The following is a 115,141-nucleotide window of genomic DNA, read 5'->3' on the forward strand; positions in this document are numbered from 1 at the left end:
TAACAACTATATTGCTACTACACTTGTTGCTTACGAGAAGTAAGAGAGCCCTAGAGTCGTCGTCGAACTAGAGAAGCTTATACGCCTTAATGTTGTCGATCTAAGGGCATAGATTAAGAAGCAGCGGGATGCGACTGTAGCTCGAGTAAAGGCAAACTATAAGGACATTAAGTACGCGGAGAGGAATACGTTCGGTAACCGATCGTACTACAATGCTAAGGACAAGCACCCGACCGACTTCTAGAAGCACTAACCTCTACTAGCTGAAGTCGCTCCTAACGATGCAGACGATAGGGAACGTAAGCTGCTTAGGCAGGGAGATACGGATATCGTAGTACCCTAGGAAGTCCCCGATTTACTTATCGGCAAGGATAGCAAGCGCGTACCTGGACGCGACATGCAGTAGGAGGATAGTACTTAGCGATAGGTTCACAATGTTTCCTAGACTAAAATCCGCATCGGGTCTAGGAAACATTTAGTGCGAACAGGACATAAGGAGCGGCTGTTTTCTGCACTAGCGCTTGTTTTAAGGTTCTTTTTTCTTTTTGTTATTTCTTTTGTTTTGTTTCTTTTGTTTTAGATGCGATGCATGCGATAGACATGCGTAGTGGGTGCAAAACCCGAGGATAGGGATAGTCTATGTTAGCAACAAGTTAAAAAGGACGACGCTAGTACTAGATCTAGAGGGTTTTTACGCTATGAGCGTGCACAATAGTATAGTTTAGGTTCTTGCAGTGTCTGGGTTAGACACTACAGGAGGGGGACGGATGTAGTGGGGAATATCGCACTGTCACGTGTGGTCTGTATCTAGCTTTAGCTTCGTGTGCAGGTCGGAGGATTATAAAGACACCGACCTACAGAGACACCACCCTACGCACATAAGGCCCTACAGTACAGAGCACTTAATACTACCTCTTTTGCCCCCCCTACCTTTCACTCTAATTGTACAGTTTACCGCCCTTTTTGCCCCCTATGCTACTCCATACGTCCGCACTGCTACTATCCGCGGGAGATCGGAACCTTTGGAAGTCCCCCCCTCACAGTAGCACAGGCGAAGAAGCCTACTTTCGCAGACGTTGTTAAGGGAGATAGCGGATCCGATACCTCTACCTCTACCTCCTCGACAACAAAGACAACATAACAACAACAACAATAACAACAACGTTAGACGACCGTCTCCCGGAGGACTAGCAAGCCGAAAGAACAAGCAGAACCGATGCCTCTTATCCTTGTACTAAAGGATAAAGAGAAGGAACTCGACTAGATCGCAACCCGAGACAAAATTAACGACGCTCTTAAAGGCGAAGACTAAGAGCTAGCTATCCTTACGATAAAGAAATCGATTCGGGGCAATATTGTCCTAAACTTTGTAACAGAGAAAGCCCGCTAACGAACGATCGATAGCCTTACTAAGGTTACCGATATTATAGGCGAGGCATAGGTAATAAAGGACTCTCTCTAGCATAAGGTCGTAGTCTACGGCGTCTCGACCGCGAACTTTAATACGCTAACGGGCCTATAGGACATTTAACGAGAAATTAAGACCTTTAATAGAGGTCTTAAACTCGTAGGCACCCCGATTTAGCTAACAAACGAAGAGAGAAGAAGGACTCTTACTAGGGCGACAGTTCTAGTAGGTTTTGCTACCGAGGAGGAGGCAAAAAGGGCTATTTAAAACCGTCTATACGTAGGCGCGGACAGCCTAAGAGTCGAGAAGGCGAAGGATCGTATATAACAGAAAGGGAGGCCCCTAGAACGTTCTACATATTAGAACACTCTCTACGGATTTTCTACGTTAATCTTAACCGATCTATCGAGGCTACAGAGTCTACCTTAGACGTCGCGGTTAAGCAGAAAGCCGACCTTCTACTAGTCTAGGAACCGTAGACTATAGAAGACCTAATAACAGGCTACAAAGAGACAAGATCTATCGCATACCGGGAGTACAACTAGCTATTCCTAACGACTACGGATTCCACGATCCGGCTAAGGATAATACTATATATTAGCACAAGACTTAATGTTAATATCTCTCCTATTTTATTAGACGACAGCGACATACTTTCCTTTGTTATTTTAGACAAGAGGGGCAACAAGATCTAGATAGTTAATCTCTACAACGAGAAAGACCTTCGAGATACCGAGAACCCGCAAAACCGACGAACAACAGAGAGAAGCCTCTACTCTCTACGTAACACGTTCCTTCTAAACACTCTACTAGTAGGAGACTTTAACCTTAGACACCTGTCCTAGGATCCGAGGGGAAAGGATACTACTAGTGCCCGCGAATTTATAGAGTAGATAGAAGACTAGGGCTTTACTCTATATAATACGATAGGTGTCGGGACCTTCTATAGGCCGCACCTAGACGCAGAGTCGGTCCTAGACCTTACGTTTACAAGAGGATCCTTATCTACGAAAGAAATCGACTAGAGAACGATTCCGACAGGCTTAGACTATAAGGCTATATCTATAGACCTTATTAGCGCGCAAGATCGAGCCTAACAGAAGAAAGTAGTTCTAGATATAGCTTCCGCGGATTAGGAACTGTTTACAGATCTCCTAATAAGCAAGGCGACGTCTATTAACTATACGAACTCCCTCGACGACATCGCAGACTCCTTTACCTCGTGTATTACCGAATCGATGCGGGGAGCAATCCTAGAGAAAGTAGTACACGCCTGCGCAAAACCTTGGTAGAATAGAGAGCTACGCACGCTACGCCGCATAATGTCTAGAACATATAGACAGACCTTTACCTACGGACGCACGCCGACGCTAGACGAGAAAGAGGCGTATACGAAAGCGAGAAACGAGTACTTCCAAGCTATTAAAACAGCTAAGAAGAACTACTAGAACGCTTTCCTCGAAAAAGAAGACTCGAAATCTATCTTTAAAGCTATGTCCTATACTAGGAATAGTAGCCGAAGATAGATACCTACGATAAATAACGAAGATTCTTTCGAGGGGAAATGTAAGGCCTTCTCCGAAGCCTTATTTCCGCGCCCTCCTGCCGAGGAACCTCTACCTAGCCGTTAGGAAGCGTATACAGCTAGGGATTAGGGCTGGACTACGCTAACCGAAGAGGAACTCGCTACCGCCTATAGTACGAAGATAGTAAAAGGAAAAACGCCGGGCCTAGACGGTATTACGCAAGCTATTATTAGTAAAGCGTACAGCGCTATTCCTATTACCTTTCTACGTATATATAGGAGGCTACTCGACGAAGGACACTACCCCCGATGCTAGAAAGTTGCGACAGGCGTAGTTCTAGCAAAGCCGGGAAAACTAGACTATTCGGTCCCTAAGGCCTACCGAGTTATCTCTCTCCTAAACTGCCTCGGTAAGATTAGTAAGAGAATACTCGCAAAACGCCTAGGGATTATCGCAGAGACGAAGCCCCTTCTACACGACTCGTAGTTAGGAGGGCAAAAAAAGAAATCGGCTATCGATACGGTGCTTCTCTTAACGAACGAAATCGAGGAGAATCGAAGAAAGAAAAAGAAGACTTCGGTTATCTTCCTCGACGTAAGAGGAGCATACGACTACGTTGCAAAGAACTAACTATTAAGAATAATAATCTAGTTAAGGCTTCCGCATAGCCTTATACATTAGGTTTAGTCGTTTATAAGCAATAGACGCCTACGAATAGCATTCGACGGACAGATACAGGAATTCTAGGACGTAGAGATTAGCGTTCCGCAAGGCAGCCTAATGTCTCCTATCCTCTTTCTTATTTATACGCGCGACATATTCTTCTCGCTATAAGGAGTTACTCCTAGTTCCTACGTCGACGACATTAGACTATCTACCTCGTCTACGTCCCTTAAGAAGAACTCTAAGGTACTAGAACGTAAGGCAAGAAGGCTAATAGACCTAGGAAAGAAGAACTCGATTGCTTTTAACCTAGCAAAGACAGACCTAGTACACTTCTCGAAAGGGAAAGGGTCCGATTGCCCGGTAATTCTTCTAAACGGCGATATTGTTCGCCCGGCAAAGAAAGCGATAAGGTAGCTTAGGATTTAGCTAGACGCCGGTCTTACCTTTAAGGAGCACATTGTAATAAGATCGGCATAAGCACAAGCAGCATTCTATCGATTAGAAAGACTAGCAAATACCGAACGCGGTCTATCTTCTATATCGTTAAGAAAGATCTACCTAGCCTGCGTTACTATAATAGCAGACTACGGGGCCCCGGTTTAGTAGCGGTCGAAAAAGAGTATAAAACCTCTAGTATCTCTACAAAGTAAAGCTTATAGAAAGATCCTAGGCGTTTTCCGTACCGCCCTAAACGTCCTGTCCGAAGTAGAGTCAAATCTCTTCCCCCCGGATCTACGCCTAGAGAGGCAGTTAATTTTATACTCTCTACGCGTAGCAAAGCTACCCGAAAACTACCCCGTAAGACTCGCTATCTAAAGCGCGCCTTTGGATACGCGAGAAGTCCGATACGAGGACTCGAGAGAGATACTCCCGCAAAAACGATAGAGAACATAGATACAACTACTCTGTTATCGACTCCGATAATACAAGCATTTCGTAGAACACGAGAGGGCTAACTACGCAAAAGACGATCTCTTTAGCGTCTGGAAAACCCGATACGAAATAGCAAGACAACGGGAGATTAATAAGGTACCTAGGAATACAAATAGCTACCTTAGTCGATTTCTATAGAGCTCGCTAGGAAAACATAGAATAGGAGGAAGACGCGCTTTAACTAGTGCCTTCTATACTATCCTATTAGGACACGGATACCTAAAGTCCTATCTCTATCGCTTTAGACACGTAACGACGCCAGACTGCCCTTGCGGACGACGAGAAACAGCAGAACACCTCGTATATAGCTGCCCTATCTACGATGTATTTAGGCTACTACTGCTACGACAAGCACAATCTCTACTAGAAATAGTAGAAGATAAGGAACTCCGGAAACACCTTACTACCTTTCTCTCGGACACAAAGATTGCTTCTAGGTCCTGGCACCTAGCAAGAGGCGAAGACGAGACCGTCTAGCCTACACTCCTTTTACTTTTCCTTATTTGTCTTTCTTTAAAGTCCTTCGATACTAGCTAGCTACTATCCTAGGCACGGGTCTTTCCCTAAGGTTAAGAGATACGAGAGAACAACGATTGTATATAGATAGACTGCTGTCGCGAGACAGCCGTCCTACATAGTTATAGACTCCTACAGGACGTAAATGGAACAAACAAACAAACAAACAAACAAAAACCTCTACTAATACAAAATAAGGTAGTTAAAGAAAAGAAGAGAAAGTAGAAGTACAAACGGAAAAGATATAAGCTCTAAGAATAAGCATAGACTAGTGCTAAGGAATGCGTTACGGTTTTAGAGGTACGCGTAGTTCGGCATGTAATAGCTGTTTAGGCCTTTAGTAGCTGCCAATTTCAGTTTAGCGCAAAAAGTGAAGTGAATTTAGCTTTAAAAGGGTAATCCGGTCGATAGATCCCTAGATATATACGTCCTAGACTACTTGTTAAGGTAGTAAACGTAATAATTTAAGTCCGCATGTAATGTGCATATAAGGCTATATAATAGCTCCTAATCGTTGTGTAGGCTTCTTTCTAATAGTAAAGTTAGACTAGGCATTTGCCTAGCCCTTACCCCCGAGATCCGGTAGTAAAGTTTTACTATTAGCGCAGTCCTTACCCCCTAGATCCGGTAGTATTATTATTCAGAGCTAGTCTAGAAAGGCGCGATGCCGTTATGCTAACAGCAGTTTTGTTATCCCGTCCGCGGGCATTAAGGTAGTTTCGACCTATTCGACCTTAAGGTCTCCGGCTTAGTACCTCTTACGTAGCTAGCACTATTGTATATCTACATGCCTTATCTTAGTATCTAGCTTTTAGCCTTATGTAGTAACGACTCGAATAGTTTACTTATTGTTATATAACAACCTACCCTTACTGTTAAGGCTTAGGTCTATGCTTTTAAACACCCGTTCCTACTAGATTATCTCCGTCCTAGTATAGCTAAGTACATACAGCTCTAACTCCGTAGAAGATTTAGTAACTATAGTCTGCTTCGTAGACTTCTAATCGACAATTCCTCTAAACAAGAAGAAAACTATACTCTCTAAGCTTCTTCGCGTCTCTAGATCGTCTGCGAACGAAGCATCTAAGGCTCCGAAGAACTCTAGCAGTTGCGATAGGTAGGTAAGCCTACTATCGTCTTTGCTATACTAAACGCTTAATTAAGAGCTTTATAGCAGATATCTAATGCAATAATCTGCTGCTTTAAGATAATGTTCGGCTAGATTTACTAGATAACGTGCTAGCAAAGAGACTATAAAAGCGATATCCGGTCTCGTATAGGATGCTGCGAAGTTAAGAGAACTAACTTTTAACTGCATCTCCTTAATTATGTAGGGTTTCGCCTTTTCTTTTGCCGGTTCCTAATTAAAGTTTATCGGTAGAGGTATATCCGCCCTTTTTTTAGTTAATAAGACATTATATCTTCCGGCGACCTTCTTAATATAGGTGTCTTAGTTAAGCTATATATCCCTAGTCTCTCTGTTCCGGATGATTTTAATTCTACAGAAGTAGTCGATTAGGCCTATAACCCTTATCTTATATTTAGCTATTAGCCTTTTCTATATATCTTCGGCGTAAACTTTGTGTTTATAATAAAATGCTAATATAATGTTATCGACGAAGAAGAAGATTATGACTTTTCTATTAGTGTATAGACAATTAACGACTTGCCGTAGTCTAAGCTCTTCGACTCCTTTACTTAGATCTCCCTACTATAGCGCTAGGGACTCCTTAAAGCCGTAAAGGGCGCGAACGCATTTTAATAGCATGTTCGGGTCTCGAAAACCGTCTAGGGGTTAAAGGTAGATTAGCGTCGGCAACTTAGAGTTTAGAAAGGCGTTTACGGCGTCTATCTAGATTATTTCTAGGTTAAAGTATGCTATAATTGCTATTAACAACCTAAACAGCCTCGCTGCGAGGGTAGCTGCGTACGTGTTAAGCTCGGTTAACTACAAATCTCCTCTTATATAAATTCGAGCCTTAAACTTCTCTAAGTGTCCTTTTAAGTCTTGCTTATATTTAAACACCTACGTTAACGGGACGGTTAGGTTGTTTCCTACTTAACTTTTAGGGATCTAATAGAACGTTCTAGTGTCTAGAGTCTTTTAAAACTCTGCTCTAGCAGCCTTTTCGAATTCCTTTAAGTACTTATGCATAATAAGGTCTTTCTAGCGTTTTAGTTCTAGCAGTAAATCTCCGATAAGGACAGGTGCGTCTTTTGCGGATGCTCCTTCTTCTATAACTGCCTTTATCGTAGTAATAGCGTAGACTTTGGCTATCGTCGTATAAGTCGCGAACATTCCCGTAGTATCGAATAAGGTTATTTCGCCGAAGTTAAAGTCTATAACCTTAGAGTTAAAGCTTAGAGGTAGCTAGTAGTCGATTATTCTCTACCGTTAAGCTAATAACGTTAGTTTATCGAGCTTATCGTCCGGATCTATCTATTCCGGTCCCCGCTTCTAAGTTTAATAGAAGGGGAAGAGTTAATTGTCTATATATTCGATGCCTTAGACACTAACAAACGTTTCTATAATGTCCTCTCGCATCTCTTTAGGTCTATTATAGGGGATTATGTATTCGACATTACTATCGTCTTAAATTAGAGCACCTCTTCGGAAGGATTCCGGAATTTCGACCTTATTACCTTATCTAGCGATGTAGCTTATATACATAGCCTCTTATAGGTTATAAAATTAATATGCTTCTGTAGCGTAGTCTAGTTCGACATTAATCGTAAGATTAAGTAGTACTACTATGTTTAGATTAAAGTCGTAGAGTCCTTCGTACTTTATCTTCTTGTTAAACACTATATCTCTTGTCCTAATTACCCTGTCTAGGCTTAGAATCTAGATTCGAAAGATGTTATGTCCCTCGAAGCCGACTAGGTATCCGATTCTTGCTCGCTCTATTATCTTCTCCCTTTTAGGGACGTCTTTTAGATTAGTTTTATATGCATATGCTCTCGACCTAAACTTATAGATGTAGGCGATATCTAGCTTCTAGTTTGTCGCTATTTCCTATAGAGATTTGTAACCTAATACTTGCGTTAGGGCCCTGTTTATAATGTAGGCTGCTGTTACGTAGGCTTTATTCTAGAGATCCTTTAGGAGCCTCGATTCGATAATTAGTGTCCTTGCTATCTCGACGATAACGCCGCCGGCTCGTTCTACTAGGTCCTATGCTTGCGTATACGGTGCTAAGGGCTTCTACATTACTAATCCCTTGCGGAGTGCGGATTAAAACGTTAATCCGTACTTAGGGTCTGCGTCCGATCTAAGGGCGAATATTTTACAACCTATACTCTTTATAAAGGTCTAAAGTTCCTCGAAGTATCGTACTAGGCTCGCTTAATTAGCGTTCGGCATTGTCTAAACAAAGTGTAGGTGTGTTGTTAAATCCACGGCGTGAAACATGTATTTATCTCCGTTCTTTGCTATATTAAATTCTACGATATCGGCCGCAACGTCGGAAAAAGGTACTAGCATCCTAATCTTAACCGGTTTCCTTCGAGAAACGACTCTTTTCGACTTGCTCTAGGCGTATAAGTAGCATTCGTACATTTTAGGGGCCGCATCTCTATCTTTTAGATACTCTACGCCTTTAGTAGCTCGATAGAGTTCTAATATACGATTACCCCTAATGTGGCCTATAACTCGGTGCTATTAGGCCTAAGAGAGGACTCTAGGTCGTCTCGTAGCCCTACTATCCGTCGCGAAGGCGACGAGCTATTTATCGGCTAGTTAATCCCTTTTTAACGCTATCTCGACGCTTAGGGGTTAACTGTCCTCGTTAAGTAGCTAGTTAATAATTTCAATCCTTACTTTTAGCGTAGTCGCTAGGTTTAGGTATAGTAGGCCGCTATATCGCTTAATCTTAGCAACAACTGCTCCGGACTTATCTATCTAGTTGTCGGTCCTTTCGTCTAAGAAGAGGCCGAAGTCTCTGCACAGCCTAGTCGACACGATGTTAACGTGAAATCCGGGTATATATAGGACGTCCCTTAGTAACAGCGTAATCGGCTTGCCTAAGGGTAATAGGAACTACACTTTTGCCGTGCCTCTTATAGCAGCCTTTATCTGTTAGTTCCCGGCGTAAATCGATACGTTATATAGTATATTAACGACCTCGAATCCCGCTATAGTTAGATTGTTTACGATGTAAACGTTCGAGCTATTATCTAGAAGCTATCGATTCTTCTCGTCGTAAGCTTTAGTCGACATTACTCTAAACTAAGTTACCGCTCTAATAGCGTAACTGCTATACTACGTCTTCGGTTCGTTAGAGACGATTGTCCTACTTAAACTAGGTGTTCCGGACCTAGTCTATTCCTTTAGTACCTTAGTAATCTTGTAGTAATCCTTTAGTCCTATAGTAATAGGGTCTCTAAACTTTATCTACTAGAGGCACTTGGCTTTGTCCTTCTTAAGGACGTTCCGGTAGTTGTCGAGGAATTTCTTATCTTCTTTTGTTATATCGGCTTTATTAGGTCGAAGACGATAGTTAACGATAGGACAATCTCTTAGTTTTGGACACGCTTTATTAGCATCTTTACCTATATACGGTCGACAGGTCCTGTCCTTATTATTAGGCCTGTTCCCTCTGTTTTAATTACCTAAATTAGTCGTTACGTTAAATGTTACCTAACCTATTCTGGTAATTTAAGCCTCTTTAGACCCAAACGTAGCGTTTGTACGGAACTACTTAGCTAAGTTGCTAGGGTCTCTGTTAATAAACGTAGTTACGTCGCAAACGTATTAACTAAGATTATTCTTGCTCGCTAATAGTCTTCCTATAGTAATATTAATCTTGTCTTCTACTATCCGCACGAAGTCGTCTTTTAGGATGCTAGCGGCCGGATAGTGTCCTCTAACTATCTTCTTTTTAAGCTTAATCTACTTCTATAGGTACATAAGGATATTGGACGACTTAGGTCTAGACAATAGGTCGTTATGTTATTTAGAAAGCATTCTACGCCTCGTTACGTCGTCCGGCGCGAATGTCTTAGTTACAAAGTCTATCTAGCTTACTAGTGTCCTAGACTAATCGTTAAGGTCGTCTAGGTACGTTAACGGAATAGTCCGGCTAAAGTATTTTTTAAAATCTTCTTTCTTCTTCCTAAACGTCTCGTAGATAACGGATTCTCTAGTATAGTTCTTTATTTTAGAGTCGAAAATAGCTTTATTTTGTTGCTACTTTATAAAGTTCTCGCCTTCTAGAAGTTAAGTGTCTGTAAGGCCTAAATCCGTCTTGTTCGGCATGTTTAGGACCTTTAGTTCTAGAGTTCGGTCTACGGCTATACCGTCTTTAACTATTAGGGTTGTCTCTCGCATGTATTACTATATATAGTTATTAATTGCCGCCGACTTAGTGTTTAGGTACTATTTATCGTACTTAGTTTAATCGGTGTAGACGATTTCTCGACGCTTTAGTCCTATTACGGTTAGAAAACCTAACGAGTCTAGCTTAAGACCTTCTATTGTTGCTTATTAATGCGAATTTGTCTTTAATCTTGTTGTTTAAGTCGAAACCGGGCTTATAACTGTTAATTAAGTAGTACAATGCAGGGGTGAACTTTAAGATTAAGAAAAACCATATGTTTCTTAAGGTTATCGACCTAAAGACTATATAGACGCCGTAATTCCAAATACCTAAAAGGGGTTGGGGTCTTATCGCTAATATCCTATAATATCATATAGGACACTAACTACGTAATCAGGCTGTTGGAGTCAATATCCCTGGTCTTACCCTGTTTCATGAATCAACGCTAACAGATCGACACATTGTCACCACTCCGATGCGCTCCCACGCGGTAGATCATGGCTCTGTACAGGCCCAATCCCATGACCACAGCCAATGGACGATCCTTGAACAGAACACCGTGCTTTCCGAGCCAATAAAGGTACATGCGTTTCAGAACCGTCAATTGCCGCCTGAGTAGCTAGCAACATCCTTGCCTAATCATTCACCGATGCATTGATCGCAGATCAACAGATCGAGTGACGCATTGTTTCCGCCCATCGGCATCTGCTGAAGCCAGAGACGACAAAAGCAATCACGCCAACCATCTCCATGCCGCTATTCAAGCGATGCTGACGAAGTCGCCACCGTCATACTCAATATTGAAAGTGCGGAGCAGGTTCCTTGCCGCTGTCTCGCCCGTTGCGAAAGCACCGTGAACACAGCCGTTTGCGACCATGGTGCAATGCTCGCCGGCGAACTGAAGTCGGGAGTCTTTGTGATTTTCCAAGGCATCCATCATCAGTTCTGGCTCGTCGCCGACTTTGTCTGCAGAGTAGGAGCCAAAGCCGGCAAGTGGGCTATCAGTCTGTCAGTGGCGGTCCGTGGATCGATGATGTATGAAGGGACAGTTGAACTCACTCCTGCGTCCACTTCGTCGTCTCGATATTCAACAGTCGAGGCAAAGCTTTGTATGGCTCGGTGCGTAGCAGGCGGAACAGCGGCTCGAAGAACTTGTAAAGTGCTCTCTTGTCCGTCATTGCCTCTATGCGTTGGGTCAAAGGCTCAGCTACTTGAACGCAGAGTTCTTTGCTCCCAGTCATGATCCAAAGATTGATGGTGACGGTGGCGTAGTTTAGGATGCTGTCCACTTCGCTAGAGTGCGAGCTGTCTGAACCTGCGGAGGTGGAGTACAGATCCTCAACTGCGAGTGGCGGCGTTGGATAGTACATGAACTAAATGATATGTCAGGTTGTGCCCTTGGAAACAGAAAAAAAGTAATCGGCTCACCTGATCGTTGTCCTTCGACCAGAACACATCAGCAAACTCGAAGAACACTTTGCCGAGAGCTCCGTAGCTGAATTTGGTAAGAGCATGCTGCATGTCGTCCGGAAGGCTTGGTTCAAAGGCGACCAGTCCATGGCGAAGAACACCAAGGGGCAGTGTCGATATTACCGCATCGCCTTGGAAGGTGGATAATTCTCCATGAATGTCATGGCACTCAACAGCACATGGTTGCCTTGAATCGCATGGTGTTTGTGCATCGGCCCAGGAGATTCGATCGACGATGTGATTCAGGGTGATAGTATTCGGCTTCAGCGACTCAGCCGTCCATTTCACAATGTTATCGTAACCACCTTTCATGTACAAGTTTCGCTCGGTGATGAAGTATGACAGGTGTTTTGAGCTTGAAAACTCGGTCGAAGTTCCAAGCCAAAGTTCGACTTCTTTCACAGCCATCGGAGCCCACATTCTTTCATCGTTGGTGATGAGTTCATGTTCTTGCACGAATTTGTTAATGAAATCAGACACGCTCTGGTCGGGAGCGTCGGGATGTGTGTCGTAGAACCATTCGCAATGGTCTGCAAATTCGTCGGCAACCTTCTTCGCCTTGAATTGTGCTCCGGCACGGCCTTGCTCTGTGTAGTATAATGGGAGGCCATCATCGTAATAATAATCGAGCTTGAGAGAGGAGATGAGTTTAACCAATCGATTCTGAGATGTTTCGTGAAGCCAAGCCGCGCCTACATGACGTTGAAAAGCAGTTAGCAAGCTTTGAGACAAATACCCTGGAAGTGATGAAGCCTTGCGGCCCTCATGCAGACCCACTCAGGTCTGCAGCTCAGTGTCAGCTACAACTTCCTCTTCGAGGAACTGACCGATGTCTCTCGGCACTCCTTGTTCGTTCCTGGTGGTGTGTATGCGTCCACCGATTCGATCACGGCCTTCCAGTACCACGACTTCGACTCCATGCCGCTGGAGAACAGAGGCAGCACGCAAGCCGGCGATGCCAGCGCCTACAATTATGACCTTGACCTCTTCTTCGGGCTCCAGTCCTGGGTTGCCTGCTTTGATAGCCGGCATCTCGTCCGCAGAGGTCTTGCCGCTGAGAGAGATTGACACATCGTCTTCACCCAGGCCGGAGCCAAGATTCGAAGGTTCTTTGGGAGGGCTTTCGCATATCCGTGACGTGATGTGATATAACTGAGCCATGTTTCGCTGGCAATTTGACATTCGACTGTGTGCTGTGAAGGTGCGGTACCCAAGACGATGATCCTGTTGCTGTCGTTTTTAGTACCATGGGATGCGTAGGTACTTGTTGTAGCCCCGAGTGAGGTGTGAGGTTGAAGAGAAGGCGGACGCGGGAAGTCGGGAGTGGAGCCCCGAAAACTTGCCGCTTAGTCAGTGATACATAGTTCATCGTGACTGAGATTGCGCAAGCGAGGGACTTGCCTCCTCGACTGAATTGCGACCTCCACCTCCACGTTCCTCTGAATCACGCGACTCCACTATTATAAGCCTGAATCTTCTGATGACAGTGGCTGCTACTGCGAAGATGACCGCAATGATATTGAACTACTTCACCTTCAAGCACTGCGGGCGGGAAGACGCCGCCAGCGATTCGAACACCTCTGCGTTGACAATAAGCCTCGCTCGCCCTAGCAGCGGTTGTACGAAGCACCAGCTATAGCGATGTCTCTCGAGTCTGGCCGTGGTGCGACTCGCTATGGACCATTTCAGACTCGTTTTCAGCCGAATTGGAGACATCTTCGCCTTTGACAAGCCAGATCCAGAGCAGAGCGATGCCAAACGAAAGGCCTGCGAGCAAAAGACCAATAGCAGCAAGTCCACTTCTTGACGGAATCGGCAGAATCAGGATTGGACCAATCGTGATGCCGAAGTAGTGTGCAGCGTTTTGTATGCCAAAAGAGTGCGCCACGATATGTTTCCAGTCGTATTTGCCACTGGATTCCCGTTCCATGTCTTCCAAGACATTGTCCATGAGGACATAGCCAGCAGGTTCAGTTGCATCCAAGAAGATCCTAATGCATACTAAGAGTACACATAGAAGAACGATCGAAGAGACTAAGTTCGACGTCACAAGGCGTAGGCAGATTGTAGACGGTACCAGAGCACAAAAGCTGACAGATCCGACGATTCGAGCACCGTATTTATCGGCCAACCAGCCTGACAGAAGTTAGCGTCGCCCTAATCAAAAGCTTTGGTTCAGGTACCGTATACTGGTTCGCAGAGCGCCGGTATTAATACAGGCAGAAATATCAGACCCTGACCAAGAGGGCCCCAATAGGACTGTCCTCCAACGAACACTGGTAGGACCTGCTCGAGTTAGCCGTTCGTATGTGACAACATGGAACACCGCGGAAATAGCAGGGAAGAACGACATACCGTGTCAATCGCAGATATGAAGATGCCGCTTACAACCACCGCCAAAAGACCCACACGCATCATGGATCTGCGTAATAGATTCCTGCGAGTGAAAGGCGTTGCTGCTGCTCCTAATTGGTCATCGGCCGGCACTGCCGTTTGTTGCGCTGCTCCATGGCAGTCAGTCCTTCGTTGAGGCGAGCGAATGACCAGCGGTACGACTAGGTTGAGGGCAAGTACACCGCCCACGACAAAGAACAATCCACCCCAGTTCAGAAAACGGTACAGCACTCCTCCAAGCAATGGCCCTGCTAGGAAACCGAGATTCATTGCTGCACCGGCATATCCCATTAACTGTCCGACAGCATTTTCTGGTGAGCAGTCCAGAATGATGGTGATGCTCGTGACTTGAATGAGAGCGGATGACAGTCCCTGGACAATTCTTCCCGCAACCAGGGCACCGATAGACCGAGGGATAGAGATGATCGCCATTGCGACTCCAAGGAGGACTATGCCGAAGAGTAGGAGCAAACGATGACTACGGAGGATCTTGGCCAGGAAGCCGACCACAGGACTCGCGAGCAGGGTTGCCAATGCCTCTACGGTGAGTAAGATGCGAATCCATCGACTTACTGAAATATCATCATCAGTTGCGCACGCCCACGATCACCGCGAAGTACGCACCTTCATGCTCCGACACCGAAAAACGTGGAACCAGTATGCTTGGGAGTACTGGCAACAGCTGTCCCGTCGAGATCAGTCAACGACTGCGACTTCGGATTTGCGAGTCTTACGAAGCCGTAAAGCAGTGTATGCTGCGAAGCTGTGTCAGCTTGCGAAGCATTGTAAAGTTGTATATGGTCGTTTCACTTACTGTGAATAGACAAAAGCTGAGCGCTCCGATCACAAAGACCGGCCGTGATCGTATGTGTTCTAGATCTAGTGCTATGGCGATGTCAGGAGTGTAATGTCTCCGGAATAGTGGAGCAGGGCAAGTGTAGCCTGTATTCGATACTATCGAGCTGAGCTGGAGGGAGTATCTGCGGTGAGCGATCGATCGCCTGTCTTTCGGCTCCGAGGGTCGGCGTCGTTGTAGATGATCGGCGAAGGTGCGCAATAAGCAAATAAGTCTAGTCTTAGCCCTGAAACTATCGATGTAAGTAGAAGAGTACTCGGCCGCTGAGTCGACCCTTTCTAAGCTAACTCATGGTTCCTTAGTTTACCTAGATTCTCGGTATACTGCTAAGGTTACGACGATGTCTTTCCTTCCCTGTGCTCGTGTCACGCATTCCCGCGATTTCCGCGGTCCCTTTCGGCTCAAGCAGAAGCTCCATGTCTATGCCTCGATGTCTGATTCCTATATTGTTCGTCCTTCATTGCGATTCGCTAACGGCAACAGAGCCTCGCCTTTCGATCTCATCGATCGTACCTCATGGCTTTGGACCAGATTGTGAGATTTGACACTACGTTCAGCAACGATGCTTGACCTGCTTAGCATTGCAGCGGACCACTGCTTGAAATCCGAGGATTCCTTCTTCCTAGCAGATTTCGGCCGGGTTGTCAAACAGTTCGAATTATGGAATACACACTTGCCGGCCGTTCGTCCTTTCTATGGTTCGTCCTTACTGCAATTAGAGATGTCTGGAGCCCTTAGCTAACATTACCAAAGCCGTGAAATGCAATCCTGATCCAAACCTACTCGGACTACTGGCGCAGCTTGGCTCCGGATTTGACTGCGCCTCGATCGCTGAAATGCATCTTGCGCTTGCTACCGGTGTACGATCAAAGGACATAATATTCGCAAACCCATGCAAAGCACCCTCTGCTTTGGCTTTTGCCGCCCGAGAAGGCCTCACCACGACAACCTTTGACAACCACAGTGAGCTCGAAAAGATCAAGATCTTGATGCCGAATGCGAGACTTTTGCTCCGGATATATGCAAACGATCCAACAGCGCTGGTACCGCTTGGAGACAAGTTTGGTGCTACACGCTGTTCCGTTGCGTCTCTCCTCCACAAAGCCCATGCTCTTGGACTAAATGTTGTTGGAATCAGCTTCCACGTTGGTGAGAGCTTTCCATTTCTTGAATCACTCCCCCCCGACTTACTTGCTGTTCAGGTTCTGGCGCTTCAGACCTAGACAGCCTTCGTGCAGCTATTGAGAGTGCCCGGTACGCTTGGGACCTGGCCGAATCATTGCATATGCCCATGGAGATCTTGGACATTGGCGGTGGCTTTCAATCCTCCTCGAAATCCTTCATATCAATGGCGACGGCGGTAAAAGAAGCCATCGCTCGAGCCCGGTTCCCAGCCCATACCAAATTGATCGCTGAACCGGGTCGATTCTTCGCAAAAGATGCTTATACCCTGTTCACTCAGGTGATTTCCCTGAGAGAGAACGACACGCATGAACAACCCTGCCGTACTTCCTGCAGTTGGCAGCACATGCTTTACCAGAACGATGGAGTGTACAAGTCGTTCATGAATCGCATCATCGAAAAGGAGGAGTTCCACCCTATTCTGGTTCCGGTCTCACGGACCAATAATGTCCTGGAGGAGGGAACGCATACTTACTCGATCTGGGGACCAACATGTGACAGTACTGATCTCATCTCGCGAAGGGCAGCATTCCCGTGCCGCGTTCAAGTAGGGGACTGGTTGATGTACGAGAACATGGGAGGTAAGCAGAATGACTCTGTCCAAACTCTAAAGGAGGCAAGCCCAACACTGACGAATTGTCGATGATAGCTTATACTTTGTCAACTGCAACAAGGTTCAATGGGTTCTCGGATGAGCGGCGGATCCTTTACGTCAACAATTTGGAGCGGGACGATGAAAAGCAGACCTGGAATGGCAATAGCGAGTTGAGCGGCCAGAGGCTGGGGTCCTCGTTGTAGAGTATACTTCCATGGAACATGTAGATGGGCATTGCCTTCGACAACGATCTATCATATCAATCAGGATCGCTACAGAGTGTTTTGCTCTTTCCATCGCTACGTGCAGCTACAGGACGTGAGCAACAGTAAGAGAGGAGAGAATGCACGCCCTAGCAAGCTTGGGCCGTACAAGGGCAGTTTCTCCTCCTGTTTTTCGGTAGGGAGTGAGCTTCAAGTGGGGACGCTCTGTGCATGTGCGAGTGAACAAAAGTCCGCGCTTCTCCGTAATCCAGTGGTTTAGTATGATAACACAGTACCATCTTGCTCCGCCTGCATCGGACTCTCCTGCATTGATACCTTGTGTTTAGTATTCAGCAGGTAGACGCACCCAGCGGTGTACCACTGGTTGACACATCACACGAGCAATTTCGGGGCGCATTTCTGGACGCAATTTTGCCTACCTACCCTCTCGTCGTCTCATCGTCAGGAAATAAGCCTTGTGACAAGCATCGAACGGTCTGTCCGCGCCAACCTGCTCTAACCACATTGCGTAATCACTCTTTTCGGTGCGCCAAAAGTCATCTCGTGCATGCGGGATTTTATGCCCGTGGGGTGATCGACTAGCCGTGCCGTGCACACGCCCTGTCATGAGCAAAGATCGCCGTGTTCCCGAGCCTACACTAGTAAAGAATCGTCCGTATCGCCATCAGGGGGAGGCATTGGATCCTGCTCCAGTGACCGGTCTTCTGCGATCCTGAGCGGTCGAGTAAGTCGTCGAAGAAATTCTCTTCAGTAACGAGGCTCGTCATATTCATTGATGGATCCTTGTAGAACGGCTTGGCAACTTCCCAAAGAGGAAAAAAGAAAGATCAGCCGCTAGCTTGCTCCTTCAGAGTTCGGTGGTTGAAGCCGAGAATGCTACTGACTAAAGGTATTCACTACCAGCTGATTGGGCCCCCCGCTTTCATCATGACTAGTAATCTCAACATCATCAGTGAGCTCGTCACATTTCATCAAAGGTCCGTCATATTCAGCAACCGTCAAACACACCTTAGACATGACGATTCATGTTGACCACTCAGGACTACTACAATCAACCGTCTGCTTTCGTGCATTTTTCGCTCACATCCAGAACAATCTCCGAGACAGGACCACACACACACTCTCTCTGCTTATCCTCACAACAACCCCTCTGATTGCAAAATGTCTTCCATGAAGACGTTCCTTCGTCACAACTTCCGCCATTTCAATGCAGCCACGGTTGTGGATGCTGCAGATGGCTGGCAGGCTGTGCTGGACCAAAGCGGCAAGATGCTGCTCACGATGGGCGGTGCTATGAGTACTGCTGAGATGGGCTTGTCTGTGGGTCAGCTCATCCGACAAGACAAAGTTCATGCCCTCTGTGTGACCGGAGCCAATCTCGAAGAGGACATATTCAATCTTGTCGCGCACACGCACTATCGCCGGATTCCCAACTACCGGTCACTTACCGCCAAAGAAGAGATGGACTTACACGATCAAGGCCTGAACCGCGTCACCGACACCTGCATTCCAGAGGACACAGCGTTCGAAAAGATCCGGCACCAGGTTCTCGATGTGTGGCAGGAAGCGGAGAAAAACAATGAGCGTCTGTTTCCGTACGAGATGTTCTATCGGATCTTACGCTCCAATCGCCTCGAATCTAAGTATCAGATCGACCCGGCGGATTCTTGGCTGGTGGCTGCTGCTGAGAAGGATCTGCCCATCTGGACTCCCGGCTGGGAAGACTCTACCCTTGGCAACTTCTTTGCTGCTTGCACTCTGCAAGGCAAAGTCAGCTCGCCGTTGTTGATGAAGAACGGTATCGAGCAAATGCATTCGCTGATTGCTTGGTACCGGAAGACTTCGACGACATCGCCTATCGGATTTTTCCAGATCGGTGGCGGCATATCGGGCGACTTTCCCATTTGCGTTGTTCCGCTCATCCACAAGGACCTCGAACTCCCGTGCCCTCTGTGGGCGTGCTTTGCACAGATATCCGACTCCACCACGTCGTACGGTTCCTACAGTGGTGCGGTGCCAAATGAGAAGATTACGTGGGGAAAACTTAATGAGAACACTCCGAAGTTCGTCATCGAGTCGGATGCTACCATTGTCTTCCCTTTGATCGCACACTACTTGCTGGAGGAAGAAGTCTGATGCGCCTTACTGGAGATGATTTGGTCGCTGAGGTACGAATGCTGAGCAATGTTGACTGTCGATGAAAAGGTGGACTCAAGGAGTCAAGACGTCAGCATAAGGTAGGCGAGTGCCGCTCGCACTAGCGCCAAAGATCTGTACCCGGCAAGGATTTCAAGGATGATCGGCCGTTCCGGCCCGTGATGTATCGCAAGATAAGAAATTGCGCGACGTGAATTGCTTCTCTTCTTCACTCGCAGGTTTGACCGCATGGGCTCTTCTTGAAGGGCACTGGTGTGGTGCTGAGGAGACATACCAGTGACACGTCAATTTTCGCCGCTCTAAGGAAGCCACTTCACCTCGAGGACAAGGGAATTTTGGGCGGACGAAACATGTCTACTACGACTTATCCCATTCCGGAGGTCCTGCCTGGAACCCTCCAACTTTTCGTACAGGATGGAGGACATCTCCGCGACCAAGAGATCACGTTAACGCCTCCGCCGACCACAAGCCCGAACGATCCTCTAAACTGGTCGCCATGGCGGAAGTACTGGCATGCCACACTCGTGCTCTTTATCACTGGCCTCACGGCAGCCACGTCGAACAGCGCTGGGGCAGCTGGCGATGGAATGCTGGAAGAACTTGGTATTCACTACAGCGTTGCTAATACAGCCGCCGGAGTGCTGTTTCTTGGCATCGGGTACTGGACTTTGTTGGCTAGTCCGATGCCTTGGCTCTACGGACGACGCATTCAGTATCTGATAAGCTTGGGGTTCTCTATTATTGGTCTGGCATGGTTTGCGAACATCCAAGGGGTCCAGGACTCGATTTGGTGCCAATTGTTCGTTGGTGCTTCCGAGGGCTGCGCAGAAGCACTGGCGCAACTATCCTTGTCCGACCTGTTCTTCCAACATCAGCGCGGCTCAGTTCTGGGTGTGTACATTCTCGCAACGTCCGTCGGGACGTTCTTGGGTCCTTTGGTGTCAGGATACATCGCTGCAGATGCCTGGCGATGGGTCGGCTGGACAGGTCTTATCATCTCCGCTGCCACTCTCGTTACATTCTACTTTGGACTGGAGGAGACTGCGTTCCATCGAGAGGCCATCCTCGGGCGTCATCTCGGCGGGCAACCTGTAGAGACACTTGCCGATGAGAAGAAAGACGACAAGGGCCAGCTGGACGCCAGAGGCTCGACCGATAGCGACACGATCCCAATGGACCGGCGTCGAACCTACCGCGAGCGCATCGCTCTTATTACTCCAGCTCCCAACATGATCGGTACTGGCTTCAAGCAATACTTTCACCGCCTCTTTCATACTCTGCGAGTGTTCACTTTTCCCGCCGTCATCTACTCTGGTCTACAGTGGGGAGCTCAAGACGCCTGGCTTACATTCTACCTTACGGTGGAAGAGGACAATTACTATGGTCCGCCGTGGAACTACTCCAACTCGGCTGTAGCAATCATGAATGTTCCGACATTGATTGGTGCGGCGATCGGCTGTGTATACGGTGGCTGGTTCTCGGACGTCTTTGTGCGATGGATGGCGAAGAGGCCTGGCCGAAATGGCATTTCCGAAGCGGAAGATCGCTTGTGGCTTATGTTTGCCTCAGCCTTCATCAATCCAGCTGGGCTGATGCTGTTCGGTATCAGTTCGTCGAAAGGCGCAGCGTGGCCGGCGCCGTATGTCGGACTTGGAATGATTGGTTTTGGATTTGGTTGTGCGGGCGATTTGTCGATGGCTTATTTGATGGATGCATACCCCGATATGGTGCTGGAAGGAATGGTCGGCGTGGCTGTCATTAACAATACACTGGCTTGTCTCTTCACTTTCACGACGAGTAAGTCTTCAGCGTTTGTGCATGATCAAAAGACCAAAGCTAACGACATCGCAGGCTATTGGATCGAGGCTAGTGGATTGGCCGACACATTTATTGCGATTGGTGTTTTGTCTTTTGTTTTCCAGATGACGACTGTACCCATGATGATCTGGGGCAAAGCTTGCAGACGGTGGACATACCAGCGATATCAAAGATTCTTGTATCTAAGAGACGGAGAGCAATGATGGGAGATGTATTGGGGATGGAAACGATCAGTGCATATTAGCCATTTAATTTCTCTCGGCGGGCACATCGTCAATGCCGCATAACTTGATATGATAACAGGACTGGGTTATCTCAAGCATCCAACTCCATCATCGCAGCACTCATGTCAGGGTCTTCGCCCATGTCGAACTCATCATCATCACCGTTGCGCTGAGCGTCAGCCATGACTTGGTCGCCTGCATACCCATCAATATCGGCGCCGCCATTCAGCTCCTGCAGCTTCTCCTGCGCATGCTGTTTACTCTGGTGCTCCATCAAGTCCTCGTAGCTCCACGTACTGATGCCATCCTGCAATTTCGCGGGGAACGGCTTACTCATGTTCTTCAAGAACTTCTTCGCCGCAGCAACGGCCTGGTCGACCGACATATTTGCGTCGCTTTCCATCATCGCGCTGCCGATCCACTTCGGGAGCTGCGTGCGCTTCTTGGCGAATCGCTTGTCCGCCATCACCATGACTCCGTAGTCGTCCTTACCGCGCAGGACACGACCCAGACATTGGGCGCAGTGTCGCATGGCGTCGAAGGATAGGAAGTCGTTCTCTCTGATGCGGTAGGTCTCTCGTAAGAACTCAAGACGAGCTTTAAGAATCCTGGACTCGGTGTATTGGAAGGGTACGCCAATACATAGCACGGTTCGACCGTAGTGGTGGTCGAAATCGATGCCTTCAGAGACTTTGCCACGGGCGACACAGAGTAGCACTGCGCCTCTGCCGTTGCTGCAGGCTGTTCGGTACGTTTCGAGCGCAAGAGAGGTTTCCTGACTATCTGGTGTCTCGACCAGGATCAATTTGCTTTTCCAGACTTGGTCGAGGATTCCCATTCCCTGCCACATTGAGATGACACTCTCCATGTACAGATATGAAGGGAAGAAGACCACGATGCCATCGGGCGTCAGCTTCGAGAACTCAATGATCAAAGCGCCGTAGTTGCGAATGTTGCCGGGATCGCTTCGAGTTTGGAAGCCGGAGGACATTTGACCCTGATCTGAACCTCTCGTAACGATCATGGGTAAGAAAGAGCGTCTGGCGAGTGTCATTGCATATGATTCTTGCACCACTGCGGTGAAACCCAGCATCTTGGGATACATTTCGAGCGGAGAGATAGTTCCCGACGTGATGATGACCGAGCTGAAGCGGTCAAAGACTGGCTTGATTGCGATCGCGGCATCGAGACAAGTGAAGTGGAGAATGGGATTCGGGACGGTTGCGGTATCAGATTCATAGGGCTCCAGGATGAGCAGGAAGCCTGTGTCGTAGGTGGCGACAAGAGTTGCGAACGTCGCGACTTCTTGCAATGGCTGGTAGTCTTCGATATTGCTGAGCTCCAACGTGCGCACAAGTGAGGTGAGTCGTTCGGCACAGAAGCGTAGAGGCTTCTTCTCGATGAATGTGAGTTCCTTCAGATGCTGTAAGAAGGAAGGAGGTGTCTCGGAGATGACATGCAGAACTTTCATGCGCGTCTTGAGGTACTCGATGAAGCGTTTCAAGAATGCAGTGAAGTGCTCCGCTCGTCGAATATTGCCGGGAATGGCTTCTTTGAGCAGATCATCTGGGAGCGCCGGATTTGACATGAAGGCACCTTCGTCTCGGGCCTCATCTGCTTCTCGCAGACCCTCCACCAGCTTTGCATATTCGTTCTGAAGCTTTTCAGCATCAGTATCCTTCATCTCGGTAATTTTCCGCTCCAAGTTGCTGGCTCCTCGAGCGGCCTTCCTCAACGAGTCCTCTGTCAAGTCAATGCTCAGAGATTCAATACAAACGTTGTCGATGTTGTGAGCTTCGTCAAAAACCACGATGCAATCTTTTGACAACTCTTTCGATACTCTCTCGGCGATCTTGGGATCCAGTAGATAGTGGTAGGAGTAGATGATCACATTGCAGAACGGCATCATTCGTCTTGCTGTGAAGTATGGGCATTGCTTCTGCTGTTCGCCGTATCGAAGCATCCCGTCGAGTGTCCAAACGCCAGGCGGGATGAGATTGTGCGGCTCCAGCAGATCCAGGTTGTCGTGATAAATGCAAAGGTCAACATCCTCTCCCCGCTCCTTCTTCTCCTTCACGAATCCAGCCGTCAGACTTCGACATCTGGAGTCCACCACTGAGCCACTCTTCTCACGCTTCACCGACGGATGTAAACAGAGATTCTTTCGACTTGTGAGACCAAGACCTCTGAAGTCCTCCACCTCGCCCAGCTGGTCTGCCCGATACTTCATCAAAGCCTTCAATTCCGCCAAAGCCTTTTCAATCTCGGACATCGTACGAGAGCAGTAGATGAGCTTTCGATGTTCTGGGTAGAACTGCTGGTACGCCACGATGAGCGATAGCAGAGATACGGTCTTTCCTGTTCCCGAAGGCATCTCCAGTACGCAGTGACCTCCGCTGTCCAGCGTGCGCTTGAGATCGCACATGTATGCATATTGCTCCGGGTAGATCCTGGGATACGGGAAGAGGACCGGGAGGTCCTCGATGAAGAACTTCATCTTGAATGAAGAGCGAAGGTGGTGGGCGGAACAATCTCGATCATGCTCGCCACAACATAGCAGTTACGATCAGAAGCACAGCCGATGGTATGCGCGTTCGTGTCCGGGTCAGCCTTGATGTCTCTGGAAGCGTTCAATGAGGAGGAGGTGAATGTTATTGATGGCCGAATGTTGAAGATGACTTCAGCAGCGATCGGAGCTAGTACCTGCTTAAGTAAGCCGCTGCGATGCTAGCGCCAACCTTATCTCGTTGGAGCGTCATTGCCAAAATTGAGAACCTAAACCGTCAACGTCGAATAACCTCAGCTTTTACATTCACCTCATCTCCTTCCCTAATCCTCCTTTGCGCGACTTTCCTTGCAGCGGCATTCAGTCCGGAGCTCGACAGATCGACCACAGGAGTGTTGAGGAATCGGGCCAAAGCTGTTTCTTTCGTCATCATGAGCCGGAAATTCAAGTCGCAAGCAAGCAGTGGCCGAGTGGGCACTTTTGGCAATTCGGGATTCGGCTCGACACAATCATCGACATTGTCATATATTCAGGAGCCTCTCGATTATTCTGGTATCAGTGATGCTAACGTTGTGGTTGCCTTGAAGAATCTCACGAAGAAGGACAGCACGACAAAGACCAAGGCATTGGAGGATCTGCAGGCCGGGCTTGTGACGGACAATGATATCAGTGATGCACTTTTGGAGACTTGGGTCCGTCTATTTCCTCGTCTGTCGATAGACAATGCCCGCAGGGTCCGTCAATTGGCGCATTCTTTGAACGGTCAGCTATGCGCAAAATGTGGGAAGCGTGTGGCGAAGCATTTGCCCAAGATCGCTGGCGCCTGGCTCTCGGGACTATTTGACAACGATCGAGCTGCCGCGAAGGCTGCGCAGGATGCTTTGTCAACGGTGTTCCCAAATCAGGAGAAGATTCAAGGTCTTCGGAAAGCTTTCCAGGAGGCCATTCTGGAATATTGCCGAGATGCTCTTCTCAATGAGACTGCACAGACACTAAGTGATGAGCGTGCTGTGAGCGTAGAAGACGCTCAAGCAACACATGCGCGGGTTGTGTCCACCAGCATCTCCGTTGTCTCGAGTCTACTGGAACATCTGCCATCTGAAGAAGTTGCGAAACAAAGCTATCTTTACGAAGCAGTGTTCGGCGACAAAGGCTTTTGGGAGAACGCTGCGCATTCAGACTCCACCGTTCGGAAGGCACTTCATCGTTTGGTCCGAGTATGCTTGAACAAACAGCCCGCATTCGTTAGCGACAACTTGAAGCTGGTCTCGCATGCGTTCCTTTACAAAGCTCTACCTTCAGATCAGACTGGATCGAGTCTGGACTACGCACAGACCTTGCATGTCCTTACAAGAGAACTTCCTACGGCGTGGACTGAAGCTTACACTGGCAAGAAGCCCGCAATGTCACGCCTCCGGCAGTGTCTCAAAACCGGATCATACTCCGGACCTCCAGGCTTTTGGGACGCTATGAGCAACGTCTTCCAGATATTGCCAGCTGAAGTGCTGCCGAAATCGTACGATGAATCTGCGGATCTACTGCTTGCAGCACGAGATGGTGTTACGAGGAAGGAAGAGCGCTTCAACGCATCCGCCGCATGGCCAGCATACTTCACGCTCGTTGACCTCGCGGCTCGGCAGCTGTCAAGCGAAGACTGTGACAAAATTCTCCAAAATTTCGCAGTGCCTCCTATCAGCCAATACCTGCAACCTTCGGACGAAACTTCTCAGTGGAACGTGACTGGCGCAAAAGCAGCTCAACTAGTATCCAAGGCTGCCATGGTCAAGGGTTTTGGGCCGCTCTTAGAGCGCGAATGGCCGGCGTACGCTGACAAACTCATCGAAAGCGCCAAAACTTCCCAGCCAGAGCAGTCCAAAGACTTTGACAAATCGCAAAAGCATGTTGCCACCACAGGCGAGAGGTGGGCTGACCTCCAAAGAGAATTGTATGCCACCGCATATGACTTGCCTGATTCTACGAGATCTGTCTTTGCCGACGCCAACGCGAAGATTTTGAGTGAGGCAATTGCGCTGCTGAAGACTCGCAACGGCAAGCCGTATGGAGCGGCTGCTATTGTCGAGCAGCAACTACGGACGTGCTCCTCTGAACTGTTGAGGGATCAGAATTTCAAGAACACATTGCTCGCATTCTTGAAGAATGATATGCCAAGTCTGGTATACAGTCCGGCCCAACGGCATTTGACCCGCTGCTTGTATGCAGTCGTTTCAGAGTCTGAGTTTCAAGAAGTCTTCGATACGACACTGGCGGCCATACTCAGGGGTGACGACACAGACAACTCGAAGACGAAGGCTTTGCATGCGTTCTTTCCGATGAACACTCCTTTGCAAGCGGTCGAGCTTGCGCGATCGTCTGAAGTACTGCAAAGCTTTCTGACAACACTTGCGATTGCTCACGCTGATGCTTCTTCTGCAAACCTATTCTCGGACCTTATGAAGCTTGGTGTCGTAGCCTCTGAGACGTCTGATCGCCTTCTTTCGCAACTGACGGACTCTCTCTCGCTTTCTGGGCCGGAACAGCAGGTGGCCATCACAACCTTCGACAAAATCGCCTCCGCCAACCAGCAAGCGCTCAAAGCGTTCATGTCCAGCCCGAATGGAGCAGGCGAACAACTGATGCCAATTGTGTTGAGACTGGAGCAGTCTGCAGACGACAGCGTGGCCGAAAAGGCAGCTGCGCTCTCGTCAAAACTGACATCGACGCTTGGCAGCGAAGCAACCGGTGCACGGTTCGACATGATCCTCCACAATCTTGAGAAAGTCTCGTCACAATCACTGCCGATGGACACTGTTCTGGAACTGGGCAGTAAGGTGAACGCAGAGAGTGGCAAAAACAATCACAGCCTGCCAAACATCGACGTCTTTCGACGGGCAACGATCGCAGTGATCAAGTCTCCGAAAGAGTCTCTTGGACTTCACAGTCCGCTCGGCGGGGCTGTGCATATTCTGCGGTCGGAACCCTCAAAGCCGTCGCAAGCAGTGGAATACGATGGCGAAGGACTCTCGCAGGCCCTCAGGATGTCCATGTACCTGGCGTCAACGATCGGCGCTGACATCGCCTCTTTCTCTAGCGGGCACGCATCGGCATATGTGGCGCTTCTTAGCGTCTGCGTCTTGCTGGTCGAAGACTGTCTGAGTATCAAAGGCGCGAATGCGATGTGGCTTCCAAGCGAAGCGCAAGCATTGGAGCATGAGATCATGGAGTTTGTGAGAGATGCCCATGCTGTACTTGCAGAAGTCTCCGCAAAGAACGAGGATGAATTCTTCGCCGGTCTTTCGACGCTCAAGGCGGACTCCGGAAAGTTTTCGCCCCTCGCATACTATGCGTCTCTCGCGGCAGTCAAGGCGCACGAGAACATCTTTGAATTACAGGGACACGGCACCGATCTGAACAAATCTTGCGAAGACACTCTGCGCACTGTTCGCGCCAGCAAAGATCCGCTTGCGCTTACAGCGTACATCGTGGAGTACGCACAGCCGCTCACAGGCGCTCAGTATCTCACTCGACTGTGCAACGAGCTGGTCGCCGACCTCACCGCTCTTGACATCGAAGCAAAGGAGAGCGATGGGCTTGGGTCGCTCGTCATTCTCAATGCTATCTTGAATTCTCAGGACGATATCAGCTCCACTATCGCGAAGAATAGAATGGTCTTCATGGTCAAGCACATCATCGCATGGCTGGAATTAGGAACATCATTGGCCGTTAAAGCTGAGGTCTTAAAGGTCCTGACCTCATTGCTGCCGAGCATGTCTGACATGTACGGAGAACACTGGGCACAAGTGACAAAGATTCTGATATCTTTGTGGAGTGCATCGCCATCGACAGACGACGATCCGATTGTTTCGGAGAGCAAGATCCTTGTCATCAACGCCTCACTGAGACTTTACAGCGCACTTGAACAGCTTACGAGGGCAGAAGAGCCCAACGACGATCTTGTAGAGACGACGAAGGAGAACAAGGATCAGTCTTTGAACGGTCTGGTGAACTTGCTGAAATCATCCAGCGATGTCTCCGATCTGCATCATCAGCCGCTGATGATCACCAACGAACTACTCGCACGAACGCTGTCAAAGACGTCCGTCAAGTCCCTGAACGATGCGGAAGACCTATTCCCACTCCTCTACGCTCCTTCACACGCCATTCAGAGCGCCACCTTCACATTGCTCCAGAAGCATATTCCAGCAGCTCAGGAGCAAATTTCATTCGATGCTGCGCTGGAGAACAAAACGGCACAACTACCCGACGAGCTGCTGTCTCTTATTATCGAAGCACCGACACTCGACACGCTGGCTGATGCTTCATTCGACGTCGCGATGCCTCTTCAACTGCAAGGCTTCCTCAACAGCTGGCGAGTTCTATTCGAACATTTCAATGGTTCCAGCTATCGGGTGAAGACAGACTATGTGGAGCAGCTCAAAGATGGTGGCTACGTGAGTGGTCTGTTGAGCCTGACGTTTGACTTTCTGGGCCACACTCGCGGACGACCAGTAGACGCATCCAAGTTTGACGTCAAGCAGTACACCTCGGACTCAGAACCCAATGTCGAGAGGGATGTCCAGTGGCTACTTACACATCTCTACTACCTCGCCCTTACCCATCTGCCCAGCCTGGTCAAAGCCTATGTTCTCGACATCCGCAGCCGTCAGACTCCTCAGATCATCGAGACCTGGACCGCGAAGTACATTAGTCCACTGACCATCACCTCCAGCTTGCAAGAAGTCGCTGATTGGGCGGAGAAGAGCGTCAAGGACGATCCAGACTATGAGAATATGACTGTCAAGGTTGGCATGCGAAGCCGAGAAGTCAACGTTGCGTACTTGGTGGATGAACAGCACATGGCTATCAAGGTCGTGCTGCCCGAAGCGTACCCTCTGGATGCGGCGAAGGTGACCAGCGTGAACCGTGTGGCAGTCAAGGAGGAGAAGTGGCAGAGCTGGCTGCGCAATTGTCAGGGCGTCATCACATTCTCAGTAAGTCGGACTATACCCTCTGCACGAGTGAGAACTCTACTAACACTGTCTTTTACAGAACGGCAGCATCACAGACGCTCTCGCCGCCTGGCGCAAGAACGTCAGCGGTACCCTAAAGGGCCAGACGGAATGTGCCATCTGCTACTCCATCATCAGCGGAGCCAAGGAGCTGCCCACGAAGCGCTGCCAGACCTGCAAGAACTTGTTCCACGCGAGCTGTCTATTCAAGTGGTTCAAGAGCAGTAACGCGAGTACATGTCCGCTTTGTCGGAATGCTTTCAACTTCAACTAGATGGGTGTTTACAGCGGCATGACAGCCTTTCGATGCATAATCAAGACTTCAAGACTACGCCTAAGGTATACGTCTTGCTGACCTGGAAGATGTTGGTTCTTGACCCTCATGTGCCTTCTCTACTACACATGCTTTGAAGTAGCCTGTCCTCGAGCTATCTCAGAATTGACTTCCGAAACGAGCTCGACGCTGCGATTCCTCGATGACTGCTGCGGCCTTTTCTCCTCCGATGCGTTGCGACGCTTCGCTGCGTCTCGCGACATGGCCCTTGATGCTATGCCGTGGGCGTCCATCATATTCTTCCAGCATTCGGGTGATGAGAGCCTCGATCGCGAGCCGTTGCAATGCGAGCTCTTCTCGCTTGTCCTCCGCCCTGATTATCAGGAGTTCTTGCACGTCACGGTCGGTGCGCCTCATGGCCGTGATCTCTCGAGTGATGTGCCACAAGACTTCTTCAGCGCACTTCGTCCGCGGGTTTCCATACATGTCCGGGTCGCGAACGTATCGCCTTGTGACATCGCAACAGCCATCGACGGAGAAAGCGATGCAATAAGATAGCTTCTTGCCCCATTCTAAATTTGAGCCATTGTTAGTTCTATGGTCAAAGGTATCTTCATGCTCGGGTAGCTCACCTTGAGTGTAAAGCGTCGGTCTATCCCACGCTCCCTCCGCAACATCAACGTGCACCCATCGTTGCTGATGGACGCTGTATACCTCGGTCCAAACGTGGTCCTCAGCACTCCAGACCAGCCGTACTCGGCTCCCCAAGGCCCGACAAAGCATTGTGAAGCACGTTGTCCATTCGCCAACTCGACCTCTTCTGGTCTCCAGAAGCACGAAGGCGTCATTGTATCGAGGGAACCTCTCGTGTGCCTGACACATCTACTCGTCTCGTCAGTACACGTTTTCATGGCTCAGGTTTCGGTGGCCCGCCAATCGAAGTGCGGACCAAGTTGTTGCCAATGTTGCATGAATTGATACTTACAGTATTGCTGCATCGGAACAACTCGACTCGAGTAGCACCGCGAGTGCTCTCACCAACAGTAGGCGGGATCATGCCAAGCGCGGTGGTCGTAGATTCACAAACCGGGCATCGAGGATTATTGACCCACTGGAAGAAGTCTCGTTTGAACCATGTCATCAGGGCGCGGATCACACAGTCTTGATGGCCCCACGCTGGCTTCGCTACCTTCCCAAGCAGCGAAGCAACGGCTTGGAGAGCGTCTACCTTGGCTTGGGCTTGGTCGTAGATGTACTGCAGAGGGATCTTTGCAAGAGCGGCATCCAGTAAAACAGGGTCCTCCCAATTGCACGGTGAATTTGACAAGGACATAAGAAGCTTTCGGAATCGGAGGTCTTTGTTCGTGCTAGGGCTCAGAGATTCGCGCGGGATATTTGTAAGGTGGAGAGTGTGCGGAAGAGTGGTCGCAGTGGTTGAAGAGATGCCTGATACGTCCACCAGGGGATGGCTCCTGGGGCTGAAGCGTGATGGAGTTACTTGTCCCGCAGGGTCGGAGCCAGAGCTATCTCTCGCGGTAGATGACTGCGCAACGGCTTCCCCCTCAGTTCGCGACGAGAAAGCCCGAGCATCTTCCTCTACCTTCATAGGAGGAGCATGCACCATGTTTCTCTCCATCTGGTACAATTGCTCGATCAGGCTGACATCGTTCTCATCAAAGCTGGGATCAGATCGTCCGCGGGAGCGAGAACGATCACGGCCACCCCCAAGAACTGGAGAAGGCGGACGTGAAAATGCGTACGGATTTGACTTTGTTCGATATAGGTCGATTTCTGCAGACGCATCAGTATTTGTATTGCATAAAGTACACAGGGCCATTGACTTACTAGCCATGGGCGCTTCCCTGTCATAGCGTGAGAGTGCTGATTGAATATCTGCAGGTCGCATGGTTTCGGGACTGAATTGTTGTCCAAAGGGCGAGCGATTAGGCACTGGGCTAAGCCCCGAAGCAGGACTGTGTGAGAAGCCGGCGGAGCTGCGTCCTGGTCGACCTGAGGACATGTCGTATTGGCTGAGAGGTCGATACTCAACGCTTTGGCTTTTCGTGATATGCCAAATCTTGAGGTTTGCCATGCGTTTCTCCGAAAGCATGCGGCGGAATCGTTTGGTGACGTCCGCGGCCCAGTCATCGGAAGTTTGACGTGTACCTGATTCTCCAACAGCGACGTCGTCAGCAGTCGCACCGTCGGCAGGACCTTGGGCGCTGCTGGTGTGGTGAGGAACGTTTTGCTCTAGCTCGGAGCAGTGTTCTACTGTCAAAAGGCGAATGCTGCTGTCGAATCCGAGCTGAACATCCTTGAGCATTTGGTACGCGGGAACAATGAGTGCCGATCCGTTGTCGGGGTCTCCAGCTATGATGTGGCCTTCGAGGTTGCCACTTGAGGCACCGATGACCATTGAGCCACAGTCTCCGTTCTCCAGAGTGTCATCAAGATGCACAGTCCAGAGCTCTTGGGTAATATGACCGCCGGCCAAAGTCATAAAAGCAGGCGTTCCGGTTAACTTACCTTGAGTTGCGCCTTTCGAACCTGTGTACGCAATGACTTCTCCCTCGAGAGGCCCTTCCGAAGCTACACCTCTCGGCAAGATGTCATGATAGCAGGAATTTGCCGCCGGGTTGCCGTGGCACAACCTCAAATCCTGTTGCTTCAACTCGATTAAGCAGTAGTCCAGACAAGACTCTCGCCGGTTCGCCGAGGAAAATCTAACATCTTCTTTATTGAAGAAAGAAACATCTCCGTGATTGCGATCCTCTCCATCTGCCTTTGTCGATTTAGATCCTGGTGAAAGACATGCTGCGCTCGATCGTACATCAGGTACCAAAGATTCGTCTTGATCGTCGTCGATGTCCCATTCAAACGCGGAATCTGTCGGGCTTTCACATTCGAATAAATCGTCTTCAAACTCGTCAAAGGCGTGAGCTGCAGTGGTGAAGTAAAGCAATTCATCGGACTTCACAATGGCTCCGACGGTGGCGGGAGCAGCCCATCCATCAGTCGACTTGACATGTATGCGCCGGCCCATCGGGTTGTAACAAGTCGTGTCGCTGTCTGCCGAGTGTTCGCCTGCGACATCGGAGTCTCCCATTGCAAGTTGTCTCATTTGGTCCAGATGTGGCGGTCTCGTACAGTCTCCCGTGCGAAATCCAGAATAGGAAGCGAGAAGGCCGCTGCCGTCGATTTCGTTCCTCACGGCTTTCCGTGCCCGTGAATCTTTGCTGCAGAAGAATACGGTTGGGCTAGCACACTGCTTTGTCTTCCCGACCATGTAGGCCGCCCAGATGACCGTCGCCGAGACGATGTCGCCATGCCGCTCCAGGTGAGTTTTGATGCCGCCAGCAAGACGTAGGTAGGCCTCTCGAGCGTGACCTCGCATCTCCCAGCAATGATGGCGTCCGAGTGTCCTGTAGAATATTCCGATGGAGGCTTCTGGGTCTGGCCATGGTAGCGATGGTTTCGGTCGGTCGACCACACGGTCAAAAACGCGCATGAGACGGACTTCCAAAGTGGAGGTTGCTGAGTTCATCTTGCGATAGGTGTTGGGTTGAGACAAGCAGAGAAGAAGTTGAGCGATTAGCACTTGAGGTCGTGGGCTTGCGTACAGCAGCAGGACGAGGTTTTGATTCGCCCGCTCCGTCGTGCATATGCAGCTCAGCCGCACTGGTTCGAGATCCGAGGCGGCCTCCGCACATCATTGCGAAGTGGGTACGGTAGATGTCTAGATTGCCTCGCTCATTCATCGTACTTCGCCACAGTTGAGTTATTACAATCATGAGCATCGCGAGCGACAAAAGCTCACTTGAGACATCTGTTACCGTGGCCCCCAGCTCCGCCGCCAAAGTCCGACTACTCGATCTCTTGTGGGGTGGATGGCCTCCTGGAAGGCAGCCCAATGCCTACCTCGCATACTACGCACAGCAGTGCGACCTTTTCTTCGTCGAGCAGGGCGAATTGTGCCCCATTTCTGGAAATGTCGACGGACATGTCGCAACTCACCAGGAGCTCGTCGACGTTGCGATGAAGCTTATCGACGGATCGCGAACGAAGGATGACATCGTCGCCGAGCTCCAAGCGCCAAAGAACTCGTCAGCCGCAGCCGGGTCCCCAGCATATACTGTTGTCGAAAATGCGGTCAATTGGGCAGCGAGAGCTCTCACATGCACCGAGATAGGGACGCTGGCTTGTGCATTCTCGTCTCGCAGGCCCTTGGTCTGGAAAAGCGGCTCTTTACAAAGCTTCCTCGCCGACGTCTTCGTCGCTAATCAGATAGCGAGCGTGCAAGTCCGGCTTGAGAGGAACTTCAATGCGCGCAATTTGGAGCGCCTTGCAGGAGTCAAAATCGAGTGGACCAACGACCTGTCGTCCCACCTAAGCCTGAGAGACGATGACACGAAAGTATTGGTCTTTCATCACGCCAAGTTTCTAGACAACATCAAACAGTGAGTACAGCAGGTGTAGTCTTCCGGCTTCTTCGGCTGATGTTCTGGCACGGTAGCGACATATTTCCACCCAATCTTTGCGAGGAGACGTTGCGAACCCTTGCGCTGCTTTTGCCAGCATCGGATCGCGATACGCAGCGATGGTTCCAGAAGCAGAAGTCCGCTCATAACCTCGACGGGGAAGCAATTCGATGCCGCAAGCTTCGCGCAGATGATCGCCAGATCGAGGCCTTTTGCTTTTGGGGCGAGCGTCTATCCATTCTCAAGCAGGTTTTCGATGAGGCCGAGCCGAAGACGCTCTCGCAGTGGTGGCACGACCGCCGGAAGGGCCCGCAGTGGTATACGTTCTGGGTAGCAATAGCCGTTCTTGCGCTGACTGTATTCTTTGGCGTTGTCCAGTCGATTGAGGGCGCCTTGCAGGTGTACAAGGCATATCACCCATCATAGCATAAGAGTTGAGGTTCGGCGACTGGCCGAAGACTGCAACACTGCGATCGCCTTCGTGTCTACTTCTTCGCACATCAGATGTGAGGTGAATCCAAGATGTCCGTTCTGGCGACGACTTTGTCGAGTTGATGCAAGGACTGAAGTCTGACTCTGACCTCCTCAATACTGCTTCAAGTCAGGGTCCATGTAGTGCCGGACCTCACTCCGTCCATCCGCCGTGACATGTCTCAGATCAGGTCGAACTTCAGGAGCTGCTGACCTTGCGTTTGCCAGGGACATAGGCAGTTTGCTCAGCTCTTTCGATACCATACCATACCGCATTACGCCAGATCGCACTGCGAGCCTACCAATCCTCACGAGTCGACGGAGTTGTCGCGTCCGAGAGTGCCCTCGGAAGCCTCAGAAAGAGCTGCATGCTGGGAAACACACAAAGCTCTCTTCCAGGCCGAATGAGACATCATTACAGTACATGAGGAGAGACTGCACACCATGGACTCCGCCGCGAGCGCCGGCGGACCACGCCGAGCATCCCGAGAGTCTGGCGACGGCAAGCTACACGATAGCTCTGAAATAGGAGGACCCTCCAGTTCAGAGGAACTCGAGCTCTCAACACTATCCGATGACGACTCCGAAGACGAAGAGACGGGCCTGACACAATCATCACATCGCAAGACACGACGGCGGAAACAGAAGCACATTCTCACACCCAACGAAGCCGAAGCCGAGAGGAGACTGGAAGAAGGCATCGCACGCGCGAGTCTGATCAAGAACACGATCATAAATACAGTCTTGATTCTTCTATGGTACAGCTTCTCTATAAGCATCAGCGTATACAACAAATGGATGTTCTCTGCCGGCAATAAAGGACTGGACTTCCACTTTCCTCTGTTCACCACTTCCCTCCATATGCTGGTCCAGTTCAGCCTTGCGACTACAGTCCTCTTCTTCCTCCCTCGCTTCCGACCACAAGCCGCCGCGGACGCCTACAACCTCGAACACCAACATGCGCACAAGCGCGACGGCGCTTACTCTCAACTCAATAATGATGAAGACGGACCACCTCCTCCCGCCGAAAAACCCGTCCTCATGACCAAATCCTTCTACTTCACCCGTATCACCCCCTGCGGCACCGCCACCGCTCTGGACATCGGGCTGGGAAACTTCTCCCTCCGCTTCATCTCCCTCACCTTCTTCACGATGTGCAAGTCCTCCGTGCTCGCATTCGTCCTGGTATTCGCCTTCCTCTTCCGACTCGAGAAACCGACTTGGCGACTTTGTGCTATCATTCTGCTAATGACGGTGGGAGTCATCATGATGGTAGCAGGCGAAACAGCATTCAACGCGCTGGGCTTTATGCTCGTCATGACAGCGTCGTTTTGCTCAGGCTTTCGATGGTCCTTGACTCAGATCTTGCTATTGAGGAATCCGGCGACGAGTAACCCCTTCGCCAGCATCTTCTTCCTCACGCCGGTCATGTTTGTGGCGTTGGTGGTATTGGCATTACCGATCGAAGGACCGGCAGCAATTGTGAAAGGAGTGGCAGAGTTGACAGCGGCAAAAGGGACTTTGCTGGGGATCTTGATCATGCTATTCCCGGGATGTCTAGCGTTCATGATGGTCGCGGCGGAGTTTGCGCTGCTAAAGAGAACGAGTGTGGTCACGCTGTCGGTATGCGGCATCTTCAAGGAGGTGTTGACCATCTCCGCGGCGTCGGTCACCTTTGGAGACGAGCTCTCACCCATCAACGTGAGCGGGTTGATAGTGACCATTGCGAGCATCGCGGGCTACAATTGGTTAAAGTACAGCAAGATGCGAAGAGATGCGAAGAAGGAGGCACACGAGATTGTGGGAGAAGAGGAGGCGAGCGTGAAGGGGAGAAACTCGCTAGGAGATGAGTTTGCAATAGGGCGAGATAGCACGTCGAGTGTCAGAGCAGATCTCATGCGAGACAGTCTAACGTTGGCGACCCAGTACAGCGCTGACGGGACCTCGAAACCTCGAACGAGTCCACCGACGAAGAGAGCGGAGGATATAGAGTAGTCTCAAACGAGGATTTACCACATACGAAGCTATTTGGTGTCACGAACGTCACGGAGTGAGCGCGTCAGTTCGCATCAATTGACACATCGCCGTGAAGTGTTAGTCTCGCGCTCAGTGGTCTGTCAGTGCTCACCTTCGTTCATGATCATCGGATGGTCAACCAGCTGCGACTCGTGAACGTATCGTGTCGGTCGTAGGTAGGGTATCGAAGGAGAAGGACGTTTCGCCGCATCGACGAGCTCGGTCGGTGGTGGACATTCACGAGGCATTCGAGGTGCGTGTGCGAGGCAATTGGGCGTCGAGTGGAGGACGGGGACGAAGAAGGGCGGAGGAAAGACGGCGAGTCAAGTCGTTCGTAATGCCGATCGATTCGGGGGTGGCTATGTGGTCCAGGGAACTCGGTATGCTCGAAGGATATACTGAAGTACAATTGTTAATCAAGAAACGCCGTCCAGTCTGCTTTTTGTACTGCGAGCCACATCGCACGCAACTCATGCTGAATGAACACTCTGTAACGTGCAGGTGCGCTCAACTCGCTGGGTATCATCTTGGCGAAGTGCGTCTACTCGGCAGTGTCGAGATCGTCGTGGGCCGGTGGGAGCTCTTCCTCCTTCACTTCTGCTGAATTGTCAAAGACTGCTGTCTTGTTGCTGAGTGTCTCGAACTCACCTTTGCGGTCCTCGCCATTCGCAGCGCCATTCTCTTGCTCGTACTCACGCTCACGGGGCTCTCGCTCGCGGTCGTCATCGCGCTCACGGTCTTCCATCTTCCTGTCGCGGTCGCGATCCTCCGGGCTGCGAGTACGGTCGCGACGCTCACGGCGGTCACCACCACGGTCGTAGTCGCGCTCGCGGTCGTCCTCGGCGCGGCGGGCGCGAGGTGGGCTGCCAGAACGTCCGCGGCCACGAGAGCGATCACGGCGCACACCACGATCGTCTCCACGGCCACCTCCTCGAGCACTGCCACGGTCTCCACGGTCGCTACCACGAGGTTCAGCACCACGCTCGCCATCACGGCCGGTGTCGAAGCGCCAGCTGGCTGAAGGTGGAGTGCGAGCCCACTGCGCATTGAGTCAATATGCATGAAGCCGAGCAGAAAACCATTGCAAGACTTACCTCGATCTTTAGGAGATCATCGCGGCCAATGCGCTTGTTGTGCATCTCATGGTAAGCATCGTCAGCATCGCGGCGGCTCTCGTACTCGACGAATGCGAAGCTGTTCTTGTGATTAGCATTGTAGCAGGCGCATGGAAGCTGTGGATGTCCGACTTACAGTCTGCTAGAAGCAGTGCGAGGAGCTGGAATGTCGCAGCGAACGAGACGACCGTAACTGTGAAGTGTCAGTATGCGCTTCCTTGTTCCTCCACGCTATTTCTTGATCGGATAGGCCGCCAGCCCAATGGATTCGCGCGGAATCACATAGCGCTACTCGGCGCAAGTATGATCGAGGCGAAGAGTGTGAACGAGACGGTGTTCTGGGAGTTCAATGGGCAAGGCCGATCGAGGGTGTGCTTCGTGATCGCTGGTGGGCAACATACCGTTCGAATTCGTATGCGAGATCGCGCGCGCGTGTGCCATGACCGAAGCCAGTGACATACAGGGTGGTGCTTCCGGTGCGAGACATGCTTGAGATGTGTGATGATAAGAAGAGTTGGTGAAGTGGAAGTTCGATGTCAAAGGAAAGCGGAAGACGGGAGCTTCGGATTTTGAGCTCTGACACCATTCACGTGACGTAGCCAACTCGATGGAAGGACAATGCCTGGAGACGAGACGAAAGGCAACTCCTGAAGTTCGATAGGGTACGTGAATTTCATATACACCATGGCGATGATCTCCTCCATGTGACCGCCACGCATACTAAAGCCGCCCAAACGCCAACGCAATGCTATCATAAACCTCATGACAAGCAGATTACTGCTCGGTCGCTAAAATCATCTTCTCCCGCTCGCTTCTGCGCTTCTGCAAACCCTTCTTAGAATGCTTCCGCTCGTTTTCTTCTCTTCTCTTGATCGCGCGCAACTCCTCACCCTTGATCTCCCCTGCCTTCTTCACGACCTTGGGCACATGTCTGTGGCGACCAATCCTGCGAATCTCGGGCATGTGCTTCCATCGCTCCTTCAACGCCTCATCGTACTCAATTTTCTGCCTCTCTCGTGCAGACTTAATGCCGCTTCGATCACTCGCGTTTGCCCGCCATAACCGAATATTACCATCGTCTGAGCCGGACAAGAGATAGCTCGAGTCGCCGGTGAAAGTGCAAGAGAATACACGCTGCATCCGCTTGGTGTGGTAGATGTCTCTGCTGTGTCCAGATTTTGTTGGCGTCCAGAGTCGAATGCTGCGGTCGTACGAGGCAGACACAAGCTCCTGACCGGTTGGGCTGAAGCTGACGCACATCACGGCCGAGACATGATCCTTGAGAACGTTCAAGGCTCGGCTGAGGTTCCGGCTGTCGAACATGTAAATGTTGTGGTCTTCGTTGGCGACTGCAAGGTTGAAAGGCTCAATCGGATTCCATGCGATGCTGTTGCTAGACATGGAGAGAATACTTCTGTGGAGAGGCGAAGATGTGCGGAGGTCGTAGAGTACCAGAGAACGATCTGTGGCACACGATGCTAGGAGCGAGGTTTCAGACTGGTTGAAGGCTAGAGCAGTAATGGTGTCGATGCTGGTTGGCCAGGCCAGGGTTTGTGTGGGTGTCGTTGAAGGCCGAGAGAGGTCGTAGAGCTGGATAGCGGAGGAAGATGCGGCAGCAAATGCGGGCTCGTGGCGATGTATGCTCAGTGCTGTGAAGGCATTTGAACCAAGCCATGTCGCCGCAGGCTTGCTGTTGGAAGGAGAGTTGTACGGGTCGTAGAGCTTTACTGTACGATCCGTGCCACAGCTCAACAACTTCCGGTCTTGTGTCCAACACATTCCCTTCACCAGATTCTCATGTGCTTGCGTCTGCCATACTTCATCCCGACTGGGCAAATCCCAGACTTTCAGAACTCCATCGCCACTTCCACTCGCAATTCGGTCCAGAGAATGCGGATCCTTTGCGAGGGTGTAGACTCCATCGACGTGGCCTCTGCCTAGTTGCGCAACGAAAGGCGCAGCGAACATGCGCTCCATTTTGGTCGCATTCAATGCTCTGGTGTATTCTCTTGCCCGTTCGAAGGGATGTAGTGCGGGATCGAGGTTTCGAGGCTGGCGAGCGACATCGCTACCAGGCGCCTGGTGCGAGCTCGAGGAGCGTGTGAGCGCTTTGATCTTCATCGTGTGTCCATGTTCTGTGTGATGGGAATGAAAGTCGCAAAGTCCAACAAAAAAGTTCGAGGTCCTGAGGATAGAGCGGACCTGACGCCGAAACTCTATCTAGCTCCGCGCATGAGGTGTTGCCTCTTTCGAGCCAACATCAACCAACTCACACACCAACGCCATCTTTCCATCACCGCTCGCCAACGCTGAATTGAAGCTCGACATCAGCTTCGTTCGACACTCTCACATCACCACCCAGCATGGCCGCAGAGGACAACGCAAAGCGGATTGAGGAAGCGCGGAAGCTGTCCAAAGACGAGCCACAGAAGAGCGAAGCCATCTACAAGGACATTCTCTCGAAACCACCTGGATCAAACGACAAAGCCGTACGCGAATTTGAGAACGCTCTCATCGGTCTCGGCGAGCTCTACCGCGACCACAAGCGGACACAAGACCTCTCCAACCTCATCCAACAAACGCGAGATGTGCTCACTAGCTTCGCCCGCGCGAAGACTGCTAAGCTAGGTATGTTCATCGGATGCATTGTTTCGGAAGACTGCATGAACTGACCGCGTAAACAGTCCGGCAACTCCTCGACCTCTTCCACGCCATCCCAAACACCACCGACACACAGATCGAAGTCACGAAATCATGCATCGACTGGGCCGTATCACAACGTCAAGGCTTTCTCCGCCAGAATCTCGAAGTCCGGCTGGTGGGCCTCCACATGCAGAAGCAGTCTTACTACGAAGCTCTCACCCTCATCAATGGCCTGCTGAAAGAGCTGAAGCGTTTGGATGATAAGCTTGTTTTGGTGGAAGTGCAATTACTGGAGAGCAGAGTCTACCATGCATTGGGAAACTTGCCAAAGGGAAGAGCTGCGTTGACGAGTGCGCGAACAAGCGCGGCGTCCGTGTACACGCCGCCGCTGTTGCAAGCGAACTTGGACATGCAGTCTGGACAGCTGCACGCAGAAGATGGAGACTTCAACACCGCCTTCTCGTACTTCATCGAGGCCATGGAGGGCTATCACGCTCAGGATGACCCGGTCAAGGCTACGTCCGCCCTGCAATACATGCTCCTCTGCAAGGTCATGCTCAACCTCAAGGATGATGTGGATGTGCTTATGACTTCAAAGCATGCGATCAGATATGCAGGCAAGAACTTGGATGCGATGAAGGCCATCGCGCGTGCACACAACAACCGGAGTTTGGAGGAGTACGAGCAAGCCCTGCACGCCTACCGCTACGAGCTCGGCAGCGATCGTTTCATCGCATCCCATCTCCGTCGCCTCTACGACAGCATGTTGGAGCAGAACCTGATCAAGGTTATCGAGCCATTCTCGAGGGTAGAGATCAGCCATATCGCGAAGATGGTCGGCCTGGACGTTGCGCAGGTGGAGAGGAAGCTCAGCCAAATGATCCTGGACAAGGTCATTATCGGTGTGCTTGATCAGGGGAATGGTGTGCTGGAGATCTTCGAGGAGACCGAGAGAGATACTGGCTATGATGCGGCACTCGACACGATTGAGAAGCTGGGAAGCGTGGTGGATGTGCTCTACTCGAACCAGGCGAGCATGCTGGAGTGATGGAGGAGGCCCCGCGAAACGGAGCGTACGCTGTGTCAGACTACGCAGTGAATACGACTATGTAAGAACGGCTATTAGAGACGCCTTCAATACAAGGTATCGATCGGCCGTCATAACGTGTCTTGTTACTTCATAAAGTTCTACTGGTTCTGACGCATCTGTTCAGTATACATCATCTCAGTATGTGCTACCTTACCACCACTGTTCCTCCGTGATTCACTGTGCACCACTGCTCGTCGATGCCGCAAGAAACATTGAAGGCATCAATACTACTATTGTGAGACACTAGAATTCGTTATCGACCTCTCGCCATTCATTGCCCATATCCGGACAAAGAGAGCGATGATCCCTCGAAGGACACCGGATTCTGGGCCCGCATCTTCTCCGTCATCCCGGCTCCCGTCTTTCCCGCTTCTCGACCGCATCACCACACATGGGACTTGGACCCTCGCCACAGACACAACCAACAACCACACCTCTTTCAATCAACACTCTACATCGACGAATCTATCACCAACGACTCGACGACCTATCCACACGCTACCAAACCTCACTACCTGACCATGTTCAAGCGTGCGATCTCCGCCGTCCCGGCGCAAGCCAGCAGGATCACATCGACCTCCGTCCGCCCTCAATTCATCACTCGCACACTCGCACCATGTGCACAAGCACCTCTACGACGATCATACCACGAGAAGGTCCTCGATCATTACGAACGTAAGCCATCTCCAAGGCAGAACGCTTGCAGCCAGTCCGAGACTGTGTCTCTCGGGATATGCTAACAAGCGGTGCTCTGTCCTCATGATTTTTGCGTTCTAGCACTTGCTGACCTTTGTGTCCTTCTTCCAGGCCCGCGCAACGTTGGAAGCATGGCAAAGAACGACCAGGATGTCGGAACAGGACTCGTCGGAGCACCGGCTTGTGGAGACGTCATGAAGTTGCAGATCAAGGTGGACCCAAATAACGATACCATTACCGACGTCAAGTTCAAGACTTTTGGATGTGGAAGCGCTATCGCGAGCAGCAGCTACTTGACGGAATTGGTGCGGGGTATGACATTGGAGCAGGCCGGAAGAGTGAGGAATACCGAGATTGCGAAGGAGCTTTGCTTGCCTCCGGTCAAGCGTAAGTCATCCTCAAGGAGATGAGAAGTCATAAGGATAATACTGATACGCTTTCACAGTCCACTGCTCAATGTTGGCCGAGGACGCCATCAAATCCGCCATCAGCAACTACTACACAAAGAACCCCAAGGCCCGCGCCACAGACCTCGGCGGTACCGGTGCTGCCATGCCGAAGATTGAGATCGAGAAGCTGCCTGCTGATGTGCCTGCTCAGGCCTCAGCATAGAGTTGCGCATCGCGAAGAAACGTACGAGGGAGGCTGACTGAAATTGGGAAAAGAGCTCCAACTGTCTCTTTCTTTGTGTTGACTTTTAGCGGGGTTTGGCGGTGTATTTCTGAAAATGGAGAGGCAGGCGTCGGATGAATTGTATGCAATATGCACTGCTACATAATTCGATGGGCTGGGAATAATACCCAGGCCTTGACGAATGTCTGGCGTTCATGCCCGGACTGCTTAAGCGGAGTAAGTAAGGACAAGAATCAAACGACACGACAAAAATCAAACGACACAACATTCATACTGCACATTGAAAAAGCGCTGTACGAGGCTAATAGTGTGAGGCACGATATTGACGACAGACATAGTCTCGGAACGTCCTTTGTTTGAGACGAGCGGCGTCGAGATTTGGCACATTGATATGCCGTGGATCTGGCTGCGTCTGGTCTTGGAGCGATTACTGTACTGCTCAAGAGGGCGTTGAACGAGCTGCACTCTCGCTGAGATCCACGACCGTGCAATTCAGTGGGGTTCGATTGCCACTACCGAATCATCCTGGCTTGCAGCTGTGGCGTCTTCGCTTGCACGACTACCTTGGCTATCAAGCCCAGTACATCTGCGGGGAACAGGCGTTGTCTTGAGCTGCGTGCCTCACCGCGAGTCTGACATGCGAGTTTCGACCTGGCACTGAACCATGTACCGAGCCCTCTACTCCTTCAGTCCTCAGCTCCCAGCAGCTTATTAAGAATCACAAAGTCTGACATTCAGCGCGAAGCAGCCGACAAAGGAGAATTCTGCTGGCGAGCTGGAGCATGAGGATCAGTCAAAGACTCGCCCTGGCAACGACGACTACGACTCTACGAAATCGAGATCAAGCCAGGTGGAAGCTGAGCGAGGCACATCGGCTTGATATCGTGTCTCCGGACAGGCCACGTACATAAGAGGACCTGGGATGTCTTGACCAGTCCCCAGCGTCGCCCGCTACCTCGCGGAGGCTGGCAATTGCTATGAATTCGCGGCATGGGAGGAGGCATCGAACGCACTTGGTGCAGCTGAAGCATTGCCAGAATCGAAATCCAAGAAGGCTCGCGTGGCCATCTTGAGGAGACGAGGGCAGCTTGCAAGGCGCACAGGGAACTATGACAAAGCAATCAGCTTTTTGAACAAAGCATATGAGGCCAATGGAGATATGCGCGACTTGCCTTATCTGGAAATCATCGGCGAGCACGGAGCTGTCCACATTCAGAAAGATGAGTTCGCAAAAGCCCGACTTCTCTTCCAGAAGCAACTCGGTAATGCTGAACGTCTCAGCAAGGACGAGAAGATACTTCGGACCCGGGCTTCCAGTAGCCGTGGAAGCCCAGGCTTGTCGTGCAATAGGAGATCTGGGTTTGGTAAAATTTCACATTGCTACAACAGCCCCAGTCCGACGAAAACCCCTCTTGGACGACGCGATAGATAACCTCGAGGAGAGGGTGGCTAAGGCGGAGGCATTACAGGAGAACATAACTCAGCACGGCGATGTCGGACACTACCGATTCGCCGCTAGTATCTGGCGCTCACTTGGTCTTGGTCACCTGACGCTTTGCTACACTGCCTTGGGCGAGCATGCACAGGCGCTGCAGTACGGTCGAGCCGCGAGTGGAGTCCGCCACGCCTTCGCCGGATCCTGTCATTCGAGGCATATCTCGCTTTTACTACGGCCATGCGCTTCTGGCTGCAGGCGAGCACGAAGAGGCACGCAGGCAATGGGACTTTTCTGCCAAGCCGGACCTGTGCACTTCTGTCATAGCTCTTTGTAGAGAGCCGTCCGACGAGCATTGCCGATGGTTGCGCACAATGAGAGATCTAAAAATCCGTTTCGATCGCCATGATCAGCATGGATATACCGCTCTCGATTACGCTGTACTGGCCAAGCATGACAACTGCTCAGCAATCATCCTGAGAGGCTTACGCGACCAGATGGACCGCCTTCATCCCGAGGAAGAGGCGGAAGTGGACAGGCAGGTCAATATTCGCAAGGTCGAAGCCGAGCGACGCAAACAGTACCGTGACATATTTCAATTAACGTTCCGTCCACTGCTTGCTAAAAAGATGCCCGGCACCTCGAGCGACAGCTGCTTGATTGAACTGAGAAACAAGTATACGAACGCTCTCAAGATGGACCTGGACAAGCGAGAAGTTTTCGACAATTTCAAGTACATCTCATACGCCGCTTTCAAATCCCTGGGCAAGCTTCCAAAGCCGAATAGCACAGAAGACATGGAGTATTTGCGCGAGCATGCTAAAACGGGCGCAGCTCACGAGCCGGAAAACGCAGCACGGTCGCCTTATGTAGTCTTCTTTTCATATGAGTGGAGAGGCAAGACGAGCGTGCCTTATGGCGAGCGAGATGACTCGAAAGGCTCGCAGTACAAAGGAATGATCGATGCTATCCAACTCTTGCTCGTCAGCCCACCTGAGCTGACGGACACGACGAACCTGAGCGAAGACAGAATCTTCATGTGGTTGGTAAGTTATACATCACTCTTCGGCCGATGAAGGTTTTGCTAACATGACCGTGCAGGACGTTGCTTCGATTGATCAGATCAACCAGGAACCAGGCGCTCAAGACCGTGGCGTCAGCGCTCTGCCTCTCGTCATTGCACTGTGCAACACAATGATCAGTCTCGTTGACGATACCTATTTTGCTCGTGCTTGGTGTGCTGTTGAGGTTCTGGTGATGCAAAGTCTGTTGAGCTACGGTCATCACAGGCATCTCGAACACCAACGCCTGGCTGGAACAGTGCAAGGACGGCTTGTACCTTCGGACAGACTAGCGGAAGTTCGGGACGTTGCAGTAAACGATATGAAGTACTTGCTCACCAAGCCCGAGGATAGAGCTTCTATCCGCTTTTTGGCACGGCAAAGCGAGTTGTTGGCAAGAGACGTATTGAGAAAGGTCACCTGACTAGGAGATGGTCGAATCTGATCATACGCTGTGGACGCACTTCATGAACAGCTGGAGTTTAAAAACAATAGCCAGCAAATTTTGCATTCTATGAATACTTTCAACACAGGGATGAACATCATGAAAGTGAAAACCTGCTCCTCGACCGGCATTGGTATTGCTATCGTCGGTCTATCTATCCTTCACTGTCGATACAGCACACGACAGCGGCCTTGATGACCTCACGTCGTCTCCCATTCTCCAGATCGCACCTTCCAAGTAGCCTTCAAGGCGTACAATCCCGCGAGCAGATGGCCAGTGGACTGGATCTTTTCAGGACGATGGTGGCTGGTCCTCCCGCGGCGCCACGTTCAGGCAGAGTGCTTTCTTGACTCTCGCGAATTGAGTCGTCATATCCAATTTGCAGGGCTTGCCCGGCGTCTTGCATGCCGAACCCTTGCACAAGGACAACGTTAGCATGTGACTCCAGTCGCTTGTGACGGAGCGGGACGTACTGCTTGGCAGTCGAGATAGAAGCTGTGATCAGCTTCTGGATTGAAGTTGCACACGCCGTAAGGCTTCCAGGGCTTGAGGATGTCGGCCGCGGGCCCACAAATCTGAGTGTCAGTTATATGTTAGTAATGAGGTTGGGATGAGGGAGGTAAGGTGGAAGTCCTACGCCATCGGCAAAGGTGGTCCCGGCTATGGCGAGGGTGATAACGGCGAGCTGGGAGAAGATGTGCATGGTTCCTCGTTGCGTTCTTGGTGTTCGTCTTCTTGGGTATACGGAGGTTGGAGAAAAGAAGAAGAGGGAGGGGAGGAAGTAGGAAATGGACGGCACATATACGATGCCGACGCGATGATCCGACAGAACAATTGTTCTATCAACGGGAACCGGCGGAGAAGTTCGTACAAGGAGAGGGCTTGCTTGGTCTTGGAATAGAAATACCCCTGCTTGAACACGGTTCTTCCGGTTCTTCCCAACTCCATGGGTCAAGGCGAACAAGGATCTGCGCCATGAAGAACTGGTTATTTTTACTCCGGCTTCGAAAGCCGAAAGGCGATGCATCCTGCGGTCCATTCGATGATCAACGTCATCAAGGCGAAACTTTGCAAGGCCAAGGGCGTTCCTCCAGTCGCCGAAGCCCATGTTGCAAATGCTACTAGGAATCAATGAGGAGAAGACGAGTCCTGACACGAACTTGACCATGGCGCTTTGCAGCTCGGTCTTGCGGTTGCGGCATCGTACACCACCTTCGAGACACTCAAACAGATCGCCCTGAATATCTGTGAACATCTGGATTTCGAACCACTCAGAGAAGGGATTCGAGAACGTCGAATTGAACGACAAATGCGCTGAACAGCATGAAACTCCTCGACAGCGTCATGAAGGAGGGTCAGAGGACCTTGCCCTTCCTGGTCTTCCTTGAGCACAAAGCGGTGCGCAGTACGGTACTCCCAGCGGGATCAAGATTCCATGGGGGTCTCATCTCGCAGTGAACACCTCCTCGATGTGGAGTCTAGATGTCCATGCCGATCCAGACACCTTCAATGGCCGTAGGTATTTGGAGCTTTGCGAAGTCAATGGTCCGACGCATGTCTTCTCGTCTTCTGGTAGAGATCATAATGCCTTTGGCATGGGCAAGCCCATATACCCCGGTCGATTCTTGGGCGAAAAGCGAGCTGCGCTTTGTCTTGCTCCGGGTGCTGCTCAAGTATTGTATGGCGGTTGGCGAAGGATAATGATTTCTCCATCGATGCACTTTGGTTTGACCCCGTGGTCGATCTGGCTGGCAAACTCGAGATTCGGCGCATCAATGCACCGTCGAGCTGAATGCGGTGGGTGGTCGGATGATTCGCAGCTGTCGTAGATGGCGGTATGTCCAACTTATCCAATTTGAGACCAGTATTATCGACTCCTGAATGGAACTGTACATCGCCAGTGGATGGTGATGGGATGCTGAGCAACAATGACTTACCGACGACATCGGGCACCAGTAAATGGCAGTCATGCATCCTGTGCGACATACCGCATCCATCGACCAAAATCTTGGCATCATTTCAATCCGCATTCCACGGGCGTTGTTTTGGCGTCCGCACCTCGCAACCACCGCTCGCTCGTCGTTCGCGTCCAGCTCTTTTGCGATCACCACAAGGATATAGTGACTGCTGGCCCTATTTCAAATCCTTCCCCCGTACGCGGCTCGTCGACTCGTCCAGCCAACATTGTAGTCGTCCAGCTCGTCGAACTCGTCCAGCTCCGCCCCCATCGTCCTCGTCCAACATGGCAGAACTCCAAAACCCCCCAATAGAGCTATCAGACCCCCAACCCCCCAACACCACCACCGCCCGAAACGTCCGCTACTCCGACTCCCCCCAACGCTGGACCCGCATCACCGAAACCTCCCTCCCGAGTCCCGCGCGAAGCATCCATCCCGAACACAGCGTCAACCGCATGGACTCGATCGACAGCCAAGTCGACTTTGGGCTCCGCAACACCGACTTCTTCGAAGACGAGAGTTCCGATGACGATGAAGGACCGGCGAAAGCCGCCGCGATTGAGACGGAAGAACGACCCATATCTCCAGTGAAGAAGAGATCCAAGGCGCCGGCTCCGTTGATCAAGCCGTTCGTGTCGCAGTGCGAGCCGAAAGGAGGGACCGCCGGCGAGGACTGGCCGCTGCAGCCTGGCGAGGGGGGGTATCAGCGACTGGACTCGAATCTCGCCGCGTTGGCCCCTGTGAGGACCTCCACGCCCAGCACGACATACACCGGTTCGATTGATGAGTTTGCGAATGACTTGCCTGCCAACGACGTCGATGCCGATGCCAACACGCCGCGAAGACCAAAGTCCACCCGTAACTCCTCCGCCCGCACGCCTCGCAGCTCGGGAAATTGGAAAAACAACGACCACCCCTCCGACCAGCAACAGCGTAGATCCCAAGCCCACGACCCCCGCCTCTCCCTCGACGGAGGGCGCAGATCCCAAACCTACGCCGACCCGCGGACATCGACGTACTCGGAAAAAGTCGAACACCGGCTGGGAATCCACGCCATCGCGCATGAAGTGTACCTCAACGGCCTCTTCCGGGACGAGGAATTGCTGCATCAACACAAAATGCACGCTATTTCCCCCGTGGTGCCGTCCGCCCGGTTTCGAGAGTCGATGTTGCCTTCGTCGCTGAGACCTGGCCCGAGGAGGGGGAGTCCGCCGGCTGTACCGCGTCGACCGCCGCTTAGCACATCGGACAGTGCACTGGGAGGAAAAGGAGGATCGACGGCGGGAGGGAAGAAAGTCCAACTCGTTCCTCCGCCTATTGATCTGACGGGCACACATCACTCGCTCCCGGAGAATCTCGTGCGGACACCGTATCCGTTTTCTGCAACGAGGCATCAGAAAGACTTCTCCGCGACGTCGACTCCTCTCCTCGCGCCTGCAAATTCAGAGTCGTTACTCACCGTCTCTGTCCGGAGGGCGAGGAAATCCACCGCGACGCCGCGTATCACGACCATCACCATCCCTGCTCCGTCATCGTACTCTGTTCTGCCGCATACGGACTCTTCTGCCCCACAGTCCTACGACGACACATCGTTCTTCCTCGCGCTCCGACGGGCATACAAGTCTCTCGTCCCTTTGCCTTTGCGTTTCCTCTCCGCCCGATCCCTGAGAGGAATCCAAGTCTCCACCCTCACGAAATTCGACCACGACCGCGGCTGGCTTCCTGGTTCTCGCTCCCCTCGTCGGGTGGCGGGAAAGGGGTTGACCGACTCCTTCAGTCCGGAATCGATCCTAGCTGGCTTCAAGAGTCCGAAACGAGGTAAAGGACGAATGGCGTTCGTCGGCTGGGCTCAGAGATTAGCGGCTGTCGACCAGCCGCCTGCTGTAGGCGAGGACGAGAGGGATGCAGGCGTTGAATTGGCGAGGCGGAGGGACGATGGCGAGGGGTTGGAGTTTGTGGTTGGGTGGAGTTGGAGGAGGATTTTGATGGCGGTTGGAGTTGTAGTGGGGTTGTCGATTGCGGCGGTGCTGTTGTGGGTTTGCCTGGGGATCGGGAGAGGGGGGCCGGCAGGGAGGGTGGGGACTGCGTCTGCGTTAGCGGTGGTGGTGTTTTTGATTGGGATGGGGTGCGTGGGGGCGTGGTTGGGGGTTAGCTGGCTTTTGATGTAACGAAAAGAAGAAAGAGTGAAGGGAAGGGGGTTTGGATTGTGGAGGTTAGACGCTGTATATTGCTTCCATTCCCTTCAAATCGCTCATGCGTCGGCCGCATATGTCGAGTCCAGTAGAGCTCCGGCAAGACGACGAAGCACAGTCTGCTTGTGCAGAGAGCGATCTCGAGTCGCATAAGCCTTTGACACGTTTGTTGACACCCGCACGCCGCTCTGACCGAATGCCAGTCACCCCAATCGATATTTTCCGAGCTCATCCTGCTTTTGTCAAAGATCATGGATGAATCTCCGGGCCACTCATCCCTCACCAACCACGGCCGACAGGTAAGCCGACTCTATTCCGGTGCAACTCCAAAACTCCATGTGCGACGCAGGCTCCGGCCGCAGTTGCAAAATCCACCAACCCATTCATACCCAGCTCTTCAAAGTCCTTGCCGTAATCTCTCGCCCAACTTTTGCTTTCCGAATTGGTAGATTTTCAACAATCCCTCCTCGCTGAGATCAATACCTTGCATGTTGGGCATATCCTGTTGTGGAGGACGGCTGACACGACTTGCGATGACGACTGGGTCGGTCTCGAGGATGATGCCGTCGTCGACAATCTCGTCGATGCAGAGGGAGGCCAGGTCGTAGTTTTCAATCACGGTGCGCTTGTCCACGGAGTTTCTGTCGTGTTGTCAGCATTGCAACAGCTTGAACGGCGTTTCGAGATACTCACTTCAGCAAGATCGTCAAACTATCCCTCAACGCCAAAACCACATTGTACAGCATAATCTCATTCTCCTCCGCGCCTCCAACCACATACATCATGACATCCTGCTCCATCTTGAACACCACCACACGGTTGTCGTAGAGGATGACATCGCTCGTCTGCTTGGCCGTCTTCTCCAACAATCCCTTCTCGAATGCTTTCTGCTCTTTCACGGTCGGGTATGGATTCGCGCCGGGATAGTTGTTGCCCTGAGCGCCTTGCGGGATGTGTGGTGGACTGTAGTATTTCGCGAGGATGCGCGAGTTGTCGTCGGTGGAGAGGAGGAGGATGGCGTTGACGGAGAAGAGACTCATATTGGGTGCCATGATTGTGAGGAGTGCGTGAGAGGATTGAAGAGGTCTCAATGGGTTGTGTTCGTTGTTGTTCAGAGGATCGTCGGTCGAGATGTTGTTCAGAAGTTCAATGTCAATGTGGTACACTTGTCCAAGGGTCGTCGTCGTCCCTCAATCGGAGCCGTCTCCGCTGTGAGACCAGCCTCAAGCTCGTAAATTTCCCAAGTCCATCGCATTGCTGTCTCTCTCTCTTCCTCACACTCACACGACTACCACTCGATGCTCACATTTGGACTGCGTCGTGCGCAACTCGACCTCCAATGCCATCGACTATGGCTTCGATCATTCAGCTCGGCCCAATCCCTCGGAGCCAAGTCGGTGCGTGCACAATTCACCTTGGACAGGCATAAAGGGATCACACGTCCATTCAGGAAAGACGGCCTGGAAGAGCCGTCCGAGAGGGGATGGAAGAATGGATGGCAAAATGGTAGCACCGACGATCCACCCAAGATCGCAAAATCCCCAGCTCAACAACGCAAACGGGAACGGAAGATAAATCGAGTACTGGGAGCGAAACTGCGAGATGCTCCAGAAAGCCGCATACAGAAATTGGAAGCTCTGGGAGCGCACGGAGAACTGCTCGACGCCGTTGCGAAGGAGGATATAAAAGGTGTCATACAAGCATACAGTTCACTCCCCGAGAAGAAGCCTCTTTCCTCTGAAGACTTCCACGCCGTGGCGCAATGCACCCACGCTTGCCTACGATTCCTGAACCTGGAGTATCTGGCGCCGCATCTCAAGGACTCAAAGAAGGGTCAATATGACACGAGTGACATTGTGGCATTTGCAGAGCGTTTGGCCGAGGACATCAGGCGGGGATACTTGGTGCCCAACACTGCCGCTCATTTGCATCTCTTGGGGATTTTCAGAGAGTCGAAATCACTCGCTGCAGGCGAGAAGTTTTGGAGATGGCTGCAAACCCAAGATGACTCGCATGTGAGTACGGGAGTATACGGTGCGGCGATTGAGATATTCGCCATGGCCGGACGACCACTGCAGGACTGCGAGAAGCTGTACGATGAGGCTTTGGCCAGATTTCCAGGCAGCTTCTTCGCATATCACCTTTCTCCGAATGCCATCTTGCCGGACCGCGAGAAACCGATGGAGTTGAAAGGCATACCCATGCATCTGCAAAAAGCCATCATCCGAGCTCGGCTTCTTCTAGGCGACACTCGAAATGCCTACCTTGCATTGGACACGGCCTTGAGGTTGTATCCAACCAATATCTCCCATCGCCTGCTGAAAAACTTTCTCATCGAGCGCCCCATTACAGAGGCCTACACAATATACGCCATGGCCTACCGCGCGGGCATGAACACGTCCGGACAGGTCTTCAAAACGCTCATGTCCAGCTTACGACTGGCTTCCAACATGACCTCCATTCCCGTACATTTCCAAGTCCTCCGCGCGATGGTCTCCATGATGTATGTGTTCGTGGGCAACTCGAAGAAGATCCCAAGCAACACTCTCGCTGAGCTCACGATTGCCATTACGCATATTGGACTCTTGCCTGGCGTGGCTGCCATGACTCAATCTCAACGAGACGAGATATTTCAGCTGGTTCTGGACATCATCAAGACGCTTTGGGATGTTGGCGCTCGATTCCAAGCCACTCCTACCGCTTCAGCATTCGTCAACATCATCAAAAACATCGCCGCTCCTGCTCAATCTCGATCCATTGCGGAAAATGCCATGGCTGATATGACAGCACTGGGCCTGGAGCCGACAGAAGCCACCCGACGCGCGATGATGAACGTCGCTGGGGCAATCGCCGACGAGGAAATGGTCCACAAGACATGGGACGACATCGTGGCATCCCGCAGCGCAAAGGGCAAACGCCCGGACCTCATCGACTTGAACGTCACCATCAAAGCCGCTCGACAAGTTGGCATGAAGGCTTTCATCCAGCAACAAGCTGATGTGGCGAAGCAGTATCTGTCTTCCAAAGAGCAGTCGTCCATCGACTACTATACCATGGGCAGGGACGAAGTTGTCCCCAACCCTGAGCTGGCACGCTCGACGGCAGAGGAGATTCTCGAAGGAGTGAAGAGACTTCGTGCAGACCTCGCGATTTTCGACGAGAAGACAAAGGACCCCAGTGGTGCGATGGACTTCTCAAAGCGACCCGGTATGCTCCTCCGGGAACCGAGTATTTTCGCGGACATTCCTGAGGCGGAAATGCGGAAGATTTACGATGAGTTCACTACCGAGCAAGTCAGGAAATCCGCATCGTCCGACGACAGGGACGCAACCTTTGCGGAACACGAAACCTCCCAATTCTCCCCCGACGACACCGTCCCAGATACCGATCCCACTGTCCCAAAGACCGATCCCATCGTCCCCGATCCCGCATCCACCACCCAACCCGACCCCTCGACCGTCACCCCTGCAAGATCCATGCCCCTCAGCCCCACCGGCATCCCCCTCTCCACCCTCCGCTACGAATCCTGGCGCGCCATCAACGCGCTGCTCTACCATTCCGCCCGCAACGATCGCGCGCACGCCGCGGCGGTGGACGTGGCGATTTGGGAGGGGAGGAGTCCGCCGAAGAGGGAGATGGGGTTTACGGGGGAGAATTTGGAGGTTGGGGAGTGGGGGTTTGGTGGGGTGGGGTTGGGGGAGTGGTTGGGTGAGGGTCAGGAGAGGGAGGAGGACGTGGGGGCACGAGGGGAGGAGGGAGAGGAGGGGGAGGAGGGGAGGAAACGGGATGGGGAGGAAAGCAAAGGCGATGTGGAATTGGCCAGGGGGGAGATTGGACGGTTGAGGGGACGGGAGTAGAGGCGCGGGGGGTGTAGGATAGTTTCGAAAAGGGCAGAGCCTATAGCACGGGTGAGTCTCGCGTCCATAAATAGTGTATATACTGTCACATGAATGTTCAGGAAAGATTGAAAGCCCCAACTTCACGTCGTCGCTATGCACCTTTCCTGTTTTCTCTGGGCCCCTCGTGCCAGGTCGTCCGAAGTGCGACTTCCCGCTGCCTTCTTACCAGAAGGACGGACAGCTCAAGTTTTGAATCCGTTCGAAACATCGACTATGGATTGAGGATCTGTTTTCGCGGAAGTATCATAGACGACAGTGCAGAATGACTATAGCGAGGGAGGGAGGGAGGGAGTTCTACCACATACTGCACTTCTTCTTGTCGTTCCTGTGCACTACCTAGGTACTTGTGAATGAAACCTCTGCACTGCTTTTGCTGGACGTGGACGTTTTTTTGTTGCCCTGGTGTATAGACAATGTAGCGTAAGAAAGAGTTCTTTTTTTTTTCTAGGTACTTTGCATTTACCTTGGACTACGCATGTCATTCCTTGGGGTTAGGGTTTCTTATTTAATGAAGGAAGCTCGAAGTCTCGTTATTTCTCTCTCGACATCCCCAGATTTCCGCTACACAACCCTCCCCTCCCCAACCCTCCCACATCCTCCCTCCCCTTCCTTCATTCCACATCTTCAAACCTCAATCCCCAACCCCCTCAACAACGCCCCCTCCACCGCCCCATCAATCTTCACCACCCAAAACCTCTTCTCATTACACGCCAACAACTCCCCCTTTTTCGCGAAACAGAAATTCGCCACGCCCCCCGGGATGCGGATTTTGCCGAGGAGGCGGCCCGCGGGTGACCAGACGCTGATGCCGTCCCAGGTGCCGCTGTAGACGTTACCGTGGAGGTCGGTTTTGATGCCGTCGGGGATGCCTGGAATAGGGAGGATGGGTTAGCTGGGTTGGGTGAAGGTGGGTTGGGTGAAGGTGGGAGGGGTTGGAGGGGTTGGAGGGAGGACCGTACCGCAGTCTGCCATGGCGAAGAGGCGGCGGTTGGTGAGGAATTGGCCTCCGTGTCGCTCAATCACGTCAAAGGCGTATCTAGTTGAATCATCGTCAGCGTTCACTCCGTCACTGATCTCGACCTCAATCAAACTCACATGTTTGATGACCGACGATGATCCGTCGTCCCATCCCCATGAATCCAGTCCGTGTCCGTCACATACAACGTCTCCTCGTCCGGACTGAAACACACGCCATTGCACCTCCCGAAGCCGTCCGCGACCGGTCTCAGCTCTCCGCTCTCGGGATCCAGTCTCCAGACGTGAGAGGGTAGAGAGGGAGTCGGTCGAAACCCTTGCTCGTGGCCGTAGATTGGATCGGTGAACCAGATACTGCCGTTGGAGTGGATGACCACATCGTTGGGAGAAGTGAATGGACGGGTGTGGTAGGCGGTCAGCAGACGGGTCGTCTTATACGGTGGCGTCGGATCGAGAATAGCGAGGGAGGGAGGAGAGTCATGAGAGCCTTGGTCGCAGAATAGGAGGGTGTTGGGATTTGATGGGGTGGGATAGTTGATGCCGCCGTTACCCATGGCTATGTCCGTGGAGAGGGTCTCGTAGGTCCATGTTTGAGAGGAAGCATCGCGGGTGAGTTTCCCGAGGTAGATTTTTGGTTGGTCGGATGGAGGAGAGGCTGGACAGAGGTTGGAGGTTATATAGCAGGCGTCTTGGGAGGGGACGTAGACGGCGGCTTCGTGGGCGAAAGGCCAGTCTTTTTCCAGGCCGAGGGTGATGGAGGGTGATGGACCGAGGATGGAGAGGAATGATGGATCGTGGACGGCGAAGAAGGGGGTTTCATCGTGGGAGGCTTCGGATGCGGTGGCGTGGTCGTGGAAGAGGAGGCATTCTTTTGGGATGTGCTGATGTTTGGTCTCAGTATATGGTGTCATCTCGGGAGGGAAAAGGGCATGTTCCGGACAGGGATCAAGTCGTACCGACCTTGCAATTCTTGGGAAGGCTCATTGTTGTTGTTCGGTTGGAGGTCGCAATAGTGCTCGTTGGCGGCTTGAGATGGCTTGGAATATGAGTGACAACGGATGAAGAATCACCTAATGTTGTTGTCGGCATCACGTGTATGAACGATATTGATGGTCAGGGTGAGGTGAGGTGGGTTCACGGTGTGAGGTCCATTGGCAATCAATCGCCGTCGAAAATGCTGGACCACTGCAGTTTCAAACGCCGCCAAAAGCCGACACAAGCAGCAACTGCAACACTCCACGTTGTCGATCGATGGTCGATCCGGTCCGCATCGACCGGAATGTATACCCAGTACCTTATTACCTTGCAAAGCAAAAGCCGTTACCTTGGGTTCGCTCGGACCTCGACTCAAGAACCATGTATCATGTGCTCTTCGCGTGCTGTGCCTGTGATGGTCTTGTTGTCATCAAGCACACGCACGCCCTTTGTGCTTCAGCGCCGCCAGGTCGCTTCTGCCGATCCTCAGCATTGAGAATGAGGTCGGAAAGCCGTCCCTCTCGAATGCCAGATGAACATATGTATATCTGTAGCCGAAGAGCAACACTCGATCCTGCCCTATATGCAGCATTCCAATCTCATGCAAAGACAACCTCTGTGTGATACTGGAGGTGTTGACCATGAGATGTGACCCGCGAGACATGCCCTCGATCTTGGGAACTCTCTCCAGATTGTCACCCACGGGGTTGCAAGGATCGCGTCGTATGAATGAGACTTTTTTTCCCCATGGGCGGAGACTTCCATCGCAGACATGCGGCTTCAGCGGACTCGGATCGACTGGCCAATTGTGCTCTCGATTGCCGGCATATCGCGTACAACCTCCTCCTCTCCGCTCTGCATACAAGGGAAGAACAACATGTCCGATCTGCACCTTTTTGCTTACTATCCAATCTCTCGACTCTCTGTGATGAGCCAAATTTGGAACATCACCTCGAGGAAGTTGAACCACATGAGCCGGGTGAAGCCAAGAAACCTTGTATGGTCCAAAAGTCAAAAACCCGACCAACGAATCCATGCATCACTCGATCAAACCCCGACATGGCATCCTCGTGGGCTTCAGGCATTGACCTCCTTCCCCATGACCTGCTGATATCACCACTCCAGGATGCACCCTCGATATAATCTCATTCGCCGCGTCTAAGCAATCCCAGGAGTGGAGTACATATCCTGGGGAAGATTTCCCTCGATCACTGCGTGGTTTTGTCTACTTCACCGCCGGGCTTGCCACTGCATTTCATCTTTCTTCTGCTTGTATATTGGCCATCCTTCCTCCTCCTTCTGCAGACCACAGGCGAGAGGGTCGGGACTCTGGTATCCACACATCGCCGTCGACACATACAGGACATTCCGCCGCCACCATGCACATCGGACCACAGCTCGAGGGCAATGCCCTTCTCTACAGCGTATCTCTCCTCGCCTGTCTCGGTTTCCTGCTCATCGGCTACGACAATGGTCTCATGGGCGGTCTGGTCGGAGCCCAATCTTTCTACAACACGTTCAAGGTGGACCAGGACACGGATGCAGGCACAGATATGATTGCCCTGATTGTGGCTATCGTGAGTTCTGTCACATCTCCACCGCGCTGTCTTTCCTCTCAGACTGACCACTCTCTCCGCCGCAGTACGAAATCGGATGCTTCATCGGCGCCGTCGTGACCTCCTTCATTGGAGAGTCCCTCGGCCGAAAGAAGAGTATCTTCTACGGTGTCCTGATCATGATCGCCGGAGCCCTCCTCCAAGCCACCGCCTACGGCACCACACATCTGATCATAGCTCGCGTCGTCGCAGGTATCGGAATGGTACAGATCATCTCACGACCCTACGTGTCTACACCCGCAAGCTGACCTCCTCACCTCTCAGGGCTTCATCAACTCCACCGTCCCCGTCATGATGGCCGAATTCGCGCCCAAAGCCACCCGAGGTATCTACGTCTGCGCGCAGCTCTCGACCCTCAACTTCGGCATCATGATGGTCTACTGGATCGACTACGGCTTCGGCAAAATCGCAGGCTCGCCCTCCTACGCCTGGCGTATCCCCGTCATCATGCAATGCATCTTCCTCGTGCCCATGCTCATCATCCTCGCCATGATCCCCGAAACACCCCGCTGGCTCCTTTCCCAACACCGCGGCGACGAAGCCCTCGACGTGATGCGACGCCTCAACAAGGGAAAAATGTCCGACGAGGCGATCTTGCGCATGCACGCCGATGTCACCAACACCGTGGCCTTTGAAGAGTCCATCGGCAGCGGGTCATGGGGTGACCTCCTCCGCGAAGACGAAATCCGCAGCCGTCGCCGTTTCCTCATCGCTTGTGGTGTGCAGATCTTCCAGCAACTCGGCGGCATCAACGCTCTCATTTACTACAGCAACACCCTCTTCCACAAGTCCTTGGGTTTCGACTCGCAAATGTCCGCCCTCATGGCCGGAATCCTCAACACCTGGTTCTTCGCCGCGTCCTTCATTCCTTGTAAGCCGACCACCCTTCCTGCCCTCAAAGTCAACCTCACTAACCTCATCCTCCAGGGTTCCTAATCGACCGCATCGGCCGCCGCCCCCTCTTCCTCTCCATGATCTCCCTCATGGCGGCCGTCATGGTCGTCCAAACCGGTCTAATCTGGAACGTCGAAAACAGCACCTCGATCGCCATCCCCGCCGGCCGCGGCGCCGCCGCCATGCTCTTCATCTTCCAAGGCGCCTTCACCATCGGCTTCCAAGCCACCGTGTGGGTCTACCCGTCGGAGATCCTGCCCCTCAAACTCCGTCAAAAGGGATCCTCCATCTCCACGGCTTGTAACTGGATTTGCAATTTCGCGATTGTGTACATCACGCCGCCTGCGATCAGGAGTATTAAATACAGGACGTATATCATTTTCGCCGTGTTGAATGCGCTTTGGGTGCCGATTATTTACTTTTTCTTTCCGGAGACGAAGGTGAGTGCATGCAATCCTCCCTTTCATCGCCTGCAGTATTACTAACTTTGCTTCCGCAGGGCCTCGCATTGGAAGACGTCGATCGACTCTTCGCCAAAGACGATCAAGTTAGGGACAATCTCACGACGATTATCGATGGGGATAGCGAGAAGCATGAGGTGCAGTTGGTGAATGATACGAAGGAGAAGATTTGAGATGCTTTTGCTTGCTTGCTTGCTGGGCGGGAGGGAGGAAGAGAGAGAGAGATGAGATGAGTTGGGTGAGGGAGTGGAGAGGAGACTGAAATTGTATATACAGGTGGACAATGTTGCTTTTCGAATGAACCAACACCTCTGTTTAGTCTCGGAAAGGTATGCAGATTGTGTGTGCCATTTACTCCTCCCATCCATCCGCTTTGGTTCGTAGATCGATAGACACGAAAGAGGTTGGTCTTGTGTGTTTCAACATGACTACCTTCGCCTTTTACTACTGACCAGATAGATGGTCGAAGAGCAACGATGCTGCTATGATTCGGAGTTGGATGAACGCTCCACCTTGTGTAGGTACGTTTTGGTTGGCTACACCGAGATATACAGATCTACGACGAGCTCGATGGTATATATGTTTGATGAGTTGGTTCTTCTATACACATTGCGAGAGTGATGGAGAGCTCTTTCCGGTGATGGTGGACGTCTGACTGAGGTCGTCGGTTGCCGAGATGTATGCTCTTTGTCTACACATGAGCACGGCACAGATCGACGGTTTGGGGTCGAGGGAGAGAGGGATCGAGGGGAGTGGAGTGCATGGAGGATTCGGGATGGAAGGCTTCTTTCGGACTGCACTTGGGACGGGGAGATGATGATGAAAGAGGTAAGGTAAGTTGAAGATTAGGGATTTTTTTGTCAATCACGAGAGGTGAGTGTATTCCAATGGATGTGGCGCTGAAGAGTCGAGGCATCCGGCTGGGAGAAATCTCCTTGTATTAAGAGCGGGAAACTGTTGTCTGTCTGTATGTTTGTCTGTATATGCGTATGAAGATTGTCGGTTCGGTTGGGTTGGACAAGGTTTCTTCCTAAGGGAAGTCAATAGGTAAGGTATGCAGGAAATCTTTGAATCTGTCGTTTCAATTCGCGAGCAATGCTACCTTACCTTGTGATTCGTGTATTGGCGAAAGTTTCGTGGTGTTCAACAATAGCTATGCCTCTGGATAGATGGTCTTGACCACGCATTGGAATCCGAGGAGAGCTGCCCGGTCATGTTGGTTTTACCTCTACCGTCAATCGCCGACATGCATGCATGCTCTCCTCCGGAGTAGAGATGGACATATTGGTGTTTTCTGAAGTCGAGGGATCAATCGTGGAGTGCAGTGGTCCTGCAGGAGGATCGGGATGGAAGTTTCTTTCTGCTGCACTTGGAGGGATCGATTGATCAGGATTCAGAGATGTCGATGCTTTGGAGATTGAGATGCCCGTTCTGAGTGGGAGGCGTAGACCATTGCAAGATTGTGCAGGCACTCGTCATACCACATCCAAACGAACATGTCGTCGTACACGATCCAATACCTTATCCACCTCGATCTAGACCCCTCAACCTCAACATGTGGGGGCCAAAATCTTTGATCTGTGGACCCATCACATTAGAACTAATCCCTCAATCACGGCTCCTCCCGTCCTCGGCACAGGACAGTGGATTTTTCAATCACCGTCAGTCGCCAGAGGAGATGCGCACTCCAGGATCTTCCCCTCCGCCAACTCCGCTTCTCCGCACCAAACTCCACCCGACACGACGAGCAAAGCAATCCCGCCCGTATATCGGACACAAACATCGGCAAGCGGCGGAAGTGGTAACGGTAACGTCGCACCCTCCCCGGCATCAAGGCTGTCGCATCGGCTTTCTCACCCAACCTGGCCGTGCCTTCCGTGCCTTCCGTGACTTCCGTCCACTGCCGTTTGCTTTGGAGACGTTGCCGGGAAAAGCAGATACCTGCAAACTCCGATCGGTATCCTCCACTGCCCACTGCCGGATCGGAGGAGGGATGGAGTACCAGCAGCATGGATCGAATGCCGGCGCCGGGACTGCGGGATCGAGCGAGAGGAGTGGCGGAGCGGCCTCTGGTCGTGGAGGCGGTAATGGATATGATCATCACCAGCAGTACTACCAGGAGCAGCACCAATATACTCCCGACCGCCCGCCGCAGCCACAAGATCGACGTCGGCAGAGGGATGACGAAGATGATGGTGGTAGCTCACAGGAGAGTGCGCCGACGAGTCCGGCTTCGATTGCGGCTTCGAAACCGAGTCGACGAGAGAAGTCGGAGAGGGAGAAGAGGACTTATCGGGCTTGTTTGCATTGTCGGCAGAGGAAGAGCAGGTGTGATTTGTGAGTTGGCTTTTCTTTTCCTTTTCTTGTTGTTGATGATTTGTTTTCTTTCTTCGTTGTTGCTATTGCGTTTTGGATTTCGCCTCACTTCTTGCCGATTGTGGTCTTGAGACATTCATCTTCCCGTCTGCACCGGACTTTGATCCGAAGGTCATGTAACCTTCAGCCTCACTTGTTGCGGTGCTGGTGTGCGGCTGGATGACCGCTGCGCTTATGGCTTCTTCTTCTGCGACGTTGTGCTTCTCTATCGTCGCCGCCGCATCCCCGCTGTCATCCTTCTGCCTCATTCACATACACATCAATCCGGACCACCACTGACAACGCAATGCCTTGGCATACAGATACAGCAGCGGAGAACCCGGTCGTCCGCCTTGCGAGCGCTGTATCCGCGAACAGCACGAATGCATCCTCGGCGGCTCGCGCAGGGGCGGGAAGCGTGTGAAGCGCTCCGCCTCCGAGGTGAATGCCAACAATGGCACGCCTATATCGACCAGCGATCGTCCTAACACCGCGACGCCGAATCAGAATTATCCGCCGTTACATCAGGTTACATCTCACGAGTCTGGTCTGCACAATCAGTCGCCTCATCGACCGCATCAACTGCCGTCTTGGTCGACGCTTGATCATCCGTCCTCGAGGACGCTTCCTCCGTTGTCTCATGATGGCAGTACGGTTACTAAGCCTGGCTCGCCGATCTTGAATCCGATGTACAAGCCTTCGAATACTGATCGTCAGGCGTTTCTCGGTTCTTCTGGTCCTGCGTCTGGGACTGGGTCTGCCTCGAAGATGACCGTCGAAGATCCAGTTGCGTCTACGGATTTGCAAAACCCGGCGGACGCATTGGAGTTCTTGGCGAGTGTGGCGGAGAGAGACAGTAACGGGCAAGCGAATGGCAAAGGCAATGCAGGTGGTGGCAGAGGAAGGCTACCCTCAATGCAGATCGGTATTGATGGCGCTTACGGTCGTTCTCTGCTCAATCCCGTCTCGCCTAGACAATCGCAAGCAGGTGCAGTTGAAGGTCGCAGCGAAGGCGGAGAAGGCAGCGGTGGTAGAGGTAGTCTCCCGAGACATGCTCCGAGCGACCACAGATCCGCGTCTGCAGCGGGCGGGACTGGTGGCAGCGGAGCGCCCGGCGGAGAGAACTCGGTGCGCTTCGACGCGACGATCGAGTGGCCGCCTTTGCAGAAGGGTGAATTGAGTCTGGATATGATCAAGGTGTTGCTTTATCGGTATGTCATGTCGTTGTCATCTTCACTGGTTACCTCGGACCATCGCTGACGTCTTCTCAGATTCGAAGAAAAGTACCACCCCTTCTTCCCACTCGCTAACCCCGCCGCGATGGATCCCGATAATCTTCCCACCATTGCGAGGAAGGAACCACATTTACTCGCGGCGATTTTGACGGTCGCGTCCAAGGACGAAAAGGATTGGTGGCAGGTGCATGAGGTTTGCTCGGCGCATATGCAGAGTTTGGTGGCGAGTTTGGTTTATGAGGGGAGGGGGAGTGTGGAGGCTGTTGAGGCCATGCTCATCCTCGCTGAATGGGTACCTCGTCGTCCTCACTCGACTCCTGCTATCGGTCGCGGCGAAGAAGATCAAGCTGCGTGGATGTACGTCGGTACTGCTGTCCGCCTAGGCTACCTCCTTGGTATTGATCGCACGGGCTTCCGTGGCGAGTCGGAAGCTCAGTCCGCTGACCTCAATCGGAAACGTCTGGCGTGGGCAAGTTGCTACATGTCCGATCGGCAGATCTCTGTCCGTATTGGAAAGGCATTCTGGTCGAGGGGTCCGGGACCGATGACTGCTCTCCGCGCTCAGGACTTTCCAAGCCTGCAACCGAGATTGCATCGTCAGGACAATTTCGCGGCTATCTTTCAGGCGAACCTGGAGTTGACGCAGCTCTTCTCCAATGCGCACGATGTGCTGTATGCGACTAAGAGTCGGTCGAATCAGCTGAATGCGGGAGGAGAGTATGTCAAGTATATCGATGACTTCCGTGTGGCGCTACGCCATTGGAATGAAAGTTGGGGATGGTTCACGTGCTCGCCGCCGCTGAAGGCGAGCTTGATTCTGAGCTATGAGTATTTGCGGTTGTACATCAACGCATTTGCTTATCGGGTGAGTTCATCGAAGCTTACAAGATCGTCCTCCATCACTGACACCTCAACCTCCAGGCCACCCTCAACCGCCTCATCACCCGCATGAAAGAATCCGCCGAATCAGGGACCGCCACCCCCGCCTCCGTCACCTATCCCTTCGCCGACATCGCCACCACCCCCGACGCCCGGTTCATCTACGACGCCATCGACGCCGCCAAATCCCTCCTCTCCACTTTCTGCTCCTTCGTCGACCCCCACGACACCTTCCGCTTCATGCCCCTGAGATACTACCTCTACGTCATCTACTCCGCCGTCTTCCTCTACAAAGCCCGCTCCACGGGCGTCATGGCCGCCGACTCGAGAGGTAGTGTGAAGCGATTGATCACCGATACGATGAATAATTTGCAGAAAAGCTCGGCGAGCACGAATGATGTCGGAGAGAGGTATTCGCGACTTATTCGCTTGTTGTGGAGGAAAGCTCCCGGGCATAGGGGAAGTGTGGTGGCGGATCCGGGGGAGATTACACGGCCGACTACGGCGCAGAATGGGAGGGTGGGGGATGGGGGGCAGGGTCAACAATACCCGAACCAGCACCCTGCCCAGCAACACCCGACTGATCCGAATGTCGCTTACCCACAACAACAAGCCTACTACCCCTCCACCAACACTCAACACCCCTACCCCTCCCCCCTCACCGCCCCTCCTCCTCCTCCCCCGCCAGCTCAATTTATGGGTCCCTCCATCAATCAATTCTCCTGGCTCGACCTCCCCGCCGTGGGCGACTTCGCGGTGGAGAATAACGGTAGTCTCGCGGGCAGTATGACGATGGATCAACTCGATCGGTTCGAGGATTCGAGCGCGGATGGGTATGGAGGTTTTGCGGATCCGGGGGGGTTTGTCGTTGGGCCGGGGATGTTTGGATGGGGAGGGGAGATGGGTGGGGTTGAGGGGGTGGGTGGTGCAGGAGGAGGAGGAGGGGGGTTTGGGGAGTGTGGGCCGGGTGGGGAGGGGGTTATTTTTTGAGGGGGAGGACGCAACGAGTCTATGCAATGCGACGGCGGCTTCAAGTTGGAAAGGGACTGCGTGGCTGCGTGCATCGTGAAATGGTTGTTCGATGAGGCGTGGGAGGGACGTGTTTGTATATATGGGTCGAGCTGGAGGGACTGTGGAGCCTTGCGAGTGGAGGATGTACACAATAGTCAACGCAATGAAGCCACTGTACAAAGATTCAAGAGTGTTTCTTTTGCTTCATTGTATCGGTCTACCACATACCATCAGCATAATACGTCTTGGCATATGATTGGCTCTTCCGAACACCGTCCAACACCATAATGATCCTTCGAGCCAGCCATCGCGTTCGTGACTCACTCATCGCCGCCATCTTAAGGTATCGACGTCTCTACCACAATTGTACGACCCTCCTCCGCTCCCCTCAACAATTCTCCTTTCAAAATGTCATCCCACACCGGCCTCCTCACCACAACCCCCCGTCTCAACCTCTCCTACCTCGAATCGGGAAATGATACGCATTGCGACTTCATCGTCACCCTCTTCAATACCCCCGAATTCATCGCTTCGAATGGAGGGAACGCGACGAGTATTGTTACTCGGGAAGCGGCTAGGCAATATATCGAGAAGAGATTTGAGGGGGAATATGTGAGGAATGGATTTGGGAGTTATTTGCTCTCCCTGAGAAGGCCAAGTCCAACCTCGGAGGAAAGGGATGGGAAGGAGGAAGTGGAGGAGGAAGTGTATATCGGCACGATCTCCCTCAACCGTGGACCCCCGACGCCCGAGAATCCGACTGTGCCGGACTTGGGCTTCGCGATCCTACCGGCGTTTATGAGGCAAGGCTTCGCCATCGAGGCTTCACGGGGTATGTTGGAGTACGCGGAACGGGAATTGGGTGTCAAGGAGGTGGTGGGACTTTGTGCAGTGGGGAATCGTGCGAGTAATGGGGTTTTTGAGAAGTTGGGATGGAGGGATAGGGTAAGAAAATCGAAGTGTAGGAGGTTGTCCCACCGGCGCCTTCGTGACTTCGTCTATTTTGATGTGTTTATGATGTTGGCTGACTTTGTACGCTTTGCTTGACAGGGTACGTGGAAGTTGAAGGGGTTTGGAGGGGAGAAGGGGGAGAGGTCGAGGGTTTGGGTGAGGGAGGGGATGGAGGGGGGGTTGGAGGGGTGGGGGTTGGTTGTTGTTGGGGAGGAGGAGTAAGGGGTGGGAGGAGGTTGTGAGTGGAGGGTGGCGCTAGAGGGTGAGAAGAAGAGCTTTGTAGTTGGAAGGATTGTCTCAGGCCTCTGTGAAGAAGACCTGTCGACTTTGTAGCACAAATGTCGTCGGAGTCAGGGGTGCCCTGTAGATCCACACAACCTGCCACATTGTGAGCAGACCCCGCCACTTCCTCCTTTCACGAACACCTCGCATCCGCCATGCCTGCCAGCACCATTGTGAAGTCCGAGACATCGTCCGAGGATGATGAGTCGACTCCAGCTTTAGAGCAGTAAGCTGACAACTATGCTAGGAGCGAAATGCGACCTTCTACTAACCCGAGGCAGCATGTTCGAGACAGGAGAATGACCAGAACTGAAGATCGTCACCGCGACAAATACCTTCAATGTACACAAGAGCGTTGTGTGCCACAAATGCCCATTCTTCCACGCCGCCTGTACTCGAGGTTTCCAGGAAACGGCTTCGAGTACGATTCGGCTCGAAGAGAGCGAAGTGGTCGTAGATGCTATCCTTCGCCACTTGTACGGGTTGCCGGTCGTCTGGCTACAACCTGACTACTTCGATGAGACGGAGATCCTCTTCGAGTGGGGAATGGGCGCTATACACCTTTTAATCGCGGCTGATAAGGTAGTTCTCGTTCCTAGTTCAGAAGCAGCTGCAGATTGCTGACTTCGCACAGTACGATATTCCGGTCCTCGGGGCAAAGGCCTACGCTTTATTTGCTCGCATTATCTTCCGCACAGAAATCCAACCGGAACACCTCATTGTTATGGGCGAGTTATTCCTCTCTTCCGTTGAAACCGAGCCGTACAGGACGAGCGGTCGGGTGGCTATTGCGAAGTCTACCAACGAAATCATGAGACTTATTGTCAAAGATGAAAAGCTTTTCGAGAGACTTCACGCCAACGAGAAGTATGTACGTCTGGTGCTGTGGTGGACATCGGCTTCGTTCGAGTCCCAAACTTCTGAACGACCGCGGCATCCGGCTTTGGAGAACGATGACTGAGGAACTGCTGAATGATCGCGGCATCCGGCTCTGGAGAAAGACGACTGAGGAGTGTGCTCAAGTTCTGTGCGCGAAAGACACGCCGAAATGACATGGCATTGATGGAGCCGTGTACAACGACTACGAGCGTCATGGCTCTCCATCTACTTCCTGCTGGCCGCCCAGCCTGGCCTACTCTCAAGAATCGCATGTGCGTCGGTCCACCGTGTTGCGTACTTTCTGTCAGATGCCATCTCTTCTGCTCGTGGCGATCTCACCTCCTTGGGCGCGTGGATTGACATGTGACACTCCGAAGGATCCCTTCACTCGCGGTCCACATCTCTCTTCTGTCTCGGCCAGTCTCAATCCTTCTCACACACAACACCATTACCACAACGGCACTTCTCCACCATGGCGGCAGCGACGGATACCGGTCAAGCTTCAGATGTGTCCTGCCTTCAGTAGTAAGTTCACGCTTTACAGCATGCTCCACGATCCTCCGGCTGACCACGACGCAGCATGTACGAGCACGGCGAATGGTCAGACTTATCCATTGTCACCGCCACAAAGACCTTCAAAGTTCACAGGAGCGTTGTCTGTCCCAAGAATGCTGCTCTGCGTAACGCTTGCCACCAGGACTTCCGACAGTCGAGACCAAGCACAGTCCACTGGGAGGAGACTGCGGAAGTGGTGGATGCTATGCTACGACACCACTACGGCCTGCCGATTGCATGGCTGGAAGAGCCATACCAGTTTTCAGTTGGGCCTGGCCGCCAGCACAGAATTCGCTCGCGAGGTGAGGATGCCGCGGAACTCATCGTCGCGGCCAGAAAGGTATGCTATCGGACTCCATCAGACAAGTGATAATATCGAACGATCTATTAACCACGCAGCAGTATGAGATTGAACGTCTTGGGCTCATGGCTTTGCGGACGTTCGAGTTCTGAATTTCGCGTGGATTCCTCCAGGCCGAATATACGGTTGAGTTGGGCAGCATCTTTCTTCGTCTTGTCAAGGCTCAAGAAGGCAATGCGTCATCGGTGGAGCTGTTCAAGGAGGGTCGCGAGATTGTCGCAGAAGCCACCTACAAGAGATTGGCGCGCATCGTGAGCCGACGTGACGCATGGCAGACGCTCCACATTCATGAAGAATACGCAAAACTCGTCATCTCCAAGGCCGGGTTTGAAGCGCGGAGAAAATGTTCTTCGTGCGCCTTGAGCGCCGAGGAGGCTGGTTCAAGGAAGCGGAAAGCGCCCGATGATGCGTAAGAACACTGCGATAGCACAAGACTGCTGCGCTTCTGATGCACCGAAGCGTCCACCAGCTTTGGGCCTTCAGCTCAGCGCGAGAGCTGAAATCCGCCTCAGCTAGATGCTCCTATTGATTCGAGCAAGTGGCCACAAGTATGAACTTGATTCCACAGAACACCACAACGAGACAAGCACAACAATGCTTCCCAAAATGAGAATTGGTTTGTACACATCGTTCATGCCACCTCATTCACGCACATTATCCAATCCAAGCCTCCTTTACAACACCCCTCTTCGTCCACCCATCATACTCCACCCACCCCACCCTCTTCCTCCGCCCCCCTCCCTTCTCCACCAGTCGTCCCGGGTTAACAACATGACATCCCTCATACGTAATACAAAACGCGGCCTCCTCAGCATCCGCCAGGACCAACGTATGCGGTAGCGGGTAGAGAGACAGTGCACTAGGTGCATAGTCCCAGTGTACCGGTCGGATAGTTTGCGGGAAAGGTGAGAGCGTGGACTGAGGTAGAAGAGAGAGGATAAGGCGTTTGGCGGATGCGAGGGATGTGGATTCGGGTGTTGCTGCGAGTGGGCCGGGGAGAGGTACGGGTGTGTTTTCGGGGATATAGTCTTCTGTTGAAGGGAGGGCGCCGGACATGGTGATGTCGTTGTCGGCGTCGGTTTGAGGGTGTTGGGGTACTTCATCTTGTACGGCTTGGCCGATGCGGATGGCGTTTCGACGGAAACGGGAGGAGATGTCGTCGCGGAATATCAGGACTTCGTGAGCTGGGCCGAAGAGGCTTAGGCGAGCGGGATTTGAGGTCCAGATTGCTTCGCCGTCGACTTCGCCTTTCTTCGCGGCGCCTAATTCGGTCTTTGCGGTTGCAAAGGCCCGGCGGATGCGGTTTGTGAAGAGCTCTGGTACGCCTTCTCGAGGGATCAGAGTGCTTGCTCCTGCACTGAAGGATGATGCCCAAGGGTCGTTGTCACCGGGCACGAAGATCCAGGTGGAGCTGCGGAGGAGCGTTGGGAAGTCGGCGAGCAGAGCGGCGAGTTCGTTGAAGAGCTCTTTGTATTCGATCGAGCCTGTGCCTGCACCGGCCATCACGGCTTTGCTGGAGAAGTCGCCCGTGAGGATGAAGGCCATCGGCGGTTGTTCTGCTGTCGCATACTGCTCGAGGACTTTCCGGAGGGCGACAAGAGTGGACGGCTGATCGAGCGTGACTTCTGAAAGAATGACCGTCTTCTGAGATGTGGTCGTGTTGGTCTCGGCTTCCGGTCCCATGAGCCTGCGTTCCAACTTCTTCATCCGGGCTCCAACTGCCCGATCCGAGCCTTGACCAAGAAAGTCGATCCATCCGAACCCTCCGCCTTGATCTCCAGATGCGAGATTGATGCCGAGAGAGACATCTCGCTTTTCGACGGGCGGTCCGCCAATCTCAAACCCAACGAATCTTCCTCCAATCGATCCTCCGACACCCCCTGTGTTACCCAGTCCGCTTGATCCTGCTCCCGCCCAGTCTTCTTCGTACACTCCATCCACCAACACGATCATTCCCGGACAGAAGTATGCGTCACTAACGCTTCCTCCGATGGGAGTTGCATGTTGGAGGTCCAGAGATATACTGCCACTGAGGTCGTTCAGAGCCAGCGTTCCTGTCGGTGCGATCACAAGCATGCCCAGTAATGTATGTGAGCTTCCTCCTCTTCCCAGCAAGTTCGCAATCGGCGTCAACTTGTAGAATTCTCTCGCCGCTGCATCCTTTCCTTTCCTTCGTACCACTCCATTATTTTGTCCCGCTGAAAAGCTCGGCGCCTGAAAGATCGGGTTCCGCCGCAGTCGTTGCTGAATAATGTTATACCTCTCCTTGAACACCCTCGTCTTATGTGACGGCGAAGGGAACATGCTCGGCTTTGTTGAGATCGACAGAAAGTGCTTCTTATCGACATCGTATGTGAATCGTGGCTGGTCAAACGCTGACACCACTTTCAGCCAGCTCCGAGCATCTCGTCCTTCGTCTTCTCCCTCCTCCTCTCCTTGTGAGTCCACTCGCAGACCACTAAGTCCAAAACTACTCCCCTTTCTTTCAAGACCCGGCCGATCGGTCAAGTCAACGGCACTGTCGTTGCCAAACGCAAAGCTTGTCTGCCTGCTCAGACTCAGGCTGTTTGGTCCTCCGCTTTTTGCTGCACCGATTCTTCCTCCAACCATACTGCCCTCCAAAGTCCGCAGAATGGTCTTGAGTCGGTCGCCATCTTCAACAATTACTGGTCCCGTCTCTGCTTTCCATAGTTTCGCGACTTCTTCAAGGACCTTTTCTCCAGTCCCTTCTTCTCGCCAGGAAGATCCGCAATGTCGCCCAATGAACGTTGAGAGCGATTGCAGAGCTGTGGAGTGGAGTGTGAGATTGTGCTTCTTTGTGAATGTACGAAACGCGAGAGGTCGTAAAGTCGGAGGAGGGAGGAGAATCGGGAGTATTGTCGAGACCGAGGGTTTGAAGGCTGGCGGAGGAGGAATTGGTCGTGTGGCGGCGTTGTTGGGGAGAGGGTGGAGCGGTGTCGCGAAGGCCGGCGAAGAGGAGTATGCGGTCGTATCGGTGGCCATGTCGTCGGTCCTATGAGAAGGGGGATGTAGTCGAGCAAGTTCGCTGCCTTTCACATGTTGGTGGTCGAAGTGGGATGTCAATCTAAAGTTTGACGCGTCGCGAGGGGAGAGGAACGCGACATGGTCCGAGCTCAATCGAAAGTACCACGAGCCAACTTCTTTTGCGACACTGCATCCTGACCATCATCTACCAGCAACAGATACTTCACGCACTCCCTCGAAAGCGTATCATCATCATGGCTGACGGAGAACCGACCGCCAACATGGCGCCCGAAGACAATTTCCCCGAAGCCGGTCTGGGAGCGAGACTCGACCAGCTCAAGGCCGAAGCGACTCAGCAATACTCGTTGAAGAACTACAGCGCCGCGGCCGAAGCATACAGCGAAGCGGCAGAGGTTCAAGATCAAGTCAACGGAGAAATGTCGCTCGAAAACGCCGACGTGCTCTACCAGTACGGCCGATGTTTGTACCATCTCGCAGTGTCGCAATCAGATGTGCTGGGTGGAAAGGTCGCGAGTCACGAAGAGCCGAAGAGGAAGAAGAGAAAGGTCACAAAGTCGAATGATGACGCTGGTGAGGGCAGCAGCAGCCTGATTGGCGATGCGATCAAGTCTGGGGAGCAAAAGCTGGCGGAGGATGTGGTTGAGGCGGCCGTGGAGAACAAGGACAGCTTCCAGAAGGAGGACGACACAGCCAATAAGCCTTATTTTCAAATTACGGGCGACGAGAACTGGACAGACTCTGAAGACTCGGATGCTGCGGATGGCGAGGAGGGTGAGGCTGGTGAGGCAGAGGAAGAGGACGATGACTTTCAGACGGCCTACGAGATTCTCGACATGGCACGAGTTCTGCTCTCACGCAAAATCGCCGCGATCGAGGAGTCCAAAGTCGCTGCGAAATCATCGACAGAACTACGAATCCTCCGCGAGCGCCTGGCCGACACACATGACCTCCAAGCAGAGATCTCCCTCGAAAACGAACGCTTCACAGACGCCATTTCCGACACGCGCGACTCTCTCACTCTCAAACAAACACTCTACCCTGTTGAGTCCAGCCTGGTCGCGGAAGCACACTACAAGCTCTCTCTCGCACTGGAGTTCGCCAGCGTAACCTCCACTTCTGAAAACGCAGATGGTGGTGAGACCGTGGCAGAAGTGAACGAGGAGATGCGCGGCGAGGCAGCATTGGAGATGGAGAAGGCGATTGCGTCGTGCAGAGCGCGAGTCACGAAGGAGGAGACAGCACTGGCTGAGCTGAAGGACGAGAGCAAGCTGAAGGACGCAAAGGCCGACATCAAAGATGTCAAGGAAATGGTAGCAGACATGGAGCAGCGACTGGAAGACCTCCGCAAGCCAGCGAAGAGTCTGTCGGCGTTGCAGAGTGGAGCGCTGGGTCCAATGGGAGACGGAGGTGCTGACGCAGCGCTGCAAGGCGTGTTGGGAGCGATGCTGGGGGAGAGCAAAGCGGATGCGCAGAAGCGATTGGCGAATGCGACAGCACAAGCGAACGATTTGACCGGCATGGTCAAGAAGAAGAAGGCGAAAAATGTCGAGCCTGTGGTGGAGGGCAAGGGCAAGAGAAAGGCCATTGATGAGGTGGACGTCGCGGAGGGTTTTACGACGAGCGGAAATGGCAATGGCAATGGGAAGAAGGTGAAGTTCGAGGAACCGGACGTTCAGCCAATCCCTGAGCCAAAGGATGGCATATGAGGGCAGGAGGATTTTCGGGAAGGGTTTCGAGCATGGACATTGCTTTGTCCTTCCTCTTTTGCGGCAACGAGGCGCAATAGACCTGACCGTGAGAGCAGCTGCGACGGCAAGATACCGGCCGACCGCTCGGCATGGGATCTTTCGTCGGCAAGCCTGGCGACGGATGAAGTTCACGATCGAAGGAGGACGATATCGTGCAAACAGTTTGTATGATGTGAGAGATACCCAATACGCCTGATCTTGTTTTCTAGATCTCTCTCGTCTTTTACTTGGCCTGACTCGCTCGGTTGGCTACTTCCTTTCTTTCCCTTGAACACGGGACCTTGCGCGTTTGTCGACGCAGCTGCCCGAAATGTCTGTGTGACCAAACGAAAAAGTTCATCTCCTTTCATGTCCACCTCTTCAATTCACCATCTTCTCCTTCTCCCATTCACCTCGACTCAGAACGACAACACAACGACCTCGATTCTTTCTCACTTCTCTTCACTCCGTTCACCCGCATTCCCTCGGAATCATTATCCTCAAGACATTCCTCACGTCCCACCCAAAATCGACCACAAACTCCTCAACCAGCAACATGCAGATCATCGCCATCACCGCTGTGCTGGCTTCCGCCATCCTCTCCGTCACCGCGGCACCGCCTCTCCGTCGCGACGAGTGGCAGCCAGCAGACTCGAACCAGGACCCGCCTCAAGTCGCCAACGTGCCTTCGATCACTTCGACGGCGGCAGTCTCATCGACGACTTTCGACAGCGCCGTGACCGACTCGTCATGGGAGCCTGCCGACGATCAGACGTGCATCTACATGACCAGCGCCATCGGCTGGGAGGGTGAGGGCCTGAACTTGTGCAACCCGAGCGGACAGTGCGGTATGCGTGGCTCCATCCATCGATGGCTGACCGAACACTTCACTGACTTCTTTCCCTCCTCCAGCGCCCAAACTCCCCGACGGCCTCACCTCCCAAGTCCTCTCCGCCGGCCCCTCTCCGAACGAGATCTGCTTCCTCTACGCCGACGAGAACTGCCAAGGTCAACAATCTCAACCCCTGATCTACCCCGGCTACTCCAACCTCCAGGACATCGGCTTCAACGACACCGCGAAGAGTTGGATGTGCTATAAAATGCAAGGTGTGCGTCTGACCGACGGCGAACCTTCCGAGTCGGTGGTGACATCTACCGTCAATGGGTTGGTCGCGGAGCAGACGACGCCGGGTGGATTGCCAGTCAGCTCGGGGAACGGAGTGCCTACTCAGCAGATTGAGACGACCACGCCGGGAGGCTTGCCGCACAGCACGATTGGCGCGAACAACGTCGCGGAGCAGACGACGCCGGGTGGATTGCCGGTCAGCTCGGGGAACGCAGTGCCTACGCAGCAGATTGAGACGACTACGCCGGGAGGTCTGCCGCACAGCACGATTGGTGCGAATAATGCGCAGGCTACTACTGTGACTATTCCTGGCGATGCGACGACTACAGACGACGGCTCGGTTATCCAGCCTACCGACGTCTCCTCTACTGAGTCTGATGATCCCACCAACACGGCAGACTCGGACGGCTCGCCTACCGCGGAACCGATGACCAACGACGGTGCCAGTGAGACAGATAGCGCTTCAGCTAGTGCAGAGCCAACGACAGACGACGGCGCCAGCGAGACGGACAGCCCTTCATCTACCCCTGACGACTCTTCGTCTCTCCCAGATGACGCACCCGCCGCTACCTTCATGGTGAGGAGTGTGACACACACCTACGCGGATGGCGAGACGGTTTTCACGACTCTGTGAGCTCGACACATACGGCCGCGTCTGTACCGGCGAGCTATGTCTCGAAAGGAGGAAAGAGTGCACTGAAGAGTGCTGCAGCGACTTTTGAATCAGGCTGCCGAAGCGTCGGCAAGCTACCTCAGATACGATAGTCTAACATATCATACCTGCTATGTTATCCTCTGCTCTATGCTCTCCATCTCCTCGCGTGTTGTACATGCGCTATGCCTCCGTTGAGCACATCGAGCACATATTATAATGATTTCCCACCTCGCCCTCTTCATCCCACAACCTCATCCCCATCAACCTCCACATTCCCCTCATCCGTCACCATCGCAACCTCACTCCCCAAATCCGCATCGCCACCCTCCTTCTTCCCCTTCAACCCGACACTCACCTTCCGCCACCCCTCCCTCTCCCCCTCATCCTTGACAAACTCCACCGTAGGAAAGTAATGCTCGTTCCTCTTCAACGTCGCCACCCAAGGAACATTATCAAACGTCATGACCTTCAATCGAAAATAACTATTATCCTCAATCCCCTCGACCTCCCTCTTGAAATCCTCAATCGTCTTGACGGGGCGTCCATTCACCGCCATGATGAAGTTCGTCGGCGCTAAACCATACATATACGCCGGACTTCCGCGGAAACGGGCGGAGACGTAGATGTCTGAGTGAAGTTTGCTGATTTGTTGGCGTACAGCGTGGTGAGGGCGGTGGAGGATAGCGCCGCAGAAGACGAGGAGGTGGGAAGTTTCGAGCGATTCGGTGGGGACGGTGGGGACCGTGAGGGTAAGGGGTTGTTGGGCGCGGATGACGTGCGCGGTGAGCGAGGGAGAGGTGTACATCAGGTCCATGTCGGAGACGCGGGTGATGAGGCGGTCGTTGAGGGTGAGGATGATGTCGCCTTCTTCGAAGGAGGTGGTGTTGGATGCAGGGGAGGTGGAAGGAGGGAGGTCTTGGTCGGCGGCACCGGCGTCGGCATCGACTTTGCGGACCATGAAGAGTTGGTGGCGTTGCGGGTCTTCTCGCTCGACGCGTTCGATCCATTCTTCCGAGACGCCCATGATGCGGGATTGGGACATTTGGACAGTTTGGGTTTCGAGATTGAGGATGCGGAGGTTGGGTTTGGCGCCGCTTCGGACTTGTTCGACGACGGGGAGGAGAGCGGGGACTGCGAACCCGAGGTGGTATTCGACGTCTTTGCTGTTGTGGGGATTGCGCTCACCCAGGTAGGTCAACCAAAGGGCTTGGACGGTGCCATCTTCAGCGATGAGCACGCCACTGCCGCACTGGCTGCTGAGGGACGTGTCCACGGTGATGGCGTCCAGGTTGACGGCACGGTAGCGAGGTGTCGAGGCGCTGGCAGGGATGGCAACAGTCGTGATATCGGTGACCGCAGTCTTCGCCACAACAGGTCGTAGATTCTGGTTGAAGCCGAAGAAGATGGTCTCCTCTCCCTGCTTGATCGATTTCGTGGCGAGCTTGGCCGACTTCACTGGAGCGTCGACCAGCTTGGGGTCGTACTGGATGATGGCGTAATTCTGAAGAGGATGCAAGAAGACCACTTTGCCCTCCACGATGATCGAGTCGGCGATGGTGATCGAGATATCGCACATGTCGTAGGGAACGATCGCGCGGGACACCACGACCAGGCCCTTCTCCGCATCAATCACCAGACCGAAGCCAATCTTTCGTGCTTTCGGGAAGCCATCGATCTTGACGGGAAGGCTTGTGGATACTCGGACGAAAGACTGAACGATTGACACGGCAGCCTTATGTTGCGCGCCCTCCATCGAAATGAAATTGGCTTTTCTCGGCACCGGGTCCGCTGGTGGAAGAGGCTCGCTCAAATCGGTAAAGTCCCACAGACCAGTCTCATCATTGCGCACAGCCATTCGCATGTTCTTATGCCAATGGCGGTCGACAAGCATGATGCTGGTGTTGAGGGTGTGCATATCGCGGAGATGCTTGTAACGCACGACCACCCTGGCACGATCAGGGATGTTTTTCATGACTTCGATAAATGTGTCGAGGTCGGGGGTTGGCTTCTGATCGATGGACTGCACCAACCAGCCGTATTCTGATCCGTCAAACCGGAACGAGCCTGATGCCTCGCAGCAGTACACTCCTGCATCCTGGATTGCAATCGCGTACAGACGTGCTTGTTGGTAAGACAGATTGTGGAAAGAAGCTCCTGCGACTGACACGAATCGATCCGGTGTGATGGCGTGCAGGTCACCCACACTCAGCTCGACCTCCATATCCTCTCCTCCTCGTTGAATCAACAGCTTGACCTGGCCTCCCACGCTGCTGTCCAGTATATCGTCCAGGCGGACGAACTGTGTGAGCAGCTCACCATTGACCTTCAACAGGACGTCTCCCTCCTCGAGCTTCTGGTGTCCAGGTCCCTTCGGCAAGACGACCTCTGCCACCAGCATACCCGTCTCTTTCGGGAACTGCTTTCGTACTTGGTCCTCCCATTTGCTGGTCAGTCCCAATCTACGACACTCGTCGAATGCCTTGAGTATCCACTGTGTCTGAATCGTCCCTCTTTCGACTGGCTTTCCAGCTCTTATACATTCCAGTGCTCGCAGTGGTCTGTCCAAGGGGAGGAAGTAATCCGTCGCAGCTCCATCGGCTCTTCCACCCGCCTGTAGCGCCACCGCAAATCCATCAATGTTCACCACCGGCGAGCCTGAAGATCCACCTGAAGCCGCCGCCGCAGCCTGAATGTAATTCGTGTTGAAGTCACTGTATCCTTCTCCATACTCCGGCGCATTTCTATCCAACCTTGAAATCACACCCGACAAAATACTGAGCTTTTCACCTGCGTCGTTTCCCACCACTCTGATTTCAGATCCAACTTTTGCAAGGTCCGGTCGCAGGACGAGGGATGCCAATGGCATGTACTTGATCGCCTTTGGGTCGAAGCGCAGAATACCAAAGTCGTGGACAGGATCGCGGTAGACTGGGTAGACATCGCATTCCTCGTGGTTATCAAAGATACAGTAACCCCAGAACGGCCCTGCTCCAACCACGTGGCGGTTGGTGAGAATGTATCCGCGCTCGGCATCCACCACGAAACCGGTTGCCTCGCTTGATATGGCCGAGTCCGTGTCGAAAGAGCATGTTTGACAGAAATGAATGCTGACGACATTGCGCACGACCTTTTCAATCGTCGCCTGCCATTCTGCTGTATCGGCGGTGGCTATGGCCGGTATTAAAGGACCCTCGTCCTCGTCCATCTCATCCTGCTCAGGCGAATCGTAGCCGTTCGGGGTATCCGCAGCAGAGGTCACCACGCCATTGCCCAATCCTTTTGAGCTCCCATTCTCCATATCTGCAGGTTCTGGTCTTCGCACTTGTTTCGCAGGTCGATCTGAGGCTGTGGAACTCGGAGGTTGCTTTCGCTTGGGGGCGTGCTCCATTGCAAGGGATCGGGAGGTGGGTAATGTAGGTCTATGGCGAAGGTAACGCAGAGATCTGGAGATGTGTTGGCTGTTTGCGTAGGACGATGTCTGCGATGCGCGGATCGGGTGAGGTCGTGCGAGATTGTCGTTGCGCAGCAGGTGTGTTATCGAGTATGTCGAAGTCGAAAACGTGGAAGTCGTCAATGGGCGGAGGGTAACGTTCCAAGACAGCGATGAGAGCGTCCGACAACAGGCACTACCAGCGAGCATATAGACAGGACGAAGGTGTATGGGGCGTCGTCCTGGAATGGAGGAGGAAATCGCAGAGTTTGGTTGGAAAAGCAGTGACTTTGATGGAGGACTCGGGAAAGAAACATGCACGTGAGAATCCTGGAGACGAGTCCAAGCTTCACGGAACCGAAACTTTGACGGGAGTCCTCCTCCTGACTTCACCTTACAGACATCTTCTCTTTCTCATACCACGACACATATACCGATCAGAAACTACACGCTCAGCATACCCTGCGCCTCCGAAAGACGACCGCAATCGGCAGATGTGTGCCAGAGCACTGGTGACATGAGATCTAACCATAATGACAGGACTCAAATGGGACGAGAATGAAACTTGAGAGGGCAGCAAGAACCATGTCCATTCTGATTGTGTATTGTAATCTTCATCAGTCGCCTGGTGCGTGTAGCAGTCGTGAGCAGTAGCCGGCGAAGAACAAAGGTAAGCCGTCATCAGCAACCTGATCTCCTCCTCGGTCTCCAGCCAAAGTCTTGCCCACAGTTGAAAATTCCAACCCGCATTTTCGACCGGTTTCTCTTTGATTACACACAATACTTGTTGCCGTCTGGGGCCCCAACATCTTCGCATTGAAGACCTGGGCAGCAGCTACCGCAAATGTCTGGGTAATGTGTAATTAGTATCATTGCTGCCTGAAGGCTTGTTTATAGGCACACGTACGGCCACGGTGACCGCAAGAAGACCCTTTGCCGCGGTCTTCTGCGATACCTCCGTCGTTTGGGTTCCGACTGTTGATACTCAAGCCGTTGACGCCGAGAGCGACGGCGAGCGCGAGGAAGGCGTAGATCTTCATCCTTGATGTTGTTGTAGCTTGATGTTGTTGTAGCTCGAGTGAGGGTTGTCGACAGAGTAGGCACCCGCAGGTAGCACGAGGTAATGCTGTCAAGTGTGGAAGGAGGTCGTTCTGGATGAGAAAGACAAAGGTCAAGGCGGGCAGCACTGCCACATTATATAGACTCATCGCAATGCCGGCCATCAAATACCATCAAATACCGACACGAGGTCGTAGGCCTGTCTGCGAGGGAATCGTCTGACCAAGGCCTGTTGATGTCCTTGTCTTGTCAATATGTATCGCATTGAATCGTTGACTGCGATTCCGCAGCTTCCGGTACAACCTGAGCACATTTCGGCAGTTGATTGAGAGATCGCATTGGTGCGATGAGGCCGTTGACATGCCCAAGGGGCTATGCACTACCGTACTTCTTGGTTTTGGTTCAGGTGTGGTACGCCGGCATTGATCCGAAAGCATGAGACGGGCCTTAGCGTAGGAAACCGTCGTTCCCTACGTAGCCTATTCGTAGCCTACGTAGGCTACGTAGGAAACATTCCCTACAGAACCATCCCTATTACCGATAGCTGGGCTTCTGCCATTCCGCAGCGTTCCAAAGCCAAGGATTGATCCGAAAGCATCTACCGATAGCTGATTCTGCGATTCCGCAGCTTCCGGTACGCCAGCATTAATCCGAAAGCATTTACCGATCCGATAGCTGGGCTTGGTTCTACGATGCCGCAGCGTTCCGAAAGCAAGGGCATTGATCCGAAAGCATTTACCGATAGCTGGGCTTCCATGGTTCTGCGATTCCGCAGCGTTCCAAAGGCAAGGATTGTTTCCCCGCTTCAAGGGGTAATCCGCTCAAACGCAACAAAGCGCTCGCTATTGACAACAGTACAGACGTAAGACCGCCATCCGCAACGCCCGCGGGAATAATTGTGGGTGTGAGCAAGGTGTGTGGATGTGGACGCTCCAGAGATGGAATGATGTTCGCGACGCGCCCGGCTACGAAAGATGGAGGGAGCGCTGAGTTGTATGATATCTCATGCGCACCCGGATCGCCAGTCCCCCTGTGCCAGTTCAAGAGCTTTCCCGCATCGCAAGAGAAGATCAAGACGCCATCAAGTCATCGCACGAAGGCGAAAATGCCAGTGTGTATCCTTCTTCCTCACTCTCAAACACCCACCATATCGTCGTCCTCCTCGCCCTTCACCTTAGCACCGCCCTCGTCACCCTCCTCGACCTTGGTCTCCTCCTCACCCTCATCAGCCTCAGCCTTGACCTTGACCGGAGTCTTCTTCTTGCGCGGAGCCTTGGCCTTCTTAGCCGGAGTCTCCTTCTCCTCATCGTCCTCATCTCCACCCTCACCAGCAGCCTTGGCGCTGCGCTTCTGCTCCGTCACAATGACCTGGTCAGCCAACTGAGAGATCGCCGCGGTCAAGCTGAAGCCGCCCGTCTCCAGCGCCGTCGCACGTGAAGAGAGAGAAGAAGGAGAAGGACGTACCTTGCCCTTGCCGGCGGGAGTGGTGGTGGAAGCGGGAGTCGCGCCGGATGGTGTGGCTTCGCCGGCGGCGGCTTTGGCGTCGCGGACCTTCTTCTTCTCCTTGTCCACCATCACCTGGCAGGCCTTTTGGGTGCGGCCTTCGGGCAGGGTGAGCTCTCCCCATGGGATGGGGCCGGCCTTTTCGATGACCTGGAAGAGGATGCCGAGCTGGGAGGAGGGCAAGGTGTTAGTAGTTGAAGGAAGTGGAGAGGTTGGGTGATTGAATGTACCTTCTCGGCTTCGGTCCAGCCAGTTGCGCTCTTCTTTGGAGTAGCGGTGTCGGACATGTTGAATGTGTTGTTGTGGGTAGGCTGGGATTGCTTGGTTGTGTTGCTTGGTGTTGGAGGATTGTGCGAGGAGCAAAGTGGATGTTGCAAGGAAGATGGAAGAGGAAGAGAGAGGAAGAGTTGGAGCTCAAAGGATATGAAGAGCTCGAGCACGAAAAGGTGAATTATTCGGGACTTTGCTCACCTGACAGCTTTGGAGCTGTGCTTCACTCTTTGGCATATGCCATTCACTCGATCTGGTCCAACGCGGAACATGGCTTCATTGGGCTCGAACTTGCACTGCTGCGCTTACGAGAGAGATTGATCCTTATTGTCTCTTACTCTTGCGGCACGGAAGACGAACATTGTCCGCGGCAGAATGTTTGTTTGCTCTGCTCTGCCACATCAATGCCATCGTGTTCTCCTTCTGCGGACTTCTCTCCGTTGCAGGCTTCAGCGGACCACTTCACCTCGCTCAGAAGTTCAAGCTGCAATTGTCACATGCTCGCCTCCCTTCAGCACGCTCATGAGCATCACAGGCATTGGCATCTGCTGCCGCATCACGAGATTCACCACCACCAACATTCTACCGCACATTTCCATCCTCTTCCATCGATACACCACCACATCCCTTCGACGTCAACATCGACATTGAATAGCTTCCATACCACAATCAACAATTATAGCAGCTTCAACCTGCTTCGACCATGGCGACCGCGCCTTGCCCCACTCGCAAACGCGAAGGTTCACCATCACCTTCAGCACTCGACACACCGCCATCCAAACGCCGCGCACCAAGAACATCAGCCAGTCCTTGGAAGAATCCTCTCCTCCAAAACTCCGACTTCAGCTCTCCGATCTTTAACCGCAGCCTGGATATCGACCGCAACGACTCCGATATTAACATGGCCGGCTCCCACATCGACAACAATGGTACTCTCAGTCAGCATGTCCGCGCACAGAATCAGTTCCAGAACGAGCTTCAAGCCGCCACCCCAAATCCATACTCCGCACCACATCCCATGCTCGCTGTTCCATCGCCTACCCTCAATTTCGACGACTTTCTACACAGCGACGAAGACATCCATACTGCCGATGCTCAAGATCTTGCTCAAGCTCAGAACACCGACCAGCATCACACGCAAGGCACCACTGCTGCTGGGAGCGACATTCAAGGCGTGATGCAACGCAGACTCTTCCCCGTCATCTCGCGCAAGGAGATCTGGGGAGTGGACAGGATGGGCGAGTACGACCAGGAACTGATGGCGGGAGCTGATGACGGCGGGCGTGGTCAGCCTCCTGTTCGGACTCAAGTTGCGGTGCGATCTCCGAGTCTTGCCCGATCTGATATGATGGGATCTGATGGAGAGGAGGAAGTGTTCGTTGATGCTGAGGAGGAGATCTCGCCCTCGGGAAGTGAGTTGGCTTCTGACGAAGAAGCTGCGGGCTCGGACGAAGACGATGAGGACAGCGAGGAGGATAGCGCGGAAGGTGACCATCGAAGAGACTCTGATGTAGACTCCGAGGCAACGGATCCTGACGAGCCAACTTTGACGTGGGCTGATTTCATGGTCACGCCCATGACCGCTATGGCAGTGAAGATTGGCGAAGAATCTGGTATCTTCAAGGCAGCACGGATGGGTGCCTTCAGGAACACTGCGGAGAGCAAGCCCCAGAAGAATTACCCCAGCGAGAATCGAGAGCGAATGGGCGGCAATCATGACAAGTACGAAGGTGGCCAGGAAGGAAGTGCTGCTGGGCAGGACTCGCAGGATGCTGAGCCAAAAGATGAAGCGGATGAAGATGGCGAGCAGACCGGAGAAGGCAGAAACCCTGCCAATGCGGACGTCGGATCTGACAACGGCAGCGGCGGAGAAGCGGACGAGAAGGAGGATGAGCCATCCGATTTCGAGACTTTGGATGAGGAAGACGACAAAGAACAGACCGCCTCCCAAGTCACCGCAGGAGACTCACAAGTTCGTGATTCCAACGTTGGCTCTCAAGACCAGCGCCAGCAAGCCGGTCCACAAACCACCATCATCGACCTCCTTTCCGACGACGACGACGAACCCAGCCAATCCCTCGAAATGCTCGACGATGGCGGTACCAAGCATGCGGACAGCCTCTTTTCCAAAGCCTTCAAAAACACCCCAAAGGTCAAAAAGTCCAAAGCCCACGTCACCGACAGCAGCGCCTCCTCCACCGCAGAAGAACAAGCCTCGTCCGCCTTCTCCGGCGGTCCTTCCTCACGCATCAAATCCCGTCCAGGACCTCACCAAACCCGCATTTCCACCTCGTCCAGTCCACCACCTCAAACAAACACCACCACTCCCACGTCCAGACCCCCTCGCCCCCGCCCCGACACCCGCCGCGACCTCTCCCGCCACTTAGCCTTCCACTCCAAATTCCACAACGCCGCTTTGCACCTCATCCCCCGTCTCCCCTCCTACGAGTCCTTCGCCTGGACCCGCCGGTACTGGATCGCCGTCCTCCTGCCCAAGAAGAACCTCTACAAACCCCACTTCTCGGAGAAAGACTTTGTCTGGTTCAAGGGTAACAAGTACACGACGGTGGAGACCGTGTGGAATTACTTCCAGACGACGACGATGAGTGATCCGGATGATTTGGCGTTGTTGGTTGGGGGCGTGGAGGGTGTAGGGTTCAAGGATCAGATGAGGGAGTTGGATTACTTTGGGGATAAGTTTGTGGTGTTTCAGGCGTTGGGGAAGGAGGGCGCGGAGGAGGTGGAGGAGAGGAGTTTGGTGGAGGGGGTGGTGCCCAAGGGGGTGGTGGAGGTTGTGGAGTTGGTGGATGATGATGATGAGGAGTGAGTGAGGTGTTGAAGGTGGTGATTGTGGATGGGGTGTTGAAGGTGGAGACCGTGAAGAATTGGAGAAGTGGGAAGTTGTGGTTCAGGATTCGTTTTGAATATTGCTGTTTCTCGCCCTTGCGACTTCCGCGCAGGGAGAGGAGGTGGTCCAGATGATGCATAACCGTCTTCCTCTGCGGACCTCCCTGCAACGCATCGATACGCCTCGCGAACAGAGAGAGACTTGTAGCACTAGAAGCAGCTCATGTGTATCATTATCCATCTGCAAGCTGTTGTGCACTTCCTCCCTGTCTCCCTATTGACTTGGTATGCTTCCCTGAATGCATTTCCGGCAACAAGTGCTTCCAAGCCTTCGTCGCTGCGCCGTCGATGGCAACGTTCCGCATGCCTCTTGTCCTGTCACCATGCAGCTTCCTGCGTGATCGTCCGTCCGTGTCGCTCGAGACAAGTGACTTGTATCCCAGCATGTCCTCTTGCCAAACCTGGCGCCGAGAGATCTGCCATGTCCTGCATCAGCTCCGCTCTCCCAACTTGAGTCTCAGACGCCGCAGCCGCCTGCACGCTTCCTGTTATCCAGACCCTTCAGCCGTCCAAGCCCTTCGGTCCAGCGATCAGGGCAACCATCTCTCGCGGCGTCTGGAAACACTGTCAACACGCTTGCTTGACAAGTCTCATGACCGGATGATATTGTATGTGTTCCGTCTCTTCTCTCCAAGGATCTCTCAATGCTCTTACTCCAACTTATCCAAATGCTCCAACCTCGTCAACACGACCTGTTTGCTCGTCTCTTGGATCTCTCCCGCGAGGAAGACCTCATCCAAAATGGCGTAGACCTGCGCAGCAACCAAACATCAGCGCCCACATCCCCATCCCACCCACGCCAGCATTCCAACTCACCTTGTAGAAATTAAACACCAAATCCAACTCGCAAACATTTCCAAAAAACTGATCCAGCACCTCGACGAAGAAATGTATCCCCTCCAAATACGCCAACGCATTATCGTTCGCATCCACACAAGCGCAGAAGAACAGTCCCGCGTATCGCCGGTAGATGATCTTGGAGGAGCCCCGGAACTCGACGAAATTCGATTGGTGTTTTTGGTCGCGGGGAGCGACGAGGCGGTGGACTTCGCCTTTGAGCTTGATTTTGTCGGCGTCCGTGTAGGGAGAGTACCATTTTGCTAGGCGGGTTTTGCCTCTAGAGGAGAGAGAGGGGTTAGGCCGAGGGGTGGAGGGGAGGGAAAGGGAGGACGGACTGGCGGTTTTGGATGAGCATGAAGGAAATTACCATTTTGGCGGTGGAAGGAGAGGGTCCGTGGCCGGTGGAGAGGATACGTTCGTGGACGAGTTTGAAGTCAAAGGTTTCGTGGTAAGGTCAATGGCGGTGGTCAGGTCAATGGAAAGGTGAGGTCCGAGGGGAGGAGCTCACGGGGACGGACGCAACTCCGCTTGACATCGAACGCGAATCAACGACATCTTCCTTCCTTCCACTACAATGTCACATTCTCCATTGAGAATACATCAATATAGTCCGTCTCACGCATTGCGACCTCGGCTATACTTCGAGTATGCCTACCGTTGATGCAAAAACGAATATTGACGATCGCCCTGGTCTGGTCCATAGAAGTTCAAAGTAGGCTCGTTCGAAGCCATATACGACGCCCAAAGCTCCTCTTCTCGACCGACGGGAGTGGATCTGCAGGAAACCCCTAACTCCGACCAGATTCGTGCTACAAACGGGCAGGTCTTCTTCATTCAGATGCGGAAATTCCGCTCTAACAATCGATGAGGAATACACTGCACGTTGTAGAAGCTACGGTCTGGTGCCTTTACCATCGCTCGAACGTTGTGTCATTCATACCGATGCTCTTCTGCCGAACTCTCACAATGTGTAGCTGTACAAGCACATCCATCGGCAAACACTTTGTCCAATCATCCATCCTGCCTTGACGAACGGCGCTGCGCCACAAACTCCTCAGTCGCTATCCTCAGTGACCCGCGGCCGCTTCGCTGCTCGAGCCTGCTCTGCGCCCGGCGTGTATCCCAGCAACAGTTTGACATATGCCTCGTTAGCATAGAGCTTGTTCCACAGCGAGCGATCCTTGATGATCAATTTCATGATCTCGTTCGTTGACTTGGCGATAGCGAGCCTGCCGTCAGTCCGGAAAGGCTCGGCGTCGACTTCAGCGAGGAACAGTTCTCCTAGCGCGATGTGGTGCTTCGGCGCGATATCGGTGCAGAAGATGCAGGAGATGAACTTGTCGTAGGCTTCCTTGGCTAGACCTGAGATGTCGTACTGCAAAGCTGTCAGTGGGGAAGCCATGTGTGGAGACTCGCGTATTGGCTCATAGACATACGTTGTCCGCGGCGACGATGAGATCGATGGCGTCTCGGCCACGTGGAAAGATCATCTCGGCCGTCTTGTAGTCGTATCGCTGCTTCAGCCATACGATCGGCAGCTCGTACAGGTGGCAGAGTATGGCGTTTACCACGTCTTCACTCTCCTCCAGATCGATCTTGCCGGACGCGGCTTCTCGAACTCCTCTGCCGGTGCAGGCTGCGCGGAAAAAGGGAGATTGACAGACGACACTCTTGTGGACTTTGAAAGTCTTGCTCGCGGTGATGATCTCCAGGTCGGACCATTCTCCTGTGTCGAACATGCTATATTTCGGTCAGTGAGAGGCCTGGTGAGGTTCTGGATGTGTTCTTGTCGTACTGCTTCAAAGCCGACGCCGACGTTCCTCCAGCTGGCGCCATGGTGCTGTGAGATGTGCTGATGAAGTGCTCTGCTCAGATTCCGGAAGTCGCGAATGTGAAAGCCGAAGAGGTCGTGTTGTGTGAAAGCAGAACAAGTTGTGTTGTAGGAAGCGCGCGCGTTGATGTCGTGTTAAGTGAAGGTGCGGACTGAAGTGCTGGTGCAAAAGGAAGTGTCGGTCCTTCCGGGTTTTCACGACAGAAGTAGCCTGCTGACGCAAGAGCGCAATGAAGCGACGAGACGAGTGTTACCACGTTTGACGCAGAACCATACATTTGTGCTGCAAGTAGAACGAAGCAAGATTTGATTCGCGAAAGAGCTGAGGAGAGAGGTGTGAGGCTGAGTGCAATACGACTCGTGAAAGCCGCAATAACTTGCATACCCGCTTCCCTTGCTCCGCGCCAGCGACCACGTGTCGCTCGATGCCCTCACACATACACTCCGCACCTGAAGGAACAGTCTTGCTGAGCGGTTGCAGCGCAGATGGCGCGACGCCTCAGCGTTCTTAGGCCTCATCGGGCGCAGGTCGCTTCTTCGTAGCTTCCCGAACCATCAACTCTGCCTTGGACATGACCAGTCTCGTGTATGCCTCGTTGGCGTAGAGCTTTTTCCACGCCAAAGCGTCGACGACAATGCCGGCCAGTTTTTGGTGGGTCGCAACCGCGACGATTTCACAACCTCGATTGTAAAGGACAGATCCCCTGTCCTTGGTGAGGTTCATCCAGAGACATCCCAGATCAACCACCTGCTTGGGTTTGAGGTTGTTCGACAGCAAGCAGATTTGGAACCTCCTCAGTGCCAATGTACCCAGTTTCCCAATGTCGAACTGCTATCGGGTCAGCTGCCTCTCTGATAGCACTCCTTGGAGTCCTCCACGTACCTTTTCAGCAGCAACGATCAAATGAGCACAGTCTGTTCCCCTTGAGAGCAGACCATCGGCCAGAACAGGACCTGTGGGAGACTTTTCAAGCCATTCGATTGGTAACTCGTAGAAGTGGCGCAGGATGGCATCCACCACTGCTTCAGTTTCGTCCATATGGATGATCATTTGCCCACCGGCCCGTGCGATGGCAGCGCCGAAGAACGTCGCATTGGAAGCAAAAACCGCGCTCTTGTGGACTGCGAACGTCTTCGTCGCGGTGACGATGGTCAGGTCAGACCAGGCCCCAGTATTGTACATGCTGCATCGAAGTTAGCTTGGATGAACAATGCGCAGAAGGAGGTTCGTCTACGTGCCGGCTCAGTGCCACACTTGGAGCTTGTCCAGTATCTGTCGCTGCCGCCATGGTCGAGAAAGTGTGGTTGTGGCGAGGTTGATGTGAGTGCGAAGAATGGTCGAAGATGATCCGAGAGCTAATGGAGATACTGCGTTCAAGTGACAGTCAATCGTTGGATCGCATATGACGAAGCAGGGCAGAGCATATGAAGTAAGTGATCGGTGTTGAGGTGTGGTCTGAAGGGCTGAAGTGAAGTGAGAAGCACAAAAGGACCGACGGACGTGCAATACGTAGCGAATTTGATCAAAGAAGCACATGCCTTGAATTGCCCAAAGAACATGAACCTCACTTGCTCCGCGCCAGCGTCCACATGTTCTCCATCTTCGTCCGGCTCAGAACATCTTTCGCTTCACCATCCGTCTCGCAAGCTCGGCTTCCCCATCGCTTGAACGCACGAGTCGGCGCTTGTCCCTCCCAGACCAACACACATCGGTTATCACTCAAGTCTTTCAGATTCCCACGCTCGTCCAGCGGTTGACACCACTCTGCCGCCTTGCTGCCAGTTCCTCTCGCTCCGGTGGCCACATTTGAGATGCTGCCGTCTGTCGTGCCGACGAATGTGCTTGCTGATCCCGCCGGTGGTGTGTTCTCCGCCCATTTGACTCGGTTGAGCATGAGCTTCTTGAAGTGCTTGATAGAATGCTGGCCTCCTTCCACAATCACCAAGTTCATGCTTGGGTTGAGAATGACCATGCCAGTAAGGGCATCTTGCTTTGCGTTGACGTCAACTTGGTATCGGTGCTTGCCCGAGGAGAAGTCGTCTACGCGGAAGACGACCACGTAGATACCTTTCGCTTCGTCTCCAGCAATCTGTCTTTGCAATTTCTCCTCCTTCTCCGTCTTGCTCAGTGCTCGCTCAGCGTTGGTACGTTCGTGGTCGTAGGCACGTTGTGCGATCTCCCTGTTCACTCGTGCTTCAACTGCCGTCGGATCCTTGACAGCCTGCTCTCCTAGGACTCGCATCATGTTGGACTTCTTGACTTTCGGAGGTGGCGGCTCCACCAGACCAAGACGAATCTTGGCTTGTTCTTCCTTCATCTCGGCCATGCGGCGCTGCCGACGTAGCTTCTTCTGCTCCTTCTGTGTAAGCATTAATGGCTTGGGCCCTGGAAGTAGCTTGTCCTGCGGTGCTTGGAGTAGGACAGGGCGTTGGATCAAAGCAGTGATGATGCTATCATCCGTGTCGATGCGATTTCGAGACGGCTCGTCCCACTTATCGTAGCTGTTCTGACCCTCAGGAAGAAGACCTTCGTCCCACCACTCAATTTCCGGCGGCGCTGGAACCAGAAATGCTTTGTCCGACGCCTCTTCAATCTCAGTCTTCCTGGCTTCTGCTGCGATACGACGCTTCATCTCCTCCAGCTTCGCCTGCTGCCTCAAAGCGTTCGCCTGAGCCATGTACTTTCCCTTCTCACTGAATGCGAGGGGCTTGCTCTTTCGTTCCGCATATTTCCTCCCAGTCGGCTCAAATGCAGGATTGCTCTCACCCGTCTTCTCATCGTCGTCCCAGATCAGGTACGGGTTGACCTTGGGCTTGTCTGGCTGTTGATTTCCTTTTGCTGTGCTGAACTTCGGGCCCGCCTTGCCTTTATCTGCAGCACCCGCATCGCCCAGCAGTGAAGGATGCAGGCCGATACCCAGCCCTCCTCTAGCTCCTCGGGTGTCCTGTCTCGGAGGAGGTGTGGGCGCTGCGCTGGGACCGCGCTTCCCTGCCAGTTCTGCAGCCTTTGCACGAGCTTCTGCGATTCGGAGTGCCTGCTCGGACTGTTGAGGAGGAGGTGGCGGGCTTGCAAATGATCCGTTGACAGGAGAAGCACCATTCTCCAGCTTCTTCGCCGCAAGCTTCGCCTTGAGCTCCTGGATCTTCTGCGCGGCTCGAGCTTTCTGGGCATCGACATCGTTGGCGGGTGGAGGCGGCGGTGGAGGAGCCGCTGCAGCATCGGCACCGGCCTTTTTCGCTGCTAACGCTTGCTTCATGGCAGCAATCTTCGCCTGGGTCGCCGCCTTCTTCCTGTCAAGCTCTGACATTTCATGATCCGCTGATTTGACCGGCAAAGGTGAGCCATCCAGAGCGCGCTGCCGCTTGGCATCGCCATCATCGCCATTCGTCTCGTGCGGTCGTTTGCCGTTCATCGTGGGCACATGTGTGGAGCGGTCGTTGGTGTGAGTGGAAGAGAGCAATAGTTTGAGCGAACTTCGAGAGGCTGAAGCGCGCGAAACTAGCCGCCGGACTTGACTCCGCCAAAGTTCGGCAAAGGGAGATAAGATTTTCCGCCTTTGAACTTCTCGATCAAAAGTTCTTTGCTCGACTCCACGACAAGGACGACAACAGCCCAATCTGGCGACGCCGCCGTCATGAATTCTTCACAAGCTGTGGCATCACAGCTACAAGGCGTGAACTTTGGATGCTTCACCACTGAGGATGTCAGAGCTCTTTCTGCCCGACAAATCACCAACAGCACCACCTTCGATACCCTCTTGAACCCAGTACCCGGCGGACTCTACAGCGCGGAGCTGGGACAATTCGGCGACAATGCGTGCGCAACATGTGGATTGAAGAATCCGCAATGTCCTGGACACGCTGGACACATTGAGCTGCCAGTGCCATGCTACCACCCGACATTCATGGATCAAGTGCTGAGACTGCTGCGGGCGGCGTGCATCTACTGCGGTAGACTCAAGATGAGACGAGTGGCGGTCGCACGGTTCATTGCAAAGCTACAACTCGTACGATACGGCTTGTTGAAGGAGTTGAACCAGCTGGACGAGGTGCAGTCAAAGATCGGCAAAGGGAAGGATGCCACTCCGGCCGGATCTGATGAGGATGAGAACGATGATGGAGATGCGGACGCAAAGGCAGTGGCATTACGGTTCGAGCGATATGTCAAGGACGCCATCAAGAATGCGAAGCGAAATGGCACACTTTCCACCGAAAAGACCGAGACCACGAACAATGCAAGGAAACAGATAATACGAGAATTCATGGCTGCGATCACTGTCGGAAAGAAGTGCGGAAACTGCAACGGCATCAATCACAATCATCGAAAGGATCGATACGTCAAGATCTTCAGGAAACCGCTGCTGGAGAAAGAGCACATCGCCATGGTTCAGGCTGGGATGAAGGCGAAGGATCCGGTGGTGGAGATGCGGCGAAAGCTGAGGCTGGAGAGTAGTCGCAAGCGGAAGAGAGACGAGGATGAGGCAGTCGCAGATCTGAGTAATAGCTCGGAAGAAGACGGCGATGACGTGGACATGGACGATTCCTCCGAGGGCGAGCCAGAGATCGCAGGCGGCATCGCGGACGAGTCCACTGCGAGCAAGACACAGCCTGAGATCTATCTCAATCCAAGTCGAGTCCACGCACAGCTCGTGCAGCTATTCGAGAAGGACGCGGAAGTCTTGAACCTCGTCTATGGAGGAGACAGCCCAGGCCATTCCGGTGTCTCAGCCGACATGTTCTTCCTGAATGCGTTGATCGTTCCTCCGAACAAGTACCGACCTGAGGCAAAGACTGGCGACAATGAGATTGCCGAAGCACAAGAGAACTCTCTGTACAAGGCAGTGCTGAATGCCTGCGAACGGTTGACCGAGATCCAGCGTGAGCTCAGCGGCACAGAAGCTCCAGCAGTACCACGATACCGGCCGAGTACCTACGCAGACTTCGAAACCACATGGCTCACCCTGCAAGAGAGCGTCAACAGTCTCATCGACAAAAATCTCTCACCATTGCAAGGTCGCGCAGGGGCACGAAACGCAGATGGTGTCAAGCAAAAGCTGGAGAAGAAAGAGGGTATGTTCCGAAAGTACATGATGGGCAAGCGTGTCAACTTTGCTGCTCGAACAGTCATCTCGCCGGATCCCAACATCGAAACGAACGAGATCGGTGTTCCGCCCGTCTTCGCCGTGAAGCTCACATACCCCGAGCCAGTGACGCAGTGGAATATTGAGGAGATGCAGGAGGCTGTGCGGAACGGAGCATTCATCTGGCCCGGTGCTTTGGCGATCGAGAATGAGAATGGATCCGTGTTGAAGCTGGATCGAAAGAATGCAGAAGAGCGGACAGCGTTGGCAAATCAATTGCTTGCTCCAGCAGGAAGCGGCAACACTCGTGGTACGCGGCCAAAGAAGGTCCATCGACATCTGAACAACGGCGACATTGTCATCATGAACCGCCAGCCCACTCTTCACAAACCCTCTATGATGTGTCATCGCGCCAGAGTCTTGCCCGGAGAGAAGACACTGCGAATGCACTACGCCAACTGCAACACGTACAACGCCGACTTCGATGGAGACGAGATGAATATGCATTTCCCACAGAACGAATTGGCTCGAGCAGAAGCTCTCTCGATCGCGGATACTGACCATCAGTACCTTTCCGCCACTGCTGGTAACCCGCTTCGAGGTTTGATCCAAGATCATATTTCAATGTGTGTCTGGCTGACGAGTCGGGAATTGTTCTTTGAACGAGGAGACTACATGAACCTTTTATACGCTGCACTTCGACCTGAAAGCGGGCACTGCGCAAATGATCGCCTCGAGACAATGCCGCCAGCGATTATGAAGCCAAAGGCACTCTGGACTGGGAAGCAGGTGATCAGCACGGTGTTGAAAAATTTAACGCCACCGGGATGCCTTGGTCTGACCGTGAATGGCAAGAGCACAACAGCGAAGACAATGTGGGGTCCAGGAGGAGAGGAAGAAGGCGACGTAGTGGTCAAGGACGGAGAGTTGCTGCAAGGTATAATCGACAAGAAGCAAATTGGACCTTCCTCCGGAGGTCTGGTCAATGCAATCTACGAGGCCTACGGGCATGCGGTCGCCGGTAAGTTCCTCAGTGTCCTAGGACGACTCTTGACCAAGCTCCTGCACATGCGAGCCTTCTCTTGCGGTGTTGAAGATTTGATCTTCACACAAAAGGGTGAAGAGGACCGTCGTCAAGCATTGGCTGGCGCACAATCGATCGGACTGGAGGTCTCGGCGAAGTACGTGGGCCTAGCAGATCAGAAGCCGACAGGCGAGGATCGCGAGCTGCAGCAACGACTGGAAGACGTTCTTCGTGACGATGCGAAGCAACATGGTCTTGATCAAGTCACCAACAACGCCACTGGCAAGATCAGCTCTGGAGTGTCGGAGAAATGCATGCCTGCGGGTCTTGCGAAGCCTTTTCCAAAGAACCAGATGCAGACCATGACTACATCAGGTGCCAAAGGATCCAAGGTCAATGTCAATCTCATCTCCTGTGCTCTCGGACAACAAGTTCTGGAGGGTCGCAGAGTGCCTATCATGGTCAGCGGAAAGACACTCCCATGCTTCAAGCCTTTCGAGTCGAACGTCCGCGCTGGAGGGTACATTGTCGACCGCTTTCTGACAGGCATTCGTCCACAAGAGTACTACTTTCACGCCATGGCCGGTCGCGAAGGTCTCATTGATACTGCTGTCAAGACCTCCCGCTCAGGATATCTGCAGCGCTGTCTCATCAAGGGAATGGAAGGTCTGAAAGTGGAATACGATACATCTGTGCGGAACACTGAGGATGGTAGTATCGTGCAGTTCCTGTACGGCGAAGACGGTCTTGACATTGGCAAGGCGAAGTATCTGTCAGACTTCAAGTTCGCCGCGGAGAACTACATTTCGCTGTACAACAACCTGGAGATGAACGACAACATGGCTTCTTTGATCAGTGAAGAAGCGAAGGAGCACAACAAGGCAGCGGAGAAGAAGTATCGCAAGACCGGAGATCTGGGTGCTAGCGATCCTGCACTGGCCGTGTATCCGCCCGCTCGACATGCTGGAAGCATTAGCGAGAAGCTCCTTGCAACCTCAAGAAGCTGGGTCGACACCAATACCGAACGACTCATCAAGGACAAGAAGCACGGGATTGACGGGCCTCGCACGGTCTCCAAGAAGAACTTCAACGCCATTTTGGAGATGCGCTACCTGAGATCCATTGTTGAGACTGGCGAAGCAGTCGGTGTCGTCGCCGGACAGTCTGTCGGAGAGCCCAGTACGCAGATGACTTTGAACACTTTCCATCTGGCTGGTCACGCTGCGAAGAACGTCACCTTGGGTATTCCTCGTCTGCGTGAGATTGTCATGACAGCCGCGACGAATCTTGCTACACCCACCATGACCTTGCGCCTGAACGATGATGTCGATGTGGAAGGCGCCAAGAAGTTTGCCAAGGGCATCAGCAAGTTGAGCTTGGGCGAGATTGTCGACAAAGTCAGCGTGACCGAGTCGACTGGCAAGGGTGTTGCGTATGCCGAGGCGAAGAGATATGAGATCAAGCTTGATTTCTTCCCAGCAGAGGAATATTCCAAGGAGTACGCCATTACGATCAGCGATGTGGTGAACACCATCGAGCATCGCCTGTTGCCTCGCTTGCAAGCCACCACGCGCAAGGAGTTGAAGAAGCGCGGCGATGCGAAGACGTTAAAGACTGCCAAGGACGACGCGATGCCTGACATTGGAAAGTCTGCCGGCGCCATCGAGCAGGAAAGCAACCGTCCGGAGGCGAATCGCGAGGGTGGAGATGACGACTCTGACAGCGAGGGCGATGATGATGCAACGCGCGACAAGATGAAGAGCAACAAGCAGCAAGCTGGGTACGAAGCATACGAAGATGAGGACGAGCAGGTTCTCAAGCAGCGTGATGCAACTCCAGAGCCGGAGGAGTCTTCCGATGAAGACGAAGCCTATGGAGGCTCACCGCGGTCAACTCCTGATGTCGAGGACTCTTCGCCTCGCGTATCCTCAGCCAAAGACCGCGAGATCCGCATCAAATCCGACGCCAAAACGAACGACATCATCGCCTTCTCCTTCGACGACAAGAAGGGCGCCACCTGCTCCTTCACTCTGGAATACGACTCCGCAACCGCAAAGATCCTCATGCTTCACCTTCTCGAATCCGCCCTCCACGCCTCCCTCATCCAATCTGTACCCGGCATCGCCATGTGCATGATTGACGAAGAAGCCATGAATGAAGCCAAGAAAGATGGCATTCACTCCGACGCCATCCTCGCCGCTTCGGGCGTCAACATCCCGGCCATGTGGGAATTGCAACACATCATCCACCCGCATCACTTGTACACGAACTCAATCCACGATATCTTGGTGCACTACGGTGTCGAAGCCGCGCGCAATGCTATTGTCAAAGAGTTGGCGGGTGTCTTTGGCGGTCACGGTATCTCTGTCGATCCTAGACATTTGATGCTCATTGCGGACTACATGACTAGAGATGGTGTGTACCAGGCTTTCAGTCGGATGGGGTATAGAGGTAACCCGAGTCCGTTCATGAAGATGAGTTTCGAGACGACGGTGAATTTTTTGAGGGACGCAGTGTTGGAGGGTGAAGGGGATAATTTTGCGGGACCCAGTGCGAGGATTGTGGCGGGGAGAATTGGTGGGGTTGGGACGGGTGGCATTGATGTTTTCTTACCGGTTGATGCGGCGGAGAAGGAGGGTGGAGAGGAGGAGATGATTTTGGCGGCGGATGAGGATGGTGATGTTGAGATGGAGGACTAAAAGCGCGAGGTTGATAGATCACCCCATGTAGACTTATGAGCGTGTATACCATACAACGGTTGGAACGAAAATGCTTCTCAAGACGTGCGTTGATTTCGAAGGTGGCCTCACTCTACCGTGAACAGTCTGCACTGCGGCAAGTACTGAAGAATGCTAAACATCCAGCATTATTGACACCACTCCCGGACACATTGAATGTCTCTCCATACGAGCTTGCCATAAGTATATCTGCAAATCTGGGCTTCGATCAAATCCAGCTCAACTTCACTTAACCCTAACCCTACCAGATCTTCCCACCACTCCAGGCGGCTGATCTTGCCTCCCGTCCTCTGCCATCCGCAACCCGACGATGGTGGCTGAACCTTCTTCGAAACCCGTTTCATGTCAATCAGAAACACCGTTTGATCCCCACGGGGAAGTCACGGATCCAAGTGTTTCGCGAGTCGGGGCCGTTTTCGAGAGCGTTTGTTGATGTTCCAGGCTTTTCTCTTCTTGTTTCACTTTTTTGGACGAGTCTGGGGCTTCTGATTTCATGGGGTTGGACTTGACGTGTGTGATTGTTTGGGATGGAGTCGTTGCAATTTGGCTTGTCGTGAATCGGAGATGTGTGATGGAAGAGAGATGGCAAAGCAAGACAAGCGTTTGGTCGCAGAGAGATGTTCGTTCGGTCAGGACGACAGTCAGGGCAGACCGGCGCCGCCGGCGTATGCATTAGAGATTTGAGGTGATAAGTACAAAACACTCCGAGAGACAAAGCCATGGATTCCTCTCAACCCTTGCGGACAACTCCTTCGATTGATCATCCCATCCCATGAAGAGAACAATTCCATGTCCAGCCAGTCTCCCAACGCCGAATGTCCCAAACAAACAATGTGTAACGCCGAGAAGGCATCGCTGTATGCCAACAGCAACAAAAGAAGGAAAAACGTCTCGAAGCCATGCCGAGACTGGGATATCATTGGTGCAAAGCAAAAAGAGGTACGCCGAAATAGCCGCAGTCGTCTGATCAACGACTCCTCTCCGATCGATCAAGACCAGCTTGAGGATCCATCCATCCATCATCTCCGGCTGTTGTTGCTGCTGGTGCTGTTGTAGAACGAAGAGCGTCTCGATGCCGGGCGAGAGTGCATTGGCGATGGAGGCGGGACGGTCGTTTGCTGAGCGAGCAGGAGGGCTTGGTTCTTGGGTTTGTTAGACGACGCTTTGAGCGCTTTGGTGAGGTCTTCGGCTGAGAAGGATTCGGAGGATGCGTTGCGGGGGATGGAGGAGCGTTGGGTTGGGAGGGGCATTGTGTCGGTCATTTTGGCGATTGTCGTGGTGGTGGTGTTGGAGTTGAGCTTGGTTGTTGGAGCCGTGGTGGAGAAGGCTGCTGACTTGAGTGGTGTAGTCTGGTTGTCGTTCGTTGATGCGGTCGTTCACGTTGGTGATCGAAGTGTCGATTGATATATTCGATGGACAGGACAACAGGTAGTGTGCGTGTCAGCTTGAGAGTTGGTCAGGATGGTTGAAGAAAGGATGCAAGAAAATCCGAGGAACGCGACTGCGAATAAATACTTCCTCGCTGACCCTGGCATATACCCAAGCCCAAGCACAAGCCCTGCCACGAATAAGGTAACCGTTGCATTTTCTGTTCCCTCGTTCCTGGCACCGGGCGGGGGGCGTCCGGGATGACCATCCCCTTGCTCTGCCGTGGGCCGTGGCACATTTGTGCATCTGTGCATCAAACCGTCGGGGCAGCGAATGGGATCAACACCCGTCGACAGGAGGGAAGTCGACGAGTCAAATCAAAGCCCAGACCGCCCCCAGATTTGCCGATGTGACGACGCTCCCGATGGATTGGGAACGCCACGGAGAATTGAACACGCATCGCATTCTTCTTTCTCGTTTGCTCCAGTTCTCGACCGTTCACCGCTTCGGATTGATGATTGCTGAGATGACTGGGCTGCTTGGATTGCCAGTTCTGGATATATATGGAACGCATGGCGGTGGCGACTCTGCCAGACTCAGTGGTGATCCGAGTGCCTTGGGCCGTTGGATTTGTCTTGTCGTGGTCAATCTTGATCACTTCTCCTCCCCTCGATTCCTCTTCAAAATGACACGTCGACCCATCTGTCGCCGTCCGTGTTCCGCCCCGACTTCCACAGCGATCATCCTTTCATCTTCTCGGATATGATATGCTCCTTTTTTGAAACACGTTGGAGGATAAACCCAGCAGAAGAGGGCTGAATTTCAACCGTCGGAGATGGATGTGACACTTCCCCACGGGGCCGTGAACCTAATCTCGTGCAGACTTCGCCGGAGTTCTTTCGATCCTGTTCTAGCTCCACGCGAGTTGGCACGCCCGACCAGTCTGGCGGTGCCGCGATGGATGCACGACGGGTTGGTGGGATTTCGGTGGACGTACCTTATTAGCCGCCTCTTACCGCTTTTACGGATATATGCAGGATTCTCGTTGCTACGCAAACACGACTGACGAGGAGGGTGTTGCACAGCGCAGGTGGCAATCAGCGACAGTGAGCGACCGTCGGGAAGGCATCGGCGACGATGGCAGGTCTCAAATTTGATACTACACTTGGTCTCAGCACTCACACCCTGACGATAATACGAGGCAAGACATCGACGCTCCGCTGCCTCGACGACCATCCGCCGGCCCTGTTTTCGAATAATCCGCACCCATCGAAGACAGTAACGACAACGTCGGAAGTCTTCGATCGCCCCCATCTCCCACTGATCGCAAACGACCCGATCACTTCCCTGCCCTTGAAATCCCATGCGACCTTCCGTCTCCATGCCCACAACAAGTTCCAACTCCAGCCCCATGCATGTTTCCGACTTTTCGTGCTTTGTTCCAGACTCACACCGACCGAATCCCCGCCCCCGCCCGATCCCGCGGCTTTCGCACGTTTTCTTCCGTCGCAGGGTCACACCACACCGACGGGGGTCTGCTGGCCGCGGAATAATTGAGACGCTCGTACCGAATTCGGGACGTGGCTGTACCGAATGAATGTGGAGGGCAGGGTTGGTCCTTGTTGATGGTGGGTGTCATCGGGAGATGGGCGGCGCGGTAGAGGGAAGGAAATCTTGGATGTGGCCGGTCGTGACGTCTAGTCGGCAGGTGGATGATACAGGCTGGCCTTCAGGTTTAGGACGGCGATGGCGATGGCGATCGTCGCTGTCTGTGTTTGCCTTCACTGGTGAGAAGCGGCGAAAGTGAGGAGCACCGCATGGGTATTTGCGGTCTGAGCCCGATGTGCTTGCTTTGAGGTGACGGGCTGTTGGGTCGGGCCTGTGCAACTCGTGTCAGCAGCGTGCCATTTCGGTCTCGTTGCTGGACGACATTGCAGAATACAAGCTCCTGTCGTCCCACGGAGCTACGGAGGCATGCCGCGCTTCGATGTATACATGGCTCGCTGCTGCTGACATCAAATAGTAGCTTTATCGCTGGGAGCCACGCCGCACGCAGACTGACACCTGTCTTACTCTGCCATAGCAGATCTCATCCCCAGATAAGCGACGTCACGCATGTGCCACACAACGTGGGTATGATATGGTAAGATATTGCTCGAGCTGCTTCGGGCTGGAATGGAGACCGTAGCAGTTTCCATAACCAGGCCAGTTCTATACAACCAAGCCCCAAGAATACACTGCTTCATCAAGTTTACATCCATATTCATACCCTCTCACCATCAATACCTCTCATAAGCCCTCCACCACAGCCCCATATTCGCCGCCACCAACAAATCCAACATCTCCATCCCCGCCGGCTGAATGATCAATTTCCCCAATTTCGCCTGCTTGCCTCCAAACCCTCCTCCTGCTCGCTCTTGTCCGAGCGTCAGATCCATCTTGCCGTCCTCGCCCAACGTGAACATGCTCGACCGAGGTGAGTCCCAGCCGTCGTTCTTCTCGTCGTGTCGCTCCCCGGAGTGCGGGAGCGCTCGAACACCGCCGTGGAAGTAGGACGCTCGTTTGGTCTTTACTGCTTCTGCTGTGCGGCTGGAGGTTGGGAGGTTGAAGCGTAGCTCGCTGACTTCGGAGGACGAGAGCGGGTCTCTGGTGGGTTGATGGTGTGAAGGGAGCGTGTGGCGGCATGTGAGACTTTTACCAGTCGTACCGGTGGAGAATTCACAACGTCCCGACCACGGACTGGTGAAGGTATAGCCCTTGTGGCGGCGGTCGTCGATCGCGGCGGAGGATCTATGTGGGGGATGTCGTGGGATGGAGTCCTCAGAACCGTTCGATCCGAGACGAGAATGCCTATAGCTGTGCTCACTAAGCTGAGACCCGGGCATGAAAAGTCTTCGCCGGAATACACCTTCTGGCGGAGGATCACTGGAGGAGGAGGAAGTCGAAGAGCTACTGATCCGAGATCCTGCCCGCTCATCTTCCTCGCCAAAGAGAAATTTTTCGTACCCTGGGTTGGAGATGTCGAGGTAGAGTGGTGCACCTCCTCGTTTAGTCCGCGCGGCCGCGGTCGGATTACGGAGTGCGGCCGAGCTGATCTCGTGGATCGGTGGATCGTGGATTAGGGCTACGTTCCATTGTTCGTTGGATGATGGGTCGCGGCGGATGAGGGTTAGAGACCCTGGCGGAGGGAGGGGAAGCTCATCGAGGGGCGGATCGGAGGGAGGGTACTCGCGGAGGTATGGGTTGTTCGCTTGGGAGTTGTCTGTGTGATGGAGGAGACGGACGTTGTTGGAGTGGAGGGATGCTTCGTATGGTAGTTCTTCTTGTGGTAGTGAAGGAAGTGGGCGAGGGCGTAGAACAGGTAGTTCTGGTGACTGGGTCGTAGTGTGATATGATCTGCTTGTGGCATTGACAGGCTTCCGAGTGATCTGTTTGCGCTGTGGCGGACTCGGCGGTCGTGAATGGTAGCTCGGCATCGTTCCATCGTCCAGCGGATAGGGAGGGAGCGTCGGCCTCAGCCTCGTGGGAAGGACCGGCTTTTTCTTGATCTCATTCTCGCATATGGATGGAATCTGGTCGGCATCGGAATTGACTGATGTCGGTAGTTGACAAGCTGATTGAAGATCCTCTTCGCAATTGATGTGAATGTAGTACAGCGAGCTCTGGACATCCTCGGCGGACACGACCTTTTCGCGTGGTTTCATCGGCGTGAGGAATACATCGCGGCTTCCAGGTACTCGTGCAATGTAGAGCACGAGCGGCAGATTCGGAATGTCGGACGGAGCGTTGGGATGCGGAGGTGGATTGGTGGCGATGCTCGTTACGGATGATAGTGAGGTCGCCTCGATGATTGTGGCCATTTCGTAAGTCATGTTGCGCGTGGGAATATGCTGTGGTCTGCTGGATCTCTGGCAGGCAGGCGCGATGTTTTCAAGCTTGTGGTCGTGAGGGGTCGTGAGGCAGCCGTAGAACTACCTATTCACGATGGACGGCGCCCGCTATCTTGCGCAGACCATTCCATTCCAGTCAATGCGAAGACTGATGGAATAGATCAAATCTTCTCACGAAGACGCCCGACGTTGTTGTTGCAAAAACAGCACAAGGTATGTATTTGGCATGATCGCTCGAAGTTGACCGGCAATAGCGGTTACGTGTAGGGCGCAGTTGTGGCTGTGCGCTTTTGCTGCTCACAACGCCACGCGCGAGGACAAACAACGAATTGACCCTCGTTGCAGGAGAACAATGTGGACTTGGTCTTGATCGGTCCAGCATTCGACCTCGATGGGCCTATAGTCCTGCCGAAAATATCTCGACCATCCAATGAATGCGGCTGTCACTTTCTTTCGACTGGTGGTGTATACTTTGCAACACTCCCTTGCTCCCTTGGATATTCGATACGTAAGGTGCGAAGGTCCTATCTTATGCGGATCAGAATCGCTATACAGAGTCTTCTTCTTGAGTTGCGGGTAGATGAGTGCAGTCGTAAGCGATCTCGTCCTTCTGTTCTTGCTAATAATGGCTGCAGTCACCTCACTCGGAGCTTGTTCAGTCGCAACAGGTGGCCGGCCAATCCTCGGTTCATCCGTGAAGAACTCATCGCTATAAAGTTGGTGCCATTAGAACAGATTTACCACCTTAACGCCACCACCATGTTCATGGCTCGTGCGTTCACGAGGTGGAGTTTATGCTCAAGGGGGTGCCGGCTCTCAACCTTGTTCACTGCCTCGGCAGTTATTTCACGCTTACTTAATGTAGTGTTGCCGGTAGTAGCGTATATTCGTCGCGTCTTCCTTATGTTGCTGCTCGTGTTGCTGCTCGTGTTGCTGCTCGTGTTGCTGCTCGTAGAGTCGTGAATTCGTATATTCGTTGTTCGCTAGATCTATAGATAGACGTCGTTAACTAGCTATTGCGATAGTAGTAGTATTATAGACGTAGAGGGCTCGCGTAAGGGCTCGTAGAAGGAGGATGTTGCTAGCTACTATAGCTATAATAAGAGCGGTTAAGGAAGAGTAGCTAGCGTTAGCAAGGGCGTAGCGTAGTGTGCTAGTTTAATAGCAAAGGAAGACATATAAATATAGCTATTTCCTATAGTTAATAGATAATATCTACGACGACAACGTAGAGATTAAGACGCGGCTTACGAAGCTATAACTGCGCAGACTAGCACTATTGCTCCTTAGCTATAAACGACTACGCTTCGTTAGTTATAGCATCTATAGTTACGTCGCCGAGCTAGTATAGGCTCTATATCTCGTATTGTAGAGGCTTACATATCCTAGACGTTATATTAGCCTCTCGTTCGGTCGTTTATACGCCTAGATATCTTAAGTCTTTAACGGCACCGTAGAGCTACTATTAGAGACATTCGGTAAGATGCTAGAGTAGTAGCTACCGCTACGCGACATTAATACGTTAAAGAGATATAAACGGTATTGTAGGAACATAGGGTTTAAGGGTGTTTAGGCCTTTATCGATAGCACGTTCTTCGACTTCGTAAGGCCGAGTAATTACTAGCGGCAGAAGGAGGTGTATTCCGGTTATTATAAAGACTATAGCGAGAAGTTCTAAGTAATAGTAGCACCGGATAGCCTAATTGTGTATGCCTCTTAGCCGTTCTTAGGGCCTAAGAACGACTTCTAGATGTTCGTAGATTCCGGCGTAGAAACGAGGCTAAGGGGGTTGTTCGAGGGCCGGCCGGAGGGCGAGTTATATATATATAGTAATAGTACATACCGCAATTGCTACACTATTATTCCGCTATAGTAGGCTGTCGCTAGTAGCTATATATATCTAAGTCGGAATTAGTAAGCCGCGAACTTCCTACACTTATAGGCTCGGATCTACGTAGAGCACGCTTTTAGCGTAAACAATAAGCTGTTCGGCTATATAAATAAGGGCTCTAATATTAGAAGCGAGTGTTAGCCGTGCTCGGCCTACCGCTTAGTATTAATGTTGTTGCAGAACTGTATCTAATGCATAAGATATAAGGAAGGAGCTAAGAGCGTATGTTAGGCTACGTTTATATGCGCACCGCCGTCTCTTAAAGATTACCTCGGTGCATATCGATAGGACTAAGGGCGGTAAGGGCGGTAGATCGAAGGGGCGGCGGTAGAAGGGGTAGTAGTGTCGTCGTTGTTGTACTAAAAAAGGAGGTTATCCGCGGTAGAAAGGAATATTCGAATTTTAGTACGTTTAGGGGTTAAAAGGACAGGTAGAGAACGAAATGTTGCACTTTTTTATGTTTAGTTACTTTCGAGTTGCGTAGAGGAGTCGGTAAGTCCAAAGTTTAAGTTCTTAGCGCTGTTTTTAGTAGCTATACTATAAATTTTAGCAAAGGTGTTTTTAAACGCTAGATTTCCGAACTCCTCCTCGCAATTACTAAAAAACTACCTTAACGTCCAAATCTCTACTAATACTCGACTAATATTGCTTATTAATTACGCGACCGCACTTCTAATTCCTTACTTCTTTAGAAACTCCTTTATTAATTCCTTTAGCTCGTTAACCCCCTTTATCGACTCCTTTAACGCGCTAACCTCCCTTATTATTACCGCGACATTCGGATTATTCGCCGGCGTGTCTACTAGTTTCTCTAACACCGCTATAAGCTTGCCTTGTGCCTTAGTATTAGCCTTGCGATCCTCGGCTATCTACTCGTTTAGGCTGTCGAGAGCGGCGGTACTAGTAGCACGGATACGACGCTCTTCTTCCTTAGCCTTCTTCTTCGACTTACGCTTACCCTTCTTCCGGAAATCAGGTATTAACAGAACCCTATCGACCTTAATAGACTCCTCCTTAGCCTCGCCGGCCTCGTCCTTACCCCCCGAATCGTCTCGATCGCGAGCCCTCTTTAATCTACGCGTGCGGTAATCCTCCTTACGCTTATCTTCCTTATCTCGCTACTACTAAGTCTTCGCCTTCCGATCCTAGTATATCTTCCGCGTCCTTATAAGCTCGAGCTACTAGCTACAGAATTAATAGGCCTAAGACTCCGGCCTACCGGTGCTAATAACCTTATTCTTTATAAGCTCCTTATACTCCTTAACCTAGCCCTTGCGAGTAGCGTTACTAAGCACCGTCCGCTATAGAGTTCTTATCTTATAAGGGGGATCCGTCTACTTCGAAATAGCCGTTTCGACCTACTTAAAGAACGTAGTAAGCGATAGCTCCTTAATAGCGGTATCTTAGAAGTTAAATATCGTCTACTATACTATAATCTGCCGGTCGAGGGTATAATTAATACGTGTCTACACTATGCTCTTACCGCCGAGCGGACTAATCTTTAGGAGCTTAGCCTATAAGCTATTACTATCGTCTTCCTCGTCCGGATTAGTCGCGTCTAACACCTCTACCTTCTACTTCTTCTACTTTAACGACGGCGGCGTTAACGTCGTCTAGGAATCGTCCGATATAATTACCGGCTTTATAGAGCTTCCGGCTACGACTAGCTTTACGACTAGCTCTACGACTAGCCGGTAAGTAAGCTAGTATTGCGGCTGTAGCAATGGACTAGAATCTCCGCGCGGTAGTATCTAACTAGCGTAAGGAGTAGAGCCGGTAAGGTCGATTGTAGGGCCTACTAGTGTTACGAAGCTATTACGCTCCTTATAGCGCAATGCTACTTACTAGACCTAATAGTATTTATAGTAGCTCGGCCGTAGCTACTCGTAGCAATATCTATATGTATGCTATTAATGCTATTACTCGTAGGCGCGCTACTGCTCGAAGGCGTACTACTGTTGCTAGTGCTAACGCCGCTCTAAAGGGCTAGAGCCGAAGGTGTTACTAATAAGTACGTCGCCGGTGTGTACGAGTAGTAGTGTTGTCCGCTGCTACGACGACATATTACCGTGCTAGATATACGAGCCGAACTAACTATATTGCGACATAGTGTTAGTAAGGGTAAGGGTAAGGGTATACGAGAACGCTAACCGTACGCGTAAACGACACGAATACATACAACCTTCCGGCATTAGCGGCAACAACATCTACCATTCCTTTTACGGCGCTAACGACCTTGGTGAAGGCTTACACTAAGCTGGTGTGAGGCCACACCAGATCACCGCTCCGGATTACTACACGAGGTTAAGCGTGGATAAGGTGAGTTCACACCGTCGCTGGACCGGAAGTTACAGGTCCACATTGACTGCCAAGGAGCTGGAAAACGAGGTGGTAAATATGTTCTATTGAATCTACGTCTTCCTGCTTTGTTGCACACGGACCTGCAATGATCCCGCTCCGTCATGCCAGCCGTCGCTTCGACCTAAGTCTACGTCGTGCTAGCCTCTCGCAGAGCACACGCAGCAGCACGAGCAGCTACTGAGTAGTGATTGGCACGGCCATCAGCTCTGTTCTGAGGATCTTCAGTGCCTGCTACCCTGCAACAAGAACAGCGATCGCGACACCCTCGCTGCGATGACCGCACGGCGCAACATCTCATCTTAGGACAGCCATACGGTACTGATTCTACGCGCACTGTCTTTTATTAACAAGCGAGCCGACCGAGCGAGGTAACGAGCGACAGAGGGAAGTAAGTACTAAGGAGCCCGAGCTTGCGAGGACAGCGACGGACGTACGATACCCGAGCGCGTGAGGCATAATCCCTTGCCCGCAGCGGCGAGCGCTTAAGCAGAACTATTCTGGCCGCCAGAGGCTCTAATGCGAAAGAAATGAGGGCAAAGTAGTGTGTAGTATAGAATCTACGCGTGTATAGCTGTCCCCAGATGAAATTCATGGCTGTCCATAGCCCAGCCGGCGGTAACTCCGTAAACCTCCTCATTCGACGTCACGATCACTACTACAATCACCTCACCACTGCGATGGTGACCCACTCGAACCATGTCTCGTGCAAGGTGCCCTTGGTGTACGGCTCTAGAGCATGCCAAAAGGCTTGCAAGCGCTGAAAGGTCGTCCGGACGGCACCTCCGAACCTGGTATCTCCCTTGTTTTCACGACGCACGGGCAAGACCAAACCCATGGCAATACCCTTGCGATAGCGTGAATCACCACCGCCTCTGCGACTTGATTGTACCATGCGCACTCGAACGAGCTCAAAGGGTTCCAGTAGGGCTACATATGACGCTGAGGCCAGGGATCAGATGCCGCTTGTCGGTATTCGGCGGAGGAATGTGTGATAGGCGAACGAAAGGGTATATCCACGTCTTCCCATTTTGATTTTGTTTTGAGAACCTCATTGTCCAAGGAATTCCGCCGCACCGCCCTATCCCCGACACTGCATCTCGACGAGACAAATTAATCCATTGCCAATCCAACCCAACACGGATTCAATCCAACAAGCCCACTGCATCTCGTCATGAAGGGCACAGTTTACCTTATCCTCTCTTTGGCTGCGATGGCCTTCGCTCTCCGTAAGTCGCGTTACACTTTCCGCATCGATGTGTGCTGTAACTTACGCCGACCTCTAGCTGATATCGCCGCCCGAGCCGACGATACCTCTCTTGCTCGTCGGGGCGAATCTGATCGTTCTCTCAAAGGCCTGAGCCGTAAGTTGGACTTTCCTGCTGTTACTCTCTTTCCAAACGGGAACTGACAATTATGGTAGAGAGGTGCTTCCGTGGCGGCGAATGTTACAGCGGGTGTTGCATCACTGTCTGTCAAAATCCCGTTGCCTGCGAAGATGGACGTTAGCGTTGTCGATCCTGCTGGGAGGCCATCTGGGGTGAGCTTCCCTGATATTACGAGTTCATGAATTCGAGCAGAATCCCGGGGTCTAGATATGCGAGAGTGCTTGTTAGACAGAGAGGAATAAAAGGGTTCTCAAGGAGGATAATCAGAAGGACAGATAATAGATACGTTCTCAATGGAAGGTACCGTGAAATTCTCTGCCTTCTTTTCCTACGCGTTTGTTGTTCTCCTCAGTGCTCAGTTCTCACTCGTCAGTTCTCGATTCTCGTTCTCAGTTCTCAGTTCTCGGTTCTCAGTTCTCAGTTCTCAGTTCTCAGTTCTCAGTTCTCAGTTCTCAGTTCTCAGTTCTCAGTTCTCAGTTCTTAGTTCCCAAGACTCCAGCCGTGCTCGCCTGCGTCCAGCTTCGTCAATGCGGCGACATGAGAGCATAAAGCCTATTGTAGGCACGAAATGTACCGCGGTCACAGGACGGGCAGCTGCCGAAGTCTTTCGAAAAAGAACACGAGACCATGGACCTGTCGGCGTGACAGGCGACTACTGTCTCTCCGGGCCAGCCCACGTCCAGCAGAGCCAACACTGTTCCATAGATCTCACTCCTGGCCAGGTATTCTCATACAGAACACTGAAGTGAAGTGACTGAACAGCATCCTGGCAACAGCGAAGCTCTCAAACGATCCTCATTTATGCCGCTTTCCAAATGAGCTGCGCAGCGAACAGGTCGGCGAACGCAAGCTGGAATCACGCCGGGAATGCACGAAAACACCGGCGGTGGATATTCTGGCAGGCAGGTGCGATGTCTCCAAGCTTGTGGTCTTGTGATCGTGAGGAGGCAGCCGTATTCACGATCGACGGCGCCTCTGTCTTGCGCGGCTCATTGGTGGTCGTTTCCCAGCGTGATTGAACGTGTCAACTCTTTCACAAAATATGTTGTCGTCGCGAGAAAAGCATGAGAGTTGACGATTCTTGATCCAAGTTCACGGACGAGACAATTGCGTGTAAGGCGCAGTTGTGGCTGTGCTCCATCGCCACGAAACGGAGACGCCAGGGAAAATGAGAAGACCAGGATTGCACGAGGTCAATGAGTTTTGTCAGAATATAGTTGTGGTCCAGAATCCGAGATTAGAATACGAATGCAAAGAAGTTCGAGGGAACATTAACGATGTTGCTTACTAGGAGAGCGACTACTTTCCGTACTATTCCTATAGCGACTCGCCCTATCTTATATAGATTAGAACCGCTCTAGGCACTTAAATTCTCGCCTTAGGCTTAAATATGCTCCGTACGTAATAGGCAAGCCTATCGCCTTCGGTAATAGGCTTCTATACTAGACCCCTTTAGGGCTAGCGCCCCCTTTTAGGGTAAACCTTTTCCCTTTTAGGGTAAGATTATTTATATTTAAGGGCCCTATAATAATTATAGCTAATAGGAGTAATAGGAAGAGGAAAGTACTTAGAGGGTCTAAGCTAGTTTCTATACTATTATATAAGGATATTGTTATCTTTTAGGTAAGGAAATACTAGACTTCTTTTATTATACTCGGTATTAAATATCCTATAGTAGAAACTACTATATATCCTCGAACCTCTAAACTCTATATATATATACGTTTTCCTCCCCTAAAACTAACTAAAAACTATACTAAATATATCCTATTATCCTAGTACGCCTTATTCTAGTAGCGAGCTTACTATATACGCTAATTCCGACTTTATTTCCCCTAACGCTATATCTCGAGCTAGTAGAAGGTCTAGTTAGTCCTCGTCTACTACTTCTCTCTAGTTATCCTCTAAAAGCGACCTTAATAGTAATATATATAACCCTACTAATAGCGTAGCGCGGAGGAACTAAGTCGGACCGAGCGAGGATACCGATCGAATTTTAATAGGGCGTAGAGATTTTTCTAGATCTCGCTAGTATTTTTTTATTACTATATCGACTCTAAAGAATCCGGGAAAAATACTAGCTACGCCTAACAAAATCTAGGAAGCTTAAATTAAATAGTAACCGGGATTTTATATTATACTATAATCTTTAGCGATTTTTCCTAGGCTTATTAGAATTTCTAAGGACTAGCTACTATTTTTCTACGACTATATTAATATTATAGGTTAAGGGAAAAATACTAGCTAAGCCTAAAAAAATCTAGAGAAGCTAAATTAAATAGCTATATTTCTTTTATAGTATTAAAGTTTTAAAATAACTATTAGGCTTAGATATAAAGCTAATAATAGTTATCCTAGGAGTATATATATAATATCTATTAAAGAAAGAGTAGTTAGTCTTAAAAGCTATATATATAATAGTATTAATTTAAAACTTTTCTTAATAGGATAGTAATATAGTTAGCTATTTATATTTAGTCTCCTAGATTTTTCTTTAGCTATCTACTATTTTTGTAATATTATATAGATACTATAGATTAAGGGGAAAATACTAGCTAAGTCTTAAAAAATCTAGGAGGCTTTAAACAAATAATAGAGCTTTTCGAATAAAACCCGGTACTTTTAGCTATTTATCCTAGACTCCCTAGATTTTTCCTTAGCTAGCTACTACTTTTTTAGTATTATATAGATACTATAGATTATAGGAAAAATACTAGCTAAGTCTTTAAAAATCTAAGAGGCTTTAAATAAATAATAGAGCTTTTTAAATAAAACCCGGTACTTTTAGCTACTTATCCTAGACTCCCTAGATTTTTCCTTAGCTAGCTACTATTTCTTTATAACTATATTAGTACTATAGATTAAAGAAAAAATACTACCTAAGTCTAAAAGAATCTAGGAGGCTTAAAATAAATAATATTACTTTTCGAATAAAAGCTAGTATTTTTAGTAATTTATCTTAGACTCCCTAGAATTTTTATTAGCTAGCTAGTATTTTTATATAAGTATATAAGTTATCTAGATTAAGGGAAAAATAATAGCTAAGTCTATAAAAATCTAAGAGGCTTAAAATAAATATAAGAACTTTCTTAAGAAAAACTACTTAGGGTAAGCTATCTTTTATTAACTTAAAATATCTTTTCTATATAAAATATTAAAAATATTAAAGATTAGAGGCCTAGAATAGGAAAAGAGTATACTTTAAAATATAGTTAGATAAATATTTACTAAAACTATAATATAAAGATATAAAAATAATAGAAATAAAAGTTATTAGATAAAGTCTTTAATTACTTAGAGTTAGAGCTTAGGATTATATATAGCTACTTTATAGATAAATTATATCTAGTCTACTTAATTATAACTACTTTAATTATTAGTATTCTCTATTTTATCTAACTTTATCTACTTAAAATAGTATTATTATCTTATTTAGTTAGTTATATCTACTCTAGATAGTTCTATTTACTACTTTAACTAGCTATAATTATATTAAATAGCCTTTTTATCTAGTCTAGTTAGATAAAACTACTATATAGAACTTTAGAATCTAGTTTATTTATCTATAACTACTTTAAATATATATATAATCTAGTTTAGTAAGCTATAATTACTTTAAATAGCTTTATAATTTAGTATAGTTAGCTATAATTACTTTAGATAGTCTCTAAGTTTAGTTTAATTAGCTATATCTACTTTAGATAGTCTCTAAGTTTAGTTTAATTAGCTATATCTATATTAGATAGCTTTATAATCTAATATAGTTAGCTATAATTACTTTAGATAGTCTCTAAGTTTATTTTAATTAGCTATATCTACTTTAGATAGCTTAATAATCTAATTTAGTTAGCTATAATTACTTTAATAAACCTTATAGAACTAAAGTAGTTACCTCTAGTATTATAAGTATTTATCTTTTTCCTAATTCTTTTCTCTTCCTTAAACCTTTACTTTCTACTACTTTATACCTTTACTTTAAGGGCCTTTACTTTAAGAAAAATAACTCTTTTACTACTTTATAAATTTACTATTAGTAAGTATTCTATTTCTTTATATAAAAAAGCTTACTAATACTTCTATAGTCTATAACTAAAATATCTTTTAGTACTACTACTAGTACTATTAATAATTTAGATAGGATTAAACCTCTTACTATAGAAGAGTTTAATAAACTTCTAGAAAATAATAAACCTTTTACTAAAGATACTTTTAAATTTATTACTAAAAATAATATAGAGACTTTAGAAAGACTTTCGGTTAATTATAATATAGAGCTAAAGCTTCTAGTTTGCTCGGAATGTTCTACTACTCTTAGTAATAATACTAGTCTTATTATAAAACATTTAAAGGTAAGGTTTACTTTATCTTTTATTTCTTTTACTAACTAAATATTATAGAAACATTTAAATAAAAGTAATAAAGAAGAATCTAAATACTATAACTCGGATACTATTAAAGAGTATATTAGTAACTTCTTAGAGAATAAAGAATTCTTTAATAATAACGATAAATTAACTAGTCTTTCGAATATACCTTATAATTCTTATTATTATAGTAACTTAGAATTAAACTTAGACGGGTATAAATGTCGGCTTTGTCTTTATATTAATAATAGTTATAAATCGGTTAAAAAACATTTAAATACTAAACATAGTTATAAAAGCTCTACTACTTTAAATCCTAATATATTAGGAAATATACCTATTACTACTATTATAGGGCAAATAGTATCGAACATAGTTTATAGTATAGCGTAGTTTTAGGTCTTAGCGATGTATAGTAGTCGGATTCTTCCTTTTTTAAGGATCTAATAGTAACATTACCGGTCGTCGGTAGCACTTAATGCACTTTATAGCTACTACTTATTTCTTAATATAATTCTACGCTCGATACCGCGCCCTTAAGGCACTTATGTACTTACCTCTTAGTACCTTAGGTTAGTAGTAGTCGATTCTACCTACTACATTTTCTAGTAGACGATATAAGACTCTTTACGGCTCCTTTATACGAAGGAAAGGGCATACTCGGTAAGTATATAAGTCGTCTATATTATATATAATAGTTATAGGAAAACTCGGATCTACGGACGTACCCCTTAAGGACTCGGATATATAGTACTAAGAAAGATACGCGGCATATAGAAGCTTTACTCGTACCGAAGACGGTAGTCGTATACTCGTTCGTACTATAGGCTATTAATAGGGCGAAGTAGAAGTACTTAAATTAAGGAAACCTAAGCGTATGCCGAATCTATAGTATAGCTTATATAAGGTTACTAGAAACATAGTACATTTAAGAACACTAGGCGCATAGTTACTCGTATTATAGCTTATTAAAGGCTTAAGGAAACCTAAACGTACACCCGCTCGTAGTATAGTTTATATAAGGCTTATAGTTTACCTCTACTCTAAAGACGGCGTATATATACCCGCTCGTACTATAGTGCGCTACTATAGAGTACGAGGTAATCTCTTAATGTTTAAGGTTATAGTTACTAAACGTATAGTCGCTCGAATTATAGTTTATTTAAAGTTAAGGCCTAAGGACACCTCTAATTTAAAGACGGTGTACGTATACCCGCTCGTACTATAGTATATTACTATAAATTATAAGGTATAGACGGACGTATGCTCGTACGTAGTATAGTCTACTCGAGATTAAGGAATTAAGGAAACCTAAATACGTACCGAATCTATAGTACGGTTTATATATTGTTACTATTACTAGAAAACCTAAATGTACGTCTACTCGTAGCGTAGTTTATATACGGCTTAAGAATTATAGGAATTACGGATTAATAGTATACCTCGAAGATACGAAGAAACTAGATAAAATCTAACTAGAATTACTAGATACCTAGAGCGTAGGTATACTAAAAACCCTAAAAACTAGATGCCTCGCGATCGATATAACACTTCTTCTCTAAGGAACCGGCGACTATAATCGTCGATTCCTACATTCCTCCGACACTTTCCGGCGATCGCTTATCGCTATATATTTTACTAGTAAGATTACTACTCGATCTATAATACCTCGTTTACTATTAAGGATCGAGTAGTCTAAGGGCCTAACTTAGTAAGGATATCGCTATTTAGAGCCGGCTCTTATTTTAAACCTTACCGACACTAATCGCTATATCTTTAGGTAATACTAGCGACCCTACTAAGGCTACGGCTTCTTCTACCGCTCGTACTAAAACTAGCCCTTCCTTAAGTAAGGATAACTCGGAGTCTTCTTAAGGCACTAATCCGACTATACCTAGCTAAGACGGCCTAGATTCGACTAAGCTTACTAAAGGGATTAGCCCTAACTAGGTTATACGTAAACCGAAGGGCGACGTTATACTCTCGGACTCTACTAATAGGCTAGAGGTTACCTTCGAGAGTAGTAATATAGCCGACTATATACGTAAGCCTATAGCTACCGGAAGACGTAACACCGTAGTACTATTCGTTCGTCTTACCCCTTTAATACTAATGCCCGGAAGTACCGACGCTCCCCTCTTTAACGGTGCCGATGTAACTACCTTCTTCGAGAATGTCGAAGACCTCTTTAAGGACTACTACGACCTATCTAAGCTACCGGATCGTAAGAAGATCCGTAAGACTATTAAGTACTATGTCCCTACGCTACGTTCGTAGTTCGAGTTATTCGACGCCTTTACTAATAGCGACTAGTCTACGTTTAAGATAGAGGCGCTTCTTACTTAGCGCTAGTTTAACTCTACGGCTAGAACTAAGGACCGGTCGTTTCTCGAACAGCTAGTAGCTCGACAATCTAGTCGTTGCGAGACTACTAGTAACGAGGAGCTTCTTATATTCTATAGACACTTTAAAGCGATTGCTAGATGTCTACGACCGAACTAGCTTAATAATGTCTCTCGTATAAAGATGTTCTTTAAGGGACTTCTAGCCCGAGTTTCTCGCTCTATTTATAGTCGCCTCGGTATTAACCTCCGTAATCCTACTACGTATACTAACTTTAGCACTATCTATAAGGCGGTTTTTACTAAGATTAAGGGTAAAGCTAGATTTAAGGAACTTAGCGGCGATGTAGAAGACAGCGTTGCGGCTAGTCTTATTAGGGCATAAGAAATATAGAAGCCGGTACCTATAGTAGAGCGTAGCTCTTATTCCCTATTTAGTCTATAGCGACAATAAGAGCATAAACCGAGTGCCGCGATTAATAAGCTTAATCGACGTATACGGGATCTTAAGATCTTTCGATCTTAGACTTAGTCTATATAGTAACCTTAAGTGCCCGTAAATCCTCCGATTAACGCACCTACTTACCGCGCCCCTATAGAAGACCTTAGTTTCTAGAGTTATGTATATACGAACGCCGGTTTACTACCCCCTTAACTTAGCCCTCCGGCACCCTATCGCAATAGTATAGGAAGTGCTAGCGCGAATAGGTATAGAAGTAGTAGAGCCGGAACTAACCGTAACGAGCTTATGCGCTAAGGTCGCTACCTTAACTATAGAATGCCTAGTTATATAGCCCGTAACTACTATTTTATAAACTTCCTTCTTAACTAGGGTTAGGCGTACTAAGATGCCGCCTACTACTAGTATACTAGAAAACCCGGTAATCCGAACAAGAGACTACTATAGTTCCGAGGGATTAATTAGTAGCCGAGACTCTATGTTACGGCTTAATAAAAGAGAGGCGTAATTCTAATAACTCGGTAAATAGATAAGTTAATATATAGTGCTAAGAAGAGAGTCTAAGAAGGACTAAACTATATAGATGTTGCGGCCTAAGGCACTACCTCCGAGGTAGGTAGAGGCTAGCCGTAACACTACCCCCCCCCCTTCTAAGGGCGAGGGCTCGCGAGTATAGTAAAGGTACGGTAAGCGTAAAGCGATAGTATATATACGAAGTTACGTATTAGTAGCGGCGGCGAGGTAACGTAGTAGTAGCGCGCGGCGACGGCGGCGTAATAGTAAGGCGGCTAGCGGTTAGCGCTAACTAGTAAAGTAGTATAGTAGTAACGTTCGTAGTCGTATAGCAACTTAGTAGGGCGGTAGATTACGACGGCGAGGTTATGCCCTACGAATAACTAAGACTCGCGGAAACGATTCGCGCTAGAGCTAGAAACGCCGAATCTAATAAGAAACGGTAAACTAATAAGAGGGCAGAGAACTCCTTAAGTTTTTTTAATATTAGTATTCCGACGGGCTAGCCGTTTCTGTCGCTAAATGTATTATATAGTAGACAGCTACCTCGTTCTATTATAGGGTTACCTAATAAGTAGGCTCGAGTTGCTCTATATTAACCCGTCGTTAAGGGCTAGTATAGTAGACAGCTAAGCTATACGGCATTACCTACTAGACCCGAGAGCGACGTTACGTAGGCGCTATACGGCACTAGTTTATCGGTAACGTAGGCTAGTAACCGGATTACCTCGTAAGATGTTGTCCTACGTAACGAGTCTTATTTAGTACCTAGTCGTACGGTAGTTTAAAGGCGACGTAAATAGACAAGTTAGGGTAGTTATAATAGAAGTTAGTAACCGCTACTACGGCACGTTTAACGATTCCCTCCGTAGGCTCCTAAGTAGCCTCGGAGTATCCTTTCTAGCGGACTAGGTATTACTATTAAAGGTTAGGCTTAGCTAGACTAGTCTTACTCTTTCTTCCCTTACGCTTACGACTACGTATGTCGAGGATTTCTTCTACCTCGTATTCTTTATAATCGCCGGAGTCGGAGCTACTAACGATAGTAACTATAGGCGGAGGTAGCGCCGGAGCTTAGCCTAGTAACGGGTCGTTAGACGCTCGGCGAAGTAGCAATAAGTAGAAGATGTTCTCGATCTTTATAGAAGGTAGTAGAGCTATACGATAGGCGTTGTACGAAAGGACGCGTTCGATAGGGAATAGTCCGGCGAAGCGATAATCTAGACCTTTAGATAGACGGTCTGTTTTAATGTTCTTCGTACTAACGCGTACGAGATCGCCGACGCTATATTCCGGTGCGGCTTTACGGTAAAGGTTAGCGGCGTCCGCCTAGCGGGCCTAGGCTATTACGATGTTCTCGCGAAGGAACGTATAGAGGTTCTTTATTCGTAAGGCGAATTCGGTCGCTCGTTCGGCACTAATAGCCTACTCCTTAGGGAGCCGTAGCGTAGGAAGCGATAGGTCGATCTCGGTAAAATAAGGATTACGTCTAGTATTTACGAAGAATAGTAATACACCGGTCGTTTCTAAGGTATAGTTGTTAGCTACGAACTCCGCGAGGGGCAACTAGTCTACCTAGTCGTCCTAAAGGTAAGAATAGTACTAGCGGAGGTACCCTTCTATTCCCTTGTTACTATTTTCTAACTAGCCGTCGGTTTTAGGGTAGAAGGAAGATAACAGCTTTTAGCTAATTCCTAGTAATACATAAAGTCGGGACTAGAAGGTAGAGACAAACTATCGTCCTCGGTTAGATACGATAAACTCTAGAAGGCTATGTCGTAACTATACGAAGCATAGGAAGGTCCTAGCGTAATAGTCCGCATCTATAGTAAGGACCGGGATAAAGTGTCGCTCTTTAGTAAGTCGGTAGGTTACTATTATAATGTTTTTATAAACGGCGTTGTCTAACCGGCTTTTGCTAGCGGGTAGATCTACTACGAAATCTACTACGAGCTACGTCTAGGGATAATAGGGGACCGGTAGCGAGTAAAGAAGTAACTAGTAGCTTTTAGTATCTAACTTATTATTTCGGTAGGGGTAGTTACGTAGATAGCGACTAACGGTACGAGCTATACGTAGCTAGAAGAACTAGCGGCTAATAAGCTCGAAGGTCTTTAATTAACCTACGTAGCCTACTCCGAAGGAGTCGTAGCATATGCGGAAGATTCGAGTGCGCAAGTCGTTGTCGTTATTATCTTAACTAGGTATAAAGAGACTCTAGCTATTATAGCGGTTACGAACGTATAGCATTCTATTCTCTACGCGGACATCGCGGCGGTGTACCTTAGCGCGAGAGAGTAGTAGGATGCTAACGTCTAGGCCTTATTTAAGTAGTGCGATAGTTTGCCGAGCTTCTTTAGCGGTATCTAAGCTACCTTCGTACTATATACGAACAGCGGCCTTAAGGTAGGTGTTAGATCCGAGGGCGTATATAAGGAGGCTAGACGTGTTAAGGTACTTAGGCTAGAGAATAGTTTAGTATTAATATTAAAGGCGTAGATTATCCGGTATTAATAGGAGATCCTAAGGTAGCCTCGTAAGGGCGTTAGCCTTACTATTGCTTAGGGTTAGGGTTAGGGTTAGGGTTAGGGTTAGGGTTAGGGTTAGGGTTAGGGTTAGGGTTAGGGTTAGGGTTAGGGTTAGGGTTAGGGTTAGGGTTAGGGTTAGGGTTAGGGTTAGGGTTAGGGTTAGGGTTAGGGTTAGGGTTAGGGTTAGGGTTAGGGTTAGGGTTAGGGT

The 115,141-nt window shown here is 51.2% G+C and overlaps 30 protein-coding genes across 30 annotated transcripts; 16 read left to right on the top strand and 14 right to left on the bottom strand.

The window, feature by feature from the left end:
- Window positions 1-11,127: 11,127 nt before the first annotated feature.
- On the bottom strand, window positions 11,128-13,788 carry MYCGRDRAFT_110027 (uncharacterized protein; the record flags this gene model as incomplete). The annotated part of the gene is made up of 5 exons (XM_003851640.1): window positions 11,128-11,365; window positions 11,427-11,740; window positions 11,796-12,529; window positions 12,665-13,061; window positions 13,519-13,788. The coding sequence occupies 5 exons, from the start codon at window positions 13,786-13,788 to the stop codon at window positions 11,128-11,130; spliced, it is 1,953 nt and encodes a 650-aa protein (XP_003851688.1).
- A 1,861-nt stretch (window positions 13,789-15,649) lies between these two features.
- MYCGRDRAFT_44322 (uncharacterized protein) lies at window positions 15,650-17,067 on the top strand (the record flags this gene model as incomplete). Its single annotated transcript, XM_003851611.1, has 4 exons — window positions 15,650-15,785; window positions 15,841-16,236; window positions 16,290-16,850; window positions 16,919-17,067. 4 exons carry the CDS (start codon window positions 15,650-15,652, stop codon window positions 17,065-17,067), a joined length of 1,242 nt encoding a protein of 413 aa, XP_003851659.1.
- Window positions 17,068-18,249: 1,182 nt separating this feature from the next.
- Window positions 18,250-19,224, top strand: MYCGRDRAFT_94173 (uncharacterized protein; the record flags this gene model as incomplete). The annotated part of the gene is made up of 1 exon (XM_003851612.1): window positions 18,250-19,224. The coding sequence occupies one exon, from the start codon at window positions 18,250-18,252 to the stop codon at window positions 19,222-19,224; it is 975 nt and encodes a 324-aa protein (XP_003851660.1).
- Window positions 19,225-19,595: 371 nt separating this feature from the next.
- MYCGRDRAFT_43399 (uncharacterized protein) lies at window positions 19,596-21,266 on the top strand (the record flags this gene model as incomplete). The annotated part of the gene is made up of 2 exons (XM_003851613.1): window positions 19,596-21,042; window positions 21,097-21,266. 2 exons carry the CDS (start codon window positions 19,596-19,598, stop codon window positions 21,264-21,266), a joined length of 1,617 nt encoding a protein of 538 aa, XP_003851661.1.
- A 112-nt stretch (window positions 21,267-21,378) lies between these two features.
- On the bottom strand, window positions 21,379-23,784 carry MYCGRDRAFT_43883 (DNA repair helicase; the record flags this gene model as incomplete). The annotated part of the gene is made up of 1 exon (XM_003851639.1): window positions 21,379-23,784. One exon carries the CDS (start codon window positions 23,782-23,784, stop codon window positions 21,379-21,381), a length of 2,406 nt encoding a protein of 801 aa, XP_003851687.1.
- A 440-nt stretch (window positions 23,785-24,224) lies between these two features.
- MYCGRDRAFT_43167 (uncharacterized protein) lies at window positions 24,225-29,073 on the top strand (the record flags this gene model as incomplete). The annotated part of the gene is made up of 3 exons (XM_003851614.1): window positions 24,225-25,868; window positions 25,926-28,781; window positions 28,840-29,073. 3 exons carry the CDS (start codon window positions 24,225-24,227, stop codon window positions 29,071-29,073), a joined length of 4,734 nt encoding a protein of 1,577 aa, XP_003851662.1.
- Window positions 29,074-29,355: 282 nt separating this feature from the next.
- On the bottom strand, window positions 29,356-30,424 carry MYCGRDRAFT_14552 (uncharacterized protein; the record flags this gene model as incomplete). The annotated part of the gene is made up of 3 exons (XM_003851638.1): window positions 29,356-29,645; window positions 29,706-29,955; window positions 30,059-30,424. Coding segments are annotated over 3 exons (906 nt in total), but the record flags the coding sequence as incomplete, so codon positions are not given.
- Window positions 30,425-30,440: 16 nt separating this feature from the next.
- MYCGRDRAFT_94177 (uncharacterized protein) lies at window positions 30,441-32,617 on the bottom strand (the record flags this gene model as incomplete). Its single annotated transcript, XM_003851637.1, has 5 exons — window positions 30,441-30,551; window positions 30,674-30,864; window positions 30,919-31,500; window positions 31,600-31,738; window positions 31,904-32,617. The coding sequence occupies 5 exons, from the start codon at window positions 32,615-32,617 to the stop codon at window positions 30,441-30,443; spliced, it is 1,737 nt and encodes a 578-aa protein (XP_003851685.1).
- Window positions 32,618-32,862: 245 nt separating this feature from the next.
- Window positions 32,863-33,977, top strand: MYCGRDRAFT_73568 (uncharacterized protein; the record flags this gene model as incomplete). Its single annotated transcript, XM_003851615.1, has 2 exons — window positions 32,863-33,530; window positions 33,587-33,977. The coding sequence occupies 2 exons, from the start codon at window positions 32,863-32,865 to the stop codon at window positions 33,975-33,977; spliced, it is 1,059 nt and encodes a 352-aa protein (XP_003851663.1).
- Window positions 33,978-34,535: 558 nt separating this feature from the next.
- Window positions 34,536-35,807, top strand: MYCGRDRAFT_12394 (uncharacterized protein; the record flags this gene model as incomplete). Its single annotated transcript, XM_003851616.1, has 1 exon — window positions 34,536-35,807. A coding segment is annotated over one exon (1,272 nt), but the record flags the coding sequence as incomplete, so codon positions are not given.
- Window positions 35,808-36,367: 560 nt separating this feature from the next.
- On the bottom strand, window positions 36,368-37,640 carry MYCGRDRAFT_60426 (uncharacterized protein; the record flags this gene model as incomplete). Its single annotated transcript, XM_003851636.1, has 5 exons — window positions 36,368-36,635; window positions 36,687-37,077; window positions 37,133-37,232; window positions 37,290-37,346; window positions 37,555-37,640. The coding sequence occupies 5 exons, from the start codon at window positions 37,638-37,640 to the stop codon at window positions 36,580-36,582; spliced, it is 690 nt and encodes a 229-aa protein (XP_003851684.1).
- Window positions 37,641-37,927: 287 nt separating this feature from the next.
- Window positions 37,928-39,291, bottom strand: MYCGRDRAFT_73576 (uncharacterized protein; the record flags this gene model as incomplete). Its single annotated transcript, XM_003851635.1, has 1 exon — window positions 37,928-39,291. One exon carries the CDS (start codon window positions 39,272-39,274, stop codon window positions 37,928-37,930), a length of 1,347 nt encoding a protein of 448 aa, XP_003851683.1.
- Window positions 39,292-39,423: 132 nt separating this feature from the next.
- MYCGRDRAFT_73579 (uncharacterized protein) lies at window positions 39,424-40,844 on the top strand (the record flags this gene model as incomplete). Its single annotated transcript, XM_003851617.1, has 2 exons — window positions 39,424-39,781; window positions 39,838-40,844. 2 exons carry the CDS (start codon window positions 39,517-39,519, stop codon window positions 40,842-40,844), a joined length of 1,272 nt encoding a protein of 423 aa, XP_003851665.1.
- Window positions 40,845-41,331: 487 nt separating this feature from the next.
- On the top strand, window positions 41,332-42,491 carry MYCGRDRAFT_73582 (uncharacterized protein; the record flags this gene model as incomplete). The annotated part of the gene is made up of 3 exons (XM_003851618.1): window positions 41,332-41,561; window positions 41,694-41,969; window positions 42,028-42,491. 3 exons carry the CDS (start codon window positions 41,408-41,410, stop codon window positions 42,192-42,194), a joined length of 597 nt encoding a protein of 198 aa, XP_003851666.1.
- A 4,907-nt stretch (window positions 42,492-47,398) lies between these two features.
- On the top strand, window positions 47,399-49,282 carry MYCGRDRAFT_94183 (uncharacterized protein; the record flags this gene model as incomplete). Its single annotated transcript, XM_003851619.1, has 1 exon — window positions 47,399-49,282. One exon carries the CDS (start codon window positions 47,399-47,401, stop codon window positions 49,280-49,282), a length of 1,884 nt encoding a protein of 627 aa, XP_003851667.1.
- Window positions 49,283-49,691: 409 nt separating this feature from the next.
- Window positions 49,692-50,415, bottom strand: MYCGRDRAFT_105015 (uncharacterized protein; the record flags this gene model as incomplete). Its single annotated transcript, XM_003851634.1, has 2 exons — window positions 49,692-49,947; window positions 50,000-50,415. 2 exons carry the CDS (start codon window positions 50,356-50,358, stop codon window positions 49,704-49,706), a joined length of 603 nt encoding a protein of 200 aa, XP_003851682.1.
- Window positions 50,416-51,363: 948 nt separating this feature from the next.
- Window positions 51,364-53,163, top strand: MYCGRDRAFT_94185 (uncharacterized protein; the record flags this gene model as incomplete). The annotated part of the gene is made up of 1 exon (XM_003851620.1): window positions 51,364-53,163. One exon carries the CDS (start codon window positions 51,364-51,366, stop codon window positions 53,161-53,163), a length of 1,800 nt encoding a protein of 599 aa, XP_003851668.1.
- Window positions 53,164-53,829: 666 nt separating this feature from the next.
- Window positions 53,830-55,091, bottom strand: MYCGRDRAFT_43806 (uncharacterized protein; the record flags this gene model as incomplete). Its single annotated transcript, XM_003851633.1, has 3 exons — window positions 53,830-54,074; window positions 54,165-54,241; window positions 54,301-55,091. 3 exons carry the CDS (start codon window positions 55,089-55,091, stop codon window positions 53,830-53,832), a joined length of 1,113 nt encoding a protein of 370 aa, XP_003851681.1.
- A 1,163-nt stretch (window positions 55,092-56,254) lies between these two features.
- On the top strand, window positions 56,255-58,299 carry MYCGRDRAFT_73589 (uncharacterized protein; the record flags this gene model as incomplete). The annotated part of the gene is made up of 5 exons (XM_003851621.1): window positions 56,255-56,732; window positions 56,798-56,974; window positions 57,036-57,642; window positions 57,699-58,105; window positions 58,165-58,299. The coding sequence occupies 5 exons, from the start codon at window positions 56,535-56,537 to the stop codon at window positions 58,297-58,299; spliced, it is 1,524 nt and encodes a 507-aa protein (XP_003851669.1).
- A 2,108-nt stretch (window positions 58,300-60,407) lies between these two features.
- MYCGRDRAFT_21205 (uncharacterized protein) lies at window positions 60,408-63,045 on the top strand (the record flags this gene model as incomplete). Its single annotated transcript, XM_003851622.1, has 6 exons — window positions 60,408-60,463; window positions 60,805-61,009; window positions 61,178-61,444; window positions 61,634-61,701; window positions 61,753-62,581; window positions 62,638-63,045. Coding segments are annotated over 6 exons (1,833 nt in total), but the record flags the coding sequence as incomplete, so codon positions are not given.
- Window positions 63,046-64,014: 969 nt separating this feature from the next.
- On the top strand, window positions 64,015-64,653 carry MYCGRDRAFT_43593 (uncharacterized protein; the record flags this gene model as incomplete). The annotated part of the gene is made up of 1 exon (XM_003851623.1): window positions 64,015-64,653. The coding sequence occupies one exon, from the start codon at window positions 64,015-64,017 to the stop codon at window positions 64,651-64,653; it is 639 nt and encodes a 212-aa protein (XP_003851671.1).
- A 2,635-nt stretch (window positions 64,654-67,288) lies between these two features.
- Window positions 67,289-69,637, bottom strand: MYCGRDRAFT_86683 (uncharacterized protein; the record flags this gene model as incomplete). The annotated part of the gene is made up of 1 exon (XM_003851632.1): window positions 67,289-69,637. The coding sequence occupies one exon, from the start codon at window positions 69,635-69,637 to the stop codon at window positions 67,289-67,291; it is 2,349 nt and encodes a 782-aa protein (XP_003851680.1).
- Window positions 69,638-69,848: 211 nt separating this feature from the next.
- MYCGRDRAFT_100626 (uncharacterized protein) lies at window positions 69,849-73,258 on the top strand (the record flags this gene model as incomplete). The annotated part of the gene is made up of 4 exons (XM_003851624.1): window positions 69,849-70,247; window positions 70,308-71,196; window positions 72,212-72,215; window positions 73,221-73,258. The coding sequence occupies 4 exons, from the start codon at window positions 69,874-69,876 to the stop codon at window positions 73,256-73,258; spliced, it is 1,305 nt and encodes a 434-aa protein (XP_003851672.1).
- A 128-nt stretch (window positions 73,259-73,386) lies between these two features.
- MgTLP1 (Peptidase, trypsin-like protein) lies at window positions 73,387-76,536 on the bottom strand (the record flags this gene model as incomplete). Its single annotated transcript, XM_003851631.1, has 1 exon — window positions 73,387-76,536. One exon carries the CDS (start codon window positions 76,534-76,536, stop codon window positions 73,387-73,389), a length of 3,150 nt encoding a protein of 1,049 aa, XP_003851679.1.
- A 3,577-nt stretch (window positions 76,537-80,113) lies between these two features.
- MYCGRDRAFT_94193 (uncharacterized protein) lies at window positions 80,114-82,237 on the top strand (the record flags this gene model as incomplete). Its single annotated transcript, XM_003851625.1, has 1 exon — window positions 80,114-82,237. The coding sequence occupies one exon, from the start codon at window positions 80,114-80,116 to the stop codon at window positions 82,235-82,237; it is 2,124 nt and encodes a 707-aa protein (XP_003851673.1).
- A 605-nt stretch (window positions 82,238-82,842) lies between these two features.
- On the bottom strand, window positions 82,843-83,621 carry MYCGRDRAFT_60448 (uncharacterized protein; the record flags this gene model as incomplete). Its single annotated transcript, XM_003851630.1, has 3 exons — window positions 82,843-83,069; window positions 83,134-83,434; window positions 83,493-83,621. The coding sequence occupies 3 exons, from the start codon at window positions 83,525-83,527 to the stop codon at window positions 82,968-82,970; spliced, it is 438 nt and encodes a 145-aa protein (XP_003851678.1).
- A 590-nt stretch (window positions 83,622-84,211) lies between these two features.
- On the bottom strand, window positions 84,212-84,993 carry MYCGRDRAFT_94194 (uncharacterized protein; the record flags this gene model as incomplete). Its single annotated transcript, XM_003851629.1, has 3 exons — window positions 84,212-84,532; window positions 84,594-84,897; window positions 84,953-84,993. The coding sequence occupies 3 exons, from the start codon at window positions 84,991-84,993 to the stop codon at window positions 84,212-84,214; spliced, it is 666 nt and encodes a 221-aa protein (XP_003851677.1).
- A 1,560-nt stretch (window positions 84,994-86,553) lies between these two features.
- Window positions 86,554-88,406, bottom strand: MYCGRDRAFT_73598 (uncharacterized protein; the record flags this gene model as incomplete). Its single annotated transcript, XM_003851628.1, has 2 exons — window positions 86,554-86,760; window positions 86,824-88,406. 2 exons carry the CDS (start codon window positions 88,399-88,401, stop codon window positions 86,554-86,556), a joined length of 1,785 nt encoding a protein of 594 aa, XP_003851676.1.
- Window positions 88,407-88,623: 217 nt separating this feature from the next.
- On the top strand, window positions 88,624-93,792 carry MYCGRDRAFT_94196 (uncharacterized protein; the record flags this gene model as incomplete). Its single annotated transcript, XM_003851626.1, has 1 exon — window positions 88,624-93,792. One exon carries the CDS (start codon window positions 88,624-88,626, stop codon window positions 93,790-93,792), a length of 5,169 nt encoding a protein of 1,722 aa, XP_003851674.1.
- Window positions 93,793-97,478: 3,686 nt separating this feature from the next.
- On the bottom strand, window positions 97,479-99,071 carry MYCGRDRAFT_94197 (uncharacterized protein; the record flags this gene model as incomplete). Its single annotated transcript, XM_003851627.1, has 1 exon — window positions 97,479-99,071. One exon carries the CDS (start codon window positions 99,069-99,071, stop codon window positions 97,479-97,481), a length of 1,593 nt encoding a protein of 530 aa, XP_003851675.1.
- Window positions 99,072-115,141: the final 16,070 nt, after the last annotated feature.

Source organism: Zymoseptoria tritici, chromosome 6 (assembly GCF_000219625.1).
Source record: "Zymoseptoria tritici IPO323 chromosome 6, whole genome shotgun sequence".
Taxonomy (NCBI): domain Eukaryota; kingdom Fungi; phylum Ascomycota; class Dothideomycetes; order Mycosphaerellales; family Mycosphaerellaceae; genus Zymoseptoria; species Zymoseptoria tritici.